The 144,179-nt window shown below is 43.5% G+C and overlaps 1 protein-coding gene across 7 annotated transcripts; it reads right to left on the bottom strand.

Moving 5' to 3' along the window:
* Positions 1–31,489: 31,489 nt before the first annotated feature.
* On the bottom strand, positions 31,490–114,387 carry LOC146350867 (gamma-aminobutyric acid receptor subunit pi-like). 7 transcript variants are annotated; one of them, XM_084841926.1, is made up of 10 exons: positions 114,141–114,387; positions 86,264–86,350; positions 80,645–80,748; positions 73,881–73,948; positions 70,948–71,165; positions 68,965–69,047; positions 56,595–56,732; positions 49,056–49,208; positions 38,417–38,610; positions 31,490–32,905 (listed from the first exon to the last, which is right to left on the bottom strand). In XM_084841926.1, exons 2-10 carry the CDS (start codon positions 86,317–86,319, stop codon positions 32,597–32,599), a joined length of 1,323 nt encoding a protein of 440 aa, XP_084698052.1. In that variant the 5' UTR covers positions 86,320–86,350; positions 114,141–114,387; the 3' UTR covers positions 31,490–32,596. The 7 variants fall into 7 exon arrangements, with proteins under 7 accessions (XP_084698052.1, XP_084698050.1, XP_084698051.1 ...); XM_084841924.1 differs by lacking the exon at positions 114,141–114,387 and adding an exon at positions 105,743–106,131; XM_084841925.1 differs by lacking the exon at positions 114,141–114,387 and adding an exon at positions 105,425–105,640.
* Positions 114,388–144,179: the final 29,792 nt, after the last annotated feature.

Below are 144,179 nucleotides of genomic sequence, written 5' to 3' on the forward strand. Positions count from 1 at the left end.
CTACCAGCTTTTGGCTCTAAAAAGAGCCCCCAATGCTGTTTACAAAGACAAAATATCAGTACCATTAAAGAGCAAAGCCAAAATAAAACAGATAAGCAACACTAGAGAAAATTGAGATTTTGTCCACACAGACTGCAGGACCTCCTAGAAGGTCCCAGATGTGAGGAAGTACCAGTTACTATCTCCTCCTCCATTCAGTTGACAAGATGAGTGGTGGGGCCAGCACCCAACTTGAACATTACTGATGCTGTTCCAACCTGAAGGCAAATGTACTCCATGTAGTGCTGCCATTGAAGTCTGTCAAGTTTCAGATGCAAGAACACATTTTCTAGTGGGAATAGATGAATAAGCCATATTACAACCCACGGAGACTTGACAAAGACGTAAGCTGCAATCCTACACATTTTCCTGGGAGTAAGTCCCATTGAAAACAATAGGAGTTTTGAGAAGACATGTATAGGATTGCACTGGATGTGGGAAGATCTGTTTTCACTTTGACTTTTATTAATCAGGTTTGGAATTGGTACTGGTAGTGGTGTAGATACTTCATACTTGTTTGTTTTTGCTTGACATTCTCTCTGTATACTTAACTGAAGCATTATCCTGCTTTGGGATTAGACAAGCTTAAAATCTCTAATGAAGCAATATAATAAGAGGTATGAAATTCTCTTTGGACATTTCCATGATTCATTGCATACTCTTTGACTGCTGTCAAGCACAACCTTATCTTTCCTAATAAAGCTAAACAAATTTTATGCTTTGAACAACTATCTTTTGTTAAGTTTGGTTAGGAATGGGTTGGCACATCTGCAACTGAGATTTGAAAGTCACAGAGCAGGATGCAATTTTTCATCAGGAGTGCAGCCAAGGGACTTGGTCCAAAGCTTAATAAAAGTGTCAGGCACAGAAATATATATTAATAAATTACCTCTCATGATCCATCTCTCTTTCATTTGACATATCTGTTACCTGACAGAGACAGCTGTCTTTTTCCTTGAACAGTTTCAGAGACTGCAAAGCTCTATATACCATATACACTGCAGATACTTGTCTGCAGCCCCTAGTTAACTAATCTCTGCAAGATGCCAAGTATAGCCACATCATTATTGCATGAGGATGTTGGGTCTTTTCATTTGTACTACAAAATATCCCTCTGGAAGATAATGCCATGGCTTCGGTTTAGCAAACAAATGTGGAAGTAAAAAAAGAACACAAAAAAAGAACACAAAATAATATGGGATTTTGTGTTGTATTGTTTACCAGAGCTAGTTCATGTTTACCAATGTACCCACTTGGTAAGCTGTTTGCCTCCATCATCCTACCATGTGGTGAGAATTTTTCCACATTTCTCTTCTGTGCCTGATAAGAAATCTGAGTAAGCAGGCAAATAGTAAAATGTTCCTCATCGTTTGGCAGGGTAATACCAGCTTGCAATGTGAATATATGCAATCCATTGTAAGTTGCCATTTGAGAAAATAGTCATCTGCATTAACCCTTTGTCTTAAGCTATCCTTTTTACACCAGCTATCTCTGGTTTTCCAGTGATGATATATGTCTATGCCTATAGGACATTAACTGGTGGCCTAATGCAGACTATGGTAGGATTTAATGGCCACCATATTGCCAACTTCAATCTTCTGACTTACATCTACCCTTTTTCTTCCTTACCTCAGTGTTGAGTAACTACCACATGACAGCCCATAACCCTTTATATTGAACCACTTTGTGGTTCCAGTGCTGTAACTAGTCTGACTTTGTTCAAAAGGAGAGCCTAATTCTGTCATGTCTCCCAACCCTGGCCTTTTCAGGGTACAGGAGAAGACTCTGAGGAAGATGAGGATCAGACTGTTCTTCCAGGGGAAGGACAGTCAGTTCCATATTCAGGGCCCCCTTCGCCAGAAGACACAGCCTTGCCATCATCCTCCGAGTCAGAGGAGGAACTCCCAGCAGGACCACCATCTTCCCAGACTCCCAGAAAGCTGAGACTACAGAATCAGGTGAGGGCCCTTTAACCAGCCAGCTAGCTCCTCTAATGGTGGTGGAATTAACTACACTACAGATCATGGCTGTCTACATAAGGCTTCAGTTGGTACTAGCTTGCTGCTTAGACAACATTCTCCTATGTTTCTAGTAGGAGAGAGCTCCATCCAGCAAAACTCACTCTAAGCTATCCATGGTCCTGTTGCAGCTGCCCTTTACAAAAGAGGGCTTCTACTTTTGCTGTGCCTGATGCACTTACCTTCACTGAACTCTACCTACCTGAAATAACCTCACTGCCTTGACCTGACTGTTCTACATAGACTGGATCTCCTTGCTCAAATTTGATCCTATCAGATGAGATTATCATCCCCTGTGAGCCTCAGGTAACCACAACAAGAGACAAAGTCAAATGCTAAATTCCCACATAAGGTCCTTGTTTTTTGCCTGAAGCTCCTAAGATTCACAACTCTAGGATCAGGACCACCCCTTGTGGTGGTGGTGGTGCAATGCTATGCATAGAAACATTGCTGTTACCCTAAAACACAATACTGTAATCAAGACACAGCCCTGTAGTATGAACAGCACACCCACAAGCATCAGCGACTTGTCAATCAACAAGTGTACAATATAGCTCACACAAAAGATACTTCCCAATACATAAACATACCACCTAAGAACTTGGGACATATAAAGAAAATACACAGCTGCAAGGACACACCAGTATAGTATACTGTGAAGGATTGCTGGTTTCACCCCAACAACCTTGCAAGGTAGGCCAGGCCCAGCGTGGCCACACATTTCCCCAGAATTAACCCAGTAGCTCCCTTCCAGGCCAATAGGCACTGCATTTAGCACTAAAGTTATTCAGAAGACCACACCACCTGAAGGTTGGATAAAAGTTTATTAAAGGGAAAAGGGCAAAGAGGAAGGAACAGGGGAGAGGTGGTAGTTGTACAGGAAATTACAAGCAAGGTTCAAAACCCTAAACAAAACCAGAAATGCCAAACACCAAGGCACACACTCCCAAGAGCAAAACAATAAAGCTAGCTAGTCTATCCTATACATACCAAAGTATGGGCCTCCCAGGATAGCCATCAACCAGCAGCACACCCTAGTCAGGGCCAAGAAGAGACACCCACCCCTTCTTTAGCCCTCTTTTTATTACCCAGCCCTAGCAATTCCAGGCAGGTTTGAAATACTCAGATCCAAGCCCAGTCCCAGGATACCCCACTCCACCCTCCAAAGAGGTTGCATCTTCCCAGAAGGCATGGCTGTTATCATTCCCAATTAGCCAGAGCAAACCATGGCCTTGAGCTGCCGGGCTGAGAAACGGCCAAAAAACAATCAACCTCCAGGTGGCTGCTGCATACGTGACTGCCCCAGTGGCCCTCCTGGCTCCTGCCCTATTAACCCATCCTTGACATAGACAATGACATGAGGGGTTGTGGTTCATTTGCAGAGCACCTCCTTTGCATGCAGAAGTTCCCAGGTTCAATTCCTGGCATCTTCAGGTAGGGCTGGGAAAGAATCCTGCCTGAAACCCTGGAGAGCTACTGCCAGTAAATGTCAATAATACTGGGCTAGATGAACCACTGGCCTGACTTGGTATAAGGCAGCTTCCTATGTTCTTATGAAGCCCTGGGCACATATTAGATGCAGTGAAGGCACACATGGCAATAGACCTCACCACGCTGCTCCCGCACAGGACATATACATTATTTATTATTTGAAATTATGTTTAAGACACCTTTAAGGGTAGAAGCCTCTTAAGGCAGTGTACACAATAAAACTAATTCAAAACTAAAGGGATAATCCATCCAGAATACCTCAAACACTGAGTACACAAGAGGAAAGAGGGGGACATGATGGTTCAGAACAACTGAAAAGGGGCACAAAGCTGCAAGCACAAAAGGGAATGCCTGAATAAAACAGATGCCCACAAGAGCAGAGTGATCTGTACAGAGGTCACTTGTGTTTTTCAACTGTGTGTGTGTGTGTGTGTGTGTGAGAGAGAGAGAGAGAGAGAGAGAGAGAGATGGGGGGTGATTGAAGGAGAAAGAGAATAAATTATTTTGTAAACCACCTTGAGTGCACTTGCCTTGGAAGGTGGGATATAAATGTTTAAATAACTAGACAGACAGACAGACAGATTCCTGCCTAACGTCTCTGAACACAAACATGGGAAGTCTGTAGCTACAACAATGGGTGAAAGAACAAAACACTCCCACAACTCAGATACAACACCACAATGATCTGATGCAATACTGTAGTGTAATACACAAGCTGGGATCGCTGAGCTGAGTTCTGGCCTGTCACTGGGTGAAAACACTCTCAAAAGAGAAATATGAGCGGGCTCTACCATACAAAGAAAAGGAAGGGGCAACTAACCAAAGCCAATCATCCCTTCTTCCTCCAGTAAGCACTGTGAGTACAGCTGGGGATGTGAGGGGTGTTGGAATAACCGGTGGCAAAATTGTTGTGCTGTCCCCTAGGAACTTGAGTATACTACTGGCATATATAGGGGATACACTATATTCCCCCCTTCCCGACATTGGGTTAGAGCAGGAATGGGCAATTTGTGGCCCTCTAGATGTTTTGGCTTACAACTCCCCTCACCCCTCACCATGGACTATGCTGGCTATGGCTGATGGAAGCTGTAGGCCAAAATATCAGGAGAGCACAAGCCGCCCACTCCTAGGTTAGACCCAGAGTTCTATGAGGTGCGTTCTACTGAAGGAATGGGGTACTCTTGGTTTTGGCTTCCCCTTTCCCCTCAAGCTCCCTGTGCCCCCCAAATCTGTTCCAGAGAGTTTGGGCACCCTTTGAATGGGAGGTGGCATGGAGGGTTCCAGGGGAAAGGGGGAGCTGGTAAATATTGCCTCCTACCCCCCAGTTTCATTCATGGCAGCCTCTGCTTGACCCAAGCGTCTTCCACAAATGGATGGACTCTTTCCATTTCAGGAAGGGGACCTTCTGGCTAAGCCAGAGTCTCTGCGTTTAGAAGCTACATGACAGGAACAATTCAACAAGTGCAGCTTGGATCCAGCAAAAACACCCATGAATGAAAGGGAGATGTTTACCAATTTCCCCCTTTCCCTGCAACCTCCCAAACTGTTTCAAAGGGTTCCCCAACCACCTTGAGCAGATTTTCCATTCATGGTGAAGATGTATGAATGCATCCTTTGAGAGTTGAAGTATGGATAATGGGATGGAGTGGTGGGTGAGGTCTTGATCATGATGCACTCATACTTCATCACCTGTGCATTGAGAAACAATCTGACAAAAAGGCTTTAGAAACATTTGGGACTGTAAAAGACATTTGTAATGAGATAAGACAGTTTAATTCCGTTCTTATTTGGCTGTTTCCTCTTTTGTAATGTCTACCTCTCTTGGGTATCTACTATGTTATGGCTACTGTAGAGCTGGCAACCTAACAACCGTGATAATTGTGACAATTGAAGAATTATATTAACTTCTGCAACTGCTTTTTTTTTTTTTTAGAAACATGTCATTATAACAGTGCATGTTAGAATTTCTTCCATGTGTTGATTTAAAAGAAGAAGAAATTGTGAATAGAGGCATTAAGAAGTGATAGAATTAAATCTGGCTCTGGAATGCTGCAGTGAATGACTCTGTGGGAAAATTTTGTATTTCTAGCTGTGCAACAGTTGCTTTCTACCCCTCAAACTCTGCCTACAATCTGCTTCTAATTAGTCTTCTAGACAAGACATGGGGCACAAGCCACTGGGAGCCATTCGTTTGTTCTTGTGCACTATCCATTCATTTCAATTGGATGAATTGAATGTTTTGGTTGCGCAAAAAAAAGACCACAGTGTGCATTGTACCCATGGTGGTGTTAATTATACAAAGACAGTTCCACCTCAATGCACCACAACTTTAATAACATATTAAACTACAGATTGAAAACATTAAAAGTTTATATTAAATAATTTGTCTCAGAATTCCGGTGAAAAGAAAAGCTTGTTTGCCAGTCATTAAAAGACTGATAACAATTAGCCAAGCCACCTTTTGGTGTCAGCAAATATAAGGTGTGAACACAGAGTTCATGGATAATGACCTGGTTCTCATGATATGATAAACCACGATGGGTTGTCACCATGGGTCGTTTCAGGGTAGCTTATCGTAATGTCCGAACGCAGAGCGTTTTTTTCATCTTGGGTTGTTTCCCACAAACAAGCCACCCTGAGAACCCATGGCTTCTTGTTGGCTGTTCAGGGTGGCTTGTCATAACATCCAAACCTGGCATAGCAACTTCATTGTGGGTCTTTGGTACAGCTAGAGAGCTGCCCAGCAAGAACAACAACCCCCCCTGCCACTCCTTGTGATCTCGCTAGTGCTGCCACTATCCTCCCTCATACCATGTCAGTGCCCTTCCCCCATACTCATAAAAATTGAGAAGGACACCAAAGAGTGTCCCAAATGTGTTTTCAATGTTGTTATTATTGTGTCTCGAGCAAGTGTGCACATTCAAAGTAAAAAAAAGTTTTTAAAAGTTTGCGAATGCATTAGCACGTTCATAAGGGTTCAGAAAATTATATGCATTTGGTGATCTGATGCTGGGGGAGGGGGGAGTTTCCTTCATGAGCTGGCAACCCCAGCTGACCCAAGAGCATGCTGACATAGGGAATGAGGAAACGAGCATTTCTTCTGCAAAGGTGCCTGGGATACGTGCTGAGAGCAGACAGGAGAACTAAGGGGGAAACAACCCCTGGCAAAGCACAGTACACCCAATCATTTGTGGGGAATAACATCAGTTATCGAACGAACAACCAACCTGTGATGGCTTATCTTCAGGGTGGCTTAGAGCATCTCTACATCAACCTAAAATCTTGCATTTAAAAGGGCTTTCTGCTTCTGTTTTAAATGCAGGATCACAATTTCCTTTTCCACGTGCTTCCTTTTCCTCCACCCCCTTCCCCCTCCTTCTCCCTGTATCTGAGTCTTCCATTATCTTTCATTGATATCGCTCCTCTTCTTGCTCCTTTTACTCTTTTGACAGAGGAAACTGAAGTGGAACACAATGGGGTAATTTGATAGCTCATTATCTGTGATCTATTTAAAAACAGAACAAAGGGCACTTAGTGCAGGAGACGCCTTGGAGGATCACGGCGTCATGTAAAGAGCCTGCAAACTTCCATGAAGGAGCACTCTCAATCACAGGATAAAAGCTCCGTGTGAAGGAGCCCTTAGAGTGGCATGTGAACTCACCCACTGTCTCCCATGATTTCTAAGATCAGACTTGGAAGCACCTTTCCCAATTTTTGAGGTACTGAAAGTGAGTACTTATTAATATAAGCCTGAGCTCCCAGCTCACACTTTATGTTTGCTCATGTGGATGCATACTTTGGCATAGCTGGGATTCTTTTTTGAGATTAAAATACTTACTTTGAATCAGCCCTTTCTTTAAAGAAGAAGAATAATTCGCATTTATAATTGTGATGAGTTGGGGGGGCAGGTCCCATACAATCCTTGGTTGCCCAGTAGACAGTCAGAGATAGGGCTGGGTAAACAGAAAGAATGGGAATCAGGACAAGCACTCTTTAAATGGCTCAATGACTCTGAGGGAGAAGTAGGGGTGTACGAAACCCCACTTACCTGGCTCCGCTGGGTTCCACGGGGGGGAAGCAATCCGTTCCTCCCCCCTGGAATCCTCGACGGGGGGGAGGTGATCTGTTCATCCCCCCCCCCCGGAATCCTGCCCGGCTGCCTCCACTCCGCGGCCAGTCTGCAAAGCTGCCAGCTGGGCCCATCCACAGCGGGGGGCCCATCCACTGCCAGGCTGCTGCAGACACAAATGGCGTACGTAGCCTATCACAGCTAAAGCGGGGACGCAAGTGGCGGCTGCTACGCCATTTGTGTCCCTGTCTTTTGCCGTGTTAGGCTATGTAGATACTTACATAGCCTATCACGGCAAAAGCAGGGGCACAAATGGCAACTGCCACAATGGCCGCCATTTGCAGCCGCAGCAGCCCAGAAGACGACCTGGAGCCGGAGCCACCGCTGCTGCATCCACCGCTGCATCCGCCGCCAGGTAGGTCTATTCCAGGGGGGATGGTGGGGGGATTGCAGGGGGGGGTGAGGCCATTCCACCACGGATTCCGGGGGAATGGCCTCACTGGAGTTCGTGGCAGAATTCTCCAACATCCCTAGGGAGAAGGAAGAGTTGGGGCAGAAGCAAAGGATAAAATCCTGAATGCTGAAATCCCAAGGGAAGAAGAAAGACAAAGCAGGATCAAAGAAGCTCAGGAGGAGTGGCTGGAAGGAGCACCAGGCAAGGTACAAAGACCTGAATGTTCAAAAAAGGGTAGCAGGAAGGGAAAGGGACCAGCAAGCTTATTAGAGGGAAAGGAGCTGAATCAGAAGACTGGCTGCTAGGAATAGTAAAAGAAGCCTTCGGGTACCGACAGCAACTGTCTGTACTACTTACCTGTGGCTTGCACCACTACATAAGCATTCTTTCTGATCCTGCAGGTACTTATTTACATTGCTGTGTTGGCATTCACTATAGTCCTCCAGCTATTTATCCTGCTCTGTAGGCACTCATCTGGATCCAGCAGCTGCTCTCTGTGAGCATCCACCCTGGTCCTATAGCTACTTACCCAGTCCTTGGGCATTCCTTCTGATTCTGCCATACTTAGCCAGATCACTCCATAAGCATTCATCCTGCTCCTGCATGAGCCTTCATGAGCCTTCATCCTGGTTCTGCACCTACTTACCAGTATTCTTCTGGAGGCATTTGACTTTATCCTGTAGCTACTTACTTTGAACCCTAGAAAGGGATTCTGCTCCTGCAACTACTAATTTGAATGACTCTGTGCTGTAACGACAATTAATACAGTCTAGAGTTGCTGTATTTACATTGCCATGTCATTCCTTTTGGTGGAAAGCAGGGGAAGTGACAAGTCCCCCCTGATGAAGGGGGTGCCTTTTTTGACAATAATACCTGTTATACTATTCAAATATTTCACATACATTATCTCTGTTATTCTTACAATAGTCCTGCAAGTTGGATCAGTATTACTATCCCATACTGTGTGGAGAGGGGCTGAGAGGCCTCCCAGTCGCTTCATAAGGTTTCAGTAAGGGATTTTCTAGTTCAAATTTAGTTACTGGATTGCACCATATTATATCTGTGATAGTTGTACATTTTAAATCATATATGTAACTATACTAGCCATTAGGGTATAGTGATTAGAGTATTGGACTGGGACTTGGGAGATCTGGGTTCTAGCCCCACTCGGCCAGGAACCTCACTGGGGGACTTTGGGCCTGTCACTGACTCTCAGCCTAACCTACCTCACTGGGTTGTGAAGATAAAAGGAAAGGAGGACCATGTAAATCACCTTGGGTTCCTTGCAAGAGGGAAAAAGTCAGGATATAAATGTAATAATAAATAATATAAATCCACTTTGCCTCTTGCCGCTTTCCTTATGTGTATTATGGAAATCGTAGTGGGATTTATTTTTGGGTAAACAAATTTAGGATTGCACTGTTGATTGCATAGTACTTAGATGTATGAACTATGTCCATTGTGTTGAAATAATGAGAAGCACTGTCTGAACTGTTTGATCTGTGATGCCTCAAACTAAATATAAAGTTAAGTGCATACAAGCATTTAATGTGTCTTAATTAATTAACTGTACTTTTAAACCACCTAATAACCAAAATTCTCTGGTTATTGCAAAACATACAGTACAAACATTAACACACAAATTAAAAACAGCACGGAATAAAAACCAAGATAAACCCAGCAGCGAGGAACAAAACCATGACAACATCATGAAACCAAATTAAAACCAACAGCAGAGTGCTTTCAAAATAATAGCCACAGGAGAGCCCAACCAGGATCAGGAGGAAGGGAGGGAGGTTAACCTTTGTCCCCCATGGCACGGTCCCAGTGTGAGTCTCCCCTGCCCCTGCTGCCAAAAAACAAAACAAAACTGATATTTCCTCTGAAAGGGAAGTTGCCATCAGCACCAATAAAAGCTTCCCTCCCAGAACTAATATCAGATACAGAGTGGGGAGCATTTTCACTGGGCCTGCAGCATGGAAGGTGAGAGTTAAATCTTCCTCTCCATATACCATAGTCCCAATCCTGGCGGCTCCTACCCCCACGCCATCAAAATTTCCAGAGATCCCCCTCAATTAACATGGCACAGATTAAAACCCAATTCCCTAAGTGCAGTAAAGCACGCTCCCGAAGCTCCAGTTCTCCTTTGTTTGGTTTAATAGAGATCCTGCAGGTTCAAATGGGAGCTGGTTTCCATCTTTGTGTTTACTGCTCTCTTTCCCACAACAAACCCATTAGTGTCTCCTCAGAATTAACTCCCACTGTGCTGAATGAGGCTTGCCCTCTGAATGCCCCCATCAGAACTTCCAGAGATCCCCTTCAACTTACGCGGCACAGTTTAAAGCTCAATTCCCTAAGTGCGGTACAGCGCGATCTCAAGGCTCCGATTCTCCTTTGTTTGGTTTATTGCCTTAGGAAGAAACTACTTCCACCCTTCCTTATAGAGATCCTTCAGGTTAAAACGGGGGTGGTTTCCAGTCTTTGTGTTCTCTCCCCCCGCCCTTCCCCAGCACAAATATATGTACGTCTACTGAGAAGTAACTCCTATTGTGCTCAGTGAGGCTTGCTCCTGCAATGCAGGTGCATCTGAACTTTCCAGGGGAAAGAAGAAAGGGGGGAGAGGGGGAAAGCCTCTCTTATTGGTTGAGCAGCCCCTGTCAGTCAGATGACATTCACTCCAACCCCCACCAGGAAGTATGTTCTGTGAAGTAATTTTTACTGGTGCGGAGAATCTGCTCTTGGAGCCCTGCATAGACCAAACTGCAGCAAAGCTGATTCCTTTTTAAAAAATCTGGTACTCCTCCATTCGCTTCTCCTTGCGTTGTTGTAGTAACATGGCCCTGGTCAGACCAGACCAGACTATTGATCCACCTAGCCCAGTATTTATTTGCCTACTCTGATTGGTAGTGGTTCTCCAAGGTGACGGGCAGAAGTCCTTCTCATAATCTGCTACCTGATCCTATGGAGATGCCAGGGACTGAACTTGGAACATTCTGCCAGCAAAGCATGTGTTCGGCCACTGAACCTTCCTTTATTTATCTTCTGTGTGCCATATAAAAAATAGGCATGACTTGTTAGAAGAATCTTCATCTTTCTAATGCATCCTCATAATGTCATACATCATCCACCTTCCATACACTGTATGTGAATAAAACCACATATAATTGTTGCAATTAAAATACAAATAGAGCATAAGGATTTCATAATGTCTCTTAATGTAAAAAGACTGTAGTTCATTCTGAATTTGATTAGTTTCTGGCACCATACCTGTAATTACAGTAATTAGAGCTAGGTGCAAAATGAATCTCAAACCAAGGTGAATTCATTCATGTAGAACAGTCTAATCTATCTGGTTGGGTTGTGGACTATAGGTTCATTATAAAAACATGTCACATTATCAATTGGAAATGAATGGAAACAGAATGCCAAATAATTGTTTCCAACCCCCAGCCCCCATCACCACCACAATTCCATATCTTATACCTCCATCTAGTGATCAGACACATTGCAAGCAAGTTGAATATTTATTCACTCTAATTGCCTGATCTGGATTTTTAGTTTCCCTTCAGGAAGTATACAGTTGGCATAGAAGGGAGGTTAACTAAACACAAAAATCTACACTTCCATTATTCGTAGGTATAAAGGTGGTTTTATTCCCTGCCCCCACCCCCGGTAAATGCCCCTTGGTAATTATTTCCTCTCTACTGTCTTGCTTTGAATACATACAGTTTTAATCAGTTTTAATGAACTTGGCTTAGTGTACCATCTAGTAGTATCTGGACCATGTGATGTTTAATTCTAATGGCTGCTTTGATTTAATATATATTATTCCTTCTGTGAAAAATAAGTCTGGAGTGATAAATTTATAAATCAGGGCTTTTGAGAAACTCATATAGAAATGCAATAAAATCAAAATGAAACAGCAGTCTTGTAACTTCTAATATCCCCAAGGATCAAAACTGTATAGCCAGCTTAATATCAAAGGATCACTTGGTAATATTTGTTATAAACAACCTAACACTTCAGTTCAGCCAAAGCCACAAATTTGATTTATTCAAAGAGGCAAAAATTGAGAGAGAGAGAGAGAGAGAGGGAAAAACATACATCTGGAAACTGACTACAGCTTCACAAATTTGGGTCTGAATACTCTTAATAATACTTTGGAGTTCACTGTGATGTTATATGGGACCTTCCAGTTCACCACCCTTGCCTTTAATAATGTAATGTATTGGTGCCAAAGTCAGTGAATTCTTTAAAGGGCCAATGTATCCATATTTGTTTTTGAAGTTGCCATTTCTGGTTTGCATGTGTGTATGTATGTAAGTATGTGTGTATGCATGTGTGTATGGACACCGTGTGATTAAAAACAGCAAACTCCTTGGGTAGTTTATGTCAACTGAGAGGGTTGGTTCAGATGTAACATTCACTGAAGAATGTCATGTTTTCTTAAGCCAGGAATGAGCACTGTGTCCACATACTCTCCCTTGCCTGCCAGCTTGGCCCTTTGATCCTGGTCTTTTTAAAACACAGTTTCTGCAAAATAGGGAACTGAAGCTTAACATTGGATTAATTAACCATAGTTTAACCCTGAGTCCAAATCCTGGTTAGGAAAACCAACATTAAACCACAGTTCCCCATTTAGGATGCAATGGCAAATGTGCTTTGGAGTGACGAGGATCAAAGTGCAAAAGTCAGCACATGAGGTGAGGAGACAAGGAGAGGGGCAAGGGGAAAGTTCATGGACTTGCCAGTCACTCCCAGCTTAATAAACCATACTTTATTAATTCAGGAATGTTATGTCTGAACTGGTTATACAATCTGTAAAGTGGGTGAAAGATTAAAACTAAATCACAGTTGAGCTGGTTATAGAAACAATTACTAAGGGTGAAATGCCAAGGTCATCTTAGTCAAGTAAGCTAATCATGAGAATAAAAAAATGTGGTGAAGATAAGAAAGAAAACTGGTAGCATTCATATCAAAGCTGTCTGAAACAACCCTGAGCTTTTAATAAGTTATAAATATGGAGGAAGCATTGTCTGTTATACTGGGATTTGGGATTGCTCACAGCTATTGACGCCTACACATAATTTGCCTTCATAAATGCAAGTGCTGATCTTTTAAGCGTATTGAAAGCATGAAAGAAAAACTACAGCTGCAATTCTAAGCATACCTGTTTGGGAGAAAGTCCCACTGAAATCAATGACATCAACTTTCAAGTCAAAACGTTAGCAGTAATAGGAATTATCAGGCCAATGGTTATGTTGATGTACTCATGTTAATGCTCAGTTTCAAAATGAGAGTTTCTGGGACTCAGGCTCCTTGCAAGTCATCCCTGGTGACCTGGAGGGGGTAGGAAACTTTTGTTCCATGCCTTATTGTAGGATCCAAGTCCAATGTTGTCTAATTCTCCGCTCCTTTCCCAACAACCCCTATGCCCCATCTCACTTTGTTTAGGAGGTGTCCGTGACCCTCTAGGGAGGCTTTTCAGGGGGCACAGAGGGCTGCAGGTGGGAGGACTGGATGTGAAACTCTCTTTCCATGAATTCCTTAAGGCACCTTATCTTAGGATCCAAGTCTTTGTGTTTAAGAAGCCTGTATGATATCTGTTGACCGTACATATGTATTCTGTCCTAGAATGGTCTAAAAAGGTACCTGTGAGTCAGTGGATGGGAGCCGTGACCTTTTGTATGGAACCTGTATATAATATGCCTGCAGTTCTATATATAGTTGACTCATCATACCTTAGACCTCCTGTCAGCCAGTATTAAGGCCGTCAATTATTCAGTTCTGTCACTTTCTTTGCTCAAGAACCTGAAATAATGCCCATCAAAGCTTGGGAAAACAATGTCATTTTATTGTGGACAATATAGCATGGAAACAAAATGATGCCTATGAGTCTCTTACCTGTGAACCATTTCCATCTAATGAGACAGTAGATTGACATGATTGATACTGATATGCCCCCTCAAGAAATTTGCCATTCAGAGCAACAGATAAGTCAGCATTGTAAAAAGTGATTTGCCTGTGCTCCCTATCCATTCAGACAGAATCAGAGAATTGTAGAACTGCCTGCAATTAAATATTTGCTCTTAAGCCCAGAAACATTCGAGAATTTATTAAGCCTGCACATGTTATGCACAACACAGTGCCTTGGGAGTAATATTTTTGAAACATGCCCCTGTAACCGCTTGAAGTAGGCTGTTTGGGTTGTCCCAGCACTGCTGCAAATGTCACTGCATTATTGCTCAGCATTTGGAAATCCCATAAACTTGTTCCCAAGGAGTTAATTTAAGTGTTACATTAATGATAAATCTGAAGTCTGAGGACATTTAAGGGTGGAATAGGTATAGCAAGCTAAAACTAGCAAGCACATGCTTCTCCGAGATGCTGGAAACTGAAGCTTCTACATCTGTTATACATGGGTAGCTAACCAGAGTGCTGTATTGCCCAGTGCCTGTCAACATTAAATTAATACCCTCCAGTCTTAATTTCCCTAGCAAGCAAGTTACCCTTTAGTGGCAGGTACATTATTACTTTAGAAGAAGAACATGCTATAGGGTGTTTGGGGGGTAAAGATACTATAAATCATTTTAGCACAGAGGGAAGAAAGAGAGAAATCATTTCCGCACATAAGTAAGTTGAATAATCTCTCTTCAGCCAGTAATGAAGCCAGTTAAATAAAGACACAGGGGAAGTGTTTCGAAACTAGTAAGATGCATGAAACAGTTCGCTCAGTATCATGATCTATGTGTTTGTGCACAGAAGGAATTAAAAAGCATTAAAAGAGAAGGTTGGGAAGCATTCCCCTGGGCACAGTTTGTGTTAAATGATGCATTGGGGAAGTAAATTCAAAATGGATTAGGCATATAAATCTTTGGGGGGTATACTGGCTTATACTCTGGGCAACAAGTATCACCTTTCTTTCCTGAATTCCTAAATAGAAATCACAGTGCATTTAGAAAACTGTACTGCTCATCATCAGGGATCCCACACAGAAAGAGAGGTTAATGTGATTGTAGTAGATGGAGTGCTAGACTTGGATTACATAGACCTGGATTCAAATTCAAGCTCAGAATTCATAAGGAAAGTATAGGCTTTTCTACATGAGGCTGTTAATGCACTGTATCTACTTGCAGTTTCGTCGCAGAATTGAGATCCGAGCCCTACATGGAAAGCATTTCCTTTCCTACTTTTCCAGTACATAACTTCTAGGTGGCACTGTGGTATAGCGGAATAGTGCAAATACACAAGTGGAAAATTTGTTTTCTTTCACTTTCAGAAATAAGACCACATTTTCCCTGCTCTAAAAAAACCACACTGAAAGTGCTGTCTAAAAACAGAAGTAAAACTGGAGGGTCATGACGTTGTCTAGAGAACCCGTAAAGAACCGTGAGTAGGGAATGATGACTGCACGATAAATGCCTTGTGCAGAAAACCTCTGAATGTGCTAATATTACTTAGGAAACAAGAACTAATCTAGCTACACAAACATGTGGATAGTCCTGGTCAGATAATGGCTATATTTGCATATCACACTAAACCATAAATTAGTACATGAATGAGCAGGAAAAAACTATAGTGAGCCTTGGACTCATGCACTCCCCCCACCTCCTTATTCTGCATGGTCAGCAGGAGGCATTCAAAAACTTCCCCTTTTGATTAACCACAGCTTGCTGTGTCATCCACACCCACAAGTGTGGATATCCTTAACTGTGGTCTGTTTAAACAAGCTAGCTCATGGTTTGAAGTTGGCTTGTTTGAAACTTGCTATATTTAATGTTACAATCCAGTTTCCCAGTCAGACAACATTTTGCAGTTAAACAAAAAGCAGAGGCAAAACTGTTCAAACTCCTTTTCCTGGCTGTGTGGGAGCATTCTTTTTGCTAGGTTTCTGGGTTGGCAACACTGTCACAAGGTTATTGTATCCAGACTGGAAAAGTGGGCTATTTTTTCATGATTTGCGTGCGTACTCTCTTTGACATTTCTTACACTCTTTTTCCTTCTAAAGTTGAAACATATCTGATCCCAAACCAACTACTGAAATTCAGAGGAAAATATTACCTGCTTCTGCAAGATGTCATTTTAAAAATGCATGATCCATTAACCAAGGAACGTACCCAACTGTAGCGGTATAAATCAATAAGGCTGAAGTCCCCACTGCACCATCATTCTGTCAAACTTCTCCCCCAAAATTCTCAAAGCTGTGGGATGCCTGCCAGGGAAACATAATAAAACAGTTGAAACATAAATAAAATACCGTTCTTGACCGTAGAAGTTCTGGCGTGTTTCCCCTTCTTTAGTTTTTACTCTTCTCTCTTTTTGCATAATTTCTAATTTCCCTTAACTTTCTAAGTTCTCCCTTGTTCTTCTTCTCTAGTATCTTTAACACACTTTCAGGTCATGAGGGAACAGCCACCACATCCTGAGTTGCATTATAGTTTTAAGAAGTTTTATTTATTTATTTTAAAACCACACCATTGTTTGCATTCCTGCCCCCAACACTATCCTCCCTTCCTCCTACTGTAAGAAGGCATCCCACCCTCACATAGGAAGCTGCCTTTTATCAAGTCAAACCAGTGGTTTATCTGTTTCAGTATCATCTTCACTGATTGGCAGAGATTCTCTAAGGTTTGAGAGAGAGGTCTTTCCCACCCCTAACTGGAGATCTTGAACCTGGATTTTTTTATATGCACTCTACCACATAGCACTTCTTCCCCTGAATAAAGGAAGGCAAAAATGCACTTGCTTCCACACTGGAGACTTATACTGGTTCAATGGTCATTTTTCTACTCAGAGAACTGTAATTCTGCGAAGGGCCGATCTTGAATGGAGAATTAACAATATCCTTTCTAAATACAATTCCTAGTATCCTAGGAATTATTAAAGTGGTATAAAACATATAACTTTGTGAGGTAGCTAGGGTGACAATTAAGATAATTTGATTTGAACGTGTTAAGACTACAAGAAAGTCAGATCAAATGCCTTGAAAGGGTTCCATTTTATTGTGTCTACTGAAAACTGACCATCCTTTTGGACAATTATCACAAGCCTTCAGTTTACTCAGTTTGTGGTGGTATGGGCAGTTTCCAATTGTGGGGGAACAACTGCTTAGATCCTAGTAACCCTAATTGTTGACATTATGTTCACACCACTAGAATATATTTCAGTATTATCCTGCTAAAGCTGTATGCATTGGTAGTGTAAGATTCTTAAATAAGGCTTGTGTAACCACTAAGACTAGAAAATACACTGGAAGCTTGAGATAATTATAATTTATTTTATTTTTATTGCATTTATACCCCGCATTTTTTCCTCTTGCAAGGAACCCAAGGCGGCTTACATTATCCTCCTCCTCTCCATTTTATCCTCACAACAACAACCCTGTGAGGTGGGTTGGGCTGAGAGTCTGTGACTGGCCCAAAGTCACCCAGTGAGTTTCCATGGCCGAGTGGGGTCTAGAACCCGGATCTCCCAGCTCCTAGTCCAACATTCTTGCTTTGGCTGTTATAATTTAGTTAACTGGTTATCAGGGAATGCACTGGCCATGCCTTATGATGTATGTTTGATTCATTGTTGCTGTAGAACAGGATCGTCCCTTCCTGTTTTATTCCATTTCTCACAAACACTCTTTCTTTTTTCTCTTGTAATCATTGAGCGTAAGCTGTTAAACCAAATATTTGGGCTTCCACAGGAACAAACAAAAGAGTACTAACATACTGTGGAGATGGGTAGATATAGATAATTCATCTTTCAGGTAGGATTGCCAACTCTTGAAATAAAATATTCTGGTTCCTGGTTTGTCTGCATGTGCAGTTTAGTAGATTGGGGCCAATCACAACCATAAAGCAAGACTGGGGGCATTTCTACACCAGCCTAAAATCCTGCATTTAAAATGGGGCTTTCTGCTTCTGTTTTAAATGCAGGATCACAACTGACTCCCTTTACAAGCGCTTCCTTCCCCCCGCCTTTCTCCCCATATCTGAGTCTTCCATTATCTTTCATTGATCTCGCTCCTCTTCTTGCCTCTTTAACTCTTTTGATGGAGGAAACTGAAGTGGAACACAACAGGGTGATTTGATAGCTCATTATCTGCGATCTATTTAAAAACGGAACAAAGGGCATTTAGTACAGGAGGGTCACGGCGGGGTCACAGCATCATGTAAAGAGCCGTCAGACCTCCATGAAGGAGCAATCTCAATCGCAGGATAAAAGCCCAGCATGAAGAAGCCTTAAAAGTACATGCAGCCAAACAGATAACTCAGTAGCACTAGAGGTCAAGACACATACCCATGCATGTGATAATGGAATCTGTTACTGGGCACAGAAAGCATTCTAGAAAATGTTGACCCATTTTATATATGGGAAATGCTGAGGCTGACAAACTAATGCCAAAGGCAATCAATGGCTGCATCAATGGCACAGGGCAAATCACTCAAGAAAGTGACCCAAGCTCCAGACTACATGCAGCACAAAGGACATTCAGTGCTTCTGCTTCTGTCACACGACTCATTGACTGCCTACGCTGTGAGTCTCCACTTCCTTCCCCCTCACCAAGCTAATGCTGCTAACTTGCTACAAGTTCAAGACAGTACACCATGGAACGCAAAGGCAACTCCTCTGCTCTGCTGCTACTACCACCACCTGCCTGCTGCTTCTCATCTAGTCTAAGAAGTCAGGCATGGCAGCCATTTTAAATTCTGTGTCCTACCCTCACCCCAAACAGCTGTCACTGATGGGACCAGCCCCACAGCTTCATCATCCACACCCATGAGGGAGGTATCAGCAGGATTAAGGCAACCCCAAGGTTTTCAGAAGTTCAAACAAGGTTTGGGGGGAGGACTCCTAAGGGACCCCAAACTCCAAAATAGCCCAGTGAGGGCTAAGCACATTCAGTGGTCATGGGATACTGGCTGTTGAGGGGAAAATGGAAAACCAGGAGGCAGAGTGAAGGGCAAGGAAGTGAGTATCTTGAAAGAGGGCAGGGCTGGCTGGAATCCTGAACAGGAGCACTCCACACTGCAATATTTTATTGAAGGTAGGTCCCACTTTATTTTGGTTTAAATGCAAAGTTTAGTTTAAAGTGGTGGCAGGGCTAAATGTGAGTTAGCAGTGAGACACAACTTGACCCCTGGAACATATGTTATGCAACAGGGCTGAGACCTGAAATTGAAAGCCTCTGCAGACTATATTTGCATTCCTACTGAATAATCACAACCTGCTCATACAATTTGGAAGAAGGACAACTAGAGTAGGCTCTAGGCAAGCAAGTATATTAGTTGTTGTTGTTCAGTCGATCAGTCGTGTCCGACTCTTCATGAACCCATGGACCATAGCACGCCAGGCCTTCCTGTCCTGCGCTCTCTCCTGGAGCATGCTCAAGTTCATATTCATTGCATCGGTGATGCTATCTAGCCATCTCATCCTCTGCGGTCCCCTTCTCCTTTTGCCTTCAGTCTTTCCCAGCATCAGGGTCTTTTCCAGAGAGTTTTCTCTTCGCATTAGGTGGCCAAAATATTTGAGCTTCAGCTTCATTATCTGTCCTTCCAATGAGCACTCAGGGTTGATTTCCTTTAGGATTGACTGATTTGACCTCCTTGCAGTCCAGGGGACTCGTAAGAGTCTTCTCCAGCACCACAGTTCGAAAGCATCAATTCTTCGGCGCTCAGCCTTCCTTATAGTCCAGCTCTCACAGCCATACATTACTACTGGGAAAACCATAGCTTTGATTAGACGGACCTTTGTCGGCAAGGTGATGTCTCTGCTTCTTACTATGCTGTCTAGGTTTGCCATAGCTTTCCTCCCAAGGAGCAAGCGTCTTTTAATTTCATGGCTACAGTCACCATCTGCGGTGATCTTGGAGCCCAAGAAAGTAAAATCTGTCACTGCTTCCATTTCTTCCCCTTCTATATGCCAGGAAGTGATAGGGCCAGATGCCATGATCTTCATTTTTTTAATGTTGAGTTTCAAACCAGCTTTTGCACTCTCCTCTTTCACCCTCAGCAAGAGGCTCTTTAGATCCTCTTCGCTTTCTGCCATTAGGGTGGTATCGTCTGCATATCGGAGGTTGTTGATAATTCTCCCAGCAATCTTAATTCCGACCTCTGATTCATCCAGCCCGGCATTTCTCATGATGTACTCTGCATATAAGTTAAATAAGCAGGGTGACAATATGCAGCCTTGTCGTACTCCTTTCCCAATTTTGAACCAATCGGTTGTTCCATGTCTGGTTCTTACTGTTGCTTCTTGACCCTCGTACAGGTTTCTCAGGAGACAGGTAAGGTGATCTGGTACTCCCATCACTTTAAGAATTTGCCACAGTTTGTTGTGATCCACACAATCAAAGGCTTTAGCATAGTCAATGAAGCAGAAATAGACGTTTTTCTGGAATTCTCTGGCTTTCTCCATGATCCAGCGAATGTTGGCAATTTGATCTCTAGTTCCTCTGCCTCTTCGAAACCCAGCTTGTACTTCTGGTAGTTCTCGGTTCGCATACTGCTGAAGCCTAGCTTGTAGGATTTTGAGCATCACCTTGCTGGCATGTGAAATGAGCGCAATTGTGCGGTAGTTTGAGCACTCTTTGGCGTTACCCTTCTTTGGAATTGGAATGTAAACTGACCTTTTCCAGTCTTGCGGCCATTGTTGAGTGTTCCACATTTGTTGGCATATTGAATGCAGCACTTTAACAGCATCATCTTTTAGAATTTTAAATTGCTCAGCTGGAATACTGTCATCTCCGCTAGCTTTCTTGTTACTAATGCTTCCTAAGGCCCACTTGACTTCACTCTCTCGGATGTCCGGCTCAAGTTCAGTGACCGCACTATCATGGCTATCAGGGACATTCAGATCTTTCCTGTATAGTTCTTCTGTGTATTCTTGCCACCTCTTCTTAATCTCATCTGCTTCTGTTAGGTCCCTGCCTTCTTTGTCCTTGATCCTGCCCGTCTTGGCACAAAACGTTCCCTTGAGATCTCCGATTTTCTTGAAGAGATCTCTAGTCTTTCCCATTCTGTTGTTTTCCTCGATTTCTTTGCATTGTTCATTTAAGAAGGCCTTCTTGTCTCTCCTTGCTATTCTCTGGAACTCTGCATTCAGTTGGATATATCTTCCCCTTTCTCCCTTGCTTTTCGCTTCCCTTCTTTCCTCAGCTACTTGTAAAGCCTCCTCAGACAGCCACTTGGCTTTCTTGCATTTCTTTTTCTTGGGGATGGATTGAGTTGCTGCCTCCTGAACAAAGTTACGGACCTCCATCCATAGTTCCTCAGGCACTCTGTCTATCAGGTCTAATCCCTGAAATCTATTCCTCACCTCCACTGTATATTCATCAGGGATATGATTTAGGTCATAACTTAATGGTATAGTGGTTTTCCCTACGTTCTTCAATTTAAGCCGAAATTTTGCAACAAGCAGCTCATGATCTGAGCCACAGTCAGCTCCAGGTCTTGTTTTGACTGAATGTATAGAGCTTCTCCATCTTTGGCTGCAAAGGACATAATCAATCTGATTTCAATATTGACCATCTGGTAATGTCCATGTGTAGAGTCGTCTCTTGTGCTGTTGGAAAAGAGTGTTTGCTATGATCAGCGTGTTCTCTTGGCAAAATTCTATTAGCCTTTGTCCTGCTTCATTTTGTACACCAAGGCCATGCTTGCCTGTTATCCTGGTGATTTCTTGACTTCCTACTTTAGCATTCCAATCCCCTATGATGAAGAGGACATCTTTTTTGGGTGTTAGTTCTAGAAGGTGTTGTAGGTCTTCATAGAACCAATCAACCTCAGCTTCTTCAGCATCAGTGGTTGGGGCATAGACTTGAATTACTGTGATGTTGAACGGTTTGCCTTGGATTCGTACGGAGATCATTCTATCGTTTTTAAGATTGTACCCCAGTACTGCTTTTCCCACCCTTTTGTTGACTATAAGTGCTACTCCATTTCTTCTAAGGGATTCTTGCCCACAGTAGTAGATATGATGGTCACCTGAATTAAATTCACCCATGCCTGTCCATTTTAGTTCGCTGATTCCCAAGATGTCGATGTTCAATCTTGCCATCTCATGTTTGACCACCTCCAGCTTACCTTGATTCATTGATCTGACATTCCAGGTTCCTAAACAATATTGTTCTTTACAGCATCGGATTTTCTTTTCACCACCAGACACATCCACAGCTGAGTGTCCTTTCGGCTTTGGCCCAGCCGCTTCACTCTTTCTGGCGCTACTTGAAAATGCCCTCTGCTCTTCCCCAGTAGTATATTGGACACCTTCCGACCTGAGGGGCTCATCTTCCGGCGTCATCTCTTTTAGTCTTGTGATACGTTCCATGGGGTTTTCTTGGCAAGAATACTGGAGTGGGTTGCCATTTCCTTCTCCAGTGGACCACATTTTGTCAGAACTCTCTGCCATGACCTGTCCGTCTTGGGTGGCCCTGCACGGCATAGCTTATGGCTTCACTGAGTTACGCAAGCCCCTTCGCCACAACAAGGCAGTGATCCATGAAGGGGAAGTATATTAGAACCCTAATCAATTCAGCAGATAGTACCTTCCCCACCATTTATCCCCATACTGTGGAAAGCTTAATCTGCTTAAGTTCTTCAAGACAGACTGTTAAGGCATGAAACAGGGCAAGCAAAAAAAAAAAAAAAGGAAAAGAAAAGAAAAGAAAAAAGGTATCAATATTTGGGACAACTTTAAACAAACGGGTTGTGTATTAACTCATGGATTCCAGTACATTCCAAATGAAGTGCGTGAAGGACTACAATATCATCTAGAATTACAAAAACCTAATCAATACACATACACCTTAAGTGAATGGGCAAAAATTAAGAACCTCTAAGGACACAATCCTATCCAGATAGGCAGCCGCCTCCAAACTTGGAGGTGACCGCCTATCCAATGCAGGGCAGGAGAAGCATGGAGGGGATCGTTCCCTCCACGCTCCTCCTGCCCTGCATTGCGGCTGTCTAGCTGCGGGAGGGCAGAGCAGGGGAGGAGGCTGCTGCCCAACACACTGGAAGTGTCATACAGGCATTTCCGCCCACCCCAGAATGTCCCCCAGACACACCCCATTTCAGCTGCTCCGCACTCCTCTTGCAAGCACTGAGGACAGGGCTGTTCTGCACTGTCTCGGAGGCAGTGCAGATGTGCGGGGAGGTTGGTTCTCCAGGAACCGACCTCGGAGTACAGGCTCCAAGGTCAGTTCCCAGAAAACAAGCTATCTATTCCTATGGCTGTCTAGCCACTATCTAGTGGCTGTAAGATTGCTCCCTCCGTAAGATAAGGGGCTGTTTAAGCCTCTAACAAGCCATAATAAAGGAGGCATAAACAACTGTTAGCTAGTCTCCTTCATTTGGCTGTTTTTACTTGCTAATCTGTGAAGAATTACAGGAGGAAATTCTCTCTTCACCTCTGATGTTGTGTTTCTTCCCCAGGCAACCTTGCAGATTCTCTATTAATTAGAAAATGGCAGGACATGAATGCCATTTTGTGGGGTTCTAATTATACTAGTGCCTGATTTCTTCCAGGCATAACTAAGTAGGGTTTATAACTTAAAAAAAAAATTATAATCCCTTTTAGAAACTAGGCTGGCTGGATTTCCAAGGCAACACTGGGGAACAGTCAATGATTTTACTCAGAGACTTTGCCAAGCCTACACTCCACTTCAGTCCCTGGTTTCTATAATGGCTGAATCAAGGCCAGGAGTCAGAGCTGAAAGAGGCACACAGAAACACACCAGGCACAGGAAGGCCTTGCTGCTCAGGTAAGGTCCTAGCCCTAACGGGAAGTCTTTTAGAGGCCTTCCTGCCCAGGACGCTCCAATGGCCAGCCTGGGGTGGGCGGGGTTAGTCCACATGTTATATCTGTCTGTTGCTAGATGCAGCACTACAGTCTCTGGTTAGTACAGTGAATGTCTCAATGCTTCCTAACATAAAGAAAACTCCCTGTACATATAAAACTAGTATAGCACAGGGAACATTCCAATCTAGCTTTATGTCCTGGCATGTTAATTTTGAATATGCAAAAAGTTTCTCACACAAGGGAACATTTTTTTCATCCTCACTCCATTTCTGCAGTCTGACGTGGTACAGTCCAGTCAGAGACCCATTATGATGCCGTTGATTGTGTATTTTTTGCTTCTGAAAGATCCCAATTTTAAACATATGTATTTGGAAGTTTATTCTTAGGGCAAAGCCTGGGAGTTCTATTCACACTAGGCCTATATACGGCTTGGGATCTCAATATCTGAAGTACCATTAGCTGCCACGTGAACCTGCTTGTCAGTTATGATGATCATCAGAAGTTCTTCTCTGGGTGCTGCTGAGGTGGATACCAGGAAAAGGGCCTTCTCTGTGGTGGCTCTCCAAACTTTGGAACTTTTTTCCTGTGCTACATTCCTGCAGCCCAGGCTGTGCCAAGCTAAGACTGTGTGTGTTTGTCTTTTCCCAGATTAGATTTTTTTTAAATTAAATTTCTATAGCACCCAATAGCCAAAGCTCTCTGAGTGGTTCACAATTCAGAGTAGAACTGCTGATGTTTTATTTGTTTTATAATCCTGTATTGTTTTATGGCAATTAAAAAAATGATTTGATAGTAGTTTATTTTTATACATTTTTTACTTTATTTTAAGCTGCCTGGAAAATTGTTTTTTAAAACCAATGTTACAAACAAACATTTAGAATTGAAAATCAGCATGTGCAAACAGAGAATGTGATACTTTAGTACAATTGTGCCAAAAAAATTCCTAAATCCTTCCCTATAACATTGTTTCCCAAACTTTGGATAGTGGAAGGAAGCACACTTTTTCTCAGTTAAAACTGGAAGCCTGGCCAGATTCACTCTTATAGCCCCAAAGCGTTAATGTTTGAGTATGTGTGTTTTCAACATTATCTGTCCCTGGAGTAGCCAACCTGTGTGTTTCTGCAGAGGGCTGGCTCTAGGCTTGAGAGGAACTCTGGCAGACATGAGCAGCAACAATGCTCTGATCAGTGCATGCTGGCAAGCCACCATTTAAATTTCCCACAATGCCCTAGAGCACCCTTACCCTGCCTGTGTCTTTTGGACTGGAACTTCCACCAAGCTCAACCAGCATGGCGAATGGTCAGTGATTATGGGAGTTATAGTCCAAAACATCTGTTTAGCAACCACACTAAGAGCTTCACCACATGAGGCTAAAATCCCACATTCTTACCAGGGCTTCTCCTTCCGGATTCTTTGTGGGATTAAGCTTGGCTCCTCTACACTGGCGGACGCATACTTTGAATTGGGGAATTCTTTTCTTGGCAAGTTCTATATGTTTCATTTTACAGCCACTATATGGCGCTGTGGTTCTAGTGGAACTGTGCAATTAAACATAGCCAGTATATTTTATGAATGTTCCTTATCGGGTTATCTCTAATCTTTTTAAAAGCAGGATAAAGGTCCGAAAGAGCAGGAGATGCCCTGGAGGTCGATGGTGTCATGTAAAGGACGTGCAAACTTCCAGAAGTGACCAATCACAAGCATGCATTTCCTTGTGCAGAAATGCTCTATGTCAGGAACAAAGCAGTTACTCAGAAATGCAACATGCCGCTTCCTCTGAGGGTAGGTAATTCTGCTGCGTTTTTGAATCAGGAATAGTTGAATGATTGAATCACACCCAGTGCAGAAACAGGGCAGAATTACCTTCCCAACACCAGAGCAAAGTATCATATAGAGACAGTGCAGAAGACCTGCTGCAGGTGAGAATGTAGAGTTCACAGGAGCCTTTAATTAATGTATTTCTCATGGTACACTACCAGTTTCCTCCACACAGTTTGAGAATTCCTGCCCTATGGCTGCTAGCAACTATGGAATATACTCTTGAAACTAGAATGTTTACAACCAGCATGGAGAGAAATGAAACTTTTGACAGCTAAATTGCGTATACAATTTTGATTTGGCCACATATGCTTTTCCTAGCAATGTCTACCGTGAGCCATTTGAATAGTGTTTTTGTCTTTCCCCTGCATTCTTAACTCCTTCCCATGGAATAGTACAGCAAACATAAGATCTCTAGAGAGGAGTCTGGCTCCGCCAAATAGAGATGAGCGGGGTGATTATCGTGCACGGCAGCTGTGAAAGAACAGCTGGTAAAGAGAAAGGAGAAATGCTGGCTGTTCAAAAACAACTCCAATATGTGTGGGTTTTAAAAGCATAAAATAAAATGAAGAGCCAGTTCATGAGTAGCTAGACAAACTTGCAAAGGCTTCTGGGTAGGAAGGACATATTGGGAGGTCAGATACGTCAGTGAACAGGGAAAAGGAAAATGTCCAGCATCGATGCTGCTGCTGGTGGGGCTGTAAAAAATTGATGCAGAAGAACTAGCCAGATTCGTTGACTATGTTTATGACTTCCAGCACTGGCATCTCCTTGCCAATACAAACAAGAGCACAAGTAGAATATTGTTGAGAAAAATATATATTCCTTAGGACAGCAGTCAATGACACAACCACCTATGCCGCATTCTTATTCTTGTTTCAGCATGCACAAGACAGTGGTACTCACCAGGGCTTAAGGTGAGCAAGGGCTTACTGAAGGAGCCCTAAATGCTGTAGTTCAGATCTGGAACATGTGGCACGCTAATAAAGACAAATGCAATTAAACATGTTGCAGAGTATTTTCCCCTCACCGTGCCTGAGTTTAGGGCTGTGGGCTCCAGGGGAGATGACACGTTTCAGGCAGCCTTGGGTTCTGAAACAAGACATTGTCCACACTTTACTCATGCTTATAGTAGACCCTTTGAAATCAGCAGGACATAAGTAAGTTATGATTTAATTAAGTCTAATTGGTTTCAGTGGGTCTGCTCTTAAGTATGACCAAGTCTGGATCCAACCCTGACAGTACAAGGGCTCCCTTGGGTGAGAGACAAAGGAGTGAAAATGGGTGACAGGCATTAGATCAATGTATCTGTGTGTGGGAGACATCAGAGGTGCCAGAGAGAGAGAAATATGTGACTTGTGCATAAGGGTACACTTCAGAGCTTTGGGGTTCAGAGATATGGTGGCTTGGCTAGAAGAGGGAGCTTGCGGCTGCTACCTGTCTTTTTTCACCCGCTTCCTTTCCCCCCTCCCCTTCCCCCCTCCCCTTCCCCCCTCTTCCTCCCTATATCGGGGAGATATCTTTCATTATCTTTCATTGATCTCGCTCCTCTTCTTGCCACTTTTCCTCTTTTCACGGAGGAAACAGGAGCAGAACACAACAGGGTAATTTGATAGCTCATTATCTGCAATCTATTTAAAAATGGAACAAAGGGCATTTAGTGCAGGAGATGCCTTGAATGATCACAGCATCATGTAAAGAGCCTGCAAACTTCCGTGAAGGAGCCATCTCAACAGCAAGATAAAAGCTCCGTGTGAAGAAGGCCCCAGTGTCCCCATTGAACATAAAATGGCTGCCAGCAAGTTTTGCCAGAGAATGATGTGGGCAGGTCTAGAAGGTAGCGTCCTGTTTTCCCCTCATGCATTCAGTGAAGGGGTGGGGGTTGGTTATACAAACAGTCTTTGTGTTGCTTTCTAATAGACTCAGTGAGCCTGTCATGATACTTTTTAGTGGTTTTACTATGGAGGTTATTTGCCAAATACAGCCCAGTTCTATGCACAGTTAAGTGTGTCTACATCCAAGGATTTCAGAGGGTTTAGGGATGCCTAACTCCACATAAGATCAGATTGCTGTTGTACCCCGTTATATTAATTCAGGTGCAGCAATGGAAATGGATTGTGGGTTTTGTGGCACTCTTAAAGTTAGCAATAAATCTAAAAGGGGGTGTGTTTTGTTTCCCCAGAACTCTTTCCCATAATGTCTTGATTGTAGTCTACTACCACCTATTTTCACTCTAGCTATGCCTGCTGTTAGGATATCAGCTGTGAAGAGAATGGATGATTTGTGGTCCAATCATCCTGCCCTCAGCTTAGCCCTAAGGTTAAGTGTTGTTGCTTCCCCACCTTTGCTGATTCAGTCTTTTTACGCTGTTCATTGTCACTTTTCCCGTCTGCTGTGCGTAGCTTCCTGCATGGAAAGGGGATTGCAATGCTTGTTTATTTACCTATTTAGATATATATCCCACTTAACATGAATGATGAAAGCAAGCCCCCTCCCACAGCAGAACAGAATATGAATGTAATCAGTTTGTGAACTTAACCATGGCTAGTCCACGCCAGTGAGCCTTACAATCCTTCTGAAAGATGGATGTCAGTGAGACTGCAAGGAAAAATATTTTGTTAAGGTGAGACCGTTGGATCTAATTGGGGTGGGGCTGGGAGAAGGTGGTTTTTATAAGATCTTTAATGCTTTATGGGATATAAAACAATGCCCTCAATTATTCCTGGAAAAGAACAGGGAGGTGGTGAAGACACTGGGTCAAATAAATAGAACAAAATGGAAGTCTGTTCTCCCTTCTTTCCAGGAGCAATAGCAATGGTGGGCAGATGAGTTTAGGGTCATCATAATACCTTCAAAACTGGAGCGATGTCCCCATATTTCAGCCACTATATGAATGCTTCTTGCAGCTATGTGAGCTTTTACAAATATTAATGATTCATAGAATCATACTTTAGTCTAAATACTAGTTATTAATTCTGTTCTGTGTTGGAATTATTAAAACAAATTATATGCTATCTATTTCATCATTAGATGGATGTTCATGAACTATTATTAAATTGTTGCTTGTGCAAACATAAAACAAAAATAATTGCTAGGAACACCCATTCCCCCTCCAATCCCTTTGTGTTGGATCCAGGATCTGCCTTTTGTTGACAGAAGGGCTCTCGATGCTTATGGAAAGTGCCTCTGTATGATTTTGAGGGATCCCCCCCCCCGCCACAGCTCACCCCATTCAGCAGGGTCCCCTGACCTCTGTGTAGCATTTGCAGGGAGCTGGAGAGGCTACCATGGGGAGGAGGGGGCAGGGACATCTGCTTCCGTGAGCCCAGTAGCATGTGCTTAAACCTGGATCCAATCCTATGCCTCCAACCATGTTGCTCACTTCATATACTTAAAAGCACAAAGGAATGTGTGTAAAGATCAAGTACACAAATTGGTTGTGATCATAACTGAGCCAAATTCATTGGTTTATAAAATAAGTGAGTTTTTCTAGGGACTCTGGCACCAATGCAAGCTGTAGAACGATTTCAGAGAGATCCAATCTTCCATTCACAGTGTATTGAGACGAGAGGTTGCAATGTTTAGTGTATCAAATGAAAGAATTTTGTTGCATCTAATATATTACAAGAAAAAAAGTCTTCAGAGATGATGAAAACAAACCACATCTAGATAGCAACCATTGATCTGAGAGCACCCTCTTCTGCTCTGTAGAGAAAACTGCATTTTTTTTTTGCTGGAGTGAATTATGAAGAAACATTTTGGGGTTTGGTTTTAAAGCAAGCCTGTGTGTTTTCCTCCAATCATCTTGCTTTGGAAGGGGGTGGGGAACAGATAGGCATCCATTTCCTATTGAGGTGATAGACCAGATTTTGGCTATAGCATTTCAAATTACAGGAGGTTCATTGTACAATGAGAGCCCTTGTTAGGGCTGAAAGGCAGTTCATAAATATTTTGATACCATAATATGAAACCTACAGTATTAAGATCAATATTCTGTTAGAGAAAAGCTGCAAACCTAAGCCTTGATATTTCTTCCCTTAGGAAAAGCATCCATTGCTGAGTAAACTTATCTGCAGCTGTGGAGAAAAGCTATGTATATTATTATTTATGTTCTATATGGGGCCTGGGTCAGGGAAATTCAATTTTGATTGGTCTGGGAAACATCAGACTGTGCTTGGCTGGGAGTTTTAGCTAGGGGGTAATGGGCAGTTGAAAAATGACAGTTGACAGTTGGAGTTAACGGAGAGTTGTGAGTCAGTTGGTGGAATTAGAGATAGTTTGCTGGTTGGTGTGTGAGACAAGGGCTAGGAAAAGCTGAGAAGGGGAAATAGATGATGTCTGAATATTAAGGTAGTCCTTCCCTATGTGATAACTGTATGTTGCTGGTGAAGATCTGGAATATGGAGCAGGTGGTTGTGTTATGCCGGGAGGCTTCCGTGTGTTAAGAGCTTACTAGAAGAAGTTTACATAAGCAGATATTAAAACCAGATAAACTGTCCCAAGTAACCAGAGTACAACAGGAGGAGCTATGGTGCCAGAGGAATAACGTACTGAAGAACTGGGCATGACTGTGAGTGAATTTGGCTGGGGTAGAGGTTTAGAGAATTTGGGCTGAGGTGTAAAAAAAAAAAAAAAAAAGTACTTAAGAGGCTTTTATCAACAATACTAGCCCCATCCACATGGAGACGCTTTCTGAGACAATTCCATGTAAAACCGGATTTTCACCATTTCGGATCTGCACCTTCCATGGTACACGTTGTCAGCTAATGCAGTGTATACTGGGGAAAAACCGCTGTCTCGGGGCAAATGTCAGCAGTAGAAACCACACTATTTCGTACATAGGAGTGCAGATTTCCACAACTGAACGATGCATGATCAACACATTTCTTTCCTTTTTTCCTTTTCTTTTCCTTCTTTTTTTTTTTAACATTCATTAAGCTTGATGAGAGTGATTTTTTTTCATTCCAAAAGCAACCTGCTGACTTCTGAGAAAGACTCCTGAGAGTAAGCCTCGTTGAACATGATGTGATTTACTTCTGAGTAAACATGGTTATCCATGTCAGCTCCTTGTTCCTTGAGACAAAGAAATTAAAAAGGAGAAAAGGGAGAACCAGATTCAAAGGTGTGGAGACAGGAGATGCTTTCCAAACATACTCCCCCGCCACCCATGGTAAGTGTAGGGAGAAGCCAAAGGTTAATTCTTTCTATTCTTTTGCTCTCCCTAAGAGCAGAGATTTAAAACAAAAGGCTTGCCCCAGGAGCCTACTGGTGGGGCAGACGGCAGAACAGCAGCTCCTTATGGCACCCCTTTGCCGCCCCCTTTGCTCGCTTTCTTGCCTCTGCTCCTTGCATCTGAGTATGTTTACAAAGCAGCGATTGCAACTTTCCCTTCCTCCAAACAGGGTTCTTCCACCCCTTCTCTCTGCCTGTTGCTGTTATGGAAAAGGACACCCAACGCTTGTCTCTGCTCCCCTTTGCTCCTTACATCTGAGAAGCCACGTTTACAAAGCCCCAATTGTTCACCCTTGTGCACATGTGGAACTGGAAAAGCATTTATGAGTGCAACTTTCCTTCCTCCCCTCTGATCTTTTTATCTGTAAGCCTGGGAGAATGGCTACCCACCCCTTCTCTTTGCTCCTTACATCTGAGTAGACATGTTTAGCCAACATCTTTCTCAACAATTAGCTTATTAGCGGCTTGTGACCCACCCCGATCTTTCTTGCTGCCAATGGATGTAGCGGGAAAAGAAACAAAAGGAGCAGCATCTACAGTGATGCAACCTCAAAACACACACACCCCAAAAAACACGTAGTAAGCGACATTTAATTAGGGGATATGGGGCACACTCCACTGGAACTGCGCAGAAGTCAGGTTAAAGGAAAAATGTGGCACAAAACACCTTTGGAAAAAATGCAGGGGTTTAGCTGGAAAGGACAGGTTTGCTGTGGAGTGGTAGCAACGCCATGTGTCATGGACTGTGAGCCACAGTAGCACCAGGGTAAACCTTCCGTGTAGATGGACCTAGTATCGCTTTAGTCCTTAAAAGTTGTCAGCATTCTTTTTCAGACCCCAAGCTATCATTATTCCCTTATGTACAAAATATCCCTTTAATAAACAAACTTGTTAAATAGTTTATATTGTCTCTGGTGTTGGTGCTCCTCTCACACCTAAGCTTCTTATGCCAAGCTGCTAGGAGGTTTCGAAGTATTCTAAGGCCCTGAAATACAAACACTGCTTAAAATAAGAAACTCCATAGGTGGGATCGTTTTCTGCACAGGTGGTGGACATTAGCGGTGGGATACCCAAAGGAAGGCCGCGCCCCCCTTCCCCATGCAGGCTTACAAAGAATTCTCTGCCTCATTGTTTGCATTCATATTCTCAGTTTTCAAAGTAGTGATCTATGCTCTTCACTGAAAACATTTAATGGGCACTGATAAGAGTTTTGTTACATAATATTCTTCAAGCCCTACGCATTATTGACAATGCCAAAGGGAATACGATATTGAATCTACCCAGGGGGGAGGGGGAGGAGATAAAACCTTCCTGGTTTTCTTTGTAAACATATTAATCATAGCCCAGACTAGTGTTACCTAAGACTCATTTTACAAAGATTTACAAGTAGATTTTTAAAAAGTGTTCTGCCATTCAGTAAACGTTACAAACCAAGATTAACATGCATCCTAACAATTAGGTCAATTTAAAAAATACAGTCATTTAACAGATGACCAGCAACAGATTTTATACTACAGTAGTCTAACAAATGAAAATTGATTTAAATAGAAATTCAACAAAAATACTACTCAATAAAATGATAGTCTTCTTTTGATATCCTAATGAAGTGCAGAATAAATCTTTTCTCTTGACAAAAGTCTTTTTCCTTGCTATACTCATCATACATTTTCATGAGTGTTTAAAAGCTTAAAAATACAAATAATGCACCCAGTAAAAAACATTTATTATGATAAATGATAATGGGAAAGAAAGCCGTGCATAATTGTCTATGTGATATGGGTTTTTAACATGGAAGCAGTCAAATATACAGAATAGTCTTTTCATCACTGCCATTGGCGAGTGACACCTGCTGTGTTTGCTTTTTTCCTCTTTTCTGCCACTGGAGGTTTTGGTGAGCTTGTCTGAGTCAGCCTTGTTAATCTTATCAGCTTTGCAACTGTTGGCAATTGCTGACAGGACTCTGTTGATTTCCTCTTCAGCCTCTTCAGCCTCCTCCTGGTAAGAAACACAGTTGGACTGGATCACTTTTGTCATAAATCCCATCACAAACTTACTTTAAACACAAAGTCTCTCCATGCAATTCACTTAACTAACAGGTACAGCTATATAACAGAAGAAGGGTTCACGTGCCTCCAAGTACAAGCCAACATGAAGTGTAAGACCTGGTTCCGACTCTCAGCAGCCCCCAAACCTGTGGAGCATGTGGGGCTTCAGGTGGCTGACAACACAGCAGGGATTGTGCAGAAAGACCAGATTTATAAACCAGTGCCTCCATGTAAGGCCCGTATTTGTGGCCCACACAACTGTGTGATCACAGCAGCTCAAAAACCACAAGCCAGTGTACCTCTGCTGACCTCACCAGCCCTCAAATTAGCTCCTGCCCTGCTACTTTAACCCCTCTAGAAATTCTTACCTTGCCTGCCTGCCTGCCTCTCTCTCATACTTTGTGGAAGCCATCACTTTGTGGAATGCACTACTCCAGTACAGTGAAGTGACTAGAGAGTTGAGTTTGAACATGGGAAACCAGGGTTCATAATCCAAGCTCAGCCACAAAGCTAACTAGTTGTCATGGGCAAGTCACTTTCTCTCTCTCTCTCTCTCTCTCTCTCTCTCTCTCTGCCTAACCTAACAAACCACTCTAAGCTGAAATGGTGGGATGCCATGTAACAAATACCACCACTATTCTATATTTGCACTGTAGCTCTGAATTTCTTTACTCCATTGTATGGATGTTTTGGCTTTCAATATTTTGTTGTCACACTGAAACTTCTGAGTAATTTCTCCTTTTGGGGTTGTTTTTTGGGTTGGGCTGATTTAAGGACTATGATCCCTATAGTCTTATATCCTACTCCATGGGCCGGTTCCCACAATCAAGCAGCTCACTGTGGCTTACTTAAGGCATGGTGGGCTGTGGCACATGCCATCAGTCATTTTGAATATTCAAAGCTCAGCTGCAGCTTGTCCTATTGTGCAAACCTGGGCAGTAGGGGTTGTGCAAGGGTTACGCAATCTGCACATAACCCAGCAACAGACCATGTTGAATATTCAAATCCCACCCTGAAGCCTAGCTGTTTTGATCATGCAAACCAGATCACTGTTTCTTTCCTAAAAAAAAAAAGGTGAGAGGGTTCATGATTTCATTGAAGCTACACCCTCTGACCTGGAAACATCCCCCAATTAATCACAGATGTTTGTGGGGACGGGTGGTGGGCACTCAGTGGAGAGACAAACAAACAAAAGCTTAATGCCCTGATCCTGAATACATTTCATGTTGTGAACTCAGTACTATTTACTACATCCTTGTTGGTAGGATGTAGTATCAGGGTGTTAGAATGGAATCCAGTGCCCACTTATAAATTACATATAAATTAAATCCCACTGAAAAATGAGACTTCATTTCATATACCTGATGCTGGAGCTTTAATGTGTACATAGTTTGCACCTCCCCACAAGGGCTTCTTCATTAATGTCCACAGAGAAAGTAGATCTATGCATGCTTTCCTCGTCAGACATATATCTGCTCCTTCCATTTGACATGAAGGAAACAACCCTTGTGTGTACAACAACCTTGGATGTGTTTTGGAGTGTCCCTGAGCCTCTTAGTCACAGCAAATATGTTTAGGATCTGGATGCCAGATCTGCACTCAGATCACTAATTCTGTGCTTTAGTCACTAACATTCTGAACATGCAGGGTAAAAAAAAAAAAGAATCTGATTGGCCTCATGTGTGATCTTCTATTACAGCACAATGATTACAGTCACGCTACTTTGAAAATACAGAAAGCTGAGGAAAGAAACCTCACTATTCCAACACTCCCATCCATTATAAAGGGAAATTGTACAGGTTATCATCTATAAACTTTTTATAAAACAAGAGGTAGAAGGGCCTGAGTGCAATTTTCAGTTTACATATCTACTTTTCAATGGTAAAACTAGTAAAAAAAAATTGTGCTAAACAGCAGGTATTGCACAGCAGGAAAGGATGCTGCACAAATAATGTTTTTCTTCTGCAGCGTTCTGAAAGTTGTTTGCAGGTGGCTGATGCTTTATCAGATTGCTTTTAGCTCCTTGATGTTCCCTAAGAGGGAGCTAAACAGTGTGTGAAAAATCCAGCATCTGGCATGGCATGTATCAGCCTATCGTTTGTATGTTACAATACTATCTTCTCCAAGGGAGCTTAACAAGATGTGTTTCTAGCACAAGTTTACTTACCCTGTTGCCCTGGTGAAGAGAAGAAAGAGAATTTATAATAGAACTACAAATACCTATCTGCTTTACAAAAATCCGGAGTATCAGGGGGCTTTTAAAGGACTGCTGAACCCTTTCAGATTATGGAAATCAACCTTGCATATATCAACAGGGAGCTCAACTTTTGAGTGTTTTTTTTAAATAGTAATGATATTAGCTCTACTCCTAGTTCCCGCTCTTAAGGAGAGAATAGCAAGCAGATGGCAATAAAAAAAGGGATATAAAAATCAGTTGCAGGATCTATGGAAAGCAACTGTACAACAGCTGAAACCTACTGGAAAACGGCATCTGCTCCTGCTTCTTGCTTCTATTAATGGATGTGTTTGTTCAAATTCAACAGCCCACGGGATGGAGAAAAGATGTTGCTTTTGTGGAAAAGCTATGCATGTGCAAGTTATTCAATACTTCCCACTAGAGAGTGCAAGAACATCTAGCAGGTCTGGGGATTCTTCTGCAAATACATTTTTAAATAGGTTTCTAAGGCGTCATGATATGCTTTGTAGAAGCAGTGAGGATGTAAAACTTGTTTGCTCATATGAGGTTCTCTGGTACACCTTTACCATTATTCTCCTTCTGTCGCACTATAGTAAGCTAGATGATACAGCTAATGTATTATGAGCAATTAAAACATATGTCTCAATGCAAGTCCCTAAAACATTTGAAAGTTTAATCACTTTTGGATTAAATACTGGCTCCTATTTCATTCTCTCTCTCTTTTACCTTCCTTCTTTTGTTCTGGATAATCATGGGGCACAACATAAAGACAGGAGGGCACTGCATATTGTGTAATGTCTCATACCGATGCTGAAGTGCTTATTATATCATGCCATGACAATTGCTATTAAAAGAATAGCCAGTAGCAGAATGCTGCATAAACAAGCACCTCAGGGCCCATTCAAACTTTATTTGTCAACTACATATCTCTCAGTGAACATCTGTAACACTAGCAGAGCAGATGTATGTCTGTAAACATACTGCAAACTTACGGTGGCAGCTGTGCCCAATTGCGACTGCACAGCACTTGTCTACCATGTGTGCTTGATTACAGACATGTGTATCCTCTACAACAGCAGTAGGAAATCTGTGACCCTCCAGATGTTGGTGAACATCATCTCTGATGACTGACCATGCTGGCTGGGGCTGATGGGAGTTGGAGTCAAACATCCAGAGGGCCACAGGCTCCTTGCCCTTGCTCTACAAATCCCATGGTGTTCACCAGGACACATGTAGTTGGCAAAGGGCAAACACCTGAGCTACACGTGTGGCAAAATCGACTGGAGTATTTTAGACTGTAGGTGGGGGATGCCATTTTTTATTGCTCTCCTACAAGCAACACTCCCCCTCAATAATATCAAGGGAAAAGGTGCTATCCTAACCTGTTTTCTGCTCTGCTAGTTTTCTGGTTGCAAAGCATTTTTTATGTAAGGGAGCATTCAGAAATATGATGCCCCACCCACAGTCTGAAATGACACAATTTACCATCTCATTCTGTTGCAGGCCCAGGATCCATGAGTTCCTGGAAAAAATACTATCGTTTTCATACATAAGACCATAACTGGGGGATTTATTTATGCCAGTATTTATATGCTGCTTTTTGGTCACACAGATGGCCCACAAAATAGCATACAGTGCAATAATACACAATTTTTAAAAAACATAAAATACAAAACAACCAAATTACAGCAACATCAGAAACACTCTCCAATCATGGCATGAGTCAATATTAACAATCCATCCAAAATGGACTGTTTTTGCAGTCTTTCAAAAGGTTGAGGGGAAAAGTGCTTCTCAAAGGGGTGTGTGTATGGCCAAGAAAGTAGCCTTGTTTGCCCAACAACTGAATCTCAGAGAGTGGTGGGACATGAAGCAGAACTTGATCTCAGCAAGCAGGAAGAATCACACAGGAGCAAGTGGGCTTTTAGCTATGCTGACCCCAAATCATATAGGGTTTTAGAGTAGGAAGCACCACTTTGAATTGGGTCTGGAAACAAACTGGGACCCAAGCTACATTTTGTTCAATGCAGATTGAACAAAATCAGAATAACAAAATAACAGGCCCCCTGCAACAGTTTGGCAGCAGCATTATCTACCAGCTGTAGTTTCCAAACGTTCTTCACAGGCAACCCCATGGAGAGCACATTGCAATAGTCCAACCTGAATATAACCAAGGGATGCATGACAGTGCCCAGATCTGCCTTCTCCAGGGAAGGCCACAGCTGTTACACCAGCCAAAGTTGTGCAAAAGCACTTCTTGCCACAGCTGCAACTGGCTACCCTAGAGCCATGCAGTACCCAGAAGCCTTCCCAGACTGTGAACCTAGACCCAAAGCACATGTTACTTTAAAGATATAGGTAGCAGCAGTGTCTTTTTGTCTTTTTTACACTAGAATAAATGCAGATGTCCCAATCCAGATCAGGACCTTTGTTTGGCAAAGAGGGGAAGGCTTTAATCCTCCCTCCCCACCACTCTGGTCCCAGTCTAGACTAGTGATCCATTAATGCAAATGGATTGCTATTTGGCAATATAAACTGCAGGCTCTGGGGCCCTTACACGGACTGCAGCAGGGGGAAATGTTAAAGGCCACCTACCCCCTAAACTAGGGTCATGAACCAGTTCGGGGAACCTTCACTTATTCTAGATAAAATTTAAAAAGTAACGTGCTAATTTAAAGCAGGGGTAAATAACTTTTTTGGGCCATGGACACATTTGGCAATTTGAGAAACTGTCCTGGGCACCACTACAAAATGGCTGCCATGGGAAGTGTGGCAAAGGACAAATAATCTGCCCAAAAGACTGTTTGTTTGTTAATTAATTAATTAATTACATTTCTATACCTCCCAATAGCTGAAGCTGAGTAAAAGGCAGAGGTGGGGTCTGAGCCCCAACACACTAAACAATTCCTTTGAACCCACCATTTTCAGCACTAGCTGAAACCTATTTCACAGCAATCCCAGCTGCTGGTTGGAAAATGTGTTAAAAAAATTAAAGTGGGAGGGGTAGAGTACCTTGGAGGCCACCAAAAGAGGTGTCTGGGGATGCATTGGTGCCCATGGGCACCATGTTGCCTACCTCTGGTCTAAAGTAGTAAGTGCCAGTCTTCCAGAGGTAGTGCTACAGCACGTTGGGAATACTGTGGTAAATAGCTACTCAAAGTTGGAATCAAGATACGCCTTCACAGCACAAGAAGCAGCAGACAGAACAGTTGAATGAGAGACTGGGGACGTTGGTAGATGAAGGAATTAAAACAAAACCAATACCTTTGTGAATTTTTTCATACCAGATCGATTAAGGGTACAGAAATGAGCTACAGCATACTCCAGTAAAGCGCCAAAGATGAAACTAAAGCAAATACCCAGGTAGACATCAATTGCCTTGATGAAGCAATTAGCATTAGGAAGTGATGCCCTGGCTCCCATCATAAGCGTTGTCATGGTGAGTACTGTTGTAACACCTACAAAAAATGAGAAACCAGAGGTAAACTTGCAAGCAAGACTATCAACAATATCATATCCAGCTGCCTTTGAGTAGCAGCTGTTCTGTATTTCCTCATTTATGAATCTTCCATCGTCTCATGTCAATCCACCTCTCTTTGGAACAAAATGCATAGTGGTTTAGAATTTGAAGAAGTTGGCATGCTAGAAATAAAAATATTTTGGCAAAGTTTTGAGTAAACAGTTCTGTTCTATGGCTGAAAAGATGCAGAGCAAAAAGAAAAATGAAAAAAAAATTGAGGGTATAGGGTGTCTAAATTGCTTTAACTGGGCTGGGGAAAACAGTACCCTGTTTAAAAACAGCTGGGGGGGGGGAGTAAGATGAAAGTCCAGAGAAGGGGGTAGCAAGAAAAATGAAAGTCCAGGGAAGGGGATGCTGCCAAACTAAGGATGCTGGAAAACTCCGCTGTGGACTCCAATGACGCTGGATTCCCAAGAATCCAACCTGCTGCGTCTGAAGCAGACCGCCCCCCCACCCTTACCTGCACATCCTCCGGATTTCACACTGTAAAAAATTACGGCCGTAATTGGCGTATTTTATGTCATTTGTGGCCATAACGTACTTACCTTTATCTAAATTGAGGCCGTAAATGGTGTAAACGCCTCTAAACGGCTGCAATTTAGGTAGAAGTGCTTTATGTCTGCAACGGCCGTAATTTTCCCACGATAGGCTAACGGCAGCCACCATTAGGCTATCTCACTTTTTATAAGGCCAGACAGCTGCCACATGAAATCTGGCAGACACACCAAGGTCTCTAGGGAAATCCACAGGGCCCCAAGTGGTCCAGATTTCCCCACAGCAGACGCACACCCCGACTAGATGTTGGGGGTTTGTCCATCCCTACTCCCAAAATTTTGCCTCCTATGGCTATTTGTGGTGGTGCCTGGCACACCTTTTCAAATGTCAAATGCACTCATGGCCCATGGGCCCCAAAAGGTTGCCTACTCCAATATAGACATATTGGAAAATACAAAGAACAAAGAGTATAGGGTTTTTATTACTCCCAGCTATCCCACCAGTTGTTTGTTTTCACTACACATGCCATTTTAAAAAGGCCAAGAAAAAGTGTAGCTTTTCCAGTGTTCTTTTCAACAGGGTAATGACAACACAAGACTTTATGTCTGCTTAGGCTTCTGTCACATTTTCTATTTTGAGTCTATTATTAGACTCTGATAATTATTAAACTCCTCTAATAATAGACACCATGCCTAAGCTGCTATTATTATTATTACTACTACTACTATTACTACTACTGCTGTTACTATTAACATTTCTATACCACTCCATAGCCGAAGCTGTCTGGGCGGTTTACAGAAGTTAAAACATTAAAAAGGAATATACAAAGTTCAAAAGCCATTTACATAAAAGCACATGGACAACAGACACCAACAACATATAACTAAAAACAACTTTGAACAGTCAGACATGACTAAAGACACATCCAGGATTAAAACTTACCAGTACTGCCAAATGCCTGGGAAAACAGACAGGTCTTAACCTGGCGCCAAAAAGATAACAATGGTGGCGCCAGGCAGACCTCATTGGGGAGCTCATTTTACAGATGGAGGGCCACCACGGAGAAGGCCCTCTCCCTCATTGCCACCTTCTGAGCTTCCCTTGGAGGAGAAACCTGGAGGAGGACCTTACATGCTGACCGTAGAGTACAGGTAGGTTCATTTTGGGAGAGGCGTGCAGTCAGGTGTTGTGGTCCCAAGCCATGTAAGGCTTTATAGGTTAAAACCAGCACCTTGAATTGAGCTTGGAAGCATATAGGCAGCCAGTGCAAGTGGGCCAGAGTCGGTCTTATGTGTGTGGACCCTCTAGTCCCAGTTACCAATCTGGCTGCTGCATTTTGCACAAGCTGCAACTTCTGAACCGTCTTCAAAGGCAGCCCCATGTACAGTGCATTACAGTAATCTAACTTGGAGGTTACCAGAGCATAGACAACTGAAACTAGGTTATCCCTGTCCAGATACTGTTTTAATGTGGTTTTAATGTTCTATATATTTTAAATTGTTTTATTGTGTGTTGTTTGGTTTTAATTTTTGTGAACCGCCCAGAGAGCTTCGGCTATTCGGCGGTATAGAAATTAATTAAATAAATGAATAAATAATACTGGTGTAGCTGCCTGAGCCACAAACCAAAGTTGGTGGAAGGCACTCTGTGCCACTGAGGCCACTTGAGCCTCAAGTGACAAAGATGGTTTCAGGAGGACCCCCAAGCTACAGACCTGCTTCTTCAGGGGGAGTGCAACCCCATCCAGAACAGGTTGAATGCCCTCCATCCGGTCAGCAGAATCACCCACCAACAGCATCTCAGTCTTGTCTGGACTGAGCTTCAGTTTATTTGCCCTCATCCAGTCCACTGTCACAGCCAGGAGCTGATTCAGCACATCCACAGCCTCACTTGAATGAGATGAAAAGGAGAAATAGAGCTGCATGTCATCAGAGTACTGATGACAACACACTCCAAAATTCCAGATGACCGCACTCAGTGGTTTCATGTAGATGTTGAACTGCATGAAGGACAAAACTGACCCCTGTGGAACCCCATATTGGAGAATCTACAGGGCCAAGCAATGTTCCCCAAGCACCATCTTCTGCAGCCAACTCTCCAAGTAGGAGCGAAACCACTGCAATGCAGTGCCTCCCACTCCCAGTTCAGATAGTCGTCCCACAAGGACACCACAGCTGATGTTACTGAAAGCTGCTGAGAGATCAAGGAGAATCAACAAGTTCACACTCCCCCTGTCTTTCTGCCAACATAGCTCACAGGGCGACAAAGGCTGTTTCTGTGCCAAAACCAGGCCTGAACCTCGACTGAAAGGGACCCAGATAATCAGTCTCATCCAAGAGTGTCTGGAGCTGGCTTGCAACCACCACTCAAGGACCTTACCCAGGAATGAAATATTTGGTACCAGCCTATAATTATTAAGGTTTTCTGGGTCTAGGGAGGATTTCTTCAGGAGTGGTCTCACCACCGCCTCTTTCAGGTGGCCCGAGACCACTCCCTCTTGCAGAGAGGCATTAATCATCTCCCTAGCCCAGCGAGCTGTTTTCTCCCTGCTGGTTTTTAAAAGCCAAGAGGGGCAAGGATCCAGTACGAAAGTGGTTTGTGCAACCACTTTCGTACTGGATCCTTGCCCCTCTTGGCTTTTAAAAACCAGCAGGGAGAGAACAGCTCGCTGGGCTAGGGAGATGATAGGGAGGCACAAACCTGTCCAAAGCACTTTGTCCACGTCCTCAAGCAGTACCAATTGAAACTCATCCAAGAAAACAACCAATGAATGGAACAGTTTATGACACTATAAAACATAGTTGGGGCCTAGAGCCTTTTGAGGCTACAGTCAGCCATCTTACAACAACATACATCCAACAACAACCAGTGTTCTTCATCCCAGACTGTCTCTGGAAAGCTGATGCCCCTCCAACAACTATAAACTCTTCATTCATTACTGTCTGATTTCATGCACTTTACTACAGGCCCTTCATACAGTCATGGAGAAGATTAAACGCTCGGTAAACACATAACCCACTGATGGACAGCCTTCCCCTACTTTGAATCTTACACATACATCCTAACCAAGTCTGAATGGGTATTTTGACCATATGAAGCGACCGAGTGCTTAAAGGCCTCCAGGCCCAGGTGTGTGTTGAGGTACCTCAATCCTACTGCAGTCGCCGCCCTATGAATTAGCTTTCCTTTCCTTACTCTGTACACTTCACAATACTTGTCATAGGTGGAGAGGAGAGTCAGGAGCACTGTATTTACAGGAATGTTAGAGAAAAATTTTACCTGAGGTAAATGTCTGCAAGTGCTTATCAAGCCTAGTGCTTCTTGGGAAAGCTGAAGGGACTCACCCTGGCAAATTATGTGCACTGAGGTTTCTGTAAACTTGTGCCTAGTATATTTATTTATTTATTACATTTATATCCCACCTTTTTCCTCTTTAAGGAACCCAAGGCGGCATACATAATAATCCTCTCTATTTTAGCCTCACAACAACAACTCTGTGAGGTAGGTTGGGCTGAGAGTCTGTGACTGGCCCAAAGTCACCCAGTGAGCTTCCATAGCTGAGTGAGAACTAGAACCCGGATCTCCTGGCTTGCAGTCCAGCACTCTAGCCTCTACACCACACTGGCTCTCTACATTTCATAATTAGCCACTTTTTCTGCAGCCTGCAAGGTTCGCACTTCTACTTAGCTGCTTGCTTGTGTGAAACAGCCCACACAGAAAGGAAATGTTGCATTTTAATGGGGTTTCCTTGGCTTCATCATAATTACCCTGAACCCATGGGTCTGCTTCACAGATGTGGCTACGGTGAGGGTTCTCATTGGCAACTACTTTGCAATGATAACATGCATGCTTTAGCTACTTTTCTTGTTGCTCCTTTTTTTGTAAGCAGTGGGTTTTATAAATCATTCTGAGCTTTTAACTATGTTTGTTGTTCAGTCGTGTCCGACCCTTCATGACCCCATGGACCATAGTACGCCAGGCCTTCCTGTCCTGTGCTCTCACCCGGAGTGTGCTCAAGTTCATATTCATTGCATCGGTGATGCTATCTAGCCATCTCATCCTCTGCGGTCCCCTTCTCCTTTTGCCTTCAGTCTTTCCCAGCATCAGGGTCTTTTCCAGAGAGTGTTCTCTTCGCATTAGGTGGCCAAAATATTTGAGCTTCAGTTTCAGTATCTGGCCTTCCAATGAGAACTCAGGTTTGATTTCCTTTAGGATTGACTGATTTGACCTCCTTGCAGTCCAGGGGACTCGTAAGAGTCTTCTCCAGCACCACAGTTCGAAAGCATCAATTCTTTGACGCTCAGCCTTCCTTATAGTCCAGCTCTCACAGCCATACATTACTACTGGGAAAACTATAGCTTTGATTAGACGGACCTTTGTCGGCAAGGTGATGTCTCTGCTTCTTCCTATGCTGTCTAGGTTTGCCATAGCTTTCCTCCCAAGGATCAAGCGTCTTTTAATTTCATGGCTACAGTCACCGTCTGCGGTGATCTTGGAGCCCAAGAAAGTAAAATCTGTCACTGCTTCCATTTCTTCCCCTTCTATATGCCAGGAAGTGATGGGGCCAGATGCCATGATCTTCGTTTTTTTAATGTTGAGTTTCAAACCAGCTTTTGCACTCTCCTCTTTCACCCTCAACAAGAGGCTCTTTAGATCCTCTTCGCTTTCTGCCATTAGGGTGGTATCGTCTGCATATCGGAGGTTGTTGATAATTCTCCCAGCAATCTTAATTCCGACCTGTGATTCATCCAACCCGGCGTTTCTCATGATGTACTCTGCATATAAGTTAAATAAGCAGGGTGACAATATGCAGCCTTGTCATACTCCTTTCCCAATTTTGAACCACTCAGATGTTCCATGTCTGGTTCTTACTGTTGCTTCTTGACCCTTGTACAGGTTTCTCAGGAGACAGGTAAGGTGGTCCCATCACTTTAAGAATTTGCCACAGTTTGTTGTGATCCACACAATCAAAGGCTTTCGCATAGTCAATGAAGCAGAAATAGACGTTTTTCTGGAATTCTCTCGCTTTCTCCATGATCCAGCGAATGTTGGCGATTCGAAACCCAGCTTGTACTTCCGGTAGTTCTCAGTTCGCATACTGCTGAAGCCTAGCTTGTAGGATTTTGAGCATCGCCTTGCTGGCATGTGAAATGAGCGCAATTGTGCGGTAGTTTGAACAGTCTATGGCATTGCCCGTCTTTGGAATTGGAATGTAAACTGACCTTTTCCAGTCTTGCGGCCATTGTTGAGTGTTCCACATTTGTTGGCATATTGAGTGCAGCACTTTAACAGCATCATCTTTTAGGATTTTAAATAGCTCAGCTGGAATACTGTCATCTCCGCTAGCTTTGTTGTTACTAATTCTTCCTAAGGCCCACTTGACTTCACTCTCTCGGATGTCCGGCTCAAGTTCAGTGACCGCACTATCATGGCTATCAGGGACATTCAGATCTTTCCTGTATAGTTCTTCTGTGTATTCTTTCCACATCTTCTTAATCTCATCTGCTTTTGTTAGGTCCCTGCCATCATTGTCCTTTATCATGCCCATCTTTGCACGGTAAATCTTTACGTAGACTACCGGGACCAAATAAGGAACGCAAATGGCGGCGCCCATAGGCTGCTGCCATTTGTGTATGCGCTTTTTTTTTTTCAAAGTCACCCGTGATAGGCTACATAACGATTTATGTAGCCTATCACGGCTGACTTTGGAAATCTAGCCGTGATAGGCTACGTAAATCGTTACGTAGCCTATCATGGGGGGGGTGTTTACACTTTGTAATGGCGGCGGCAGCCGGTTGGAAGACCGGCTGCCGCCCCCACCCCTGACGAAAGGCCGACGAACCGCCGCCAGGACCCGCTGCCGGGAGGGTCATTCGCCAAAGGTAAGTCCCATCCCGGTGGGGGTCGCGGGGTGGTGGTGGAGAATTTCACCGCCGATTTCGGGGGGCCGAATGCGTTGGCGCTCGGCCCCCCAAAGATTCGGGGAGAAATTCTCCGCCATCCCTACACAAAAGTTCCCTTGAGATCTCCAATTTTCTTGAAGAGATCTCTAGTCTTTCCCATTCTGTTGTTTTCCTCGATTTCTTTGCATTGTTCATTTAAAAAGGCCTTCTTATCTCTCCTTGCTATTCTCTGGAATTCTGCATTCAGTTGGCTATATCTTCCCCTTTCTCCCTTGCTTTTCGCTTCCCTTCTTTCCTCAGCTACTTGTAAAGCCTCATCAGACAGCCACTTGGCTTTCTTGCATTTCTTTTCCTTTGGGATGGATTGAGTTGCTGCCTCCTGAACAATGTTACGGACCTCCGTCCATAGTTCCTCAGGCACTCTGTCTATCAGGTCTGATCCCTGAAATCTATTCCTCACCTCCACTGTATATTCATCAGGGATATGATTTAGGTCATACCTGAATGGTTTAGTGGTTTCCCCAACGTTCTTCAATTTAAGCCGAAATTTTGCAAGAAGCAGCTCATGATCTGAGCCACAGTCAGCTCCAGGTCTTGTTTTGACTGACTGTATAGAGCTTCTCCATCTTTGGCTGCAAAGGACATAATCAATCTGATTTCTATATTGACCATTTGGTGATGTCCATGTGTAGAGTCGCCTCTTGTGCTGTTGGAAAAGAGTGTTTGCTATGATCAGCGTGTTCTCTTGGCAAAACTCTATTAGCCTTTGTCCTGCTTCATTTTGTACACCAAGGCCATGCCTGCCTGTTATCCCGGTGATTTCTTGACTTCCTACTTTAGCATTCCAATCCCCTATGATGAAGAGGACATCTTTTTTTGGTGTTAGTTCTAGAAGGTGTTGTAGGTCTTCATAGAACCGATCAACCTCAGCTTCTTCGGCATCAGTGGTTGGGGCATAGAGCTGAATTACTGTGATGTTGACTGGTTTGCCTTGGATTCGTACGGAGATCATTCTATCATTTTTAAGATTGTACCCCAGTACTGCTTTTCCCACCCTTTTGTTGACTATGAGTGCTACTCCATTTCTTCTAAGGGATTCTTGCCCACAGTAGTAGATATGATGGTCACCTGAATTAAATTCGCCCATGTCTGTCCATTTTAGTTCGCTGATTCCCAAGATGTCCATGTTCAATCTTGCCATCTCATGTTTGACCACCTCCAGCTTACCTTGATTCATTGATCTGACATTCCAGGTTCCTAAACAATATTGTTCTTTACAGCATCGGATTTTCTTTTCACCACCAGACACATCCACAGCTGAGTGTCCTTTTGGCTTTGGCCCAGCCGCTTCATTCTTTCTGTCTCTACTTGGAAATTCCCTCTGCTCTTCCCCAGTAGTATATTGGACACCTTCCGACCTGAGGGGCTCATCTTCCGGCATCATCTCTTTTAGCCTTGTGATACGTTTAGGGATGGGGGAGAATTTCTCCCCGAAACTTCGGGGGGCCGAGTGCCAACGTATTCGGCCCCCTGAAGTAGTTTCGGGGAGAAATTCTCCGCACCCCCCCCCCCGGGATGGGTCTTACCTTTCCCAAATGTCCCTCCCGGCGGCGGGTCCCGGCGGCGGTTCGGCAGGTCTTCGACAGGGGCAGAGGCGGCAGCCTGTCTTTCGACAGGCTGCCGCCGCCGCCATTCCAATAAAAGTAAAAAAAAAAAAAAACACGCTGCCATGATAGGCTACATGACGATTAACGTAGCCTATCACGGCTAGATTTTCAAAGTCAGCCATGATAGGCTACGTAAATCATCATGTAGCCTATCACGGGTGACTTAAAAAAAAAAAAAAAAGCGCGTACGGCTAATGGCGGCCCCGATATACAGCGACCAAATAAGGAACGCGAATGGCGGCTCCCTATGGGGGCCGCCATTTGCGTACGCGCTTCTTTTTTTTTTTTAAAGTCACCCATGATAGGCTACGTGACAATTAACGTAGCCTATCATGGCTGAATTTGCATATCTAGCCGTGATAGGCTACGTTAATCGTCACGTAGCCTATCACGGGGGCGTTTTGTTTTTTTTTTTAACTTTTTATTTCGCGGCCAGGCAAGGCGAGGCGCCTCCCCCCCGGCCTGAATTTCAGCCGGGCGAGGAGGGAAGCCTCCCCCCCCGGCCTGAACTTCGGGGGGAGCAGCAAAGCGCCTCCCCCCCACCGCGAAGCAAGCTGCGAGACCAGGTAAGTGGCTTTCGTGCACCCCTAGATACGTTCCATGGGGTTTTCTTGGCAAGAATGCTGGAGTGGGTTGCCATTTCCTTCTCCAGTGGACCACATTTTGTCAGAACTCTCTGCCATGACCTGTCCGTCTTGGGGGGCCCTGCACGGCATAGCTTATGGCTTCACTGAGTTATGCAAGCCCCTTCGCCACAACAAGGCAGTGATCCATGAAGGGGTTTAACTATGTAGGGTGTTGTTAATATAGGAAAGGGCCGCAGCACAGAGCTTGAAGCTGCTCACAAGGAAAGTAGCCAGTGCTGGCCATTTAGGATCGGAAAGTTCCCCTTCTCACAACTGTCCCTACAGGCAGGAAAGGGTGGGAATGGCTTGAAGCACCGCTTCACTCCTCATGCCCTTCCAGAATGGAGAAAGGGCTCCAGGCAAAACAAATGAGGAGAAATAGCTCATTTTCTGAGTGAAGGCATCATACTGTCATGTCATTGCTGGCTGATTTTTTAATAAAAAGTCTGCCAGGGTTCATCAGAAAGGACCCATTAACTCTCAAATTGCAAACATGCCCTGCTCCACTGCTGGATGGTGAGTGGAAACTAAATAAAAGGTCAGCAGAAAGATGGCAACATCACTCTTTCCTCAGACAAGGAGCTACTCATACTCCTTTGGCTAACTAGGTTTTTTTCCCATGGCTGGGAGGCAAAGATGAGGGAAGGGAAAGTGCTACAAGCCACTCCCATCTGCTGAGATAGTTCTGAGAGGGCGACATTCTGGATCCGAAACAGCCAGTGACTTTTCACATGAGCCATCATAACAGGTAGCCAGGCTGATAGGTAAGCACATGTTTTTCAAGTAAAAAGTCTCAGATTCAATCCCCACTCTCTCCAATTAAGGATGCAATCCTATGCATGTTTAGACAGAAAAAAGTCCTATATCTCCCAGCATTCTCCAGCCAGCCATGCATAGGATTGCTCCCTAAATTATCTTAAATAGCAGGACTGCAAAATCTTTCAAGATGCTGGAGATCTACTGGCAATCGAAGTAAATGTTGCTTGTTAATATGGACCATTAGTCTGACTCAACCTGTTTCCTTATGTTTTCTTATTTTTTATTTTTAAGATGCCATCTTTCCCAGTTTTCCTTGAGATATCTTGCTGAACTTTATTTTTATGATGAATGGGTAGGACGGTTTAATATATGAGTCTGTCTTTGTCTTATAGCCCAACCTTCTTATTCAGGTAGCTCATGCCTGTGTTAAAATGTCGGCCTCCTGCAAGACTCCGTATTGCTCCACAGCACATAATATACAATGACAAGAACCCAAAACATGTACTGCAAGTGGGAACCCTGAAAAGGAATGTCATCAAACACTGGCCCTCATTCAGGCATTCAGTACGAAATGAGTGAAGGGGCTTTCAAGAATGAGCAGAATAATTTCTGATGCCATTTTAGTTTGTTTTTATTTTAAGGTTCATTTTGTATTTTTTATATTTTATGGTTTTAATTACCCCACCCATCCCCTGTGCACTGCCCAGAGAACTTACTGTTAATTGGTGGTATGCAAATACCGTAACTAAGATATATTTTTAAATATTGTAAGTGGTATATAAATCTGAAGAAGAAGAAGAAGAAGAAGAAGAGATAGTAACAACAATGCTGTAAATAAGTAAACATAAATAAACAAATATGACCTATTAAGCTCCCCTTTGTGTGTTCATGTATGTGCACGTGTGTGCTTTTTATTTTATTTTTGTTTCTTACCTATGCAGATTCTGGCTGGTACTGATGACTGGCTTATCCAGAATGACACCCAGGACAGAACAACCAGTAAGATGGATGGTACATATGTCTCAAGGATGAAATACAGAATGTTCCTCTTGAGCTCAAAATGGAAGACTAACTTTGGATAGTGTCCTTTGTAACAAAATCAAAGGAACATGCAACAAGCCATTTAGTTGAAAGTATTCTGACAGCACAACTTAAGAGTTTCTTCTTTATGTGCAAGTTTAATTATTTTTAAGCTTAAAATACTTGTAACAAAACATTGCCAACTTACCAGTTCAGCAATCATGCCTATATATCATTTTAATTTGAGGGACTGAGATGCAGTGCTGTTTACAGTTTTGTGATTTTGGAATTATTTTAAAGCTGCCTTCCCCAAGCTGGTGGTCTCCAAATGTTATGGACTATAACTCCCAGAATTCCTTCCCATTGGCCATGCTGGCAGGGGCTGATGGGAGTTGTAATCCAAAACATCTGGAAGGCACCCGGTTGGGGAAGGCTGTTTTATGTCTGAATCAACTTGCCGCAGTAATCTCAAAACTTTAAACAGCACTGCATCTCAAACCCCCAACTGAAAATGATATATAGGCATGACTGCTGAACTAGTAAATTGGCAATGTTTTGCTAAAAGTATTTTAAGCTTAAAAATAATTAAACTTGCACATAAAGAAAAAAGTCGTTTAAAAAACAACAAACCTGCCCTATCCTCTTAGTCTCAAAGTGGTTTACAAATAAAAACAAAATAAAATTTACCAAAGTACCAGAACAGAAGAACAGCAGCCTAAGAAAATCACAGTAAAACTATGCAATCAGTATAACAACAACAAACTCATAACAATAGCACAGCCGACTCCCATCACAATCCCTAGAAGGCCGGATCAAATGCTTATCCAGTGACCCCAATCCAGCAATTCACTTTGTGTCTGTGCAAAGGATATTGCCAGCACAGCAGGACTTTTAACTTTATTTTTTAAAACATCACTTACGCCCCAATGCCTCATATTCAGAAGCTGGTTCCAGTGTGGCAGCTCAGAGTACGGGCCAGGGATGGGAAATTGCTGTTCAGGAAAAGAGTTAATAGCCATGTATATGCAAATCTTTTCATCCATTTCTCTGCATGAAGTTCCAAAGGGTGCAAGTTCAGGGGAAGAGGTTGCCCTTTCTATTCATCCACAAAAGTGGAAACTTGTATTTTTCTTTAGAATTTAAAAACTCTAAAGAAAATGCTATATGTCAGCATTTATAGAAGATGCATTTTTGTTACCCCACAAAATTCCAAAGAGAGGTGTGTGGGCAGCCACAAAAAGCACATTCTATTTCCTCTCTTGACATATGTATATAGCAACCTCTATGGCTGTCATTATGGTTGAACACCCTTCATAAAGTGCACCAATGTGTGTTCCACTTGTTATCATCTGGTGCCTTCAAAGCCATCGCTGTAAGCATGTGGTGGTCTCGATGTGAAGATTTCACTTCTTTTTAGTAAGTGCTTTAAAGGATGCTGAGTACAGACATTTTATGAGCTGTAGTAAGTACTCAAAATGACTATTTCCTGTTTCTTCAGGTGAGCTGTATTTGAAAGGATGGTTGTTCACCCTTGTAAGTAAGCTAGGGCATCTCTACACCAGCCTAAAATCCTGCATTTAAAATGGGGCTTTCTGCTTCCGTTTTAAATGCAGGATCATTCCTTTTCCCCCAGCGCTTCTCCCCTCCTTCTCCCCCATAGCTGAATCTTCCATAATTTTTCATTGATCTCACTCCTCTTCTTGCCACTATTACTCTTTTGATGGAGGGAGGGAACAGAAGCGGAACACAGCAGGGTAATTTGATACCTCATTATCTGCGATCTATTTAAAAATGGAACAAAGATTATTTAGTGCAGGAGATGGCTGGGATGATCATTGTGTCATGTAAAGAGCCCGCAAACTTCCATAAAGAATCAATCTCAATCACAGGATAAAAGCCCCTATTTGGGATTTAGTCTCCACTAGGCTTTACATCTGTACCAAAGTTCTGTTCTGGGATCTCCTCTGAAAAGCATGGCTCGCCAAACACAGGGAGATCCAGCAGGCCCAAGTCCTCAGTACAGTCCACTGCCAACCCAAAATGCTGGCCACAACCACCAGAACCCAGCAGGCCTCTCTGCACTGGATGGCTGCTGATTCTTTTGCCCAGTGCTGGAACCTGGGTGGCAGTGACTGGTGTCTGCTAGTTTAATCCTCCCACAATGACCTGGAGTCCTGTCATAGCTATGCTTTGGAGCAATGCTGCATTGGAGCCCCAGAGGCACCATGGCAAAATTAAACTGGCAAACGCTTATCAGCAGTGCTTACCAGCTGGGCAGGTTTGGTTTTGCTTTGATTCAGCACATCAGCACTATGGATCTATCGGTCTCAAATGTTGCAGGAAACTTTGCTAAGATAACCTCCGCATTTCCTGTGACTTTGGTTCAAATTGCAGAAAACAAAATAATTATACACTCAAACCAGTCATACTGTTTCTACGGATTTCTGAACCCCTGCAGGGTTCTTACCTGTGGGCACCTCTACATTTCCTAGGAGTTCCATGCACATTGGCCAAAGAAATACACTGCAAAATCAGCAGAAACTTTTCAAAATTATCAGACTTCAAAATGGCCACTAGAACAAAAAAATCCTGTCATCTCTTTGGATGAATTTTAGCAGGCTTTGACCCCTTAATGGTGGGTGTGTGCACTTACATCCCTGAAAATTTCATCTGATTTTGAAAATAAATTTTAAAAAGTTACTGTGAATTGAAATTTGCCCATGGAAATCAATGAGAAACTAATTGTGCTCTCAATGAAGCAAATTGTTGAAATGAGCTAACAAAACAAATCAAGGCACCCACACGAAGCAATGAAATGATTCTGCACATCCCTATATTTTTATGCTCCTAGCTATACTTCATTATTAGAAAATATTATTCCATTTAAATGAGAACAGTGGGCTCCCACTGTGTGTTTCTAGTGGTGTTTAGATGTTCTCTCCCTGAAACAGGAAGAAGGAAACACGTATTTTATTTTTTGATGGGTAAACAGCTCCTGCCTTCTCTTTGGGCAGAGCAGCAATATGGAATTATTAGCTTGCTTTGAGCATAATGGCTATCTGAGAGCAGAAGCAATGAGGAAAGCAAGCAGGTGCTCATTATATAAGAAGCAAGATACTTTCTTATCATGAAGTCTGCTAATGTAGATCTGTATTTTTATACCTATTTCTAGGCATTTGATGCTTTAATGTGAGTTAGTATAAATGCATCTCTCATAATATTTCCTTTTCCAATATTCACCACCTCTCATAATGTTTCCTTTCCTAATAATGCACTCAAAGAGAGAGAGAGAGAGAGACAGCTGTACATTCTCTGAAATTAAATCCATTAAAAAGTGAATTCTTGAGTCATGAAGTACAAATTAAATAGCAGCACTGGAAGTTCTTATGTAAAAGAAGCTCTTCCTGATATCTTGTGCAGAAGAAAAAATGTGCATAGTGTCAACAAGAAAAACACTAAGAAAATAATCCTTGGGAGTGTTAAGTATATCTGACAGTTCTTCTGCCCTTTAGGAGACCCCGTGGCATCTCCAGAGTAGCAATGCAGGAAGTCACATGCCTACAGAGCTATTTCCTCTTCTGTATCCTCTAGCACATTGAAGTATGCAACCAGGTATAAACCTTGGTAGCCTTACACAGTGCTGATCAGGCTTTGCACACATATCACATGTTTATGACATTTGTGCCTGGCTGGTTGCCATCTCCTCCTTCCCCCATTATGCTAATGGTAGCCTTCAGTAACTTTCTGATAGTTTCTCCCTTACCTTCAGGAACTGTTTTATAAGTAGGCTCACCTGCAGGTGCGTATTTATTTACTGAAAAGATTTTAAAGCTGACTTTCAGGATATTTTGCCCTCATAAGGTGGTTTACAAAAAATCCGTAACAAAATAAAACACATAAAACCACCAAATTAAAACCACATTTCACTCTCTTAAAAATAAGCAGTAACAATTAATCAAGAGCACAGCAATTAATCAAATGTAAATTGAAATAAATAGTCTTACGAGTCCTCTTAAATAACAATAATGGGGACATACATTTTTCCTGCGGGAGGGAATTCCAGAAATCCAGGGCCACCATAAAAAAGGCCCTGTCCCCCAGTACTTATCAAGCTGACATCTCTTATTGACAGCAAGGCCACTGAAGCTGATCTTAAAGCTCAGGCACATTCACATGGATGGATGCAGGCAGTCCTTCAGATGACCTGCTCCAAAACTCTTTAGAGTTTTAAAGGCCCAAGCCAGTACTTTAAATTTGGTCTGGAAACAAATAGCTAGACAGTTTAGCCCATCCATAATTGGGCAGCATCCAGTCATGTCATTCCTCTAATGCAAATTATGTTGTGCTAGCATAAGGGACCTCTAACGCAATGCTTACCCAGCAGGATTCCCGGAAAATGCATCATGCATGCTAATGCTATTTGCGTTGTGCTAGAAGTCCCTTATGCTAGCGGAATGACATTTGCATCAGCAGAATGACATTGTTGGATGCTGCCCTTGGTGCACTATGTTCACACTATCTGGCCCCATAAGCATTCTAGAGAGAAGCATGATGATGACCTACTGGCATAGCTACTGAAAAGCAAGATGTGTGAATAGAGAATCTGTTAGAGGAAGATTATCAATACCACCCACATTCGCTAGGTTGTTTTCCTCCAAACTGGGATGCCTGATGCTATGAGAATGACTTCTTACCACTGTGTCAATATCCCTAATGCTTCTCCTACCCATCTTTATATTGTGGTGTGTACCCGCAAGCCTGAGTTTTTGCCTTTGATCCTATGATTACATAGCCGCCTTTCATGTTTGCTTTATTTTTAGAATGCATGCTTTTGCTGAACCTGAATGCAAAATATAAAGGGATAACTAATTTTCTTTAAAAACATCAGATGACAAACATAAAAAGCTTAACATCTAATAATATTTAAAACTGACATCCTAAAAACAAATTAAATAGCATCCCTCAAATAAATGCTTGTTGATTTAAAAAAGAACACTTGATTAAAAATGTGTTAAGTTTGCTCCTAGTCAATTATTTGCACAAGTGTACAGAAACCAACAACCATACTGATTAAAATCAGAATATGAAGAGATTGCTGGGGAAAGCAAAAGGAACACCAAACACATTTTTATGAGGACTGCATACTTTCCTTTGCTTTCGATATTTACTATATTATAATACAGGCAAATACTTTACTGGTAATATAAATAAATGCATTTATTTACAAAATAAATTATGAAGTTTAACACTCCCCTGCCATGTCCATTTGTGAATAAAAGGCTTGTACAATATATTGCTGAAATTTAAAAGATAATTTCTTAATTGCTTTGCTGTAAAAACTGAAAGTCTTGTCAACATACCACCAAGTTCTAAGATGAAGACACTTTTAGGCCTGGTTCAGACATAACACTAATCTATGGTTTAGTACTATGCAGATGAGCCTGTTCAAGCCTCAGGCTCTAGTGCTCCCCAGTCCCCTCTTCTCCTTTGGTGCAAGCCAGGAGAAGTGGGGATGGAATCATCGACTTCTGGTTTAAAATGACAGCAGTTTGTCACTGCATCTGAACCAGGAACTCAGGTTAGTTTAAACTAGAGTTTATTGGAACAATCCAGGATCAGAAAACAGTCTGAACATGGCTTGTTCCAATAAACCCTAGTTTAAACTAACCCTTGTCCTTATCAAATGTAGTAACAAACTGCATTTAGTTTAAAATTGGGAGCTGATCTCCTTGTGGCTGTGCCAGAGGACAAAAAGGGGACAGGGGGCTCATGAGCCCAAGGCTCACACAGGTTTATTCATATAATGCTAAACCATGGTTTACTTATTATATCTCAACCAGTCCTTACTTTGAAAGTGCAAGTTCTTCAGTATCCCTACAAATCTAATTCTCTCTTTGTACCATTCAGCCCCCACTTTAGTAATAAGCTAGAAAGGGCATCTGAAGCTTAATTCAAGTTAAACGTTGGACCATTCACTTCCAAAAAGTAAATATATGCTCTCCAGATGGCTTCAGAATAAACTACTGATCAAAGTTATTAGCCTCTTCCCAGTAGGAGAACCCTGACATATAAGAGATAGAACATTTCTCCCATATGTACCTAAGAAGTGGATCAAAGAAGCTATTGGTGGTTCCACCATCTGTTAGACTAGTGGACTCTGCAGAGAGGACAGTCTTGGTGCTGGTCACCAATTTATGGTATCTGCTGCTTGCAGTGGAGGCTGGTGGCTCTCATTTCAGTGTGGCTGTGCATCCATTCTGGCTTTCAGTCAGAACCAGCCAGAACTCTAAAGGAACTATCCAATGTGCTGGACACTATCCCTCCAAATAGGTTCAGCACTTAGAACAGCTCCTTTAGAGGTTTGGCTGGTTCTGACTGAAACCCAGAATACATTCACAGCCCCACTGAAATCGGAGCCACCAGCCTCCACTGGCTACTTACCAATTTCAGGATTCGGGCATTTTAAATGAGCCTTAAAATATGTCTATTTAAACAGGCTTCTGATGTCTAACATATTTAACTGATATTATTTAGTTTTATTGGTTGTTATATTAGATTGTATTTCATTTTATTTGGATATCCTTTGCCTTGAGAGTTTTGTATGAATATGCTCTACTTTGAGAGTTTTGTACTCATATTCCCCAGATAATAAAAAAATCATATACTACTAGCATAAGCAGCTTAGAAATCTTGGTAAAAATACATCTCTTGTGTCATAGGTCAAGGTCCAGTGCACAACCAAGTTCATCTGTGACACAAGGAGTTTTTAAGCTTTACTGACATCACTGCAATACATCAAAGTTGCTCATACCATGCAACATGTATCCATGGTCCTAAATTTTTTAAATGACTGGATTTTGTGGCTTCATTGCTAGATCTAACCATCCTATGAAATGCTAAGATGACATCTAAAGTGTCTTTTGAACATCAGAACATTGCTCTGCATGTCTCACAATGGTATTTGCTCTTCCAGCTGTTTGTTTTGATAGTTACTGCAAGTACAAGATTATCAAAAAGATCCCGTTCTTCAATCTGCTTATACAAATTTCAATTGCTACAGCAGAGCAAACCCATTACAGGAACTAGATATTCTAGTTCAGTTCTGTTGTCTTATATTTCTTAAAGACAATGATATGTTAATATAGCTAATATGAAATGGATAACAGAAAATATATTCTGCTAACCTCTCTTACTGGAATATTTATCTACATAATGCCTTTCTTCCAGGAACTCAAGGTGGCATTGACAGGATTTCTGTGCTGTCTCCCATCCAGGCACTGACCAGACCCAGACCTATGCTTCAGGAAGGTCGCTACATTATGTGCTTTCAGACCATGCCCCAACAGTTTTACTAAAACAACTGGGATGCATATAGAATAAGAAGAGCAAGTCCTTGGTAAGGTTTATTGGTGTCAAAGACCACGGATAGGATTTGTTTCGGAAATTATTCACCTGTTTCATAAACAGCTTCAGATACAGAGGTATAGTAGTCTTCTACCGTGTACTGTGCCAATCGAAGGGTATCCAGGCCTCTAACTGAGTCATTTCCTCTTGTCCAGTAAAACATGACATCATTAATGTTATAACCCCCTGCATTTGGACAGAAACAGAAAAATGTAGATTTTATTACATGTAGAAAATTAATGTGTTCTGTCTACATAGCATATGTCTTATTTTTATATACCTTGACAAAGTTCCTATTCTCTTCACTTGGTTTACTGGTTGTTCAGAGCCCAAGATTTGAGCTGTATTATATGCTTAAATAACAAGAAAATAAAATTAAGATGCAGCTCTAAGACTAAGGGTTGGATCCAATATTGTGATACCACAAGTGGAGGTTACTGCTTGCATCCTCTTCTCCCCGCCCCATGCACCCTACAAATCTCTTTCAGAGGATCTCCAATACTGGATCCAACCCTCAGCACTTTATACTTTTACACAGCTGCATAACGTGGATTGTTATGGCTACAGGCTAACCATTCTTTTCCTAGAAAGACTGTGTGACCTGAGGCGAGACAGAGGCCTCATGCTGCACACCCTGTCATTTGAGCTACTGTCTCCCTATGTGGGATTTATATACTGGGGATAGTGTGCTGTGACTAGGTGCTGCAATACAATATATCCTATGCGTCCGGGGATTTATCTGTAACATACAAAGAGTTCCTGCATTTCACATTTGATTTAACCATTCCACAAAAAACTTGGTGGGAAACCAACTGGAACTTTAAAGTAGATGAGTATGACTGGCAACAACTATGGGATAAGCCTCCCTATAAATCAATATCAGCCCGAACTAGAGAGATGTCACTGAAAGTAGTCCATGGGTGGTATCTGACTCCAAGGCATCTCTCACTTATGACACATTGACACACTCAACTTCTCCTCAGTGTTGGAGGGGGTGCCAGGAGTCAGGAGTGTACCGGCACATGTGGTGAGATTGTGCAGAAGTCCAACCATTCTGACATGCAATGGCAGCAGATATTGGCCATATTACAAACCCAAATATCCCACATATGCCAAATCTAGCAGTATTAAATGTGTTTATAGGGGAGGCCAGTGATTTAAACAGTAAGGAGCTGATTACTCATTTACTTGTAGCTGCCAGATCCACGATAGCTAGGTTTGGGAAGAGGTTCACCTTCCAGGAATTAGATTATTGGTATGCCATGGTCTGGCAAATTGCCATAATGGAAAAAATATCACACAAATTGAAGGTGGCCAGGGGTCCAAGCAAACACAATTCTATGCGATATGGTTTGACTTTATCACGTATACGAACAGAACAGAACATCAATATTTGATTCCCTCGCACTATAAAACCTTATGGCTTTTATAAGGAAGAAAACAGATGAAGAATAATCCTAGGTCCACCTATGATATCTATCTAAAATATCTAGTAGCACTGACAAGAATTACCCATGACCTCTGTACACCCACTAAGTTATAACTGTATGGTAAGAAGATATAATCCTGATGGAATTTGTTTTATTTTAGTTTCTATTTTGGTTTTGTTTGGTTTTATTTTGCTTTGTTAATATTATTGAAATTCAATAAAAATGTGTATTTAAAAACCCAAAACAATATATCCTATGCTCTGTCATGGTGACGTGGGGGTGGGGATGGTAGATGTGGGGCAGCTATTTATAATCTGCCCCCCTCTCACTGAAGTCTCATCAGTGGGGTTGTGCCATGGTCCGAAGTAGTAGAGGATACAACCAAACTGTGCTCCTCCCCTGTACCGCCCACATCCCACTGCCACATTTTGGCCATTCCGTAATTGTTATCTTCACTGGAACAGCTGCACTGCTGGCACATTCTGTCGGTGCCTTTGGGAAGTTCCTCTAGCATATTTTTTGTGGTGGTCCTGTATCTTGAGTTCCACCAGCACAGGAAGGCTACACCAAATCCTACCTCCCCTCGGCCAGGAGATCGTGAGTATAGGATTGCTCTGTTACTCACTTAGTAAAGTGAAGAACAGGAAGGGTCCAGTGTTGGAGTTGCAAGTGTGCCACAAGTGTTGACACTGTAAGAGCCAAACAACATGTTATGCTAATTGTGTGGAATGTACTTGAGGCTTGTCTTTTGTTTGTTGTACAAATATGTGTGGCCCCGATTCAGTTCGGAACCACTGCGCTCTGGTAGGAAAGGATTAAACCCTCACACACACATGCACCATTTGTTTTCTGAAATCCCAACCCATAGGGGGTATTAATAAAAGAAAAAAAGCCTCCACTGACACCAATAGAGAATTTTCTCCTTTTGTTAGCGCCCCCCCACCCCTGCCGGGGGGGGGGGATTTCAGGAAGCAAACTGTATGTGCGTGTGCATACGGCGTGCATGTGTGTGAAGGTTTAAACCTCCCCTCCCGGAGTGCAAATTTAGTATGCTTAAAGAAAGGTTCCCCCTGTGCAAGCACCGGGTCATTACTGACCCCTAGAGGGACGCCACTTGCGTTGGCGTTTTCATGGCAGACTGTAGCGGGGTGGTTTGCCATTGCCTTCCCCAGTCGTGTCTACCTTTCCCCCAGCAAGCTGGGTCCTCATTTTACCGACCTCGGAAGGATGGAGGGCTGAGTCGACCTGAGCCGGCTACCCGAGACCCAGCTTCCGCTGGGATCGAACTCAGGTCATGGGGAGCGTTTCGGTTGCAATACTGCCACCTACCACTTTGCCCCACATGAGGGTCTATTGGTATGCTTACACTAGAGTGAAACAAAAGACAAGCTTCAGCTACACACTATGTGGTTAGTGTAACATGTAGTTTGTCAGGAGTCTTTTGGTCTACTGCCCACTCAATGATGGATCTGGATTTTTTTTTGCCCCTTCTCAAAAGCCCCCCAAAAAAGTCTGCTACAATTTATGGAACTTTCACTGGCCCATAACATTTTGTGTATTTTTCTTAGCTCACTGTACAATCGGTGAGCACAGCACACACACAAAAGATTGCTACGTAGCAGAGGCTGAAGAGATATCAGAGATGTATAAAACAGTGTGTGTGTGTGTGTGTGTGTGTGTATTTTTAACTACATATATATTAGTGTATTTTCCAGCAACTTTCATATTTTTATATGACGTAATTTGCTTAAAACTCTGGAAATTTAAAAAATGATTCGGAAGTCTACGGAATCCATGTGACTTGGAAAAAAATGGTCTGCTGTGAAATCTGGGGGTTGGATTAATAGAAATCTGAAGTCATTTGGATCCATTGCAGATTTCTCTGACATCCCTACCCTGAAGTACTTCCCACTAAAAACTATCCATTTTGGTGACTGCAAAGGAGGTCATATTGTTGTAGTGACATATTATAATATAGTCCAATCTCCACACATTTCCCCGTAATGTATACAAATATCTGCTGTGACAAGTGTTAATCATGAACATGAATTTCAATACTTCTCCTTAATGCCCTGCAGTGCGCGCTGCTGTCTGCAGTACAATGACTTTAAGCTATTTCGAACATTAGTGTAGAAGTGCCACATTAAGCAGATGATAAAATGCTTCAGATGTCCCCCCTAACTGTGCAAATAGGCAGAGGAAAAAATACATCTGAAGCTTTTGAAAACTAGAAAGAGTGCTTCTCATGCTTTTGCTTTAAAATAAACTTACTTTGGTTTCTAAAGAGCAAAGATAAGCTAAATGATGAGTGAATTTAAAGGATATTCTGCTGTGAAAATTAATTCAGGTTGGTAATTCTATGGATTCTCTTTTTGGTGATAAAGCAATTTCAAACACACACAATGTGAAGACTCTACTCTTCAGAACTCTTCTTGGGAAAGGCTAAAGGTACATGACATACTACTAGAATCTGACAGCCAAAGAATTGGCTAGTTAGTGCAAATCAGTACATGTGAAATACATTCCTCATTCCCAGCTTCCCCTGTCCTCATTGGTCCTTGGGAGGTTGCCAGATCACAATGATGCAGTGGCAGCAGCAACCACAGTAGGCCAAACCCCCTTTCTATGCATATCTGAAAGTTACAGCAGGTCTGTCAAGACTCATCAAGCTCATGCCCTGTGATTCCCTGGCATGCTCTCTGGTTGGCTCTTTCTTCTCTCAGTTTCCGATCTTTTCTGCCCTTTTCCTCAAGCCTGTAAATAAAGAGGTTTATTTAAAACAAAGTTATGTATAGAATTTCTTAGCTTCCAGAATTTGACTGGCTATTTGACCAGGAAAAAGTCTGAAATACTTATATAGTGCTTAATGCGGCTCCCAGATCACCCCTTCCTTCAGTTTCCTGTTTCTCTGCTCATTCCATACTTTGTAACCCCTTTCCTCTTGGCTTCTTGCCCATTTCCCTCCTGCCCTGAATCTTCTTGCTCGTCCCACAGCGCTGCTTCTGTCTATAACACGCATGCTTTTTTAAAAAATCCCAGGCTGTATTGACAGCTTCCCTTTCCTGACTGAAGGTATTCTGACAGCTTTGATCTCTGGGCAGTTAGAGTGTCCATTCACATTCTGTGTCATCACACCAGCTCAGCCAATTAGTGTCAAAAGCTTCCCTGCCCCAAGCACAATGCGATACTAAATACTAGAATGTTACAGGTTGGAGAATCCAATTTTTCTCGGTGCAGAAATTAGGCTTCCTTGATGCAGAATTTTGGGGTCTGGGTTTTTTGGCATACAAAATCCTGAATATTAGCAGCCATCTAAAAGTTTGCCTGCATGGAAACTGTCTGCACTTTAGCATGCATGGGTGGACTTGCACTCACATTGCGTCTCCTGCAAGATTAGATCTTGGGCAGCACACCATTTACTGGGGCTGTGAGTCCCCATACCTGTGTAAGCCTGGCATGCGGCCCTTTCAGTTTTGGGAGGAAGGAGCACTTTAGAGCTGCACATGCTCAGTAATGTTTTCTTTGTTTTGAGGATTTCTTTTGAGGGTTTCTTTGTTTCTTCTTATTCACACTTATGGTAGGTGACGTTTCAGGCATAGCTGGAAGAATTATCTGTATGTTGTTTTTAAACCCTACTCAAGATAAGCCAAATATCTTGAAATTAAAAGGGCCATAATAATATCTTTCAGTGTCTAGAGTGGGCACACTCTGTCAAGCGTTTGTTTGTTTTTTATGTGCTGTTTTTTCTCCTATATTATTTTTTTTCTTTTTGTGCCATTGCCTTAGAAAGAGCACAATGCCTCTACAAATCTAGTGTAGAAGATATGGACAGAGAGTGATACAACCTGGACAATGATTGCAATGACAATTATATTATTATTATTGCTGGTATATACAGATGATGAATGATACATCATCATTGAGACTTCTAGGGCTTGCAAGCAGAATTATGATTTGTATTTCTGTTCTGTATGCCTGCAAGGTATCTTGTAATCAAGGAAGTTATAATTATTGGTAGTGTAAATGTGCTTTTGTTTTTAATTGCCTCTGGATATGTTCCAATATTACTGTCTACAGCTTGGTTCCTTGCAGAAAGCAAGAGTAGTTTACACGTCCAATATCAACATGGTTGATAGAAATTAAAAGGTTGCATTCAATCTGTCCAAAAGAGGCCATGCAAATATTCTTTTCAGCTGAAATCAGATATACACTCACGCCGATATACATACATATCCACTGAAATTGATAGAGTTTATTTCAATAGTAAATAATGGGTTTAAGACCTCAGGGCTAATCACACATTCTATAGAAAAACAGCGATTATGTTCCTGTTCTGAATTATTCCTATTTATCTGAATTAAAGAGACATTAAAAATGTAGCACATGGTATTAGGACAATGTGAAGTACTATGAAATTTGCATAGAAAATTGTTTGGATTTATTGCTGCTGTTTTAGAAATCAGCTCTCATAACCATCATTATTGTATTCCACAAATGACTGGAAAGCTTGCTATGGTCTTTCTTAAACCTTTTATAATCTGCTTCTTGTTAAGAGTTACTTGGCAATATTACTTGCTTTCCTCCAAATGTGCACATTATTTCCAATTAATCTTTGTGGTGCTAGAAATTCTGTTCATTCATATCAAATGTTTTGACAAGCTCACACCGCATATCTCTAGAAGAGAGCATTATTTATCCAACAACACCTATTCAAATGGAACAAGGAGGAAAGTGCTACAGTGCCTCTCCCCCCACCCGCCCTCGCACATACACAGACAGTAGAGGACTGGAGAATTAAAGACCAGTTCAGTTATTTCTGATCTTGTTTCTCCTACTCCCTAGAAAGCTAAGCAACAAATGTCGTGTAACCAGTTTGACTGCATTACTATCTTTTCTCTTCATTCAGCCAGGAGACACTTGTGCATGTTTTGAATGACAGATGGTATCATTCTGAAATCCTTTGTTTTCAGGTGCACAGGGATTTATTCATTTATTTACTTCCCCCAATGAAATCCTGAGGGAACTGCATAACTACAGGGCTCTGTTTATTTGTGTAGAAGAAATTGTTGATGCAAAATATAATCTACATCACTTAATTCAAGAGTAAGCTTTATTATTTTTTGAAGATAACAATCATTGATTAATATTAACCTTTAACCATTAATCATTAATCATTATGGATACAATCCCACCAAATAGTACTCCTTTGCATGCCCCACTGAATAAAACTTTAAAACCTGGTCTGCAGACCTCCCCTTTCACCTGAAAATCAAGAGGTTCTCTTACATTCACATACATGGACAGAGCTCCTAAACGCAAGGACTGTCCTATTTATTTCAACTGGTAAAAAAATGAAAGGATCTTCTGGTGCAAAAAAAAAAAAATGCTTTAGGGCTTTATTACTGCACCATACCATTACTGATCACAGGACATGTCTGTTAAGTCATCAGCCTAAAAGTCCAATTTCCTGGCTTTGTGGAGCTTGGGGCAGAAAATGTTTATAATGAAAGGCACACCTCCTCAACAAGCCTGAATAAAGTATATTAGCAGTTCTCCCCAGAATTTGAAAGAAATATATGATATGCTGAGCCACAGCTTGAGTAAGAAGTATGAATTGTCAATTTTCAGCACTTTTTAACATGCTGAATCTGTGGCAATATGTATTGGGCCAGTTTGAAATTTCGCACGATTGTAGACCTCGTCAGGTAGATAGATTATGGATGACAAGTTTCAGGATATTAGCTCTATGGGTGTCATTTTTATAAGCAGTAGAAGTTTGGGGGTTATAATGGTGGGACCCTTTTTTCTTTTCTTTTTTGCAACTCACCTTAACTAAAGGGGCACTCCTGTGCCCCTTTAATAGTTTTGCACAGTTGCATAGCAAGTCAATATTTGATTAAAAGCTTGTTTTCTCATTTCTTATTTCTCTAATTTGAAGCATTCCTGATTCTGAACATCCTTTATATCCTTCTCTAGATGGCTATGTTTATAAACCTGGCCCATAATTTGGGGGCGGGGAGGGAGAACGGAGCCACTTTTTTTACACACAAACTTCATGTTCCCTGGAAGCATCTCCATATGCTACATTCTGCTGTGGGGATACAAATGTTGATTTGGACATTCTAAAGACTATAATAGGTCAAATTCCATAGAGGAAAAAGCCAATAAATATTTGCTTGGTTTTACAAAAAATGAATGTGTGGCTCACTTTATGAATAATTGTGCAACTGAGTTTTACTTGCATGAATGGTGGCAGAAGTTAAGGCTAAGCTGGCACACTCAGATACTATCTACATACACTCTTGAAAACCGAGCTTGCAATACAAGATTGGGACACAGCTTGACGGAAGGAGGAACCTGGCCTGAAACACATCCATTTCAGACTGTCAGAAGCCTTGAGCTGTGACTACTGAGTAGAAAAGCAAAGAATTTGCCTTAATAACTAAGGACTATAATCCTGCATAGACTTGGACTGCTTATATCCCATTCATTAATGGGATTTAGAGAATCTACCTGTGCACAGGATTGCAGCCAAGAACTGCACTTGGAATTACTTTGCTTGACTGTAAAGTCAAAAGCTGAAATTTGAACATGGGCCTTGCCATTAAGATGCACACTAATGCTCCTCCCCCCATATGAAAATGCTCTGGGGGTGGCATATGAAACCAAGCAAGAAAATGGTCTTCTGCTTTAACTATTTGTTCATCTTATTTAGGTACTACTTTCCTTGAGACATTCTAAAGCCCGGTTCAGACATAATGCTTGGGGTGCAAAATCTATAAGCCTGAGCACTCCCTCTTCCCCTTCTCCTCTTATGAATTGGCTTGACTTTTCTGTGACATCTGAACTGGGAAACAGTGGCTTAAGCACTGCCTACAAAGCAGGATTGCAAACTATGTTTTGATCCTGGCTTCCAAACCAGAAATGTAGACAGTATTTAGTCTAGTCTACCTGTTTGGACATCACAGGAAATGGAATTAGCAAACCAGGAAGTATCTTCTCAAGCTGGGTACATGAGCAAAGGAGAGAACAGGAGGGAAGACGCTCTTGAGCCCTTCATTCACTCCAGGGATAGCCCAAGAGATTTGGCTGCCTGAGGTGGAGCTGCAAATGGCGCCATAAAAGGTAAAGGTGTCCCCAACCAGTCGTGTCCGACTCTAGGGTGTGGTGCTGATCTCCATTTCTAAGCCGAAGAGCCAGCGCTGTCCAAAGACGCTTCCGTGGTCATGTGGCCGGCATGACTGAACACTGAGGTGCACGGAACGCTGTTACCTTTCCCGTTGAAGCGGTACCTATTTATCTACTTGCAATTTCTTGCTTTCGAACTGCTAGGTTGGCAGAAGGTGGGACTGAAGACGAGAGCTCACTCCGTCACGCAGCACTTGGGTCTCGAACTGTTGTCCTGCCGACCTTCTGGTCTGCAGTTCAGCGTCTTAACCGCGGCCCCAAATGGCGCCATACCCAAGTCCAAATGCACAGTCCTCAAAGCCAACCCAATTATTTTGGCACACATGACAGAAAATCACACAAGCACCTCTCCTGATCCCTGACAGTAATGAAACAATAATAACGAAAGAAATAACAATGTGCTGTCTTTCACTACTGGTAGGGCCTGTCCTGGTTCACTCCCACTCGAATAAACTGTCATATGTTGGACTGGCAATGTTATATCAGAATCAGACATAAGACCTGGTATTCCTGTCTCCAAAGCTTAACTTTAGCCTCTAAAAATTCAGCTGAACAAAACCAGAAACTCTATATGTAAGTATAGCCAGGTAGATTCTGTTTAACCATTATCTACTATAGTTTAGCAATAAATCAGGTTGGACAGAGTTGTTTTTAAGTTTCTCCACAATACCCTCTGCTCCCATTACGTGGCGAGAGCTATACAGAGTCAAGTTCTCATATCTGCGATCAACTAGCAGTGATGTGAAAATTCTTCTCTATGGTTTCTTCACATAGCACTCCAGTAAGGTGAACATGGAGGAACCACGTGTGTTGGATTAACGACATGATCCTGGACAAGGTAAGCATTGCTCTCTCACCAGAAATGTTTTGTGTGGCAACTAAGCCATGGTTCCTTCATACACATGTAACCACAGTGGCATGAAAAGGTGGAAGTGGCTCTGTAGGCTGCAGGTAAGTGTGAATAATGCCAGGGGCAACACAGGGGCCAAGTAGCCTTATGTGATTGAGTGTGCATGAACCTCCAGCTTGTGCCCTCTGCCTTGCCTTCCTCTGGCATGACCCATTTTTTAAAGTAGTCCCTACTACTTTAAAAGTAGTTCCCTGTTATATTAGAACTCAAGGAATTCTGGTTAGTTTAAACAACGGATTATCCGTACAAGCCAGGGTCAAACTATGGTTTATGATCTTGGCTTCTATACTAACCAGAGTGCCCATAGTTCAGACATAACAGTAAACTCTGATTAGATTAAAACTGAAAAAGGATGCTTCCCATCTCCTCCTCCAGTGCACTTCCAGGAGAGGGAAGGGAAGGGAAGAGCACAGAAACTTGCAGCTCAAGCAGGGTTGTTCACGTAATGCTAAACCAGGGGACTCCAACACAGCAACCACAGGTGCCACTGTGCTTGCAAGGGCGTGTTGAGGTGCCCAATAGGCTATTTTTTCCTATACAACTGAATAAAACAATTTTTCTATTCATTCCTTTGTCCTGTATCAGAGGCAGAGTCCAGTATCAGCATGTGTTTACAAAACTATCAACTTCCTCTAACTGGGAGCCCTGCCAGCGGAATAGCTTCAAGGTTGCTCATAGTAACAGACAGCAATAAGGTGCACAGCCAGAAGCAGCTCATCAGGCAGTCCAAGAAATTCCAGCAGAGGAAGAATAATGGCAAAGTAAGGATTACCCAGAGTCCTACACAAAATCTAGTTCCAGTTAGGAGTTCAGGATTCACAAAGCACACACAGTGAGCAGATACTGACATTGTTGCCAACAACTGCTAAGTCTGCCTTGTTGTGTTTTATGCAGGCCATAGACTGGATACACCCCACTGCCAGCTGCAACTCATTAGGGAGTTTTCCAGCAAAGCCAGTTATATAAGGAAGGCCCGCACAGAGCCAAATTCCTGGCCTGCAGCTGGGCGCTCCTCTAAGGGGCCGGGACTGCTCTCTGTGCTTCATACATTGTCTTTCATGAGGGCTGGGGTAGACACTCCACTTCTGGCTCAGAATCCAAACCATCTGGGGAAGGACGAGAGAAGGCCCCACCAAACATTCCAAAGGGGCCAGCCTCCTCTTCAGCTGCACGTCTGACACCCTCCGGAGATGCTGCCACTGGATCTTTCTGGCGGGAAGATGTGTTCTTGAGCTCAGATAAACCAAGCTCCTCCTCTGAGGATGACTCCTCAGGAGGGCATATGACAGCTTTTTTCCTTCTCTGTCTTGTTTCCCTTCTCTCTTTCCACTCTGTTCCCCCCCCCCATTTCTGCCTTCTCCATCTCGCTCTGTGTCACATGTGTGAGAAACAGAGAATACAGACGGTGCTCCCAACATTTTGTGACTGGCTACACACCCCACTGCAGCCATTTTGTGCTTGCACTCACAGCACTTTTTAAAAATCCTAAATGATCCCACAGACCAAAAAAGTTGGGGACCCCTATCTAAAGCATGGTTTAGCATATATCTCACCCTCATGTGCCCATCTGTAAGAGGGGAATGGCAGCAACCTATCATACAGGGCTATTCTGTGGACAACTGCATGAATAAACTGTAAAGCACTGTATAAAGTCAGATAAAGTTCCCAGGGATGGGCAACTTCATGAGGTCCATCCCCCTGAATCCCTCGTCCATGGGTCGCACCTCCTCACCCCCTTGTGGTGCCAAATTTTTAAAAATAATTAAAATGTAAAAAATAAATGTTGTCTGGAGGGGCTACAGAGTGCCAAAAGGGCAAAAAACGTTTCAAAATGGCCACTCCAGGTGCTATTTTGTGTTTTTTTTTAATGTTGTTTTTTACAATTTGGGGGGGGGCAGCAGGGGTGACGGGGCTGCACACTGCCCACCCCTGGTAGTGATTAGCTGTGTTACAAGTAGAGAACAGCAGTTTTGATCTGAGCTGGGTAGAGTTAAAAGGAACATAGCAACAGAAGAAACACATAGACCCAGTATGCATGTAACGCCAAATCGTGGGTTAATTAATTAATTAACCCATGATTTGCTTTGCATAAGCAGGAGTAGGCAAGTGCACTGCCTCCCATGCGCTCCTCACTTCTGCTTTTCATCAGCAACCTATGCTCAACCGGGTCATAGGTTGTGACCATGATATGCGAACCTGGAGAGCTGGGTTGTTTAGAGGCTAAACAACCCAACGGTTAACCCATAGTTCACTGTAGGGTTAACAACTGGGTTGGTTAGCCCCTAAACAACCCAGCGTTCCAGGTGCACATGGCACACTCAACAAGCTACGAACAGGCCAAAGCGGTGGGTGCACAGGACACAGTGCACTTTCTCTCTCTCTCTCATTCGTCCCCAACAGATCATGGGTTATTTAACTCATGGGCTGTTGTTATGTGTGAACCAGGTCATATATTCTCTATATGGAGGTATCCTCAGGCCCAATTCATACGTTACTACCAAGAAACGGCCACTGTGTGGTCAGAATTCCGGTTGCAGTAGTAACGTATGCAAATGGTAACCAAGCAGATTGCATGGATTTCCACTGGAATGTCTCACACCAAATCAAGTGGCCTCTGTGGAGGTTTAGCACTAGCCTGGGAAATAATCAAATGACATATTTGCTGCTGGCTTAGGATATTGCAATGTGGAGCCCTGGCCACTGTTCTCAGCAGCAGGTTCACCACACCACTAACTCTCACATCCTCCCTCAAGTGATTATAGTAGAGCTGGAGAAATGGAGCAGTGTATCTGGGAACTTGCCCTATAGCACCCTCTGCCTAATGATGAGTCTATCCCTATAAACAGATTCAGGTTTTCCCCTTTGTTACAGAAGCAATAAAATCACTTACAGCTTTCCAGTTGCAAGGTGCACATCTGTTTGTCCATAGGGTATTTAGTCAAATCCATACTACAGGCAACTGTTGCAGTTATCCTTTAAAAAGCAAAGTACAGATCGTTATCATCTATGTGTAATACTGAGCACCAAAAATAGAAACCAATTATCCTACTTATTTGAGCTACTTATTTTAAAAAAAGGCCAAATGTATAGCTAGTGGAAAAGATCAGCTGATGTTTTCTGAAAATAAATCTAGGAAAAGCAAAGACCCAGATTTATTATTTATTTATACCCCGCTTTTCTGCTGAACATTCAGAACAGCTCATCAAAATGTGACAGAAAAAACAAACAATATCATTCAAAACAAACACAGTGCAAGAAATCATATAAGAGCAACAGTAAAAATCAAAAGCAGCAATCAGCAGTAAAAAAAAAAAAACCTAATTAAAAACAATAATTAACATTAAAGCCGTGTTGAAATAAAATTTCTTCATCTCAAAAACAAAGAGAGAGGGAGCGTGGTGATTCATCTTTAGGAAGCCATTCCATAAGTTTGGCACCACCACTGAGAAGACACTGACCTTGTTCGCATGACACAACAGCTCACTGTTGTTTAATTTACCCATAGAAGCTGTTGTGTTGTGCTGGCAGCCCATGGGTGTCATTTTTGCATGGTGCCCATGAGCGCCTGGCTTGCTGTGTTGTTTGAACCCAGGCAGCAGGGATTGTTTGAGAGTTAGACAATTCTCAAATAATTCATGGCTTATTTTAGAGGTATTTGGGGGTTGTCTAACCCTCAAACAACCCCTGCTGCCTGGGTTCACATAACAAGTCACAGCAAGCCAGGTGCCTGTGGGCACCATGCAAAAATGGCACCTGCGGGCACCTGGTACGATGCGACAATTTCATGGGTAAATTAAGCCACAGTGGACTGTCGTGACATGCAAACAGGCTCTGTTTCTTGTGTACACCCATCTGATCTCATTTGGGATGGAGGGTTGGATGTTGGACATCTTAAACCTCTAACAGGTACATATGGGAGGAAGCATCTTTTAAATTAAGTTTGTGCAGCCTATTTTACAAGGAACTTTGGCAATAATAATAGCAATTAAAAATAATAATCTTCCTAGTCCCGATACCCTGCTGTAAGTAAGCCTATATATGTGGAACTGAAATAGCATCTTTTCCTGTTTTCCTCTGCATCGATTTCCCACCACTTCCTCTGTTGTTTCCTTTGTGTCTATTTTTTAGATTGTAAATATATTCTTAAATTAACTACACTGGGTTTATTTTAATAATTTAGTAATCTTTCATATTTATAAACTGGGACTAGACACTTTCATTTGTTTATCTGAGATTTCTTTCTTTTCTAAAGCCTGAAGGTAAATTACAGCATTTTAAAAGAAACAACTAAATGCTGAACATTATTCAAAATACATCACACAACCTTTCAGTTCTTCTGTTTTGGGTGTAGCAACTTACACTATAAATGCTTGCATGAAACAGCTTTCTATCTTAGAAGTGACCCGCTTTTCACAAAAGCGTCTGCAAGCTGCAAAAAATGGCATTCTTCTGGGGATTTTTCAGACAAGCTGTAAATAGGGGTGAAAGTGTTGGCCCATTCAGAACGAAAGTCAGAAGCATTGTCCTCTGAACTTACTCCATGATATCATCATGTAGCCAAATCCAATTTTCATACTGTGTCCCCATAATGCACATACAGCGCTCTCACAAGCAAGCTTTGCCATTAATTTCAATGGGAAATTACAATGACTGGGACAGTCCTTGCAGAGGATTTTATTTATTACATTTTGTGAACCACCCAGAGAGCTATTGGACAGTATAGAAATGTAATAAATCAATAAATTTTTAAGTGCACACCAAAACTCCCACATACAGGAAAATTACTAGGATCAGTGATATTAGTCATTAAAGTCAATCTTAGAAGCGTGAACAGAAGCTTTTTGAGAAAGCACAGACTTAGTCATAAACATACCGTATGGCATAAAGGACCGTTCCATTGGGATGTATTCTTATTAGACGGTTTTCAACAGTGATATCATGAAGAAAAGACTTTTTGGAGTCCACTATAAAGGTGTCTGGTACCCAAAGCATTTCTACAAGGCGGCCATCTAAGCTTAAGCTCTTATTACCCTCAAAACAAAGGCGTTCATCCATCCATCGCTGTCTTAGGAATATAGTCGCTGTGTAATCCTAGGAATGGAGAGCACAATAAAAAGAAGATATATTGCAATTGACAACTTATCCCTTCTTGTTTTGCTAAATATGTGGAAACAACTATTATTTATTAAATAGACCCAGTGTGGTGTAGTGGTGAGAGTGCTTGACTGGGAGCCGGGAGTTCCAGGTTCTAATCCCCACTTGGCCATTGACATTCACTGGGTGACTTTGGCTCAGTCACAGATTCTCAGCCCAACCTACCTCACAGGGTGGTGGTTGTGAGGATAAAATGGAGAGGAGGAGGATAATGTAAGCCCCCTTGGGTTCTTTGCAAGAGGAAAAAAGGTGGGATATAAATGCAATAAATATATAAATACAATAAATAAAAATAAATCAGAGTGGATTCGGAAGTAATAGTTCCACAGAGCCACTTCAACGCATACTCTTTTCTGCATCTCGCTGGTGGCACAGAACTGTCATATCAGTTGTACAATGAAGTTGCAGAGACTATGATCAGTTACATGGTTACAGCCTGTGCATTTTCCCACTGTAATTCCTTCTCTAGTTGCAATTATTCTTCAGCACTAGCTGAATACTGAAGTGACATGCATTCTACTGGCTGCATGAGATAGTCATGTCCTAAGCCATGTTCAGAAGAGTGTCATATGGAAAGCGGAAAGAAAATCAATTAAAATTTCTGATTAAAATAATCAGAAATCTATACTGTTGTATTTGTGCCCTCAAGCACAGGATCTGGCATCTTAGGTATGATCGTATGCACACTCACGTGAGTAAAGCTTATGAAATGGAGCAGGACTTACTTCTGAGAAAACATGTATAGGATTGTGCTGTTAGTCCTCTCAACATGTATGCTTCCCAGGAGCCAAAGAACATCGGTTTAATCTTTAAAAAGAAAGATCCCTGAACACTCATCTTCGTGGAGGAAAAGAGAAAATTGTTTGGCAGTGTCTGCATCATAGAGGAGGATGGAGATAGAGGAGGACTAGGTACTAATTGGTTGCAAGAGGGATAGGATTCAAAATCATCTTGCTCAACAGCAGCCTGTTCCCTCTATACTAGCAGTGTTAAACAACAGTATCAATAGAGACCAGAAAAAACAGCTGTAAGGCTGGAAACCAAAATCAAAAAAGAAACAGCTGCTAGTCATTTTAGGGTATCCAGAGATTTTGCTGAAAACTTATAAATTTGTATTTTAAATGCCTAGTATAAGTGTATATCATTTCTTATGTTTTTAATACCTGTCAGATTATAAAATTTCTCTATTTATATAGAGAGAACTGTAACATTATTTTTAGGATAGCTTGGCATGCTCTGAAGATTTTAATTAGTTAATATATATTATTCAAGAATTCTTTTGGAAACATGTAAAATGTATTTGAAGTGTTTGGGTGTACATTATATATTATTTATCATGTATTTTATATTTTGTATTCTCCAGTTCCCTTGATAAAGACCACTGTCGAAACACGTTGGGAACTCAATTGGTTTAGGAGTGTTGAAGCTCTTTCAGCTTGAGGACCAAATTCTATTTTAGAGAAGCTCTCAAGGGCCTCCAGTGGTGGGCAGGCCTGAAGGCAGAATGGACGGGGCCAAAGGCAAAATGTGCAGGGCCCACTAAGCCTTAGGAAAAGCATTTTGACCTTTTAAAGTGGGGGAAAATGTGAAAAAGCTAGAAAACCCAATTATGGGTGGTTGGGAGAAAGGGGCTGAAGCCATCTGGGGAACCACAGAGGACTAGATTGGGACCCCAGGCAAGCCGAATCTCGCCCATAGGCCTGAGGATCAACACCCTTGCTCTGTACATTGTTTCTCTCAAAAAGCTTCAGGAGGACCCAGAATCACTTTGGAGCAATTCCAAGGGAGCCTGCTTCATCTTGGACATCATCTGAATCAGCCCACATCAGTTTGAGATTCACCCAAATCTGATGCATTGCTGCTTAAGCAGATAAGGACCTGATCAATAATCTGGATGTAAGACTCCCTGGAGCCCAAGGAAGAGCAGGCTATAATAAATTAATAATTTTTCAAAAATATTCACAGTCTAAGTTCTCTTAGGGCACAATCCTATGCGTCTTTAAACAGAAAAAAGTCCTACAACTCCCAGCGTACCCCAGCCAGCATGGCTGGCTGGGACCTGTAGGGCGTTTTTATTAACACAAAACTGATGGCAGTGGAATTTTGTAATAATTTACTGTCCTCATAAATTCCTGGCATGATAGTAGAATGACCTCAATTATCTGAGTTCGTTAAAAAAAAAAAAATGAAATCAACTGTGTTCCACAAAGACAATATATTCTTATATGAATAACACCGGCATTTATCAACATTTAAGATTATCTGAATATTTTCAATTCTTCCAGGCTACTGAAATAAATTACTCCTCCTAAAAAACTACTAAAGCATATCATTTTCATACAGTAGAATTCTATATGTGTCTACTTAGAAGCAAGTCTCATTGAGTTCAATGGAAATTACTCCCAGGCAAATACGGATAGGATTATAGCCTTGGTCGATTTGTAGGTGCATAATTTGAAATGGATCATATTGCCTCAAGGTGTGCTTGTGCATTTTATTTTTTTCTGCTGCTGTTATTTTAACTGTGTTCAGATTCTGGAAGTCAGTGCACATGCTAGATACTGGAAGCAAAAGAAGAAAGCAAGATTTTCCTATCAGAGTTAATACAATATGAGTTTGAAATAACCAAAGTGTATAAAAATACTACCATACCATGTTTATTTCCGATATTGTATCAATGCTTGCTATATCCATACTCATTCCAATCGAGACAGGGCCATCTGAAATAGATGCACACACACACACACACACACAATAAAATGAGCTGAGAACAGAATGGCACAAGATGGTGCAGCATGGTCTATTTTTGTTTATGAGATTAAAAGAAAATAAGTTAGATAAGCCATAGTGGAATACTACAAATCACAGAACAAATAGCTATAGCCTCTGATTTCCTTCTTATCCTTAAATGGTTTTCCATTATATTCAAATCATGCAAGTTTAACAGAAACATTTTCCTCATAACCTAAGGCTTATGGCACAATCCAGCCAAAGTTAGTATCTTTTAACCAAAGAAAGATATTTAACCACATGCTTAACGATCTCGGATTAAAATCAGTGAGACTTAGGGCAGTGCTACATGTTACCTGTGTAATGTATGCACATATAGATGTGTCTTAAAATACCTGTGTACGTGCGTTTGGGAAACCCAATTGGCCCAGGCTTCACAGATGTAAATGTGACTGCTAATGCTCATGCATTTTATAGTATTACTTCCCATTTGTTGCAGAAAATGCCAGTAGAGGTATTTCCTACAGTTGTGACACATGACACAGCTCCTAAATGTACATAACCCAACAACTTTGGGTGGATTATGCTCTTTGCATTTTATTGTATGCCAATCTAGTTGTGCCCATCTTTGATATTTCAAAGGAAAGAAAATTAATATTTATTCATATACTACATTTCTATTCTGCCTGATAGCTGAAGCTCTCTGAGGAACATCTTAACCATCAGCTGGAAACCTTCACCATCTCTGCCATAAAACCTGTTCAATTGCCCTTTGAATACACACTTGAAAATTTGGTATATTTCAAAAATTCCGTCCTGAATTATCTTGCTTCCCCGTCCCTCTCTGTTTTTTCCATGTACCATTGTGTTCTTCCCTTGACATATAGATCACTTTGCAAGGACCATCAAATTAAGTAATTTAGATTACAGAACATATATTTAAGAGTGTCTTATAAGAGTAATCTAAGACAGAGTTATACTTATTGGAAAAAACAGATGGGGAGTATTTTCCCATGTTTCTCCCACTATCTTCAGCCAAATAACAATTTGGGACTCAGTCTACCAGACACAATGGCTTGATTTGCACATAACAACAACCCAGAGTATGAACTGAGTATGGGTTGTTAATGAATCATGGGTTGTTGTTACGTGCGAACCCCGCACTATGGTTTAACTATGGGTTGTTAAGTACAAACAACCCAGGAGGAGAGCCCTTGGTTTGTTGGGTTGTGAACTCTGGATTGTTCATGGTTAACAACCCATAGTTAAACCATAGTGCAGGGTTCACAAGTAACAACAATCCACGATGGAACAACAATCCATACTCAACCTGTACTCTGGGTTGTCATTATGTGCAAACCAGGTCAATAACTATGCTCACCTAATTTCCCAACCTAGTTTAGAGGTTTCAGGGTGTTCCTAATCCATTTTTAAGTATCCAACTTCCTAATATGGTGGCAAATTAAATAAGATTAGGGAAAGAGCAGAACTGCTGAGGTCAGATGATGGATTTCCTGAAGAAGAAGGGTTTAGTTTCCCAGAGATTTCTGAGACCAGATGTGGTTTCAGAGCAGTAGATGTGAGAACAAGGGAGCACAATTTGGAGCAATTACCAAGCCTCAGCAGTCTCAATGGGGTAGGGCTTCTTGGATGGGAAACGATGCAGAAGTCTATCACAGGGGTGCAGCTCAGGACATTTTTAAATTAGGACATAAGAATAAGCATTACAATCTAATACAATCAGGGCAAATATAGTTGCTTTTAATGTTAATTTAGCATAGGTGGATTTCAATACTAAAATCATATAATGATTTAGGAAGAACCTATTTGACCTAATCCAGCAAGGATGATCTGCTCATCTAAGTCCCTTCCACAAGTATAGCTGGAATCTGGATTCCAGTATCCTCATCCACATAGAACTTCCTGGATGCAGTTTTTAATGTGGATGAGAATGAGTTGCAATATGTGAGCAATGCTGGATTGGGGCCATTCTTTTATTAAAGCCCATGTTTACAGTTTATATTTGTTCCCTTCAGGTCTGCCAAACTTTAAACAATCCCGCTTCAATTGAATTAGTTCAAAGAAATGCTGCATTTTTTTTCTGTGGTTATTGGATCAATAAAAATTGACAAAGATGCAATGGAGGTCCCCTTCCATCAGAGCGTTACATCCTTCTGCTTCCTCCAGATGTCAGTCAGTGGTGGAGTTGCTTCTGAGCATGCCACGGGAATCTGCAAATGTGTTTGATCAGCTTCCTAATTTCTTCCATTTTTAAGAGTTTATGTTTATTGCAGAAGAGGACTTCTCAAATTTAGTCACAACAACCCACTTTAAGATAGGAGGATACTATTCAAGCCTTTCCAATTTAGTTGTGACAACAAAATAACTTGGATGCTAGGGGTAGGCAGCTTCAAGGAAAAGAAATAGTTGCCACATCTTGTGGGAATTCTTTTCCCAGAAGGGTAGTTGTGTTAATATGTAGCAGCAAAAACAGTGGCCTCATGTGGATGCAATGATAAACTGTGGTTTGTTCAATATAGAAATCATCCTAGGCAAGCCTCAAACTCGTACTCCCTGCATTGGGATGACTGTGAGGAGATTGGAAACTTTTCCTTCTGCTTTTGACTAACCACAGTTTGGGTCAGTCTTAACTATTTTTAATGGAACAAGCCAACTTCAAACCTTGGTGTATAAAGCTAGCTTGTTCCAGTAAACCATAGTTAAGATCAACCACAGTTTAGGGTTCAGACATAATGCTAAACTGTGCTTACTTGAAAATGGAAGTGAAAGCTTCCAATCTCCTCTTAGTGCCCACAGCGATGGAAGAGAGGGGAGGGGGAGCACCTGAGCCTGGGTTTGCCTAGGTTCATTCCCATAACCATAAACATTACATCCAAATGTAGCCAAAGAGTCTAGTGGCACCCTAAAGACATAATACATTTCTTAGTCTTTAAGGTGCCACAAAGACTCTTTGTTGTTTTTGATCGATAAAGTAACTAAATTGGATTTAATTACATAAGCAGATAACACCTGTATGATTTATAATTATTAGGATGAACCTGTAACATTTGTCTATCCAGACAGCCACACACAAAAATCAATCTCAAGATTCCTGACATTAGCCATTGCATCAAGGAACTTTTTGAAGTTATTCCTTCTTCTGTCCAATAGATGGCAATAGAGAACTCTTGCCTTTTTTCCTACTCTGGAAGTCCACAGGCTAAACCAATAAACATGTTTTATTTTGCAATAAATACAGGATCAATACATATCAACTGAATTATCACTTTTATCCAGTCATTACTTTAAGCAGGGCAGCAGACTTCTGCAATGAAATAGAATTTGACTGGAGATAAAGAGGTATAGATATGCTATTGCTCACCTATAAAGTTAACTTCTTTTACTAGGCAAAGGCCAGAAATAAATCCATTAGGATACTTCAATATATTGTGCACTCTTCAAATGAACAACAATGCATGTCAAGCTGCAGTAGCAGTATGAAAACGTGAAAATTAGGCTTCAATGCCCAGAATTCTATTTTGCACAAGTACAGATTACCAACTCATACAAATTGCCCAACAAAACCGAGGAAATGGTTATGATAATAAAGTGTCCATTACTGTAAGAATTTGAATGTTATTGCCTACATTTGCAATCCACACTTTTGAGCCAGTTCACACACACATGCTCATCACCTGCAGTTTTCAACTTGTGTGAATGAGCCACTACAGAGCTGTCCCTACGGGCAGAACTTTCAAATACAATAACTTTCAGTGGAGGATGTTCACATGTTCAGTTGCAAGTCATCCAGTGATAAGTAATCATATGATGAGATTCGAGCAATATTTGTGCATGTGCACATCACTGGTATGAAGCAACACTTTTGTTGATAGTTTTGCCTTTACAAGCACAAGAACTAGCTGCTCATACCTCAACAGAGAATTTTCACTGCTCAGTTGTTTCACAGAAGATTTTGTCAATACCTATCAGCTTGATGAACTGAGTAACAACCCAGGTAATGGTCTCTGTCTGACAGGGTTCCAGCCTAAATGGGGGTGGGGGTGGCTAGACAAAGAACAGGTTCCAGCCAGGCAAACCAAAGTTCAGTTTCAAGTAGGGCAAGGCAAACTCCAGCTTCCAGGTAGCACCCTGGACAGCTCCATGTGGGCATCAGGCTAGAGATTTGTACAAGCAACCTCAAATGTTGCTTCAGCAACAGACAATCCCAAACTGAGATCTAAATAGGGCTTCAGTCTGGGTGGTTTGTTCTACCTCCACTGGGAGCAATCTCTCTTCGTTAAAAGGTGCCTTGCCTGCTTCAGAAGCAAAGAGCTCCAATGGTGCAGGGAAGACCGTGACTCCACTTCTAGGCCCAAGTCCTCAGACTCGGCTGACTACAGCATAACATCCTCAGGCCAGGGAGATGGTAGCAAGGGAGGGCTCCTGATGTGGAGGGGCTTTGGTGGTTGGCACTGAGAGCAATTCCCTTTCTATTCTGACATTTCCTCTGAGTCCACAGAACCTGAGGAGTCATGACACCCATCCAGCTATACTGGTAAGATGTGATTGTAGTGGTATATCCCCAAGATTCTGTGTGTATGCTCCTGTACAAGTAAATTTCCCGCCTTCCCAGTCTAGTCAGCAAAGAGAAGGAGCAAAGAAATGGAGAGGAGTGAGAGAAGGCCAACACAGGGCCAAAGTTGTGTTCAGTTCTAAGCATCCTGCTTGGGATGATTTGTCCTGAAGGCACCATTTCCCTTCCAATATCATGCTGATATTATCTGTGCTATCAGATTTGAACACTTGGAAGTGAAAAGGAGAAAGAATGATACTTAACCTCCTATATTGCTACCCCCATAAAGTATAGTATCCTGTTCTGATATTTGCCAAAATGCCTTTAAAAATGGCGGGCAATGGGAACAGCTTTGTCTGGTAGTGGCTGCGTGTGAAGGCTCTAACTAACCGGTGACAGCTGTTCACTCTGCAGCTTGCCCCAATCACAACATAATAATCTGGAATGACTTGGGAGTGATTATTGGGGCTTGAGTTGGAGCTTATCAGCGAGTCCCTGGTATGTACTTTCAAAAAATGCTGTGGGGCATTTAATACTCTACCGCACTGTTTGGTTTTTTTCCTGAGCGATGCAAGGGAGAACCTATAGCTCCACATCGAAAATGTCCATTGACTTGATGGAGCCAGGAATTCCACTGCTTTGGTAGTAAGGCCTGATAAGTCTTGAGATCTAGCATGCCATGAGAGATATCCTGTTCCACCCGTGGTAAGTTTTAATGTTCCATATTTCATTCTCTGTGTTCAAAGCATCTGTCTCCCAGGGCAACAGGAGGTAGAGAAATCAGCCCTAAAACATCTGTTTCTATTTTGTATAACTAATTTCACAATCATTAAAAGGAGAGGTTTAATATGAAACTCAATGCATCCCTTTGATTTGTAGTAGCTATATATGCTGTTCAGTAACCTACTTCAATATAAGCACGTCACTCTAAATTATTAACCTGGCAGATGATACAAAAATGTGCAACTCCCAACATCCAGTGTGCATATATGAAATTTGATTATGTATAATTATGCAGGATGCATGCATGGGAGAGAACTGTTCATACAGCAAGGGCTTCTTTGAAGCTGCTACTTCACAGCTGGATTATTTTTCTCTCAAAGTAAAATAAAAAAAACAAGAAACAAAAACTGGATAATTCTTCAGCAAACACCCAAGGAACCTCTGGTTCTGCAGCAATTCCCTGTGTTGTTTTTACCAGGATCTATGTAAAACTGCATGAGGAGACTCTAGTGTTGCTTAGACGACAGTGTAAAGCTTCTGATCTAACATACAAAACATGTGACAATTATTATAAGTGGCATGTAGAGGGGCCAGTTTGTCACCCCAAAATGATGTTCTGTATCCGGGGGTGGGGGGACCTGTGGCCCTCTAGGTGTTGTTGGAGGCCAACTCCCACCAACCCTAGCCAGCATAGCCACTGGTCAGGGAAGATGGGAACTGCAGTCAAACAAAATCTCCAACTCAAGTCCCTATATTCACTCCCAAGTCATTCCAGATTATTCCCATGTGATTGGGGCAAGCTGCAGAATGAACAGCTCTCACCTGTTAAGAGCCCTCACACACAGCCACTACTAGCCAAAGCTGTTCCCATCCCCCAACATTTTTAAAGGCATTCTGGCAAATATTAAAACAGGATACTATATTTTACAGGGGTAGCAATATAGGATGTTAAATATCATTTGTTCCCCTTTTCACTCCCAAGTGTTCAAATGTTCTATATAGCATGGAGAGCTGATAACATATGGCTGGATTGCTTGAGGTATCTGAGTTGTTGTAGTGAATGCATACTTTGCACTGCAGGTGCTGATTGCTCCTACTTTGTTTTGCTTGTGTGCCAGGGTAAATTAGGATCTTCATTTTACAGGCCACTCTTCTCACTTCACTCAGATATAGATGATCACAGCTCAGAACTGTAAGGGTATAACTACATCTTCAGATTCCTTCTAAGCCCTGCAATTCATGATAGAAATCATCATATCCTTTCAAAATGGCAGGACCATGTCAAAAATAGAGGGCCAATGAAGCTCTCATTATGGGTCCATTTCTCATTCTTCAGATGCTGCCAAGAATCAAAAAAGCTTATTCTTGTTAGAACACTATTTCTACTTACTGTCAAAAAATGGCCTCAGATACTTGTTATATCCTTTCATTATTTTCTGTATAGTTGGAGGAAGAATTTCACCTTTTCCTTCAGCTGGGGAAACTTTTGTTGATCTAACCAGGAAGCGGGGGGGGGAAGAACAGGAGGATTATTTGAGGGCTATTGCCACAGATATAAGACTGTGCTTACTGGGTGGTTTCTAACATAGAAATACTAGTTTTTATATTTCATAACAGCTGCAAGAAGCAAAATCATCATTACCAGCATGTCAGACTTGATAGAACTCTTTATCCCTCAGTAGCAGAATCTATCAATCTTATGTTTTTCCCAAATTGGTTACAACTGCCCTGAGAGCTGAACAAATTTCTAAAGTGTTCCAGTTTTCTCTCACTGCTTTTGTGAGATATATAATAGTAGACCTTTCCTCATTCGTTATAATGATGCTTCTTTTCATATACCACAAAATCCGCTTAATCAAAGTCCCTCAAGGGAGAAAATGCAGAGGAAGAGTTGTTTTGTACAAGGAACATTTGTGTGTTACTCTCCCAGTCCTTTTTACTGCACTGTTAACACAAATGAAGCAGAAACAACACTAGAGAAAATCTATGAAACACCATTATAATAGCACACTCTTTCATAAACAAACCTGGTTTCACGAAGATACACAAACAGAAAATTAATATAATGGGGCTTTTATACATCTGATGAAGCCTTTGAAAGCTGATGTCGGAATAAACATATTGCCTTTGAACTGCCACATGGTTTTCTGTTGTTTTGTTACAGTACTATGTGTGTGAGTGGTAATGTGCTGGTTTTCAAGCTTCTCCATTCCTTTAACCCCAATCTGCCATGTGGGATTCACTTTATTATATGGCCCAGTTTAGACAATCGTATCTCAGCTTAATAAAAACACAATCAATCAGTCAATCTGAAGATCAATGATCTAGCACAGCCGCCCTCAACTTGGTGCACTCCAGATGTGTTGGACTACAATTCCCAGCATTCCTGACCACTGGCCATGCTAGCTGGAGCTGATGGGAGTTGAGTCCAAAAGACCTGGAAGGCACCAGGTCAGGGAAGGCTGGTTCTAGCATTTCTCTCTCTCTCTTCTCCACTCACAATTTCTCCTCTGGAAGTGGCTTGTTGTGTACAAAAGGCCATGAGACTGCCACATAGTTTGGGCGTGCACCACAAGCAAAGGTGGCTTTATGGCATCTCATCTTCAGCTCTCTTAAAACAACTGCTGTATCAAATTCAAGGTATTCTCAGCAGCTGTTGGTACAGATGAATGAAGGTTCATACATGGCACACACGCAAATGTATACGTTCCTATGATGGAGTTGTTCCAGAATACTGAATAGAGAATGTGTTGTCTGAGAAAATACAAATATCTAATCGCATCCTTGAAATAGGTTTATGTATGTATAACAACCTTCAGTCAAGGGGGGAAAATCCAAATCAACATAGAGCCAGGGTGTCCTCAGTTTCAGTTGGTAATTGTCAACACTTCACAGAAATATCACAACAGAATTAAGCCAAAATACATGGAGTTTTCCAGTTAAAGCCCTAAAAACACACCGTTGGATTCAGACTAAGTTGTACTTAAGTGCCATTGAAATCACTGACTAATTTGTCCCATACGATTGTATCCAATCTTAGTCCTACTTAGAGTAGACCCAATATTGGGTCTTGTACATATGTCTTGTGAGTTTGTCCTCCTTTTGGGATCCATCTTATCCTCTGAACTTTCAGTCTCTCTAAATAGCTGACATTTCTTTCTGTAACCTTGTTGCCAAGCTCAACCACAGCCAAACCACAGAACTAATATTGGATACAACACATAGATTTCAATGAGAACTATAGTCAACTACGTTACAGTGCAATCCTATACATGTCTACTCAGAATTCAATGGAACTAACTCCCAGGTAAATGTCTATAGGACCGCAGCCTTAGTCTGGATCCAACCTATAGTCATTTATATCTGGCCAGTCTACCTTGTAATAGATTTGTATCCTGAAAGTGGCACAATCTAGAGAGGGCTATACCATGTGACAGTTTTGGGTATGTAGGCTAGCTATAGTTTCAAAAAACAGGAGCAGTTTCAGCGCTTCTGATCTCTGTTGAGAAACAAGGTTGCCTGACAAAATGGGTTTTTTAAAATAAAAATATAAAATGTCCTGGTTCGGACATACATTCCTGGCTTCAAAACCCTGGTGTATGAAGTCAAGAACAAGTACTGGGACTGGATGCTCCTCCCCTTGTGCACCAGGTTCGATGCAGAGATCCTGGTTTGTTTTGAGCCAGAGTCCCCCATTGTGTCTCAAATGGGGAACTCTGTTTTAACATTGGCTAACTAATCAGGATAATAAGCCAGGGCCTGATGTTATATGATCTGATCCTGTCTTACTATCCTGCTTAATTGGCCAACATTAAACCAAAGTTCTTCATTTCCACCATAATGAGGAACCCTGATATAAAAACAAACCAGCATCTCCATGTCGAAGTTGGAATGCAAGGAAGAAGGGGAGGGCCAAATGTACAGCCTCAATACTCATTCCTGGCTTCATAATCCAGGGTTTATGAAGCTGGCAACATATGTCTAAGCCAGGCCAGCATGCTGTAAAACTTGAATAAATAGTACAAATTGACACTAAAGGTTTCAAATCCCATCATTCCTGACCACCATACTAACTAGGGCTGATAGGAATGTAAGTCCAGCAACATCTGGAGGGCCACATGTTCCCCACCCCTGACTTAAAACCATGGTTTAGGTGACTGGGTATGAGCCATGGCGAACCACAGCCTCCTGCATTCCCCCTTCCTTTTGTGTGCAAGAGGAAGAGAAAAACTTAGCGTAGTATCTTCAAGTCGATCCTTATATGATGATCTGCTGGCTTGTCTATTAGGTGAGCCTTCTGAAAAATCCACCTGAAAAATCTGTGCAGGGATTTTCTTCCCAGTCACAAAATACAAATAAGATGCAAAAATGGTTGGCTAAGGGGAAAAAAAATCAAATGCTATGAAAACCATCGTATCCCAGGTAGTTTATGAAGACAGGCAGACAGCCGGTAAAACAATGCTTCTAAACACCATCCTTCTCCAAAACCTTTTTGGTCACTAGCAAAGAGGTCTTCCATGCCAGCATGCCCTGCTCTGCCATAAAATGCATGACTGAAACCATTTGATTGTTTCCAAATTAGGTAGTAAAATTTTTGAAGTAGAGACCACTTTCCTTTGTATGTTTCTATAGCAACGTGCACAGTATATTCAAACAAAGGAACACTTTGTGAAGGTCAGGAAAGTGACATACACATTAATCAATATTGTAGATATTTAGAGTTATAAAAAAGCAAAAGGGAATTATGCTAACGACAGCCAGTGTGGTGCAATGGACAGTATGTTGGATTTAGGGCCAAACTACATGAAACGTTAATGATGTCATCAGCCCTTGCATAGTTGCCTTTTCTTTACTCAACAGAGGCATGGGGTAGCAATCCGGATCAGGGCCATGGTCTTCCTTTTCAATGGCAGCTTTCTCCCCAGGTCAAATATCAGCCATGAGGGTGATCTGGATCATGATTATGGTGAGGTCAAAGCCACCTTCCCCCCACATCACAGTCCCAATCCAGATCAGTCCCTCTGCAGCTGCTTCGACTGCTGAGAACCATGTTCAAATTTCCTTCAGCTGTGAAGTTCATTGAATGTCCTTGAGCCAGTTATTACTTCTCAGCTAAACATAGCTCAAAGCACTATTGCAAGAATAAGGGGGGGGGGGGAGGTTGGAGAGAACATATATGCTGCCTCAAGCTCCTTCAGGGAAGGGCAAGACAAAAATTTTATAAATAACACTTATATGAATCTCTGTACATTAATTTCTATTGCTGTTAACACACTGCTGCATCGTGCTCCTTTGTGCTACCATCGCATAGGTGGAAGAAGTGGCTCTTCATATTGCTGATATGGTGGCGGCAAAAGTAAGTGGGGGGGGGATGCAATGAGGGAACCACAGTGCAGGCGGCTGCTCCAGAGAGCCCCACCAGCCACTCTCTCAGTGTGGCAAATGCCACGGCAGGAGATCAGCTGGCGGGGCTCTCCAGAGCCTGCACTGGAGGAGGCAGGGCCTCCTGGTGGGGGTGGCAGGAAACAATGCAATTCATTGCTCCTCCCATTCCACCACCTGATGCAGGCATCTCACTCTGCTTCAAGAGAGGGCCAACCCTGATTAACATAGTCCATGCCATAAACAAGACCCGTTATTGGACAACAAAGCCATTTCTGGCAAATTAATAACTGTACCCATTTGCTTTGGTGTTGATGTTTCCTCAAGAGAGAAAGTATTTTGCTGGGAAATATGGTGTTGCTATAGTGGGAAGAGGTAGGCAGGGGAACGTTTGATACTTTTTTCTTCTTTTTAAAAAAGTCTGCGACTGCTCTCATACTTCCAGGGAGTGCTCAGTCATGAAAGAATTGGAAACGTAAAAAAAAAAAAAAATCAAATATTTGCAAAGTTGAACTGAGCATGGTGTGTGTTAGTCATGGCATTGGAACTGTCCATGAAGGGCACACACCAAACTCCTCTCTCTCTCTCAACAGAGCCACTTGCTGTGGAAGGGAGGAAATAATATATTAGTTGGACAACTGAAAATAATGTGTGATGTCTCAGGTTTCTACAATTAGGATTAGAAGGGGAAGATTGCAATCATTCCAGAGACAAACAACTAAATATTTAACAGTATTCACTTCCCCTTAGGATAGTCAGTAAATAACATTATAAAATAAATATTTTATTTGTTTGTTTATTTATTTATTGTATTAATCGCCCATCTGGCTGGTCATCCAGCCACTTTGGGCGATGTACATTAATAAAAACAGTTTAAAACAATAAAATTCTACATTAAAATCATCTTATTTCTAAAAATACCCTAACCCACCCCAAATATTAATGAAATAATAAACAGAATGACACACACCAAATATGAAAAACTCTTAACTTTAAACCACAGTTCACCAGAAAGTACAGTGTTACTATTGCTAGATCATTAGGAGTTGCTTGTCCCTATTCCTTCACACTGCTGTTGCTCTCCTCTCTTTTTCATCTTCCTCCTTCTAGCACCAACAGTCCTTCTTCCTTCCAGCACCAATTTTTAAATTCATATGGTCTCTGGAACGATTGCAGCCTGCCCCACCTTATCCTATTTACAGAACACCGAGACATGACAAATGCCGCCTGCACTGTGGTTCCCTCATTGCATCCCCCCCCCCACTTACTTTTGCCGCCACCATATCAGCAATATGAAGAGCCGCTTCTTCCACCTATGCGATGGTAGCACAAAGGAGCACGATGCAGCAATGTGTTAACAGCAATAGAAATTAATGTACAGAGATTCATATAAGTGTTATCCTATCTTTTTAAAATTAGTAGTTTTGAGTTCTGAGCAAACTTCTCTTATTCAATAATAAGAGTTGCCAGGTTGCAAGTCATCACGACTAGTAGCCACTGATAGCCCCATCTCCTGTAATGATCTGATTGTTCTTTTCATCATTTGGAAAGGCCCTAATAATCCTCTTTCATCACACTTGATATTATCCTACATGCATAGAAGAATATGATAAATGCTGTCTCTTACCTGCATAATATCATTAGGAAAAGGACTTTGAAACCCCAGCTCCAGGTGTGCATCATTGGGAGTTAGCTCCAAAAATCCTATTATTTCCTAAAAGCAAACGAAGCAAAGCCTTACTCAAATAGCACTATGTAAAACACATGCAGAGTCTTAACAGGTTACCTGAGGATACTCAGGTTGAGATTTTGAAAGCATCGTTGGAAAACCTCAAGTAGTGACTCCGCTTATTCCTGATGAAGTTCAGAGGGGAATAGTGTAACCCAATTTGCAGGAGTCTGTTTTTACACCCGAGTCCTAAATGAAAATGATTCCCTTTGAATTTAATGGAACTCTAAAGCTTATGCTGCTGCCATACAGTCCTAACTCAGGCAACTTGGCAGATCCGATTCTCGCCCTCGTAGAGAAATACTATCCAAACCCTTACAGCTTTTACCTCTCTAGTGAGCTTTTCCTCTCTTTTCTTCAGGAGCACTAAGTATTTGCTTGAGCAGTAATGGCCGCAGGTGACCACTGCTGTGGCAGGACTTGGGCTAGAATTAGGTCTAGCCACTCTGCAGCTCCAATTCCATGTTGGTCCGATATGGGGTACTTTTGTGAAGCATTTTAAAGAAAAGTGTTTCATTGGTTACTTCCCAGTCCTCCAGTAGAAGGCTGACTTCCGTGACTGTTGCATCTTTTGTTAGAAGACCAACAATTTCACTTTTAGTGAATTTTTTTATTTAAGGACTCTCAGGTGCATACAGTCCCATTCTAGTGACTTGATAATGTTTATTTGTCAGTTATCCCAAGAACTGTATCCCTTGCTCCTTCTATTTGACATGTAGCCAGTCCTATATCCTATGCATTTTCAGTCAGAAGGGAGCCCTGCTCAGTTTAATGCAGTTTACTCTGAATAAAAATGCATGGGATTGCACCTTTACTTCTTCAGAAGCCCTTCCCAAAGAAGTGGCCCAAATGTGGATATCTGTCCAAATCTTCTATACTGAAGACCCAATGCAAATATTCCTTTGCCTTCTCTCCCTATCCTTCTTCAGTACTCCTTTAATAGTTGTCTTGTGGCCCATCCATCTCCTCGGTCATTTCAAGCTTCTGATGTATTTGGAATATTTATTGACTGTTTTAGTTTCTTTAGCAATTTCTCTTGAAATTCCATTTTTGCATACCTTTTGTCTATTTACATATGTCTTGTGAGCGTTTGTCCTCCTTTTGGGATCCATCTTATCCTCTGAACTTTCAGTCTCTCTAAATAGCTGACATTTCTTTCTCTAACCTTGTTGCCAAGCTCAACCACAGCCTTTCCCAACCTGGTGACCTCCAGGTGTTTTGGACTATATCTCCCATCATCCCTGACTGGACAAGACAGACTATCCCTATACTGGACAACTAGCATCTATCTCCATCTTTATCTTTAATCTTTCTTTAATCAGGGATTAAAGTTCTCCCACCACACAGAATAACTCCAATCCTCCCATTTCCAACAACCCCATTTATAAGAGCTCTTATTTCCTTTCAAAGAAAAAATCTTGCCTCAGTACCCTGTATTCTGCCCCTCTGATTATTTACGGCCTCTGATTTGAAGTGACTGGAGAATAAGCACAGGTATAATCCCTGAAGAGCTAAATATGGTTATTTTGCTTGCTCCCAAGAATCAGCACCCACAGAACTGCTTGAAGCTAAGATGTGCATCATATTTTCGCAAGGAGACATAGATGCAAAAATATGCATATATTTGTATGCATATTGCCCACCTCATTATCACCCATTTCCTCACCTGATTAGGTGCCTTTTACCAAGAAGAAATTAAATTAAAGGGAAAAAAATAATAGTACAGCAGGCAGAAAATGGAAGATTTTTTAACATTTACCAACTAGTTAGTATAACAGGTGTAACTGGGAGGTTCTCGTAATACCATGAGTATTTTTAAAGAAAGCAATATGGAGGGAGAAGGAAGATAAACCCAGCAGGCAGCAATGCTACAGGGCTTCCAGGTCCAGCTGCTGGACTCACTCTCTGAATATAATTAATTGATGAGAGCAAGCCAGAAGTCATGTCTCCTTTCTGTTATAAGCTGCAGTTTTACTGTGTTCATTTGGCTGATGAGTTAGCTCCTGGCATGCCAGTCAGCCAGCTTCTAATTTTTGACAGCATTTGAAATCTTGCCTATCAAACGCACAGCACAATAAGACAGCTGAGACATACACGGGGTTGGCAGTGGGGCGAGGGGGGGGAATCTCTGTTTAGATGGGGATTCAGCTTGTATAATTTCTGTTCATGTCCAGAGTACATTACCATCCTTCAGCATCTCATCTGGGATAGAATGATATTCCTTGTGACCTGGATGCTTGACCACAAAGACCAAGGCTAGTGTCACTGTTAGTGTATTACTTATTTATTTCATTTCATTTCAATACTGCCCAATAGCCAAAGGTCTCTGGGCAGTTCACAAAAATTAAAACCAAAAAGTACACAGTAAAACAATATAAAATATTAAAGCATTAAAACCACAATATAACAATGCAACCAGAATAAAACCAGAATAAAACCTAGCAGCAATGCAGAGATTTAAAATACAGATTTAAAACAGCAAAGCTAAAAGACTAGAAAGCTAAAACACTAAAATGCCTGGGAGAATAAAAAGGTCTTCATTTGGCACTGGAAGGAATACAACATAGGTGGCAGGAGAACCTCACTAGGGAGCTCATTCCATAGCCAGGGTGCCACAGCAGAAAAGGCCCTCTTCCTAGTAGCCACCCACCTCCTTTCCTTTGGCAGGGTCTCACGGAGAAGGACTGCTGAGGATGATCTTAAGGTCTGGGCAGGCACATATGGGAGGAGGTGATCCTTCAGATAACCTGGTCCCAAGCCGTTAAGGGCTTTGAATGTTAATGCCAGCACTTTGAATCGGGCCCGGAAATGGACTGACAGCCAGTGTAGCTGGAAAAGTGCCGGCGTAATATGAGCTCGCAGGCCAGTCCCTGTTAACAATCTTGCTGCCCTATTTTGGACCAGCTGAAGTTTCTGGACCGTTTTCAAAAGCGGCCCCATGTATAACGCATTGCAGTAATTCAGATGAGAAGTTATGAGGGCATGGATAACTGTAGCTAGGCTATCTCTGTCCAGATAGGGGCGTAGTTGGTATACCAGCCTAAGCTGATAAAAAGTGCTCTGTGCCACTGAGTTCACCTGTGCCTCAAGTGCAAGTTGGATCCAAGAGCACCCCCAAACTATGAACGTGATCCTTTAGGGGGAGTGCAACCCCCTCCAGAACAGGTTGAATATCACCTAGCCAGGCAGATGAACCACCCACTAACAGTACCTCTGTCTTGTCTGGATTGAGTTTCAGTTTATTGGCCCTCATCCAGTCCATTACCGTGCCCAGGCCCTGATTCAGAACAGCCACTGCCTCACCTGGGTTTGATGAGAAAGAGAGGTAGAGCTCGGTGTCATCTGCATATTGATGGCACCTCAGCCCACACCTCTGGATAACTTCCCACAGCAGTTTCATGTAGAAGTTGAACACCATGGGGGATAAAACAGAGCCCTGTGGAACCCTGTGGCAAAATTGCCATGGCGCAGAGCAATAATCCCCCAGCACCACCTTCTGGAATCGGCCATCCAAATAGAAGCGGGGCCACTGCAGTGCCTCCAACTCCCAACCGAGACAGCCTAACCATCATACCATGGTCGATGGTATCGAAAGCTGCTGAGAGGTCCAGGAGAATCAACAGGGTCGCACTCCCCCTGTCCCTCTCCCGGCAAAGGTCATCACTCAGGGTGACCAAGGCAGTTTCCGTTCCAAAACCAGGCCTGAAGCCCAAATGAAATGGATCTAGATAATCCATTTCATTCAAGAGTGCCTGGAGCTGTCCTGCAACCACCCGCTCAAGCACCATGCCCAGGAAGGGGATGTTGGCCACTGGCCTATAATTGTTAACATCCTCTGGGTCCAGATTAGGCTATTTTAGGAGTGGTCTGATTACCGCCTCTTTGAAAGTGGCAGGCACCACTCCCTCTCTCAAGGAGAAGTTTACAACCTCCTGGACCCAGCCGGACATCCCCTCCTTGCTTGATCTAATAAGCCGTGAGGGGCAAGGGGCAAGCACACAAGTGGTTGATTGGACTTGGCCAAACACCTTGTCCACCTCCTCAGGCCTCAATAACTGAAACTTATCCAATAAAATTAGACCAGATGGTGCTCTGAATGCCTCTACCAATGGAACTGCATTGATCATGGTGTCCAATTCATGACGAGTCTGAGCGACTTTATCTTCAAAGGGCCGTGCAAAGTCGTCACAGTATGCCACCAATGGTTCCAAAGTCTCCCTCCCTGGCCCAGAATGTAACAGGCCACGAACCACTCAGAAAAGCTCCACTGGACAACACTGAGAAGATGCAATGCTGGTGGAAAAGAACTGTCTCTTTGCCACCCTCACCGCCACAGAGCAGACTCAATAATGAGCTCTAACCTGTGTTCAGTCAGACTCAGCACGAGTTTTCCTCCACCTGCGTTCTAGCCGTCTCCCCACTTGCTTCATTGCCCTCACCTCAGGTGTATACCAAGGAGCTGGCTGGGCTCTGCTCAGAGGAAGAGGGCGCCTGGGCACAATTGTGTCAACCGCCCGAGTCATCTCTGCATTCCACAGAGCGACCTGGACTTCAACAGGAGCACCAGCCATACCAGCAGGAACATCCCCCAGAGCCCTCTGGAAACCATCAGAGTCCATTAGCCTCTGGGGGTGGACCATTTTAATAGGTCCCCCACTCTTGCAGATGGGAAGGCTGCCAGGAGTCTAAACCTCAGCAGGAAGTGATCTGACCATGACAAAGGGACAGATGTTAATTCCTCCACTTTCAGATCACCAGCCTCCTGCCCAGTCGAGAAAACCAGAACAAGCGTGTGTCCTTTTACATGTGTAGGGCTGATGACATGTTGGGACAGCCCCATGGTTGTCAAGGCGGTGATGAAGTCCTAAGCCGCCCCGGATACAGCGGCCTCAGCATGGAAGTTGAGATCCCCTAGGACCATCATCTTAGGGGTCCTCAACACCAAGTCCGAGACCACCTCCGTCAGCTCAGGCAGGGAGTCTGATGGGCAGTGGGGTGGGCGGTACACCAGCAGAATCCCTAATCTGTCTTGGGTACCCAACACAAGGTTCAAACACTCAAGATCTGCACTCGAATGAGCAGAAAGCCTGGAGAGAGGGATTGAATTCCTATTGACCACGGCAACGCCCCTCCCCAACCCTCGAGTCGGTGTTGGTGCTGCACTGAGTACCCAGGAGGGCACATCTGGGAGAGAGAGACCCCTCCCAGTTCCCCCACCCAGGTCTCAGTAATACATACCAGGTCAGCCCCCTCATACACAGTCAAATCATGGATGAGGGAGATTTTATTTTGGGCCGACCTGGCATTCAGCAGCAGCAGCACCAGACCTGAGGGCAGACTGCTAAGGCCGCCAGGAACCATCAGGTTGGGGGAAGAACCAGACGAGGGATAGCCATAAGGTGTCTAGCCCCTCTTCTCCTCAGCTGGCCTGTTAATCCCCCAACGCCATACCTCCCCCTGCCCATGACCACAGTTATGGTGGCACCTCCCCGACCCCCTGAGTTGCTCAATGGGCTTCCCAGGCACATATTAAAATGTTAAAATATAAAATATAAAACAATATAAAAGAGAGCAACGGCTAAGCTGCATTTGCCCCTTTCTTCCCTGTCTTTAAAGCTGCTGCCCTCTGCTGCTGCTACTTGCTGCTAATAACTGGTTGCTGGTATCTCTGGAGAGGCAGCGGGCGGGTCTTCGTGTGCTCCTTGGTGCATCTCCAAGTGCAACACTAAGTGCGCACTTTGCATGACGCCGAGGCACACGCAGAGGCGCTGCCTCTTGCAGCCCCAACTGAAATACCAGTGAAGGAGAGGAGTGGCTGGTGAGCTGGTGGTAGTAGCAGCCCGTGGGAGAGGCCCCAGCAAACAGGCCTGTGGTGACAGGCCCCACCTCAAACTCACTCCAACTCCTAGTGTAGTTAACCTGAAATATGGGAGGTTACTTCACAACATAATGTTTGTTCTAGGCAGCAGTTGCTGTGCTGTTTCCAGAAATCAGGAAAATTAGCGTCACCCTTGGATGAAGAAATATGTCATTGTTACATGGAGGTTTCTGCCAGCAGTTGTATATAACTAAGGATGGAAATATAGACATGTGTGACAGAGACATGTAAGTAAATGTACTTCTGTACTTGTACTTCTTGTTCATTCCAGATCTCAGGCACTCTGTGTGTTTGGGGAGGCAACCTTTGATGCTTATCAATGGGGCCTTCTCAAACTGGGGAGAGGTAACGAGTGGGGTACCGCAGGGCTCAGTCCTGGGCCCAGTGCTCCTCAACGTTTTTATTAATGACTTGGAGGAGGAGGTGCAGGGAATGCTGATCAAATCTGCAGATGACACAACATTGGGCGGGATAGCTAATACTTTGGAAGACAGAAACAAAATTCAAAGTGATCTGGATAGACTGGAGCGCTGGGCAGAAAACAGCAGAATGACATTTAATAGGGACAAATGCCAAGTTCTGCACCTAGGAAAAAGAAACCAAATGCACAGTTACAAGATGGGCGATACTTGGCTCAACAACACTACAAGTGAGAAGGATCTTGGAATGGTTGTCGATCACAAGCTGAATACGAGCCAACAATGTGATATGGCTGCAAAAAAAGGCAAATGCCATTTGGGGCTGCATTAATAGAAGCATATCTTCCAACTCCCAGGAAGTACTAGTTCCCCTCTACTCAGCACTGGTTAGGCCTCATCTGGAGTACTGTGTCCAGTTCTGGGCACCACACTTTAAGAAGGATGCAGACCAACTGGAGAGGGTTCAGTGGAGGGCAACAAAGATGATCAGGGGACTGGAAACAAAGCACTATGAAGAGAGGCTGAAAGAACTGGGCATGAGAAGAGGAGACTGAAGGGAGATTGGATAGCATTCTTCAAGTACTTGAAAGGTTGTCCCGGAGAGGAAGGCCAGGATCTCTTCTTGATCATCCCAGAGTGCAGGACATGGAATCATGGGCTCAAGTTACAGGAAGCCAGATTCTGGCTGAACATCCGGAAAAACTTCCTGACTGTTAGAGCAATACAACAATGGAACCAATTACCTAGGGAGGTCATGGGCTCTCCCACACTGGATGTATTCAAGATAAGGCTGGACAACCATCTGTCAGGGATGCTCTGACTTGGATTCCTGCATTGAGCAGGGGGGTGGACTCAATGGTCTTGTAGGCCCCTTCCAACTCTACTATTCTATGATGGTGCACATGGGGGAAAAGCAGCCTGAGAGGGGGAATTTGGGGAGAAGAAGTAGCAGGCCAAAAGAAGGTTATGTATCTCTTCTCGTCCTGTCCTTTATGATGTCCAAACCCTCCTCCAACACCTGCTTTTCCCTAGGAACAGGAGCCATCAGACTGCTATTGTGCCTGTTTATCTGAAATGTGTTGTTCAGTCTTCAAAAGTGTGCATATGTTTCTAGACCATGACACTGGTGCAATGAAAGATTATCCTTAACTCCTCCTTCTAATAAAGGAATAGGATTGTAAGCATACTCAAATGCTCCACTGTACACAAATTACCTCCTAGACCAGGGGTGTTGAACCTCTTTCAACCTGAAGGGTGAATCCAATTTTGGAGAAGTTCTCGGGGGCTGCATTCCAGTGGTGGGTGGGGCCAAAGGAAAAGGAGTGGGCCAAAATACCCTGCAAATACCAGCATATTTTAGCTCAAAGCTCTTACTGCTAGTAACTAAGCCTTGGGAGAGGTGTTTCAACTTTTTAGAATGGGAAAAACTGTGCAAAAGCTTGGGAGGACCACAAAATACTGGTGGTCAGATAATACTCCTCTGCGATTTCAGGAAACCTGCCAAACAAAATTAAGCAAATCATGTATTTTATGGCTTGACCCACTAGCTCATGGAAACTGATACGACACAACAAAACTAACGCACTTGTGCCATTCCTGGGACATGACCCCAATTCCACCCACAGGGCAAGATCAACCGTTGATCACCCCAGTGCCAACAGCAGCTTCATGCTCTGCCCATGGCCTTTGATCCTCCAACACCTGGGAGTTCTTCTGTCTTAAATGGCTCTGCCTTGCTTTCTCCTATATACCTAGAACACCCTCCTAGTGCATCTACAACTCCCATCATCCCGCTGTCCAACACAACTGGAGGGCACCAGGTTGGGGATGGCTGATGTAGATGGTTCTCAATCTCACTCCCCCCATTCTTCAAATTCTCATCAAAACCAACTTTTCCCCAGTGTAACCCCAGAACCAGTATCCTCAACTGAAAAGAAGCTTAAATATGTGCGTGCATTTGCTCACATCCATCCCTTGTACCTTCTTTCCCTCCTCTTGCTCACGTTGTCTCCCCACTACCAAAATTTAGATTGGAAACTCCACAGTATTGTAGTCCTTTCTTTTCACTTATGTAACTTCATAAAGCACCAGATATACATTGATGTGGATCTCCCAGGGCATGGTCTGAAGGCACATGAGGGAGCCACCTTGTTGAAGCTAAGCAGGTCTAGGGCTGGTCACTGCTTGGAGGGGAGAACATCTGGGAATCCCAGGTACCCACCTTTAGTTCCACTGTGGAAGAAAGGTGGGCTAGAAATGTAATAAAATAATACATAAATCCAGCCACACTGACATGTAGTAAGGTAGACAGGGCCACCACTAGCCTCATATTTGCAGGTCTATGGGTTCAGACAGGCCTGTAGACCGGGGGGGGGGGGCTGGCCCCCCTCTAAATTTTCTCTATCCGCACTAAATCTTTTATACAAACAAATAATTAAAAAACAGTTTACACTTTTTCTTTAAAAGGCCGGCAAGTCAGATGAACACCCCCTCCCACCCCCCACCCCCCAACGTTTAGGCTGGCTAGGGGCCTGGGCCCAGGATCCACAGGGACCAGTAGAGTTGAATGCAGTCCTTTTTAGGCCATTTATTAGGGGTGCATCTCCACCAGTGCTTATCAGCTGCAGTTCTTAAAATGGTTTCCTACTTATCTTCCCTCCTGGTCTCTGTGCAGTGCTTTGAATATTTATTGTCCATATGCATTTCATTCACTGCAATCCCACGAATGTGTAGTTAGAAGCAAACCCCATTGAAATCAATGCTGCATATTCCTCAAGAAGGGAGTATAGGATTGCAGCCTTAATGCTGCAATGAGTGGACCATCTTTTGGAGAGGTGTGATGCACTGAAGTCACACATCCAATCTATACTGCAGAATCTAAAGTGGGGTGTGGGGGAAGGAATCTGATTTTCAACAGTAGAACCTGGTATACCAAGCCCCCCGCTTCCCCCGTTGTAGGTAAAAGCAGATTTCAGTGTTGGTAATTTTCAACCGAAAAACAGCAAAGTGGAAAGACTTAAGAACTCCTTCTTTCTCTGCGCTGGTCTTCCACTTCAAGCTGAAGCCTCGGCAGCTACATTTTATATGATATTTCATAGAACAAGAATATTTATATTAGTAAGATATTAATATTAATAACAATACAATAGTTCATAACATGTAGTTTCACCCCAATTCTCCCAATAGTTTAAGCTTACATGTACTGAGAGGGCTCTAGTGCCTTTAACAGCCACATGACAGGCAGAAATTCTGTACCTCCTTGTAGGGAAAAGCTACATTAGCTGAAAGTCCGCCTGTCCTGCAGCTGTTGCAAGGCATGGGAACCACGCTGGAGAACGATGATGACCTAACAACATCACCACACCCATCTTAGTTTTCTACCCCCTAATCCCAGGAAAGCTGTGGAACTCCTCAGGAGCTCCGTGGAGGCAGTTTGGGGATGGGGGCGGGGAATGAACCATCTGAAGCATAATCCAGACGAGGCACTTTGGGTGAGGAAATCTGCCAATCTGGATAGAAGGATTCAGCTGTTATTGGGCAAGGGTGCACTTCCCACTGAAGAACCAAGTTTGTAACGTGACGGTCTTTCTGGACTTGTCCCTATCTGGGGAAGCCCAGGCGGCAGCAGTAGCCAGGAGTGCCTTTGATCAACTTTGGTTGATACATCAGCTGCAACCCGATCTAGGGAAAGTGGATCTGGCTTCAGTTATGCATGCCCTACTTACATCCAGACTTGACGGTTTTTATGCACACTGTGTGGGGCTGCATTTGAAAATGACCTGGAAAATTCAGCTGGTATAGAATGTGTCTGCTCGAGTCCTTGTTGGGGCTAGACAGTCAGACCATGTTACACCAATCCTGTACCACCTGCACTGGTTGCTAGTGCAGTCTTTAGGCCCAATTCAGAGTGCTGACTTTGACGTTTAGGCCGCAATCCTAGGCATATTTAGACAGAAAAAGGCCCTACAATTCCCAATATTCCCCAGGCAGTCATGCTGACTGGGGAATGCTGGGAGCTGTAGACTTTTTTCTGTCTAAATATGCACAGGATTGCACCCTTCAGAGTCCTAAACAGTTTGGGTCCAGGTTATTAAAATATGCCCATGTTTGAAGATCATCTTCAGAGCCCCTGCTCATCGGCCTGCCACCAAAATCAGTAAGGCTTGCAGGCAATAGAAATAGGGCTTTCTTGGTGTTGGCCCCTGCCCTGTGGAGTTCCCTCCTGATAAATATACATCTGGCCCCATCTATGACTGCTTTTAAGAGGATTTTTAAAGCTCACCTTTTCTCCCTGGCTTTTAATTGAATGGTCTTTACAGTATTTACTGCTGCTGGATATTTTAAAATCATGCTGTACTGTTGCTGGTTTAATTTAAAATTGTTTATATTAATATGTTTTTATTAATATATATGATGTATTGTTTTCATGCTGTGAGACACCTCAGGAAGACTTGAACGGTAACTAAGAAATGTATTAAATAATAATAATTTTTTAAAATAGGCAGATATACATTCCTACTGCTGTAACGGTAAATTGTTGTTCTTCAGTCGTTCAGTCGTGTCCGACTCTTCGTGACCCCATGGACCATAGCACGCCAGGCCTTCCTGTCCTGCGCTCTCTCCCGGAGCATGCTCAAGTTCATATTCATTGCATCCGTGATGCTATCTAGTCATCTCATCCTCTGCCATCCCCTTCTCCTTTTGCCTTCAGTCTTTCCCAGCATCAGGGTCTTTTCCAGGGAGTTTTCTCTTCGCATTAGGTGGCCAAAATATTGGAGCTTCAGCTTCATTATCTGTCCTTCCAATGAGCAGTCAGGGTTTATTTCCTTTAGGATGGACTGATTTGACCTCCTTGCAGTCCAGGGGACTCGTAAGAGTCTTCTCCAGCACCACAGTTCGAAAGCATCAATTCTTCGGCACTCAGCCTTCCTTATAGTCCAGCTCTCACAGCCATACATTACTACTGGGAAAACCATAGCTTTGATTAGACGGACCTTTGTCGGCAAGGTGATGTCTCTGCTTCTTACTATGCTGTCTAGGTTTGCCATAGCTTTCCTCCTAAGGAGCAAGCGTCTTTTAATTTCATGGCTACAGTCACCGTCTGCGGTGACCTTGGAGCCCAAGAAAGTAAAATCTGTCACTGCTTCCATTTCTTCTCCTTCTATATGCCAGGAAGTGATAGGGCCAGATGCCATGATCTTCGTTTTTTTAATGTTGAGTTTCAAACCAGCTTTTGCACTCTCCTCTTTCACCCTCAACAAGGGCTCTTTAGATCCTCTTCGCTTTCTGCCATTAGGGTGGTATCGTCTGCATATCGGAGGTTGTTGATAATTCTCCCAGCAATCTTAATTCCGACCTCTGATTCATCCAACCCGGCATTTCTCATGATGTACTCTGCATATAAGTTAAATAAGCAGGGTGACAATATGCAGCCTTGTCGTACTCCTTTCCCAATTTTAAACCAATCGGTTGTTCCATCTGTGGTTCTTACTGTTGCTTCTTGACCCTCGTACAGGTTTCTCAGAAGACAGGTAAGGTGGTCTGGTACTCCCATCTCTTTCAGAATTTGCCACAGTTTGTTGTGATCCACACAATCAAAGGCTTTAGCGTAGTCAATGAAGCAGAAATAGACATTTTTCTGGAATTCTCTTGCTTTCTCCAGGATGCAGCGAATGTTGGCGATTTGATCTCTAGTTCCTCTGCCTCTTCGAAACCCAGCTTGTACTTCCGGTAGTTCTCGGTTCGCATACTGCTGAAGCCTAGCTTGTAGGATTTTGAGCATCACCTTGCTGGCATGTGAAATGAGCGCAATTGTGCGGTAGTTTGAACACTTTTTGGCGTTGCCCTTATTTGGAATTGGAATGTAAACTGACCTTTTCCAGTCTTGTGGCCACTGTTGAGTGTTCCAGATTTGTTGGCATATTGAATGCAGCACTTTAACAGCATCATCTTTTAGGATTTTAAATAGCTCGGCTGGAATACTGTCATCTCCGCTAGCTTTGTTGTTACTAATTCTTCCTAAGGCCCACTTGACTTCACTCTCTCGGATGTCCGGCTCAAGTTCAGTGACCGCACTATCATGGCTATCAGGGACATTCAGATCTTTCCTGTATAGTTCTTCTGTGTATTCTTGCCACCTCTTCTTAATCTCATCTGCTTCTGTTAGGTCCCTGCCTTCTTTGTCCTTTATTATGCCCGTCTTTGCACAAAACGTTCCCTTGAGATCTCCGATTTTCTTGAAGAGATCTCTAGTCTTTCCCATTCTGTTGTTTTCCTCGATTTCTTTGCATTGTTCATTTAAGAAGGCCTTCTTGTCTCTCCTTGCTATTCTCTGGAACTCTGCATTCAGTTGGGTATATCTTCCCCTTTCTCCCTTGCTTTTCGCTTCCCTTCTTTCCTCAGCTACTTGTAAAGCCTCATCAGACAGCCACTTTGCTTTCTTGCATTTCTTTTTCTTTGGGATGGATTGAGTTGCTGCCTCCTGAACAATGTTACGGACCTCCGTCCATAGTTCCTCAGGCACTCTGTCTATCAGGTCTAATCCCTGAAATCTATTCCTCACCTCCACTGTATATTCATCAAGGATATGATTGAGGTCATACCTGAACAGTTTAGTGGTTTTCCCTACGTTCTTCAATTTCAGCCGAAATTTTGCAAGAAGCAGCTCATGATCTGAGCCACAGTCAGCTCCAGGTCTTGTTTTGACTGAATGTATAGAGCTTCTCCATCTTTGGCTGCAAAGGACATAATCAATCTGATTTCGATATTGACCATCTGGTGACGTCCATGTGTAGAGTCGCCTCTTGTGCTGTTGGAAAAGAGTGTTTGCTATGATCAGCATGTTCTCTTGGCAAAACTCTATTAGCTTTTGTCCTGCTTCATTTTGTACACCAAGGCCATGCCTGCCTGTTATCCCAGTGATTTCTTGACTTCCTACTTTAGCATTCCAGTCCCCTATGATGAAGAGGACATCTTTTTTTGGTGTTAGTTCTAGAAGGTGTTGTAGGTCTTCATAGAACCGATCAACCTCAGCTTCTTCGGCCTCAGTGGTTGGGGCATAGACTTGAATTACTGTGATGTTGAATGGTTTGCCTTGGATTCGTACTGAGATCATTCTATCATTTTTAAGATTGTACCCCAGTACTGCTTTTCCCACCCTTTTGTTGACTATGAGTGCTACTCCATTTCTTCTAAGGGATTCTTGCCCACAATAGTAGATATGATGGTCACCTGAATTAAATTTGCCCATGCCTGTCCATTTTAGTTCGCTGATTCCCAAGATGTCGATGTTCAATCTTGCCATCTCATGTTTGACCACCTCCAGCTTACCTTGATGTGACATTCCAGGTTCCTAAACAATATTGTTCTTTACAGCATCAGATTTTCTTTTCACCACCAGACACATCCACAGCTGAGTGTCCTTTCGGGTTTGGCCCACCCGCTTCACTCTTTCTGGCGCTACTTGGAAATACCCTCTGCTCTTCCCCGGTAGCATATTGGACACCTTCCGACCTGAGGGGCTCATCTTCCGGCGTCATCTCTTTTAGCCTTGTGGTACGTTCCATGGGGTTTTCTTGGCAAGAATACTGGAGTGGGTTGCCATTTCCTTCTCCAGTGGACCACATTTTGTCAGAACTCTCTGCCATGACCTGTCCGTCTTGGGTGGCCCTGCACGGCATAGCTTATGGCTTCACTGGGTTACGCAAGCCCCTTCGCCACAACAAGGCAGTGATCCATGAAGGGGAACGGTTGTGAGCCTGCCTTTTCAAGTGCCCGCAAAACCTCAAGAGGTTTTCTAGGGGGTATACAGACATGCTTGCAAACCATCAATGGGTTTGTGAGCCTCCCCAAGAAGAACTATGAATCCTAAAAGGTACCACTCTGGAACCCCGATGCACTGAAGAACATCAGGATTTCCAGAACAGTGTCCTTTGGGAGTCGTAGTCATTCCAAAGGACACTACAATGACTGCAACTCCCAAAGGACACTGCTCTGGAAGCCTTGGTGGACTGTGAAGAGTGTCAGAGTGACAGGCAGAGGGAAAGAGAACCCCAAATCCTCCCTTCCTCCACATCTTCTTGGCAGTACTGCGACAGTGCAGTTCTCATTTTAAAGTAAGTAAAAGGGGAGAGTGCTTCAGAGATGGCTATGAGGGGGCCTTCCTTTCCCAAGCCACCCAGCTTGACTCAAGAAATGAGCCAGTTTTTCTCAGGGAAAAATAGGTCCACTTCAGGGTCAGAATGAGAGGAAACTGGGGGAGTCAACTCGGCAAACACATTTTGTTGTCACAGGGGATTTCTGATGTGGCATTGGCTGGATTGGTGCCATTGTAATGCCCATAATGAATCATTTGGGCTGGTGGACAGAAGTCGGCACAATCCAGGTCTGCCGTGCGGGTCTCAGGTGTAGACATGCTTGTCATTTGGAAAACTATTGCTGGGGGGAGGGGAGCAGCCTTCTAGAAATGCCTTTCCAAGTATTCCCATCACCCTTAAGAATTTCAGACATGGGAGTAGCTTGCAGAAGTGTTTGCAGCTTAAAAGCACATAGTATGAAGGGTTCATAGAAACAGAATAATGGTAAGTGACTGAGAGCAAGGCTAGGGCATAATATTAGTGTTCAAAGGCTTAAGTTCTTAGCATCAAGAACCAGCAGCCCATATATTAAAAATGTTCTCACACAGGGCTTAATTCACCTTCTTTGCACTATTTATGTTAATATCTGATCACTGTTGATGGGAGAGAAATCAGAGGACAAGTATGAATGAGCAATCTAGCAACCGTTTAACATTTCACAAGGCAAAACCTACTGAAGTAACAGCTACAAGAAAAAAAAAAGGCTCACATGCAAAAATAGTTTGTGTCTATTATCAGTCTGAAATTTGTAGTTAATAACTACTTTTAAGAAAACCTGGTGTCTGCTGTTGCAGAATTTTACCCTTCTGCTGGGCTCAGCCACAGAACAGATGCTGACTTTTGTTCAAGCAGAAGTTTATTACCAGAACACCAAGGTGTTGTGCAGTCAAGAGTTGCCAACGTGGGCCCTCAGGACTGGACCCAGAACAATAGGCAACTTTGGAATTTATACCAAGTAAACAAGACACATGACATAAGCTTTGGTCAGTATTTGGTGCAGCACTGAGTCAAAGGGCTACAAACTTCGTTCAAAGGAAGTTTTCCGGTTTCCAGAGACAAGGGCCCTGCTAGGCATTGTGACTCATGTGCAGTAAGTTAATCAGCCACCATCCTCTGGCACTAATTCAATCACTACCTCTAGCACTAATTCAACCACAACGTCCTTTTGCCTACGTGACTCTCAGCATCTCAGCAACACATTCCCATGCTAACAATGGAAGTGGTATTTTTCCAGTTCACTGCCTATTGATAAACAATGACTCATACAAATGTATGCCAGCAGTCAGATGAACTCCTGGTTAATGTGTGTCATCCATGTATCTCCAAAACAGATGTCTGACAGCCTAAAGCAGAAGATGGGGAACTGTTGTTGAGAAACACCACTTGCCCAAGGCCTGCCAGTGTGTCTTCATGGGTGAGGTACAATTTGAGCTGAAGCCTTCCTGGTCAAAAGACCAACGTTCTACCCATTAGCATGTTGGCTGATTGGAATGCTACAATGTCATGACAACCTTTTTGAACTGAACATTTAACTATGAACTTCATGGTTTGCGTTTCAATAGCTTTAGATTATCATTCAATATACTAATAGGAAACTCATTATCCGACTGTCTTACATAGTCAAAATGGCACCATCCACAGACAATAAGGAGGTATCAGCACGCTTGGAAAAATCTCAAGGTTTGCAGAAGTGCAAAAAAACTGGTGGAAAAAAACTCTAAAGGAAAAAAAAAAAACAGAAATAGCCCAATGAGGATGGAGGATGCTCAATGCCTATGGAATCCTGACTGACTGTTGGGGAGGGAGTGGAACGGAAAACCAAGTGAGAGGGGAAACTGAATTATCATGGAGGAGGGCACTGAATAAGGACACTCTATGCTGCAACATTTTGTTGCAGGTCGCACTTGTTCCCTGTATTTCTGATGTTCAGATGTGATGTTTATACGCCCAAAAGGGCACCATCCACGCACAAGAGAGAAGTATCAGCAGGCTTGGGAAACCCCAAGGTTCAACGCCCCTGCCCTCTAATGGAGGAGGAAACCGGGGGGGGGAGCCGAGAGAGACTGAGCATGCTCAATGGGCACTGACTGTTGTGGGGATGGAAAACCAGGTAGGAGGGGGAATGGGATGCTGTGTTCTGGAGGACAGCATGTCTGGCTGGCTGGCTGACTGGAACACTGAACATGAGCATTCCACCCTGCAACATTTTGTGGCAGGTCTCACTTCTCATCTAAGGAGCAACTGCCGCACTGCACTGTCGCTACCCCTGGCCTTTCATCCTCTCCAGTGCCAACCCTAAGAGTACAATGGTAGTACCGGTCAGGACTCTAGGTCCATGGCCCTGACTCCAAGCTGACGGCTTGTATTCCTTGAACCTGCCAGCCTAGTGCAGGTGGGGCTAGGAAAGACTGTTGCCTGGAAACCCACTGCCACCAAGGGAAGCGGGCGGTGAGGGGGGGGGGCTTTCAGTGACATCCCAGGGGCATCCTTAGGACAGGCTTAGAAGAGGCCTTGGGGGGCCGCATGTGGCCTGCGGGCTGAATGTGACCCACCCTGGTGTACACAACACTGAGCTAGATGGACAAATGGTCTGACTCAGTATAAGGCAGCTTCCTATATTCCTATGACAATTCCATACTGTTGGCTTGCGTGCGAATTCAGTGTAGCTGTGGCTACATCCATTGGTTGTGTCTGTCATCTAGGGAGGCCTGTGTGATAGAGTGGAGAGACTGCTGGAATTTGACCAGGGCAGATCAGAGTTCAACTCCCCACTCATTCATGAAACGTACTGAGTGGCCTTGGGCCGCTCACTGTCTCTGAGGCCAGCTTACCTCACAACATTGTTGTGAAGATAAAGTGAAATGACTTCATGTGCATCTCCTTGAGCTTCTTGAAAGAAGGAAGGGTGGGACTCAAACTGTATTTCACTAACAACAATAGCAACAAATAGTGATTGGAGGAGGGATAAAAGCAGCTGCTAGCTCTGCTGTGGCAACTCTGCTTCTCACCTCCCTGCATAGAATAAGTGTGTCGGAGTGCATTTAAGATGGCAAAACGTAGGACAAGCTTACAAGAGCCCCTTAGGCACAAGTGAAAAATGATGAACAGCCAGTGGGGCTGAGTGGTGCATATTCCAGAATTCTGAAATTATACTACACAAATTCATCGTTATGAGCATCTTAGTTTGGGGGGCGGGGGGGAAGCAAGAGTTATTCCATCTGACTTTTAAAGCTACAGAGATAAATCACAGAAGTAATGTCTGCTAAAGCTGTGAAAGGCAGGAAGATACGAAGTGTTCAGCAGGATTTGCAGTGCTAAGAGGGCAGCATCAGTTTAATTAGTTCAGTTATAAATTTCTTAATTAAACATTCTCAAGGTGGCCTACAAATGATGGCTAGAAAAACTCAAGAAGAACAAAAACCTTGTAAAACTACACCGAGCAACAATTAAAGCAGTAACAGTAAATAAGATCTTTGACAGCAGAAGACAACTAATCAATTGATAACACTGCTTAACAGATCTATGATGATGTCTGCACACAATGGAAGTTACTTTTTAGCTTCAACACCGAGAAATATTGACCCTGCCTTTTGCCTCTTTCAAATCTCCGTACCCAAAATTTCTTTGGTACCTTTGCAGTTTAGGTGCATTTGATAACTTTGTCTCACCGTTAATTTCTGCCTGTATTTGTCATTTCAAAAGTCATTATCCAGGCATATTTGGAAAGGGGATCACCAAGATCAGTGGGACTCCTCATTTTCAAAAGAAATGACTTGACAGTTTTGTGGTGTTGTTTTTAACCACATTCCCCAATTCGGTTGTTCGCTTCTTTTGAAAATGCTTCTCTCTCCCCTGCCCACCCCACTTTACATTACAAAATTGCAGTCGAATAAATACAAATGTACTAAGGCTGCAATCCTCTATACACTTACCTGAGAGTAAGCCCCACTGAACTCAGTGGGGCGTATTTCTGACTGGACATGCATAGAATTGCACTGCAAGGCTGCCGTCCTATATGCATTTATGTGAAAGTAAATCCCATTGAACTTTGCAGAATTTACTCTCGAGTAAACATCTATAGAATCTGGCTGCAATCATTCACTACTGTCCCTTCCCCACCAGAGAAAGAGAACCTAATGGGCCCCATGTCAAATATTTCAAAACTTAAGATTGTATTGTTTTTAGATTCTATTTTATGGTATTTCTTTTTATTTGTATTATTGTACTGATTATGGTTTATACTGACTTTTACCCTCTGTTATCTTGTTATATTCATCATCATCATTTAATTTATATGCCGCTTTTCCACAAAAAGTGCCCAAAGCGGCTGACAAAACCGCAATACCACAACAGAAAAGCATACCAATACACCATTATAATGGGACCTCATTACAATCATAAGCAACTCACTTCACCGATACGAACATAACATTTCAGATTACTTACAAAAGAGGCAAAATCAAAAATCGCAACAACACACTATCAATTATTATCTTTCAGTAGTGCACAAACCAGTGCCCAGCAAACTAAATCTTTCCTATGCATTAAGGCTTTAACAAACACACTACGAACTGCAACAGCTACACAGGGAAAACAAAGTTCAGAAAATAGCAGCCAGGTTTCTTACAGCCTGCAGCAGCTGATTATTAATCATGGATTTCTTTATTGTGTGTGTATGTCGCTTGGAGACGGCTTTTTGCAGCGGGAAGTGATGCATCATCATACGTTTAATTCGTCGTCGTCATCATTTTAAAAAAGATATTTCCTAATGCCCAAGAATCACTTTTAGGCAGCAATGCTAAACACACACACGTACTCCAGGGGGCAAATCCCGCTGCACTGCATAGTAGCGCGCTTTGTTAGGCCAACTCAAAAGCGCGGGAACTGCGCCCATCGCAAAGCTCACACCGGTTGGGATGTTCTAAAAAGCCGGCGACAAACTCACCTGGAGATCGGGCGCCTCAGCCCTATTTGCTCCTTGGGGGCGGGGGGATAATATCCCAAGCAGCAGCAGCCCGCAATAATCCGACTCAACGGCCTGCGCTCAGGAGCGGGGTCAAGGACGCTCTGCCCGGCTCAGGCGCGCCCGCAGGTGCGCGTGTCGGAAAGGGACCGTCGGTTGCTTCTGAGCATTGTCGCGGCGCGCGTTGGAGAGCGAGAGCGAAGGGAGAAGCGGGGCGGCGGGCAGCACGATCCGGCCGCACGGACGCGACGCCCATCCGCTCCTGCCGCTGGAGAGAAGCAGGACGAGCCCCTGGGACGGCGCACCGGCGGCAAAGCAGAGGGGCGGGCGGGGGAACCCGAGGCGAAGCGAGGACGAGCGCTCGTGGCGCCCTTGGGCCCCTGCATTGGGTGGCCTGATAGGAAAGCAACGAACGCGCACGTGGTCGTAGCTGTCGGTCTCCGGCGCATTTAGTTATTTAGCGTATGGCACATTTACATCGCATTACAATAAAAACATAGAGCATAATCAATATGAAATGTAGAATATAAAATATAGACAGGAATATTACAAACGTATGTCTAGGTTACAGATACAGTTTTTTACTTCAGTTGTCACAGCCAGGAAATCAGCAAAGTCTCCACTGTAAGGCTCGGTTCTGACACTCTGTCACTAACCATATGTTGGATAGTTTGTTTTTCAGCCCCACAATCACAATTTGATGATGTTGTTTTGCCCCATTTATAAAGGGCATCTGCACACCTACCATGACCCGTGCGAATTCGGTTCAAGGTTGTCCATATCGCTCGGGGCTGGTCAACTCCAGGTGGTTTTTCAAAGATGCAGGGCAAGCTTCGGCACTGTGGAGGGCAGTTTCCTAGCCAATGTTGTTTCCACGTGTTGTGGATATTGAAATCATCTTCTAGAAGAGCTTTCTCCGGCAGTTTTCTCCCTTTGAGCAGCTCTGATCGGAACATCAGGAACTGGGGGGAAAGTGGTGTGGTGGGGGTGGGGGTGGCAGCAAAGGCTGGTGGCTGCAATGTCGGTGGGGCTCTGCATCCGCTCGGGGTTTCAGTCGGAACCAGCCAGGACTCCAAAGGAGCTATCCAAGGTTCTGAACTCGAATCCTGAGCTGGGTTCAGCACCTTGGATAGCTGTAGAGTTCTGGTGGGCTCTGACAGAAAACCCAGAGCGGATCCACAGCCCCACTGAAATCGGAGCCACCAGCCTCCACTAGGTGAGGTGCGGGTTTGGAATTTGCCCTCTCGTTAGCCCTTGAGCAATACAGAGGATCAAATATTGCTCAATACAGAGGAACAGCAGCGGGGGGGGGGGTCGGGGGGAGGGCTACGGGAGAGCATAACTAGCTGTCCCTAGCTTGTAACTGATATGACGCTGCTCTCTTCGATTGTTTTCTATTGCTATCTTACTTGTTTAACAGTTTTTATTACTTATTTTGTACCCGTAATTGTTTATGAATTGAGTATTTAATAGTGACTTTTAACATTTTAGCATGTAAGCCACTTGGAGGTATTGTTACATCAAGCCTATAGGAATATTAATAAATACATACATACATACATACATAGGAAATCAATCAATCAATGGTTATGATCAAGAGAATCCTCAAAATTCGGCCGCCTGATATCCACAGCACATGTCCCTATTTAGACTTCCTATTTTGGTCTGTTTCTGCATGGCGTTCTTATTTTTATTTATTTTGTATTTATTTTAGCAAAGTTCCTGCATCTTTTATAGTCTTTTGACTTGCACAGCAGGTCAACAAGTGCAGCATTCACCAGCATAGAGAGGCAATGCTGTGGAAAGCAGCACCAGTTGAACATCTGCCTAAGTGCAGTGCACTCGTGGCACATCTGCCCAGGTGAGTGGTGTTCATCCTGTACTAAATAAGGTTAAACTCCAGAATCCACAGAAGGGCAACACTTTTATTAGGACCAACCCCAAATGTCACAAAATAAATACGATTGGATCCAAACTTACTCATAAATAGGGTAGTAGACCCATTGAAATCAATAAAATTTAAGTTAATCATGATTACTAACCCAAGTCCCATTATAAATAATGTAATGTAAATGGAGCTGCACTCCCTGTGAACAAACAAATCTGTAGCCTGCGGATGCTTGTGGATCTATTGTTATCGCTGGAGCACAGGTTGCTTCTGTGGCACAGAGTGCTTTTTATCAGCTTAGGCTGGTTCTCCAGCTGAGACTGTACTTGGACCCTAGCCTCAATTATCCATGCTCTGGTAACCTCCACATTAGACTACTGCAATCTATTTATGTAGGGCTGCCTTTAAAGACTGTTTGGTAGTTCAGTATGTGGTGGCTACTAACTGGGACTGGGCATTATGATACTATGCCAGGTGTTTCTAGGTCCAGTTCAAAGTGCTGGTTTTGACCTTTACAGTGTTTTATGACTTGCAACTAGAATACTTGAAGGAGCACCTGTCTCCATATGCATCTACCCATATATTCCAGTCTTATGTCGAGAGCCTTCTGTGGGTATCCCTGCCGTCTGATACAAGATGGTTATCTATTAGGGAGAAGGACTTTTCAGTGGAATGCTCTCTCCAGAAGTCAACCTGGTGCCTAATTTGTTGTACTTCTGGTGCCAGGCAAATCCCTTTTTATTTACCCTGGCCTTTAATTTTCGCCCTGCTAATCTGGCTCTGGAGATCTTGCTGCCTTTCTAGTCTTTGTGTTTTATGATTGCTGTAATTTGTTTTGCCTGTATTTTAATTGTCTTTGCATTTTCCTTTTATGTAAACCATCCTTTTATGTAAACCATGTGAATTGCTGTTGAAAGATGATATAGATGCAGAAGGACAATAAATTGCTCTAATGAATAAAAATATATACTAAAGAAATAGACTGAAATGCAACAAAAAAAAAGTAAATGGACTGGAACCCCGCGAGATTGGAACCTCGGCAATCCTACCCCATATGATACAGCATCCCAAATCTATAAGTCTGTTACACATTCAAGAATCCCTAGCTTTGTGGGGTGGAGGGCTGTTGCTGTTTTTTAAATGATACACAGGTCAGTTCGGCAGCCCAAGGCGATAGAAGGAAGACTAGTGCAGAAGGGTGGAAGAGGGAGAACATATAGGAATCAAACACAGCGGGAACAGGTTTCAACAAGAAAGGCAGAAAGGTGAGTAAAAAAGGGGGCGGGGAAAAGGAGAGGAGTGATGGTGGAAAGCTCATTCACTAAAGGCACAAGCTAAGCATGTTTAGACAGAGAAAAGTCCTACAGCTCCCGGCATCCCCCAGCATAGCATAGCTGGCTGGGGAATGCTGGGAGTTGTAGGACTTTTTTCTGTCTAAACATGCACAGCATTGCACCATAAATTGTCCTTATGCTGTAGATCAAGGGCAAAGAAGCAGGTGAACTCCCAGAGCACAATCAGGGAGAAGGAACAATATTTGGTAAGACACCATGGTCTCTCATAGTTCATAATGGAGATCCAGCATAACAAATCAAGAGCGGGGAAACTGCGGCCCTCCAGATATTGCTGGACTACAACTCCCATCAACCATGTCCACTGGCTGTGGCTGATGGGAGTTGGAGTCCAGCAACACATAGAGGGCCACAAGGTCTCCATACCTTCTATCTGATTGAAGGTAAAACTCCTGGACTAAAGGGGGAGGGAGAAGTATAAAGACGCACACAGCAGCTGCTTTATTAAAGCTGTGGTTTCTAGAACCACGTGCTCCTCTGGCTCCTCCTCCTGTTACTGAACGACCATATTCCTGGAAAAGTAGCAGAGAGGCCCTGTACAAAGTGCCCTCTGATAGGTCCCTTCCTTCATCACTGGGTTCCCTCTTCCTCAGTGCACCTTGGCGGACTTTATAGGTGGGCAGCAGCACTCTGAGAAGTCCTGGGTGGCCTCATCTAGTGGCCATTTTAATTTCCCACAATGCAACAGAATGACACTATGTTGGGGACATTGTGGGAAATTTAAATGATGGCTAGATCCAGTTCCTGGGGCTGCTTGGGCCAATGGGCCTGGGAGAATATGTTTTTCAGAGTGTCCCAGGGGAGTTATCCGTGATGGACCCCAGGGAGGTGGCAGCTGCCCAAGGATTCCAGGTACTGGCCCCAGCCCCACACAACATGCCAGTTTTTCTCATATGTAGATCTCTAGAGGTAGCACCTCCCATTGTTGCCTCCTTCCCCTGATAGCTCCCTTTCAAAGAGAACATAGAAGATAGTACTCCCTGCTCTCTTGTATCATTTCTTCTCCACGGTTTTGGGTTAACTGCCTCAAGTCTTTGTTGCTGCATCTGTGAGCAGACGAAATTAAAGAAATGTAAAATCCTGCACGTGCAGCAGCTTCTGACTCTTGATCCGATTATAAACAGAGCACTACATTGCACACATGATCTGTGCGGGGGGGGGGGGTCCTGTTTTTGCAGTGCAGGCACTCTGTCTCCATGTCAATCATCAAGAAAGAAAGAAAGAAAGAAAGAAAGAAAGAAAGAAAGAAAGAAAGAAAGAAAGATTGCCCTGATACCACTGGGTGGGTGGAGAAATCCTCCAGTTGTACTGAGCAAAGCTGTGTGCCATGTGACTTTTCTAAAACTAGAATGAAGAACATCATTTCAGGGGTTGTGCCGTTACCAGTGAGCATTCCCTCACTGACCCACATGCAGACCTCACTGACCCACATGCAGACCTGGTGGATTACATTGTTTGCCTGTTATTTCTCTTAGGTGCTCACCAAGGTTGATTGCAGCATAGGAGCAAGGCATTAAGGGGGACTGATGATTGGCAGCCTGGCCTTATTAACCTGGGGGGGGGGGTTTAGCTACAACCACCTTTCCCAACTTGGTGCCCTCCAGCTGTGTTGGACTCCAGCTCCCATCATCCTCCAGCCAGCATGCTGGAGGATAATGGGAGTTGCAGTCCAACACAGCTGGAGGGCGCCAGGTTGGGAAAGGCTGAGCTACAACATTGCAAACCATGGCTTCCTTCGGTGGTCTGGGAGGGTTGGCTGTGGGTCGTTCACTGGTTTTTCCTCCTCCCTGCCTAGGCCAGTGCTTTTATGTGTCACAGCTGCATCATGTCAGGAACAGGGGAGTGAGTGCTAGTGCAGCAATTCTGGTGGTGGAAGTTGCTTCACCAGAGCTACTGCATGCTCTTAACCCGTACATGAAGGAACACCTAAAGATGAGGCCTGTGCCAGATTCCCCCTGCCAACCTTGTCAAAGAACACTCAGTAAACTTGCTTACCCTAAGTCAGATATTCCTTTAAGGGTGGAATCCTCTCAAGGCTCTAATGTTAGCCCTGTAAGGGCACAATCCTATGCATGTTTAGACAGAAGAAAAGCCCTACAACTCCCAGCATTCCCCAGCCAGCAGAAAATTCCCCAGCAAACATGCATAGAATTGCGCCCTCAGATACCCTCAGGAAAGGACCATGGTTGTGACTGCTATAAGAGGAGGAAATAAAAAGCAAATTGCAGATCAACTGCAGGAATCATTAAATTATCTTCATAATGTATCCACTATGAATCATTAGCCTGCGATTAAAATAAGTAACATTTGGAATAAACGAATTTGAGAGGCATCCTGGACAGAGCAACTTGAGAGGAGGAGTAGGAGGGGGCTGTAGCAGCTAGAAGAAAAATGGAACTGGAGGGCCAAAGCACAGGAGGCAGGCATAGATGGGGGTAAGTCAGTGAATCTAGGCATTAAAAAGGAAGGGTGCGGGTGGGGGGAGGAAGTGGAGGAGAACACAGGACAGCGCACGTGAGGAGGGGAAGAGTGGACGCAGAAGTCCCAGAAGCAGAGTGTCAAGAACTGCTGGGATCCATGCGCAGATGTCCCACGTGGTGAACTACTGAAATGCGGATGGCAGTACCTTTAGGCCCTGCACTGACTCCAACCCACCCAAGCTGGCCATGGGATCTTCCTGGACAGGAAGGTGTATCAGAGGGCTTCCTGTGCACTGACATGCTCCTGTATCCTTGGCTATTATTTGCTCCTGGCTTATTCTCAGTCCTGACTACTGCCTTGTAGCTCTTGGCCCACCTCAGACTGCTTGCCATGCCCCGGCCCTGACCCTGACCCTAGGGAGTGGTATCAACAAAAGAGGTGCACAGAGGCTGAAGCCAGCCAAGCACATGCTCATAGACACAGATGGAAGGAGTGACACAGCTAAGAGCCTTATACCTGGGGAGGGAACACAGGGCAACTAAGAAGGAACCTTGGTAAGGGCCATAAAGTGGCGAGTAACCTAGACACTATGGGGAGAAGTGTCTGCCAGGGTGGAAAAGGCATGCCAGGGCAGTTTATGAAGTAACTACCATGCCCACTACTGTAACTGTCGTACAATAAACCTTGCAAGTGGATTCAACTCTGAATACTTCTGTGGGTGAAACATGGAAGATTATGATGCTGAACTATCCTCCCCCTGTAAGCCCCAAGGGGGCAGAATGTTAAAAAGTATAATCTGTTTTTAAGAAATACATTACAAGCATATCAGGGGCTTCAGTGTCTAGAAACAGGTAAAAAGGAGAGTCTCACTGAAAAGAGATCTTGTACTTTTAGAGTTTCTACAGAAAACTATGTAGAGCCTCATTTTAAATGATGGCAAATTACATGGCAAATGAAGCCTGGTTATTCAAGGAACCAGTGCTTAACAAGATTTATATTCCAATGTGATTGCTCATCCTTGAAATATCCACTTTCTTTTGTATCTAGTACAATCTACATGTTATTAGTTCCCTTGAAAGATTATTTCAATATTCACTGACCTGAAGGCTTCATCCTTCAGTAACTATCTGTAAGATATGTAACCCGAAAATATTATTAAAACAGAAAATAAAATTGTATGAAAATGAATCCATCCTGAGCTGGGTAACTTCCTGAGGACTGAGGACATATAAGATGCTTTATTTAACCTGATAATCCATTGCCTTTCACACATCCACTGATCAAGGTCTCTAAACATTTCCCCTCTGTTATGCCATTTTCCCAGATTGATCAGGCTACTTCACTGTGTAGTCCTACTAAATGGAATTGAAAAGGGAAAGTGCTTTGAAGAATCCTATTGGTGGGTTAGAAATTTGGCATTCTTCTTCAGCATTCTGAGACTTCCAATGAATAAATGATGGCTTCCCCCCATTAAAAGGGAATCAAAGATTGGTTTAGAGTTAAGCTGCCTGTGATTAAGAGCTTTGCTGTGTAGGCACAATCCACAAAAGGTTAGATGCACTTCAATGCTGTTCATCTCAATAGCATACTAAGCATAACTAACTTTCTGTGGATTGTGTCCTACACCTTAAACATTTTGTGGCATTCCAAGCTAACTATCTTAGTATTTTAAGATGTGAGCATATTTTGTTTCAGTGTGGGTAGTGTCATTATATGGTCCAGTGGCACTAGGCATAGTTGAACCTAGCCAGAGTCAGGTATTTCCTATCCCTGATCTGTTCTTGTTGGAGAGAGACAATAAGCTTCTTGTGTAGCTTCATGGCTGGTGCATCCTCTACACCAGGAGTGGGGAAAGTGAGGTCCAGCAGCTGTTGCTGGATTACAGCTTCTGTCAGCCCTGGCCAACATAGCCAGTGATGGCCATTTATGCATTGCCAAAAGAAGAAGAAGAATTGCATCACCAAAAGAAGAGGATGAAAACACACACACCAATTTGTATAACATTTGCATATGCAAATGTATATGTATATGCATAGGTGAAAATTTGGAAATAACTACAGTTTAAATAGAAATACAATATAATTCACCACAGTAGAAAAGGATGACTAGGTGATCTTGAGCCTGCTCAGTCTGCCTTCAGGTGCTCTTTGTTGATGGGCACCGTCAAGGCCCCTGCTGCTCTCCCTCCTTATTGTTCTTTGACTTTAAAGCAGACCTGAACACCTCTTTAAACAGACAACGCCTTCAAATAAAGCACTGTCCTCTGCCAGCTCTCCAAACTGAAGGATTCTTTTCTGTAAAATCGGCCACTTGGCCACCTAAGGGACAGGCGTTGCAGTTCAACAACATCTGGAAGGGCCACACATTTCCCACCCCTGCTCTAAGCCTGCCATGACAGTTTCCATTCAGAATCCTCCAATTATTACACAGTCTTCTGAAAGGCACTGAAAGCAGAAGTCAACATAGTAGCAAAGCATTACATAGACTTTGGAGCAGACTTGCCCAAGCTATTACCTGCAGCTCACCAGATTTATATTATGCGCTGCCAGCCGCTTGACAACCTCCTTGCTCCCCTTTATTTTGAGATCCGAAGCAGATAATAAAAGCAGGAAGCCCTGAGAGGCTAACACACACACACACACACACACACACACATATATATATATATATATATATATGGTGAAAAATGGCCTGTGCAAGTAAGAAACCAACACCTCACCTTTACCCTCTTTGTCCACAAGAAAGAGGCGAATATGCAACACACTTTCCAAATTCTGTTGAAATGGCTGCTTGATAGGATACAATGATCTTAGTTTGTCAGGCTGAATGTATTGACTCCAAAGCCACTGATTTAGAGAGCAATCCTATGGCCTCTAGAAAGCACTCGGACTGAGGAGTCCAAGCTTCCCCCCCCCCCTTTGCAGCCAGTGTGGAGAGATCTGTGCCGGCTGCCTCTCCAAGGCTGCAAAGGCAAACTCAGAGAGGAGGGAAAGGGGGCAGTTCTGTGGGCAAGGAGGGACTGGGGAAGCAGGGATATGAGCTATCCCCAGCCCTCCCCAGCCTCGTTCCCTCCCCCTCTGCAGAGCCCTAGCTAGTTGGACAAAAATGCCTCTCTAGCAAAAATGCAGAGTGGGAGAAATGCAGAGGCAAAGATTGCCTCCATGCTTCTCCCACTGTGCATAGGATGCCCATCAGCCTCTGACTTCGGAGGCTGACAGGCATCCAGATAGGATTGCACCCTTCGTTAATTGATCACTTCTCCACAGCTATGCAGCCTCTGTGGTTTGTTGCATATTCTTGTTCGCATTATACAGGAAGGGCCAGAATGTGGGTGTAGAGCATATGTTTTGCATGAAAAAGGTGCCAGGTTCAAGCCCTGGGATCTCCTGGCAGGGGTGGGAAGAGCTCCTGTCTTAAGTCCTGGAAATCAGCTGCAAGTCAATGTAGTCAACGCTGAACTGGAACGACTAATGGTCTGACTTAGGGATGCCAGTGCATTCGGCCCCCCGAAATCTGTGGCGGAACGGCCTGCCCCCCCCGCCCCCCCGCGGATTCCCCCCCGGGACGAGACGTGCCGCCGCCACCATCTCCAGGCTTGTGAAAAGAAAGAAAAAAGACGTGATAGGCTACGTAAATCTTTACGTAGCCTATCATGGTTGGGGGTGGGTTTTTAAAAAAATGCGTACGCAAATGGCGGCGGCTATGGCCGCCGCCATTTGCGTTCCTTCTTTTTACTGTCTTAATCTACATAAATATTTACGTAGACTATGACGGTGAAAATAAAGGGGAACGCAAATAGCGTAGCGGGCGCTATTTGCGTCCCCTTTTGATTCGCCGTTTAGCCTACATAAAGGTTTACATAGGCTAAAACGGTGAATGAAAAGGGGACGCAAATAGCGCCCGCTACGCTATTTGCGTTCCCCTTTATTTTCGCCGTCATAGTCTACATAAATATTTACGTAGATTAAGACAGCCAAAAAGAAGGAACGCAAATGGTGGCGGCTGTAGCCGCTGCCATTTTGCGTACACAGTGGGGGGGGGTAGTTGTTTTTTACCCAGAGCCCTCCGCGGCCGGAAATCCGGCTGTGGACGGCTATGGCCTGGCTGGGCCAGGCCTGGCCGGCTGCTCCGCGGAGCTGCCACGGAGCACAGCCGGCCGTTCGAGTATTCCGGGGGGAGGAACGGAGTGCCTCCCCCCCTGGCCAGGATTCCGGGGGGAGGGACAGAACGCCTCCCCCCACCACCATCAACATAATCCGCGAAAGGTAAGGCACTTTCGTACATCCCTAGTCTGACACAGTATAAGGCAGGTTCCTATGTTCCTAGTGCCTGGCATATCTCAGAAGGGTCTTCTGCTTAAGCATAAATGGGGCCTAGAGTGTGCGGAGTCAAAATTAGGACATCAGATCACATATATTATTCTTAAGGCAGAAGTCGCTCAAATTGTTGTTTGGCTTGGTTTAAAATATATAATTATGCTGAAATCATATTTCATTTTCTTCAAGGAAAGCATTTAAGGGTCAAGGGGAAAAAATGTCAGATTTATTAACCTCAAAGAAAAATAATCTTCCAAATGCAAGATGCCCACAGGCAGCCTAGAGAGTTGGATATAGATACGGCTGATTTTTAACATCCCCTGCAAATGTTGACGCAAATTGATGTCTGCAGTGGTCCTAAATGCCAGACTGATTTGAAATCATGTAATAATTGATGGGAGAAAGTTAATTATCTTCAATGACTTTCTTAATGAAATCTATAAGGAATTCTAGCTCACTGGATGAACAATGCCTGCAGTCTGGTGATCTGTCAATTGTTACATGAGGTGCAAAGGATTCATAATTGTGGTTGCAATTTTGACCTCGCCTTATGCTTTATTTTTACTGAAATAAATTTTTACTCACATGAATAACTAGATGTGGGATTTCACCTAGATGAGCAGAAACCTATTAAGGGCAAGAAAATGGTAATATATATGAGTTTTCTAATAATTATGCCTCATTGATAAGGCATTGGAATCTGAGATTGGATACTTAACACTGACTAATGTCATTGTAGAAGCGCTGGGAAGAAAGTATAATTCACTAGAAGATGCAAATACTTCCTTCCTAACAATAATGCCAAAGATTTGATCAAAGAGCCTGAACTAGAGCAATTAAAACAACTCACTTTATCCTGGTGATCTGCTATTCATTCCAGTTGTAAACATCTGCACAGGCACATTTCTCTGTAATGCTGTCCATAGAAAATTGCCACAGAAAGTAACCTACATTCTATTCCAAGTAATTATGTACTCGTTCATCAAGTCTTAAGTACTAAGGTTTATTTACACAGAATCTTCTGGTTTTCCATATCAATTTGTCTGCCTCATTGTAATGCACATACGCTCATTTTGCACAGGGTAGTGGTAGGTCAGTTGGGTCAAATCACTCACACACACACATTGAAAACAGAGATTATCTGTTGCATCTGATGAAGTGCAGTTTAGACCACAAAAATGTATTCCCTGGCTAATAAACGTGTGAGTCTTTGAGGCACTACTAGACCTCATTGTTTTTGCTGAAAACACAGAGTACACCCAACACTTCCCTACGGTTGTACACTATAGCAGGGCTGGCCCTACCACTGGGCAGAGTGAGGCAGTCACCCAAGGGACCAGGGGCTGAGTGGAGGTGCAGGAAGCAACGGCGAGTGTTGAAAGATAGAGCTGTGTGTGCCGCATGGCCGGCCCTGCATCTTAAGCTAGCCCACTGCCCTCACCACTGTTTGGGTAAGATTCAGCTTCCAATCCACTCAGCTTCTGTATGCGAAATGAGTGGGGGCCACCATCTTGTCCTTCACCCCAGACAGCCAAAGTGTCAGGCCGGCCCTGTCTGCAGGAGAAGTTGGTGATGATTGGCAAGTTTTACATCATTATCACATTTCCTTTTGTAGAAACTCTTAAGGAAGAGCTATCAATCCATATACAAACCCCATTCCCCAATCAACCGTGGCAATCCAGACGCACCAGCTGAGTAATATATCAACCCAGTTGAGTAATATATACTTCTAGTACAACATTTGAAATCCTTGGGGTAGTAAACAAGGCATCTGTTACTACCTTGAGTAAGATAAGAGTAACACTGGAACAAATAGTTTGAGAAGGTACCTAAGGTGCTTTCAGATGGAGAAGTCCTAGTGCTAACAATTAGGAGATATTGTGCAGCTATTCTGTCTTTTCTTCCTTAATGGATTTTCCATGGTAAGAAAAAATATTGAAAAAGCAGAGGGAAAACATAGAAGGGTTACAAGTGGTGATGATGCTGATGCTGATGCCAAGCCCCTCCCATAAAATTCCATGAATGAAGCAGAGCAATTGCACATTAAAAGCCTTGTCTGGAAACACCCCTAAGGATTTTTTACTTTTTGTTTTTGGTAATAAATTCAAAACAAAAATGCCATTTCTTTTCAGGATTAAATATCAAGAGACTGTGCCCGTCTCACCTTTTTGTACACCATTAACACATTTCCATTACATATGTGGATAAACAGAGGAAATAATACCCCTGACCATACATATATTAGAATGTTGTCAGGGTTTTCTAAAGTGCAATACTATATATGTCTACCCAGAAGTAAGCTCCACTGAGTTCAGTAGGGTTTTCTCCCAGGTAAGTCTGTACAGGATTTGCATTCTTCATGCCTCATTCTAATAAACCTCCCAGTTCTTTAGCTTTAGGAAGAATTACAGCCCCAAGTTACATTACACTTTGGGAATGGGACATTTATTGTTGAGATGGGAGTGCTGTAGAAGCAGCATGCTCTCTTGCTGAAGGCTATGGATTTCAAGGGGAGAACTCTGAAGAAAGCTGAATTCAGCTAGCCTAAGCAGGAAACATTTATCTTATTGTTGCTGAAATATATGTACAAGCAGTAATATGGTTACTGCAGAGAAAGAACCTAATTGCAACTTTGTTTGGGTGCCTTGAGCTTCTGATAATACGTCAAGCAAACACTTCCAGCCTGGACGGTGCCTTACAGTACAGAGGGAGGGGAGCCCAGAACAGATTATACCAGAACTCAGGGTATCTCTGCACTGGCCACATATAGCATTCTGGGCACAATCCAGGGGGCCTTAACAACGTGGACTGAACTCTGCCCTTCTGCCCTATTATGTTCACACTCTTGCATTCTGCTGTCCATGAGCAGCTGTGACCCATCCTCAGCCACATGCTTGACCGCATTGTGCAAGGAAGGAGAAGTGTGAGTTCACAGATACACTAACTAGTGACTTCTGCTGCAGTGGTTGCAGTTTCCCAAGCCACTGTGATCAAGGAGCCAATGACACTGCAGGCCAGTTGATACATAGGAACAGCATTTTTTTTCTCTCTCCACACAAACAATTGTACCTGTGAACACACAACCATGTGGGGAATTGCTAAGGTTACATAGAAACCTCTGCAACCACTGCCATGAGCCCCATGTCTGGAAAAAGTGCAACTACAGTCACAGAAATGGCAGTGGCTATTTCCATGTACAGCCTACTCAATGTTTCACACTCAACATTTCTCCATAGGGTTCATGTATGAATTGTTTGAACAACATCTCCCTTGTCTTGGAGATGTGTTAAAGCCTCAGCATTATTTTAAAACATAATAAGGTCTTCTTGTCTGGTTTCCAATGGTTGGGATTCTTGGTTGGGTTGGGGTTTTAGAGCTTGCTGGGTTTGCATGTGTGAAGGTTTGAGGCCTACAGAGACAAAGGGAAAAATGGTCAGGCTTAGAGGCCTGAGGTTTTTTGTTGGGAGGGGGAACCCTGAGAGGAGTAGTTTCATTTCCCCGGTTAGGTTTCATTTTCATTTCCCCAAGTTTCATTTCTTCAGGTTTGATAGGGATGTCAGATAATTCCGCCACGGATCTTGCTGAGGCCGAATGCCAGTGAGGCCCCCACCCCCGCGAAATGGGCCCAGAACGGAGCACCTACCTGCTGCCGTCCACGCTGCATTGCGAATGGCGGCCACATCTGTGGCCACCATTCGCTTCTTCCATATAGCCGTGATAGGCTACGTAAATACTTACGTATTTACGTAATAAATACGCAGGGAGTAAGCTCCCTGCAGAAGCTGTGATAGGCTACGTAAATATTTACGTAGCCTATCACAGCAAAACTAAGGGAACGCAAATGGCAGCGGCTACAGCGGCCACCATTTGCGTTCCCTTTTTTTTGCCATAATAGGCTACTTAAATATTTATGTAGCCTATCACGGCAAAAAAAAAAGGGAATGCAAATGGCGGCCACCGTAGCCACCATTTGCGTTCGCTGTTTTGCGTTTTTTTGCCATGATAGGATATGTAAATATTTACGTAGCCTATCATGGCAAAATACAGGGACGCAAATGGTGGCGACTACAGCAGCCGCCATTTGCATGCCTGTGCAGGCTTCCCAGCGGCCAGATATCTGGCTGCGGGTGGCCCCGGCTGGCAGCGTGGAATCTCCATGGAGAGGAGCCAGCTGGAGAGAATTTCGGGGGGAGGAATGGAGCACCTCCCCCCACCGTGAATGTCACCCTTTGAAAAGGTAAGTGACTTTCGTACATCCCTAGGTTTGAAACAGTACTTTCAGTTTTGAGGGAGGAGGGTGTAGAAAGAGCAAGGCAGCCAGTAAGAGCAGAGTCAGGAGACCAGATCCTGAGGAGGGAGCAGGAAGAAGCAGCCTGGAGAAGTACAACTAGGGTAAAGAAACTTGCGTTTTGGAACTTTTATTTTCTCTTAATGCCTTTTGTATAGGGATGGCAGAGAATTCCACCACGGATTTCAGTGAGGCCGAATGCACTGGCATTTGGCCCCCCGAAATCCGTGGTGGAACAGCCTGCCCCCCTGCCCCCCCCCGGTGGATTCTCCCCAGGACAAGGCTTACCTGGGGCAGATGTTCTGGATGGCAGTGGCTCCAGCGGCGGCGGTGGCGGCTGGTCTTTCGACCGGCTGCTGCAGCTGCCATTTGCATCCGGATCTTTGCTGTGATAGGCTACTAAAGTATTTACGTAGCCTGTCACGGCTCGGCAAAACAACAACAACGGTGTATGCAAATGGAGGTGGCTATGGCGGCCGCCATTTGCGTTCCCTATTTTTCGCCGTTTTAGTCTACATAAATATTTATGTAGGCTATTATGGCAAAAAAAAGGGAATGCAAATAGCATAGTGGGCGCTATTTGCATTCCTTTTTTCCCCGCCATTTTAGCATACGTAAATATTTACATAAGCTATTACGGCGAAAAATAGGGAAAGCAAATGGCGGCCACCGTAGCCACCGCCATTTGCATACACCGTTGTTGTTTTTTGCCGAGCCGTGACAGGCTAGGTAAATCCTTACGTAGCCTATCACAGCTGCCTGGCTGGATGCAAATGGCGGCCGCTGTGGTGGCCGCCATTTGTGTCCACAGCAGCCCGTCCGCAGCCAGAACTCCGGCTGTGGACGAGGCTGGCCAGCTGTGGAGCAGAGCCAGCCGGGCAGGATTCCAGGGGGGAGGACCGGATCGCCTCCCCCCCCCATCAAGTACTGATTGATTGATTGATTGATTGATTGATTGATTGATTGCATTTATACCCCACCTTTTTTCCTCTTGCAAGGATCCCAAGGCGGCTTACATTATCCTTCTCCTCTCCATTTTATCCTCACAACAACAACCCTGTGAGGTGGGTTGGGCTGAGAGTCTATGACTGGCCCAAAGTCACCCAGTGAGCTTCCATGGCCGAGTGGGGACTAGCACCCGGATCTCCCAGCTCTTCGTCCAACACGCTTGCCACTACACCACACTGGCTCTCACTGAGCGCCTCCCCTCCCCCCACCGCGAACACAATCGGCGAAAAGGTAAGTGACTTTCGTACATCCCTACTTTTGTATCACTCAGCTCATTGGTGCAAATACCTATCGTTGTGCTTGCTTGATTTAAATTTACCAGTAAACTGTTGTGGTTAAACCCCAAGTGTCTGGTGTGTCAATCACCCCACATCTACAGCCTAAACTCCACGTAACTGGAAAGGGGAAGGTAAAAGAAGGAAGGTGGGGCACTTAAGAAGGCAAGAGATCCTTAAGGGGTTGCTCAGGAGGTCCAAGTCATACGGGGAACCCTGACAGCATGTGTTGTTGCTACAGACAGCAATTCGAGGGGGCGAGGGGATTGTCTGCCACACCAACGCCCTACTGTCTCATACCAGTAGGGGGCTGGGAGAGGGGTGCTTTTAGCCCGGATTTTTTTTTAATTCTCTCCCTCCACCTGCAAAATCAATTGGGGGCAGAATTAGCTATGCCAGCTGCAAGGGACAGCAGCTCCAAAGCCCCCTTCCAGCCCACCATCAGAAGCCCCATTTCAGGGCCTACCTCTGGCAGGAACATTGTTGGCAGTGGATGTACACCCACAGAGCTCTCAGCGGGTGTAACTGGGGCCTTCAGGTGCTCATCCCCCTCCCCCATTGGCAAAGTCACTCTTCACCAGTGGAGGGGCTTCTTCTCCACCCTATCCTAGCCCCTGCCAGCCAGCGGATCTGGGGATGATGATTGCTCTGATAGATATCCTATGTATTTAAGTGGATATTACACTATTGCCTTTGTAATGTACTGGGACTTTCAGGATTCTCCAGCAAAGACTCAAATGTGGTAGGGAACACTGATAGCCTGGCTAAAGCCCTAATAGTAATGAAACTGTTTGAAACTAAAAAAAAAATAGCAACACAACAAAAGAAAATCCCATACCATCACAACAACAACACAAGTAGTCCTCATAGTAGTAAAGATAAATAAAGCACCTAAAACCACTAGGCACTGCACAAACATTAAAAGTGAAACAGAAGCTAAAGGATAGAAGCAGAGAGACCAACAAGAAGGATATTACCCTAGCATACATGGAAAATAATACAAGAACGGGCTAAAAGTGTGTTAGTGTCCAATGTTCATAGAGAGAAAATAGCAAATTCTAAGTATTTGGGTCAATTGAAAATAGCAAGACTTGGTAAGACCATGGACAACTGGGGGCCATCTACATAGCACCACTTTCAACCTTCACTCTGTTGTCACTGCGCAGCATTGCAGCTGCAAGTTAGCTTCTACTGTGGTCCACACGTGCTTTACTGCGGACTTCTCCAACGGGAAAATCTGCTGTGCCCTGACACATAGCCACTGAAGCAAAGTAAACTGTGGCAGTTGCACTGCCATTTTTTTACCATTATATTTAAATGCACAGCTGCTCAGGCACGTGAGGGTGGGGATGCCACACTTTGGGTTTTAGTGGCTGTTTTGTATTTTAGGGGTTCTTTTGTGTCTGTCCGTTCCTCGCTGGCAGTTCTCCAGCACAAGGCATGTGCCCTTGAGAGGTATGTGCCTACCCGTCATTCCAAAATGGTGGCTGGAGCGAAGTCAGTCCTGGACCATCTGCCCCCCCCCAAGACCCCCTGGTCCTTGACTACTGACACCAAAGCAGTCATTGCAAAGATACGAAACTGGGGAGGTGTGCAAAATTGTGGTTAAGAAATGAGCACGCTTCTCCATGCCTCTGTAACTGCGCAGCCGCGGAGGAACAGGGAGGAGTGAAGGGGCATCACAGAGTAACAGAAGCACTAGGCACACCTACCACATGCCCACCACAAAATGCGAAGCTGGTTTGGGGAAGGGACAGTTTCTAACCGTGGGAAACCAGCAGCAGCAGACCAAAACATCACAGCAAAATGTGTCTTTGGAAATCTGCATTTTCCAGGTGAAAACCACAGTTAGGCTGCAAAGTGGTGACTACATCATATGTCCTGAAGGACCTCAAATCGCAGCAGCCCCAGAGTAAATGGCTCGTGTAGATGGGGTCATGGAGAAAGGAAAATAATTAGTTTTCCAAGTTTTTCAATTTGAGAAGAACAACATTGTCAAGAGCAAGAGAATTTAATGTTTGAAAAGCTGGAAGAAAGAAAACCCAGAAGCTCAGTTTTGAGAAAATGGGCATGCATTCATTGTAGGGATGGATGGTGGAGAAATCTGCCATGGACTCAAATGAGTTCTTTAGAATCCGGCCCCCCAGAGTCCGTGGTGGAACGGACTACCCCCCTGCCACCCCCCCGAAATCCCCTCGGGACGGACCCTACCTGGCGGCAGCTGGTCCAGCTCTGTTGTCTTCGTTCCACAGCCATCCGCTGCCGGGCTGCGGAACAAAATGGCGTCCGGCGTAGGGGATGCCATTTGCATCCCTGCCCTTGGCCATGATTGGCTATGTAAATATTTACATAGCCTATCACAGCAAAGAGCAGGGACACAAATGGCACCGGACGGAAGTCCAGCTGCGGGTTGCCCTGGCCAGTGGCTCTGCTGACTTGCAGCAGAGTGGAACTGGCCGGGGAGGATTCCAGGGGGAGGGACGGATCGCCTCATCCCCAGCGGACCCCGGAGTGGAACGGTAAATGGGGTTCGTACACCCCTAATTCATTGACTGGGTTCTCACAACATGCTAACTCACACTCAGTGGTTCAGTGTGGGTTGTTGTTGAACTGTGGGATGTTAATTGAAATGCAGGTTAGTATGTTGTCTCAACCCAGGGCTTTTTCCACAGGGTGGCTTGATAACCATGCAGTGTGGCTTATTTTTCTCAAACAAGCCACCTTGAGAACCCATGGTTTGTTGTTAAGTTGTTCAGGGTGGTTAACAAGCCACACTACATGGTTAACAAGCTACCCTGAGGAAAATGTCCTGGGTTCAGACAACATGCTAACCCACGGTTCAACAAACAACCCACAGTTCAACAACCCACACTCAATCACTGAGTGTGGGTTAATGTGTTGTGTGAACAGCCCCATAGAGTGTTTTCTGAGAAAGGAGCCAAGACTAGAGTGGGAGAAGACAATCTGGTATAGTAGAGTTGTAAACTGTCAGGATAAAGATGGTATTGGAGACCAAATAAGAACATAATAAAACCAAAAGGGTAAAGAGAAGAGGACCTAGCATTGATCCCCAAGGAACCCCTATGGAAATATGAAGAAACTGAACCATTAATAGAAACCATTAATAGAAACCATGACAAAACAGTACCCAAGAAGCTGATAGTGGCTTTTTTGCAGTTGAAACACTATTGCCAAATGTGATTCTCAGGGCAAGTTGTTGCTCCAAAGGTCTGTCTTAACTTTCTTCCTCTCTCTCTTTCTCTACCACTTTCATGAACACTAGTATTGTATTTATTTTTAACAAGAACAATTAACATTTTATTTCTATAAGGCATGTACATTAAAATCACGGTAGGTGCCAAGAGAAATGACTAAAGTGTTGCACTGCCACCTGTCTTGTGGTGGCCAAGAGCTACAAGTATTTCATTAGGAATTCAGATGCTGTCACTACTGCTTGCGAGAACACGTACTGTGACATAAGCATAAGATTATGTCCAAACTGTCAGCACTGAATTTTTAAGCTTCTTTTTAAATACTCCTGTAGCTGTGGAGTTTTGTTCTGTAATGTTCTGAACTATATATATCCACCACTTACAATAGATTGTACCCAGTGGTTACACAAGCAGAAGGCAGTTTGCACAACCAGGCTTACTCGTCCCCTCCTTGAAATCCTGCATGAATGTAGGGTGGCCATGTGTCCTCTTTACAGATGACAATCCTCTGTTTGAAGGGCTGCCAGAAGACCATCCTCTATTTGAACCACCCAGTCAATTCCAGTTTAAAGATAAAGAACTGTACGAACTTTTGCCCATCAACATTTATCACCTGGACAGCAGCTTGAGCAGGCAGGCACACAGGTCACCTCATCACAGACTTCCACACTATGGTGAGATGTACTGTATTTCTATTTAAATTATAATAATTATTTCTAAATGTGCATCTATACATATAAATTAGCATATGCAATCTCTGTCTTCTTTTGTCCTCCTTTTCAGCAATGCATTTCCACTTTTTTGGTGATTCAGAAGAGGCCACCCTAAACAACAAACCTCTACCCATACAAGGTTCCTCTTCCCAATTTCAGGCCACTCTCCCCTTCTAACTGCAGGCCCATATGACACAACCCACACTGCTCAGGAGGGGCCACCAATCCTCTGGAGAGGCTTTTCAGGGGTGCGGGACAGGGGTTCAGAGGGGAAGGATTGGTTTCCATCAGCTGCCTTCTGCTTGCACAACTATAAGATACAGCCCTTTCAATACAGTGACAGCATAATCCTATGCATGTTTACTTGGAAGTAAGTCCCATATGTTAAATCATGTAAGTATGCACAAGATTGTAGCCACAGATTCTTAAGTCAGAAAGCTAAAGATTTGTGGGCTTAGGAAAGATACTGCTTCATGATTCCTCACATCCCAGAATAGCGGGAAGCCTCGCAGGACAGTTTCCTTATGAGAAAAGAGTACTGGATAATTATGACTGTTGCATTGCTATTTTTAAATATGCTTATTTATAAGTATACATGTTGAGAAAGCGTTAAGTCTTTAAACCAACATGTATACTTGTAAACCAGATTCAAAACGTCTATCTTCTTTGCTGATTACATCCTAACTGCCAGAATCCATCCCTAACCCAAGCATACCTGTGTGTCTGCCTATTAAAGAAACATCTTAACCTATTAGCTATGCAAATGTCTTTTACAGATAGTGGAAACAACACAATAGCATTCCTACCACATTATTTATATTTACTGCTTGACCTCTTATCATTCTGGGTAAACTCCATTTTCTATATGGCAGAGCGATCATTTCCATAATTAACAAATACAAACACACACACAGAGGAAGGGACTTTTCCAATTAATTTTAATTTTTTGTCAGGCACAGTTTTTGCACACCATGATGTATTTCCATTTGAGATTTTTTTTTCCCCCTTTTTCTTGCAGAAAAAAATTATGTGAATAGAAATTAGTGCTGTGTATGCAACTTCAGATAAGATCACAAGTACCTGAAGTGTACTGCTTGTATGTTTTGGATTCTCCACACTGAACTTGCTCCAAAATCTGCACTGATGCTCAGGACAAGTCCCTTTCAGCACTCCTGCTTACACTTTGCACCCGTACCCTACTGCCATTCCTTCTACTAACTATTTTCATGGCGTCTGCCAGCACTGTGAGCTGCTGTTCTCTGGGGGACTGCATCGTAGAAGCAAAACTGTTAAAATGGCTGCTAAACAAATGTGGAGGCATCTACTAATAGAAAGCCACTTCCTAGCAAGAGCCTGCTCAATAGTCTGTATAAATGCACCAACTAAGTAAATTCTAATTTGGTTATAGATAAATGTGTGTAGTGGGTAGGAAACTTAGGCTAAAATTAAGCCATTACTGCTAATTACATTTGCTATACAATAGTTTTTTCCCCTTGAAACCTTTTTCTTTGCAGATAATAGGGATCAATTTTAGAAGATCTATAAAAACCCAGCACAATAGTTAGCAGATATATCTTCATCAACAGCATACCTGTTGTGCTAAAAGATTGTTTTGTTTTGCAAGTGCAAAGTTATTGTTTTTAATAATAGTGTGATCTGCATTGACCTGGTTCACATGATCACCAAGGATTAAACAAGCCACAGTGGCTTGTTTAATCCTTGGTGCATGCCAGCGCATGCAGGGCACAACCCATAGCCTGTTGTTGGGTTATTTGAGAGTTGTTTCCCCCTCCAAAAAGCCATGCCACCCAGCTTTGGAGGACATGACAAGCCACGCCCAGGCAAGTAATTAGGGAAATGGTGCCCTACACCTTCTGAGGATTAAATAAGCCCCAGTGGCTTGTTTAACCTTCAGTGATTGTCTGAACCAGCCTGATATCATACAGAAACCATGAGCTACTTTGGATGGCCTATGGATGGAAAAGCAGCCTAGGAATATTATATATATATATACACATACATACATACATACATACACATATACACACACACAGACACACACACACACATACACACATGGAATTCTATGAAATGCATAGAAATTTCTAGCAATTACACATGGGTTTCAACAAAAGTGGACCAAATATCCAAATAAGTTTGAAGATGGCGTCTATATGCCACCCATTCAAATATTGAAACATTGTAAGGCACTCAATCCATTGCATTATAGGAGGTGAGTGTTCATCATTCTAATGTTGTAATATCAGCCTTTTAGCTGTCAAAAGGGCGCAAGGTCACTTATGCTGGCCATTTGTTAATTTCCATGAAGCAAGTAAATAATGTAAAAGAGTGTGTACATCAATGAATATTAAAAACTGTTCCAGTACAAAATTTATCTGTTTAACAACCTCCTCCCCAAAAGAAGCAACTACTAGACATTGCCAAAACATATGTTTAAAAGAAGCATTAGCTGCATTGCACCAGCAGCAATTAGCCAAATTAGACAATCCCTTATTGAAGAGACATTGCAGTGTCCAATAGACATGAAACAAAAGTTTTTGCTGAATAAGATGCAGCCGAAGATCCATAGATATGACAGATAGACACCAAAGCAGCGATCCACTGATTAGGCATTTTGGCGTGGTACCCATAGCATGGTCTCAAATTCCCAGATGTGCCCACAGATCAAAAAAGATTGGGGACTCCTACTTTGAAGGAATCAGAAGGCATTGTTGCGCACTTCACATTTCCCTCAGCAGTGAGAAGTTCCAAGGGTATCACTTTCCTAGGGGCATCTCTACACCAGCCTAAAATCCTTCATTTAAAACAGGGCTTTCTGCTTCCATTTTAAATGCCAGATCACGACTCCCTTTTTCACCGGCTTCCTTTTCCCCCTCCCCTTTCTCCCTCCTTCTCCCCATAGCTGAGTCTTCCATATCTTTCATTGATCTCGCTCCTCTTCTTGCTGCTTTTCCTCTTTTCACATTTGATAGCTCATTATCTGCGATCTATTTAAAAACCAAACAAAGGGTATTTAGTGCAGGAGATGCCGTGGTCAGACACGGCGTCATGTAAAGAGCCCACAAACTTCAGTGACTGAGCGATCTCAATCGCAGGATAAAAGCTGTGTGTGAAGAAGCCCTAGGTTTGCCCTCCTCTTGCAAAGGGAGACCATGAGAAACTTATGGCACTTCTGTAATATTTGGGTTTATTTACAAATGTACACATTGAGCATAAGTGGAGGCACACAAGGCTTCCACAAGCAGGAAATCGATTGCTCAGTATCAGCTCCTCACAGAGGCACCCCCCAAAAGTATCTTCCAGAGATTGTGAAAGAAAAATGTCTTCTCTTTATTCCCAAGCGTTCACTTTTTGTTATTCAGCTAACAAAAGACAGACAGACATGTATGGAATAGGATCCGTGGATCCACTCACTAAAAAAATAGTTCTTTGGAATATTTATACTTAGATACAACAAAGGCACATTTGGTAACAGTTGATTGGATACAAAATACTGCATAAAGGCGGAGAAAGTAACTCATTGGCTATTCATCAGATTCAAGCTAGTCTCACACAATCTGCATAATCATCCTTACTTGCTACTTGCTAGCTGGCTATGTGCAGTTTCACTTTGAGCTAATGGCGTTTCTTTCACAAGATCAAAGCTAATTCTCCCCCTCTCTGTACCAGCCTGACTTGAATTGCAGTTTTTCTTTCTTCTTTTGTTTTATTATCTTTAGTGATGTGGTGGTGGCATGTGAGATGCTTTCCCCAAAATGGGTCTCACCTTCGGTGGAATCTCCAGCTATTTCCTAGCCATTCTGGGCTATATATCTGTCTTTTCCCTAACAAAGATACCCCTGACATGGCCCCTCACCATTAAGGAACTCTGTGCAGTTATTTTGACTCATAATACCGTTGTTCAAACCCCAAACTGATCCAGCATTACTTTAAGGCAGGGTGTGGCCCTCTAGACATTGGTGGACTGCAACTTCCATCAGCCCTAGCTATCACAGCGGTGAGGGATGATGGGAGTTGCAGACAACCAACATCCGGGAGGCCCCGCCCCTTGTTGTTCAGTCGTTCAGTCATGTCCGACTCTTCGTGACCCCATGCACCATAGCGTGCCAGGCCTTCCTGTCCTCCGCTCATCTGAGGTTGTTGATAATTCTCCCGGCAATCTTAATTCCGACCTGTGATTCATACAACCCAGCGTTTCTCATGATGTACTCTGCATATAAGTTAAATAAGCAGGGCGACAATATGCAGCCTTGTCATACTCCTTTCCCAATTTGGAACCAATCGGTTGTTCCATGTCTGGTTCTTACTGCTGCTTCTTGACCCTCGTACAGGTTTCTCAGGAGACAGGTAAGGTGGTCTAGTACTCCCATCTCTTTAGGAATTTGCCACAGTTTGTTATGATCCACACAATCAAAGGCTTTAGCGTAGTCAATGAAGCAGAAATAGACATTTTTCTGGAATTCTCTTGCTTTCTCCATGATCCAGTGAAAGTTGGCGATTTGATCTCTAGTTCCCCTGCCTCTTCGAAACCCAGCTTGTACTTCCAGTAGTTCTCGGTTCGCATACTGCTGAAGCCTAGCTTGTAGGATTTTGAGCATAACCTTGCTGGCATGTGAAATGAGCGCAATTGTATGGTAGTTTGAACACTCTTTGGCGTTGCCCTTCATTGGAATTGGAATGTAAACTGACCTTTTCCAGTCTTGTGGCCACTGTTGAGTGTTCCAAATGTGTTGGCATATTGAGTGCAGCACTTTAACAGCATCATCTTTTAGGATCTTAAATAGCTCAGCTGGAATACTGTCATCTCCGCTAGCTTTGTTGTTAGTAAGGCTTCCTAAGCCTCGCTTGACTTCACTCTCTAGGATGTCCGTCAAGTTCAGTGACCGCACTATCATGGCTATCAGGGACATTAATATCTTTCCTGTATAGTTCTTCTGCATATTCTTTCCACCTCTTCTTAATCTCATCTGCTTCTATTAGGTCCCTGCCTTCTTTGTCCTTTATCATGCCCGTCTTTGCACAAAACGTTCCCTTGAGATCTCCGATTTTCTTGAAGAGATCTCTAGTCTTTCCTATTCTGTTGTTTTCCTTCATTTCTTTGCATTGTTCATTTAAGAAGGCCTTCTTGTCTCTCCTTGCTATTCTCTGGAAATCTGCATTCAGTTGAATATATCTTCCCCTTTCTCCCTTGCTTTTCGCTTCCCTTCTTTCCTCAGCTACTTGTACAGCCTCATCAGACAGCCACTTTGCTTTCTTGCATTTCTTTTTCTTTGGGATGGATTGAGTTGCTGCCTCCTGAACAATGTTACGGACCTCCATCCATAGTTCCTCAGGCACTCTGTCTATCAGGTCTAATCCCTGAAATCTATTCCTCACCTCCACTGTATATTCATCAGGGATATGATTTAGGTCATATCTGAATGGTTTAGTGGTTTTCCCTACGTTCTTCAATTTCAGCTGAAATTTTGCAAGCAGCAGCTCATGATCTGAGCCACAGTCAGCTCCAGGTCTTATTTTTACTGACTGTATAGCGCTTCTCCATCTTTGGCTGCAAAGGACATAATCAATCTGATTTCGGTATTGACCATCTGGTGATGTCCATGTGTAGAGTTGCCTCTTATGCTGTTGGAAAAGAGTGTTTGCTATGATCAGCGTGTTCCCTTGGCAAAACTCTATTAGCCTTTGTCCTGCTTCATTTTGTATACCAAGGCCATGCTTGCCTGTTATCCCGGTGATTTCTTGACTTCCTACTTTAGCATTCCAGTCCCCTATGATGAAGAGGACATCTTTTTTTGGTGTTAGTTCTAGAAGGTGTTGTAGGTCTTCATAGAACCGATCAACCTCAGCTTCTTTGGCCTCAGTGGTTGGGGCATAGACTTGAATTACTGTGATGTTGAATGGTTTGCCTTGGATTCGTACTGAGATCATTCTATCATTTTTAAGATTGTACCCCAGTACTGCTTTTCCCACCCTTTTGTTGACTATGAGTGCTACTCCATTTCTTCTAAGGGATTCTTGCCCACAGTAGTAGATATGATGGTCACCTGAATTAAATTCTCCCATGCTTGTCCATTTTAGTTTGCTGATTCCCAAGATGTCCATGTTCAATCTTGCCATCTCATGTTTGACCACCTCCAGCTTACCTTGATTCATTGATCTGACATTCCAGGTTCCTAAACAATATTGTTCTTTACAGCATCGGATTTTCTTTTCACCACCAGACACATCCACAGCTGAGTGTCCTTTCGGCTTTGGTCCAGCCGCTTCACTCTTTCTGGTGCTACTTGGAAATTCCCTCTGCTCTTCCCCAGTACTATATTGGACACCTTCTGACCTGAGGGGCTCATCTTCCAGCATCATATCTTTTAGCCTTGTGATACGTTCCATGGGGTTTTCTTGGCAAGAATACTGGAGTGGGTTGCCATTTCCTTCTCCAGTGGACCACATTTTGTCAGAACTCTCTGCCATGACCTGTCCGTCTTGGGTGGCCCTGCACGGCGTAGCTTATGGCTTCACTGAGTTATGCAAGCCCCTTTGCCACAACAAGGCAGTGATCCATGAAGAGGGGCCCCACCCTTGCTTTAAGGCAAATCCGTAACAAAGTTCTTCTGAGTTCTTCTGATCTGAAATCAATAACAAGGTAAAAAGCCACATAGTCATAAATGGGCTGTTTGGATTAGCTACACTTTGCAGCTGCTGTATGAGGCAGTTTTGCATCAGGCATCAGTCAAACATGTTAATACACTGAGATGTGCTTTCTTAGATATTCATTGCTCAGGACACATGAAGCAGCCAGCAGTCTGTATTTCCATTTTTAATATGCAAGCAGCCGCAGGCAAAGGAATAAACAAAAATGAGGAAATCATTAAGGATTTCAGGTAATACTGAAGGAACACAAACAAAACACGGGTTTCATACAAACTGTATTTACTCTTGAGAGAGATATTTTTAAAGAAAATATGTGGGAAAGCTAGATAAAGTTATTTAAAGAGAAGAATTACAGTACAATCATATACAATGAGTTAAATAGGATTTACTCATAGGTAAGGCTGTCTAGGACTGTAGCCTAAAACAATTAATCTTTCTCAAAATAAATGTAAAGGAAAATAATTTGAAAACATAGAGAAACCTGTCTTGGAAGTATCAAGTAGTCTGATCCACAAAGTGTATGTCGCTTGGATTTAAACTAGTTCAGGCCAGTCCTGTGCAGCACAATCCTATGGAAGTCTGCTTAGAACTAAGTCCAACTGAGTTCAATGGGACTTACTTCCAGGGAAGTGTGTCTAGGATTGTCGCATCAGTTACTTTTTCCTCAGCAGCCCCAAAGCATCAGATAAGGTTAATGTTCAATAAATTCTATATACAGAAACATTCATCACTGACTCTAAACACATTTATGGCAAAATCCTAGGCATGTTTAGACAGAAGGACTTTTTTCTGACTAAACATGCCTAAGATTGTGCCCTTACTTGGAAATAAGATTTAATTAAAGCAAAGGGGCTTTCTTACATGTAATGTGGGTGCAACATGATTCTATGCATGCTTATTATGAAGTAAACACCATTCATGTGTGCATGTGTGGTGATGTGGCCACACCACACCACACGTACACGCATGCGCAGGAAGATGATTGGAGCACCTTTGAGTAGCAGTGCTGAACTGGCTACTCTCCTCACTGGCACTTCCCTGGGGAGGGGAGAGCTCCCTGGAAATAGCCAGGGACCAGATGAAATTAAGGAGAGAGGGGGCCTGCATCTGGCCTTCAGGCCAAAGGTCCTACACCCCTGTTCTAAAGTGTGAGGAGCCATGGGGGTCACCATACAATCTCCCAGATGTGCCTGGTTGTCCACTGACAGCAGCCAGGCACAATGTTGTTGTTGTTCAGTCCGACTCTTTGTGACCCCATGGACCATAGCACGCCAGGCCTTCCTGTCCTCTGCTCTCTCCCAGAGTGTGCTCAAGTTCACACTCATTGCATCGGTGATGCTATCTAGCCATCTCATCCTCTGTCATCCCCTTCTCCTTTTGCCTTCAATCTTTCCCAGCATCAGGGTCTTTTCCAGAGAGTTTTCTCTTCTCATAAGGTGGCTGAAATATTTAAGCTTCAGCTTCAGTATCTGTCCTTCCAATGAGCAGTCAGGGTTGATTTCTTTTAGGACTGACTGATCTGACCTCCTTGCAGTCCAGGGGACTCGTAAGAGTCTTCTCCAGCACCACAGTTCGAAAGCATCAATTCTTTGGCGCTCAGCCTTCCTTATAGTCCAGCTCTCACAGCCATACGTTGCTACTGGGAAAACCATAGCTTTGATTATATGAACCTTTGTCAGCAAGGTGATGTCTCTGCTTCTTACTATGCTGTCTAGGTGTGCCAAAGCTTTCCTCCTAAGGAGCAAGCGTCTTTTAATTTCATGGCTACAATCACTGTCTGCGGTGATCTTGGAGCCCAAGAAAATAAAATCTGTCTCTGCTTCCATTTCTTCCCCTTCTATATGCCAGGAAGTGATGGGGCCAGATGCCATGAACTTATTAATGTTGAGTTTCAAACCAGCTTTTGCACTGTCCTCTTTCACCCTCAACAAGAGGCTCTTTAGACCCTCTTCGCTTTCTGCCGTTAGGGTGATATCATCTGCGTATCTGAGGTTGTTGATAATTCTCCTGGCAATCTTAATTCCGACCTGTGATTCATCCAACCTGGCGTTTCTCATGATGTACTCTGCATATAAGTTAAATACGCAGGGTGACAATATGCAGCCTTTCCCAATGTTGAGCCAATTGGTTGTTCCATGTCCGGTTCTTACTGTTGCTTCTTGACCCTCATACAGGTTTCTCAGGAGACAGGTAAGGTGGTCTGGTACTCCCATCTCTTTAAGAATTTGCCACAGTTTGTTGTGATCCACACAAAGGCTTTAGCGTAGTCAATGAAGCAGAAATAGACGTTTTTGTGAAATTCTTTTGCTTTCTCCATGATCCAGCGAATGTTGGTGATTTGATCTCTTGTTCCTCTGCCTCTTCGAAACCCAGCTTGTACTTCCGGTAGTTCTCGGTTCACATACTGCTGAAGCGTAGCTTGTAGGATTTTGAGCATCACCTTGCTGGTATGTGAAATGAGCGCAATTGTATGGTAGTTTGAACACTCTTTGGCATTGCCCTTCTTTGGAACTGGAATGTAAACTGACCTTTTCCAGTCTTGTGGCCACTGTTGAGTGTTCCAAATTTGTTGGCATATTGAGTGCAGCACTTTAACAGCATCATCTTTTAGGATTTTAAATAGCTCAGCTGGAATACTGTCATCTCCACTAGCTTTGTTGTTAGTAATGCTTCCTAAGGCCCACTTGACTTCACTCTCGAGGATGTCCGGCTCAAGTTCAGTGACCGCAGTATCATGGCTATCAGGGACATTCAGATCTTTCCTGTATAGTTCTTCTGTGTATTCTTTCCATCTGCTTCTGTTAGGTCCCTGCCTTCTTTGTCCTTTATCATGCCCGTCTTTGCACAAAACGTTCCCTTGAGATCTCCAACGTTCTTGAAAAGATCTCTAGTCTTTCCTATTCTATTGTTTTCCTTGATTTCTTTACATTGTTCATTTAAGAAGGCCTTCTTGTCTCTCCTTGCTATTCTCTGGAAATCTGCATTCAGTTGAATATATCTTCCCCTTTCTCCCTTGCTTTTAGCTTCCCTTCTTTCCTCAGCTACTTGTACAGCCTCATCAGACAGCCACTTGGTTTTCTTGCATTTCTTTTTCTTTGGGATGGATTGAGTTGCTGCCTCCTGAACAATGTTAAGGATCTCTGTCCATAGTTCCTCAGGCACTCTGTCTGTCAGGTCTAATCCGTTCAATCTATTCCTCACCTCCACTGTATATTCATAAGGGATATGATTTAGGTCATACCTGAATGGTTTAGTGGTTTTCCCTACGTTCTTCAATTTCAGCTGAAATTTTGCAAGCAGCAGCTCATGATCTGAGCCACAGTCAGCTCCAGGTCTTGTTTTTACTGACTCCATCTTTGGCTGCAAAGTACATAATCAATCTGATTTCGATATTGACCATGTGGTGATGTCCATGTGTAGAGTCGCCTCTTGTGCTGTTGGAAAAGAATGTTTGCTATGATCAGCGTGTTCTCTTGGCAAAACTCTATTAGCCTTTGTCCTGCTTCATTTTGTACACCAAGGCCATGCTTGCCTGTTATCCCTGTTGTTTTGAATTACAGCTCCCATAACCACTGGAGGTTGGTGGCTCCGATGTCAGTGGGGTGGTGAATCCACTCTGGGTTTCAGTCAGAACTCTAAATGAGCTTTGCACCTTGGATAGCTCCGTTAGAGTTCTGTCTGGAATCCGGAGCGGATTCACCACCCAAATGACATTGGAGCCACCAGTCTCCACTGCCTATAACCCCTGACCATTGGCCATGTTGACTCAGCTCGTGGAGGCTGTATTCAAAACATCTGGGGGGCACAGACTGCATACTCCAAGTCTATACCAATTAGCAGTAGTGACTTTGGCTTCAGACAGGGATTTTTACCATCTCTACCTAGAGATTGAATCCAGGACCTTTTGCTCTACCTCTGAGCTTTGGCTATGGAGTGTGTTTTCTCCAATCTATTGGTTAGCATCACTGTTTTGGGGTAGGCAGTATGGTGAAATACCATATGTTAGGAAATGATTCACTGTCATATATCCTGGATACAGTTATCTTGTCCAAGGAACATTCATTATAGTAAATCAGCTCCTTTATCGTCTTCCAGGATGTTTCTTCAGCCTGTTCAGCCAGAAATGCACATATCTTAAATGATATAATTATATCCACTAGACCTACGTAAGAACTGCAGTTTCTATTAAATGGGTTCTTTTAAAATTATCCCAGAGGTCTTTCTTTTTTAAACAGTCAACTTAAACTTAATTGTCAAGATCTGACATACTAGAAAGTAATATTTTTTCATTCTAATTTTATATTTTCCCTACAAGCCTTCCTTCATTGCTGCATTTAAATACAATTTAAATATGTATGTTGACTGTTCTATTTGAACTTGATTCACCATCATTCCCTCTAATAGCGAACTCTCCTGGTGAGTCCCAAAAGTACTGAAAAGTATCAGCATGCTTGGGGGCACCCAAGGCCATAAAACATTAGGAGAAAAAAACACCTAAGGAGGAAATGCTCTTCAAAACAGCCCAGGGAGCACTAGCCATATTTAATGGCTGCAGAAGCCTGTGTGTTGGTGGGCGGGGCAGAGGTGGGGCAAGATGAATGGAATAGAGTATCCTAGAAGAGGCATGCATGGGTGACTAAAACACAGAACAGGCGCTTTCTACACTGCAACATATTGTGTTAAGTCCCATTTGTTAATATTTGGGTGGTTTTCCCCCTTCCCTTTTATGTCGAGTTATAAGATATCTTAACATCGGTGCCCTTGTTCCGCAAGAAAGCAGGCTTGGATTGCAGTCAGTGGGTTGGATCCAGAGAAAGTATGTGTAATGGGGCTGGTGGAAGCTGAGTTCACTGACCCCTCATCCCTCAGCAGTGCTCCCCCCCACCTCCCCCCAAAGGGGAATTCTCATTCAAGGAAGTTGCCTCTGTTTGATTTTGGGAACACCCTTTCCCCCTTAGCCCCTCACATCTGAGCTCACCCCATTCAAGGTGGTCCTCCAACCCTTGGGAAATCCCTTTTTGGTGCGCTGGGGGACTGCTGGGGTGCGAAGGGGGTGGGGAAGTCAGCTGGTAGATATAGGGGAGGGATCCAGCCCCATATCTATAACAGGATATTTTCTGTGGGGATCTCCTTGCTGGCTGTTCGTTGCATCTGGGATTGCACAGTTCCTGATTCTGGATATGAGGCAGCAAGTGCAGCACCTGACAGACACTTGGCAGGTGCATAAGATGCTCTGAGCTTTCTAAGTATATAAGTATAATAACACAGACATGTCCTATTAGTTACACACATAAAGATATGCATACCTATGATGTATAAATAAATACAGTGCAGTGGTTCGTCTAGGACTGGGTTCAGTTTCCCAGTCTGGTCCAAGCTATACATTACTTTGAAGATGTAGCTAGCAGCTACACGTTACTTACTCTAAAGTAAGGCACAAGGGCCCATATCCAGATCGGGGGGGGGGGGGGCTTTAACTAGGCTGACCATATTTCCTTGAGACAAAAATGGGATATTGGGATGACAAAAACGGGACAGGGTTATGTTTTTTGCCAGACTGCAAAAAATCATAAACATACACCAAAAAGGAAAAAAAAAAAAAAAAGGAATGAACACCCCGACTGCTATCACAAGCTGGTATATGCTAATGTCCACCGGAGAGTTCCGCTGTAATAAAAAAATAGCTAACAGCCTGTTGAACTGAAATATGAGTCTGAAAAGTCTGAATCAAACTGAATGTAGGGCAGAAAGAATCTCGATGGGCAGAATGATGGTAGAAATAACAGTAAGACTCACCCTCCTGGCTCCCACACGCTGAATGGGGCTTAGCGACCGCCTCTCGAATTCCCCGCCACTGCAGACAAGCAAAAGGGCGGCATCTGATCATCGCTGGTTCAAGAAGCCTGGCCCTGGCTGGATAAAGGAAACGGAACTTCCTCTTCCGTCACGCTAGTAGTTTTACTGCACGCATTGATTAGCATAGAGCCTTATGATAAACGCGTTCAGTTTTTTACAAAAAATTTAAAACCGGACAAAATTGACATTTATATTAAAACAACGGGGCGGTCGGGAAATATGAAAAACAGTACTGTCCCGTTTAAAGCGGTACGTTTGGTCAGCCTAGCTTTTACCCTTTGCCCCTGATGAATCTGGATCAGGGCCCCACGCCTGTAATGTTCATTGCTAAAAACAATGCTGAAACAAATCTAAATATAAAATATTGCAGGCATGCTCTCCTGATCCAGACGAGGACCACAGCGGGGGTTGGGGAAAATTAACGCTCCCAGCCTAACCTACCTCACGAGGCTGTTGGGAAGATAAAGGGGGGGGGACACCACATAATCACCTTGAGTTCCTTGGAGGAAAGTTGGGCATATAATAAATACATAGATTCTAGCCCTTCTCTCTTGGTGTTCTTATGGCTGGAACTCCTTCCCTGATCCTAAGGCATGTACCAGAGGCGCAGACCGTCAGGCCCAGTGGCCAAATCCTGCCTGCCTGGAGTCCCAATCTGGCCCTCCAAAATTCCCTACACCCCTTCCCTTGGCCCCACCCTTTCCCCCCAACCACCCATCATTAGGTGGTTTCCTGGCTTTTGTGCAATTTTCTCCCCATTCTAAAGTTTGAAATGCCTCTTCTAAGGCTCAGTTACTGACAGCAAGAGCTTTAAGCTAAAATCTGCTGGCATTTTTGGCCCCACTCACCCTGGAATGTGGCCCCTGAGAGCTTCTCCAAAATGAAATTTGGCCGTCAGGCTGAAAGAGGTTCTGCACCCCTGGCATATATGCTGTGCCCTCCTCTCCTCCTTCTGATCCTTCCTTCTTGTCCCATAATCTTCACCTCCTAAGGACATGCATGTTAACTGCATTTGCTCACGTCCATCCCTTGCTACCCTTTTCTCTCTCTCCACTTCCCTTTCCCTTCCTATTTCTCTGTCTTCTTGATTTTGAAAGAGATGATAAGCTCCTTAGGGCCAAGAACATTTTTGCTTGCAAAACTCCATAAAGCACCATGTATATTGATGATGCACTAAGGGTGCAATCCTATGTGGAGAGGCGGCCGCCTCCAAACTCAGAGGCAACCACCTATCCAATGCATGGTGGGAGGAGCACAGGGGGATCATCTCCTCCATGCTCCAGCTGCCCTGTATTCGTGGCTAGAAAGCCGATTTTGGCTGTCTAGCCGCTGGGCGCCGGAGCGTGGGGTGAGGAGGCCAGACAATGCATAGGAAGTGTCGTACCGGCACTTACGCACTCCCCGTCCCACCCCTCCCCTGGGACCACCACCTTTTGCCCCACTCCGCACTGCTCTTACGAGCGTGGAGCTGGGGATGATCCGTGCCGCCTACAAGGCTCCCAGGTCAGTTCCCAGAAACTGACCAATCCTATGGCCCTCTAGCCGCTGACTAGCGGCCAAAGGATTGCGCCCTACATAATAACAACAAGAGCAATCTATGTATATGATTGTAATAAGCTGCCATTGATGAATTTCCATCCTTCTTGAATATGAGAGATAAAGGTGGCTGGAAAATGAATTTGTTCAACTCCCATCTGCTGAGGCACCTGTTTTGAGCTTATTTACACAGTGATCTCAGCACTATAAATCCCAGCAAGCCGAGCCTGTAGTTATAGGAATGACCCAAACTTACATTTCATTCTGCATCCCTTTCGAATTTCTGTCACTAGGGTCAGAAGAGTTCTGCAATAACCAATCTATTCTTGACAATATCTCTGTTCAGTACCACCGTTCTGTGAAATGTTTTCCATCTCTGAGCTTGCTTGGCTGATATACTGTGAAAGGAGTCCAGATATACCAAAGCTTTATGTTTCAAGAGATTATCATTCATACGCAGTGGCTGTTGCCTCTATTGGTAGATACAACCCAGATGTCTTTTGCAATTACTCGTGATTTCAGCCCTAAGCCATAGTCACTGGTGGCATTGCTTTCATCTCAAATAATTTTCTCATAAAAAAAGTACCGAAGGCACAGATGCATAGCAATGCTGATAACATCCTGTTGTGATTCTCTCATTTGTACCAAGCTATCGATCACAGCTCTTGTTAACAAATTGAGGATTTTCCTGCAGGTTTAGCCGGTGGTCCTGCCGAGGTCCTGGTCTCTGCTTGGAATGAGGAGATGACCCGGGCTATCAATATGATCGCTCCCAAACGTCCTTGACCTAGTTGTAGAACCGTGTCAGCTCCTTGGTATTCCGAGGTGCTGAGGGTGATGACATGCAGGGGAAACCAGCCCCCTTTCTAACCGGATGTTGCACAGGATCACTGTAACGAAGGTGTGATTTAGTTACTTCGGAAGGCAATAAACCAAACAATGGAGATCACAGCTTGTTAAAGCGCTTTACAGCCTTTAGGGAAGTAGTGCTTTAAAATGTGCTATTTCAATTGAGGGGGATCTCTGTAAATGCTGATGTGGGCATTCAGGGTACAAGCCTCATTGACCACAATGGGAGTTACTTCTGAGTAGACACTAATTGGTTTGTACTAGGAAACACAGGGACAGGAAACACCCCTTGACCAGGGTCATGGTGAAAAACACCCCTGGGCAGGGCTAGCACACCCCTGAGGTCAATGCGGGAGTTGGGGCACATAGCAACTATACCGCAGAGAACTCAACTTAAGGAAAAGAATTGGACTTTAAGCAGTCTCGGGGAATCCGGTTTTTCCCTGATAAGCTCTGGGGCGGCTGCTGGATGGCCACGACGTCATGTATTCCTAACGGCCTCAACACGTGGCCAGCTCAGGGTAAATCACTGGTGGAGACACCCCACAGGTGTGATGATTAGGGAGCTGTGAAAGACAGCACGTCGCCACGGGAGACTTTGGGTGTATAAGTCCCTCCAGAGCGTCACTCAGGTTGAGCTTCGGCGCAGACCGGGACCGCGGAGGTGCTGTGTGTCGGCCGACTACAGTCTCTCCGCTGTCGTTATCTGGAGCTCCTGACAGCAGAATGGAGGAGTAAGATATTTTGTTTAGTTTTGCTTTATAACATCATATGCTTAACTGTAATACTCTGCCTGCTATAGTTCATAAAGCTATTTGACTCTTATTCCTTTGTGTAGTCATTGCTCTGAATCCAAGAAAGAACCTGTCTGTCTTTGGCAAAACATCATCATGGTTCTCTTAGGAAGGAAAGTACTTCCTCGGTAAGGAGCCCTCTCTGTGAGAGAATCTGCTTCCATTTTTACTCTTCAGGCATAATGCTGCTACGCACCCCGCACTTCCTCTAGGGGTGAGAAGTTCTAGAGGCAGCGCTGCTCGGATTTTCGTTTTGTCTGCAGATGACAGCATGAGAGAGACTGAGGGGTTTTTTTTGGAAATATTTGCTATATTTCCAAATATACAAGTAGACCATATTTGAGGAAAAGCAGCAAATGCACTTCCACCAGATAGCAAAGCTGCTACCTCTTGTCGGATCCCTGAGGAGAGAGGCACTCACCATGCCACAAGGTGCCTTCAGCCTTCCATTCCTATCTCTCTTTCTCACTGTCCCTGGCCGTGTTTCCATGACAACAGAAGGGTGAAACAAACGGAGGAATACTGGAGTTTTCATGGAATCGGCATGGCTTTGCACAGGACTCCACGAAGGACTGCACTGCACCATTATAAGTTTCTCGTAGAAACATACTTCCAGGTTGGGGTGGGTGGGGGATTGGAAGTGAACATCATCAGACTGGCAAGGGCTGTTCAACAAATAAGAGTTTATTTGTTGAACAAATAAACCCCCTCCAGGGTTTAATCACCCTGCATGTCTTCCCCCTCCAGGCTCTACTCCCCTTAATGGCAATCTCGGGAACAAGCGTCATTGATCACAATGGGAGTTACTTCTGAGTAGGCTTCTCGGACCAAAGCCCCATTCTGCCCATTTTTTTCCTTTCCCTCCAAATGCCAGGCTACCGCATTAGCAGGCACCCCTGAATAAATGTGCTATTGCACTATAGTGCAAATGTGTGAGATAATACATTTTTCGGAACAAGCCTCACTGACTGTAATAGGAGTCAGCAGGTGCCCCTGAACTAATATGCTATTGTGTGATAGTGCAAATGCGTGTTAGTGCTATTTTGTGATAGAGTGATAGTGAGATACTGACATAGAGGGTATGCGTATTGATGGAAGATCTGTGCAATGGTGTTATAATGAGATAGCGCCTTAGCGTGTAAAATGAAAGCTGAACTATGAAGCTTGCGAAACGGGACTGAAGGACACAAAAGAATATTAGCAGTGGATCCTCCCCACGTGTAGTTCTGGGGAAGCGACCTGAGATAAACCTGATTTTCAGGCTGTAGTGGGAGTACTTGCTTGCCCGTGATAGCACGCTTATACGCAATAGTATTCTGGTGCTTATTGTCAATGTTTTTTTTAAAAAAGTGGGTCCCTCAGCATCGGCACTGAAACTTCTGGAAAACAGGGAGGGTTCGGTCAGTGAGGTCACGGGCAGGTGAGAGACACACCCCCATGGGCAGGGATACATGCCCGCATGGGCAGGACTATGATACCGACAAGGGTGCGGTGTGATGGAAAACGGGTGACGGAACACACCGCAACAGGCCCGTAACTGAAATAAAGAGGAAAAGTCGGACTATAACCAGTCTCAGAAAAACTGGTTTTTCCGTGATAAACTCCTGGATGCCTGCTGGATAGGCATGGTGTCATGTAAACTACATGACCTCCACACGCAGCCAGGTTGGAGTAAATCGCTGGTGGAAAAAAAAACCCTGCCTTCAAAACTGCCAACTTGCTGGGGGCGGGGTTATATGCCCACACTTACTCCTTTCCAACCTGCATGGACGTTGGAGAGCATGGAGTGTGCTATCATCTCCAGTCTCTGATGGCCAAGGGCAGTCTACACCAGCTGCCAGCAACTGGCGCCCTAGGTGAACCATGCAATCAGCGCCCCCACCCCCAAACCCCAAGGTCAGATCTATGCTGAGGCTTTTGGTAAATTGGGAAATATTTTGCCCCTATTTTTCCATTTAATGAAAAGGCAACCCATCCACCCTTATCTTTGGAAGCAGAAATGTTACCATTTATAATAAAATATGCCCAAAATGTGTGTTGTTTTTTTTTTTTTACCAAGCACTGTATCAGCACAGAGGGTCTGATAAAAACAACAAAGGAGATGAGTACAGCCATCTGCTCTGTGAAGGAACAGAAGTGCCATCCACATCGCCCAAGGCGTTGCCCTTATTTTCGCCGTAGTCTACGTAAAGATTTACGTAGACTACAGCGACCAAATAAGGAACGGGAATGGCGGCTCCCTATGGGGGCCGCCATTATCCGTACGCGCTTTTTTTTTTTTTTTTAAGTCACCCGTGATAGGCTACGTGACGATTTACGTAGCCTATCATGGCTGACTTTGCAAATCTAGCTGTGATAGGCTACGTTAATCGTCACGTAGCCTATCACGGGGGCGTTTTTTTTTTCTTTTATTGCAATGGCGGCGGCGGCAGCCGGTCGAAAGATTGGCTGCCGCCCCCGCCCCTGACGAAGACCCGCCGAACCGCCGGCCGGACCCACTGCCGGGAGGGACATTCGGCAAAGGTAAGTCCCGTCCCGGGGGCGGGGGTGCGGGAGGCGCGGAGAAGTTCTCCCCGAAACTTGTTCGGGGGGCCGAACACGTTGGCGCTCGGCCCCCCGAAGTTTCGGGGAGAAATTCTCCGCCATCCCTACTCTGAACTCGGAGGCGGCCACATATCCAAAGTAGGGCAGGAGAAGCACAGAGGGGATCATTCCCTCCATTCTTCTCCTGCCCTGCATTTTCAGCTAAATAGCTGATTGCGGCTGTCTAGCCGCAGGAGGGCTGAGCAAGGGAGGAGGATGCTGTACGACATATTGGCTGTGTCATACAGGCATTTCCGCCCTCCCCGCCCTGGAACGCCCCTTTTCAGCTGCTCCGCACTCCTCTTGTGAGCACGGAGGATGGGGCTGTTCCTGGAAAATCAGGCTATAGGATTGCTCCCTCCATTACTTAGTATAACAAGTTGTAAGCACTTGATGCAAGAATGCTTTGTAAACATCCCTGTGTTTTGATATGAAATGTTTCTTTTACTCATGTCATCTCTGGGTAATAAGAAGATTGAAGAGAAGTGTGAATGGGGATGTATGGTTTTATTTACAGGAAAGGTCATGGATGGGGAGAGGATGAGAAATATGCCCAAAAATGCAATCAAGGTTTCAACTTAAAAGATATGGACAAATGGACAAAAAAGGGGGATATTTAACATGAGGGCAGAAGAAGTTGCAATAATATAGGAGCCAGG

The sequence above is a fragment of the Heloderma suspectum genome, chromosome 3 (genome assembly GCF_057233095.1).
Source record: "Heloderma suspectum isolate Gila_16-S chromosome 3, 16-S_ref, whole genome shotgun sequence".
Classification (NCBI taxonomy): Eukaryota; Metazoa; Chordata; class Lepidosauria; order Squamata; family Helodermatidae; genus Heloderma; species Heloderma suspectum.

Coding starts and splice junctions, on each gene's coding strand:
- LOC146350867 (XM_084841926.1), bottom strand. CDS start 86,319: ATGATGCACACCTGGAGCTGGGGTTTCAAAGTCCTTTTCCTAATGATA. Junction 73,949..80,644: donor TCTGAGGCCATTTTTTGACA/GTAAGTAGAAAT, acceptor CATCTATTTCAG/ATGGCCCTGTCTCGATTGGA. Junction 56,733..68,964: donor CACCTTGCAACTGGAAAGCT/GTAAGTGATTTT, acceptor GTCCAAATGCAG/GGGGTTATAACATTAATGAT.